This window comes from Ixodes scapularis, unplaced genomic scaffold (genome assembly GCF_016920785.2).
Source record: "Ixodes scapularis isolate PalLabHiFi unplaced genomic scaffold, ASM1692078v2 PGA_scaffold39__5_contigs__length_11793443, whole genome shotgun sequence".
Lineage (NCBI taxonomy): Eukaryota > Metazoa > Arthropoda > Arachnida > Ixodida > Ixodidae > Ixodes > Ixodes scapularis.
In genome coordinates this window covers 9,439,265-9,583,443 of record NW_024609867.1, presented here as the reverse complement: position 1 = coordinate 9,583,443, position 144,179 = coordinate 9,439,265, and the positions used below count along the sequence as shown (strand labels likewise).

The following is a 144,179-nucleotide window of genomic DNA, read 5'->3' as shown; positions in this document are numbered from 1 at the left end:
TCACACCTCGCGAACAGCATGTTAGAGAGTGGTATTTGCCCGACTGATTTGAAGCTGGCTAAAGTTACTCTTTTAGGTAAGAGGTCAGCTAGAACGAGAGAGACAAACACAGACAGGGAGAAACAGAGACATACACACCGCTGACTATCAACTAAGATTTTATATTTCTTCTTCATCACTGTGACCCACAAATTCACACCTAAAATAATGCCAATGAATGACCCTAAATCCTTACAGTACTCTAATAAATGAAAATACTGATTAAATAATATTAAATTAAAATTGAAACTAATTAATTACATTAAATTATTAATTATTAATTTTGGTCCAACCCACAGACCACCGCCGAAACATATCCCTCCTAGTCCCTTCCACGGCGCCGTGCCACACTGCAAAAACTGCCTTTCTTTCTTGCTGACCGTGATGGAGGGCATGCTCACGCAGTCGTCGCCGGTTTGCTCAATGGCCAGGGCCTCGAGGATCTCGCGCGCGAAAGCATTCCTGTGTCTGTTAATAATGGAGACGCTACTAAACTGTGGCCTGCACCCGCACGTGCGGCAATGGGCCATTATTAACGTCTCCATTATTAACGTCTCCATTATTAACAGACACAGGAATGCTTTCGCGCGCGAGATCCTCGAGGCCCTGGCCATTGAGCAAACCGGCGACGACTGCGTGAGCATGCCCTCCATCACGGTCAGCAAGAAAGAAAGGCAGTTTTGGCAGTGTGGCACGGCGCCGTGGAAGGGACTAGGAGGGATATGTTTCGGCGGTGGTCTGTGGGTTGGACCAAAATTAATAATTAATAATTTAATGTAATTAATTAGCTTTAATTTTAATTTAATATTATTTAATTAGTATTTCCATTTATTAGTGTACTGTAAGGATTTAGGCTCATTCATTGGCATTATTTTAGGTGTGAATTTGTGGGTCACAGTGATGAAGAAGAAATATAAAATCTTAGTTGATAGTCAGCGGTGTGTATGTCTCTGTTTCTCCCTGTCTGTGTTTGTCCCTCTCGTTCTAGCTGACCACTTACCTAAATTATGTACCAACTAGCTCAACTTCAGCCTGTTAAAGTTACTCCTATGCAAGGGAACAAACGGCGTAGCCGGGTCTATCTCAACGGCGGGAGGCGAAAGGCCACAGAGCCCACAAGTTCAAGCACAAAGCAGTAAAGAGCTTCCGCGTGAATTAAAAAACACCTGTGTTTTTTTAGGCAGTGTTTTTGTGGCCTGTACACGGCTAAAGTTGAATTACTTTTCTTTAATCTACTCCACATTTAATTTTGTGCTTCGTTTACTTTTCTTTCCACTGAACCTGTCTGCTCAGTCCCATCGCTAGTGTGTAGGTATTTAAATGTTAGCTTTCGGCTTCGTTTCGTTCATTTCGTTTTCTTGTCATGTATCTTTGCTTGTATGCTTTCCGTATTCACTGTATATACTCCATATACTTAAGGTTTGTTCAGACTTCAATCTATTGGGTGACAAAGCGAGGCTTTGTACTTGTACGAATAACGGTGATCGCCTACGAGCCATCAGAGCCAGTCGTTATGCCTTGTGAGTGTCATGTGACATTTTGGAGGACTGCAGCGAGACCCGAGTATGTATTCACGTGATAGGTACGTTCCCAGCGCTCGATTGACTGGGGTGGATTGTAGAGAAAGTACGTTGCAGTTCATATTGAGAAGAAACGGTGTACGGTGACAGCGTGCTGAGATGGTGAAATGCAGGAAAAACGAAGAATTTAGACGAGAACTAATCGGAAGTGAGCGCGCTTCCCAGAGACCTGGTCGGAGTTGGAAGAAGCGTTCAGTCAGTTCAGCTCAGGAGGCACGGCACAGTTGCACCGCGGACGTTGGAACGCTGGGAAGAAATCAGACCGAGGTGGAACTTCACGCCTTCGATAGTCTAAGTGCATATGGGATTGCCGTTCAGCCACCAGGAACACCGAAGCACGTAAGGAAATTCCCCTTTTCAATTGGCGGCGCACGAAGCGCGACACCTTCACCACCATCCGGAAACAGTTTCGCCTTTTCACGTGCCTGTTGCTCTCTTGGCGTTTTTTTTTTTTTTTTTTTTTTTTTAATATGGTTCACATCCGTTTCTTTTCGTTTGCATTGTCATAACTGGTTCTAGTGCCACCAGGCTGTAGACGGCTTTTTAGAAAGAAACTAGCATGTGCTTGAGCGTGCAGAGATGTAAAGCTCCCGAGTCATTGTAAGCAGGCATTATTTACCTGTGTTGTAATTGTCGACTGTGCCGTAGTTACTGTGCGCGCTCACGTGCACTTCCCTCTTCTCGGCTAGCAAAAATACAATTCGAACCTCAGGCTGGGGATTGCGGCAAGCATTGTCAGAACCTCCAAGGGATCGGCAAGCTTAGCTATTATTAGGCTGCCGGTCTCCGAGGCGATGTACGCAGGAAAAAGCTGTTGAGAAAACTTCGCAAGATGTACCGATAAAACAAACCCGGGCAACTCTCGATAAAATGAATTGTCGATAAAGCATCGAAGTTTTAACGAAACAATTTCTCAATTAAACGCCGTTCCAAAACATCTTTGCCGGCAGTTCGCTGACGTCATGAGCACGAGGGTAGAGCGTTGGTTACGCACCAGCTTAACCAATGTTCTACCAAAACCTGCTCTCTCAACTTTCTACCTTTAATATTATTTCGTCGTCTCACGAGCACAGAACCATAGTACCACAGCAGGCAACGTGCGCAGTCTGGAGGCAGAACTTATATTGCATATTTTTTTTGTTTTTCCAATGACCAATCTCAGGAAATATATCGCTCTCATTTCATATTATTACAAAGGTCAGAATTACGTAACTTTGTGGGATATTAAAGCTATGTCGCCATATAAAAATATTAAAAAACTGAATTTTTATATATATTTATTGAGAAGTATGTTCGACCAAGTAACGTGAAAGAAACTGATAGCGTAACGACTAAAGCAAAAAATAAACTGCCTTTCACGGATCTGGTAAAATAGAGTAGTTTATTACATTTGAGGTTGAGTATTTATAATTGTAATCGACTGCAATTTTCAAGTTAAGGCCACCAAGTCTCTTCTGCTCCAACTACAATTCCAACAAAGCCTGGACCAGAGAATACTACCTATGGAGAGGTCACGCGCAAAGATAATTTCTGTTTTTAAGTCTGCAGATATTCTGTGCACTAATATTTATTGTCTAATTTCTCTCTCCAGCATACCCTCTGTGTATCTTGATTATGTTACCTACTGTCTCGTCCTAAAATATTCCTCAGATATAAACTTTTTCGTCCTTAACCAACAGAGTTTTTAGAAAAGAAAGATCCTCCAAGAAACAACTGGTTTCTCACTTCCAGTCGACACTCAAGAACCCCGATTAATAGAGTCCACCAGTCTCTCTTCTTGGCGCCGGATGGAGAGGCGCTTTGACATTTAATTTTTGGCACACACAATTACATGATGTATTCGAGAACACCCATTCTCGCTCAGCAGCCGATGCCATCGTTGTCAATTTTTCGAGGGCGTTTGACCGAGTCTGGCCCAAGAGCTTATTAAAAAGATTGAAAATCTTAACATTCATTAGCATCTTTCTATACCTATCAAGGCATTTCATTGATACAGAGCTCAATCAATCTCAGTACTTAATGCCTCATCTTGTGAAATCCCTGTATAACCATGAGTTTCTCAGGTGCCAGTCCTTGTCCGCTTTTGTTAATTTATTTCAATTACACTTAAATATTTTATCTTTTCGAAACACCCTTTTTGCTGGTAAGTGTTATTTATATCGGCATAGTTAACAAAGATGAGAGCGTGACGCTGCAGCATGACTTAAATTCTTTATTACCGCACGTGATGATTGGTATAAGAGCATCAACATTTCAGATCAAGCCTCCAACATTTTTTTACGAAGAATACGACAACTACCTGTGCATGCAGAATAAACGGCACGTGCATTAGTGCCCCATCGATAGCATTGTACGATTCGGAGGTGGCGTATCTACAGTCCTTTTTTAGCACAATCTAGAAATATTATATGTAGATTATTGGACAATGTGTTTTTGCATGACTTGGATAATTGCTGATAAGGCATATATGTTTCTTCTTTGGTTTAAGTCAGAGTAAACTGCAGTTACAAGTGCGCTCTTCTGAGTGTGGGTCTTCATTTACTGGTCCTCGTTTTTTGTTTAGTGATTTTAATCCTGAAATGTACCACCAACTAGCTTAAGTGAGTACCCTTTTACAGAATAAACGGCTTCAATCTTGAAAATCTAAGCTATTATTAATACCTCGGTGTATAATAACAGAATATCTGGATTATAACCCTCTTATCGCTTACATCATTAGCAAAAAAAAAAAAAAGATTGTACCTTAGCTATTTAAAAAAAAAAAAGGTTTGATTTGGCACTTTTTTATTTCCGTTCGTCAATTTACAATACCTTCATTCGTTCGAGAGTTGAATGCACGGTCCTAATTTGCTGTTCCTGGAAAGATTGCACTATTAAAAAAAAAAATCTAACCTGTCTAAACACAAACCATTCGTTTTATATTTAGAGATTATTAATGCGATAGCATTAACTGTCCCGTGCAGCGAACCGACGTCATCAGCTTTGAAGCAGCGCCAAATGGTACCTTAAATCCTTTCTCGAAGTGAAGCCAGCTTCTAGCTATGAAACCACGTGAAAAGCCTAGTCAACGGCACCTAGCTTTTGATCCCGAAAGAGCGGAGTAAAGCTGATGGATTTCGGCTTCGGTCCCATTGGCTGACGCGCGTCGTCGAGGCTTTTGTTGGCCGCTGCGCGTCAATTTCTACGACTGCCACCCCATGGTGCTGCTTTTCAGGGCCGCAAGCGCGCCGGTCATGCGAAGCGTCGAAGGTCAAAGCGGCAAAGAGAGCTGGGAGATCGCGCGATCGGTCGACGCAGGCATACAGGACAAGCATGCACTCGCATTCGCAACTCTTAAGAAGTGCTTAGGCGTACCTGGAGCCTTTTTTTTGCGTTTAGTGAGATATCTCTTAAGTTAAATTTGGACCTCCCATGTCTACGCGATAGACTGAAAATATTGCGATTGATACCTCTTCGCCGATCATACTAGCATAATCCGCATTCAAAAAGTCAGCTTTTATTACCCCTCAATAAAGTTTTCCTATGCACCATCGTCAGCAGATAGTGAGGTTGCCCTTATGTCCCACGAAGCAGTACTACCCAAGAGTGTGGTGAAACTTTCTTAGTGTTAAACAATTTAAGAGTATTTGGGAAAAAATATGTACTTATTTGAAGTCTATATAGTAAATTACTATGTCGGTTTTGCTTTATTTCTCGCTCTTTATATATTAATTTGTAAAACCTCTTTCATTGTTGTGCGTTTTGTATTCAAGGTGTATTTCATGTTTCGTTGTTCTTCCCTCAGGCAGTTCTACAGAGCGCGTTATGGTAAATAAATTAATATAAATTAAAGATTTACACGGCATCCCTGGAAACGTGTAGTTTGCAGCTTCGTTCCGCGCTCCTTGAGCAATTATTTAAAGCTTACCGGGGCTTTTTTTATAGTTCGTACGTGGGAAAAAGATGTTAGGACTGTACACGCATTATGAACACGAAACTATGACTCAAGCACTGGGTTGCAATAAAATACAAAAAAAAGGAAAACAAAAACTATATGTTAAAAAAAAAAAACTTTTCTTTATTTATTTCGGAGTCTTCCAGCACAACAAGTGCTACTCAGTGAGGCGATTAAGGACGCTGCAGACTCGGTACGTCATTTAAGAGGCCTATTTCCGTTTCCGCCTGCTGTCGAACGGGTTCCTTTAGAGTATGAATTGGGATACTGAGAGAATTAGCTAAACATCTATAAGACTCGTATAAACACATGTTGTAGGACTCATCTAGTACAGGGGATGCATATCCGAGTATGATACGTCGCCAGTGGATCATTTATTTTTTTTTTTTTTTGCGTGGTGATAATCTACTTTCGAAGCATGCGTACACATCACTAATGTAAAGTACGCTTGCCTGAAAACATAAATCGGGGTCCATTTTTCGTTCACGATCTTCCGGAAATATCGATGCGGGTGCGTTACTCGTTCATAACATCCAAATACTATAAATTCCGATAAAAAAATCTCGTATAAAAGCGAACTTTCGAAACGCCATTGATGCGCAGGAAAGGTTTCGCTGCAGAATAAGAGCAGACCCCGTATAATTTGGTGGGCGCCGATGGAGGTAAACACTCTGCGTTCCCAGGGAGGCCGCTTGGTTGAGGAGCATTCCCCGGGTAAGTTTTGATTGCAAGCTAAGCGAGTCTGTGCGACGTCGACAAAAACACCGCTCTTCCCGGGCCAATCTCGAGCGTCGCCGCTGAACTTGACACCAGCGGTAAAAAAGTTCAGTCTGCCTATGCTATATCGCAAACACAACGATGAAGTAAAATCAGTCGGTCGCTGATTGGCTGCCCTTTTGGTCACGTGATGTCTCGCTGCGATTGCGTTTTTCCCTTCGATGAGATTCGAGCTATGCTGGTAAAAAGAGTTTCCATTGACGCCAAATGTCGCCACGATTCAGCTTGGCGATGAAGAGAACTTTGTAGTTGTCAGGCAGCCGGAGTTGCCAAAGTCAAATGAAGAAGGCGCCGTTTACGCTCGCGGACGGGGTGAGCCAAAGCAAGCTTTCACGAACCACCGCTACGTATTTTTCTATTCGGTTCCAGTTTCGTTAGGGGCGTAATCAGGAAATACTGTCCAACACTCGCTGACTTTGACAGTTGCCGCGAAAGCTTAGGCGGCGTCGCGAGAACCCCATGTGCTGACAGCCGAGCAGCAAGTGCTCTCAGTTTCTGCGCTGCTGGAGGCGCATTTTGGTGCGGCGAAGACATCATTCATGGGTGCGCCGTGAGTCGCGTTGTGCTTGTTGTTACAGAGGCGATAATCGATCACACGGGGCTCAAGGTGGGTGGGCTTCACGCGAAGGAATGACGGATAGGCGACAACCAAGAAGCTCAGCCATGCAAATTCAGCGGTGCGCTCGGTAACTACTCTTACCTGTCAATACACTGTATTTTAATACAGTCTGAATAGAACATTTTCTCAATGTGCTTACACGAGAGCTCTCGGTAGAAAGCGGGCGCTTCGTTCAACTCGATGAGTGTCGTGAGAGTTCATTTTAAGCACCCATTCAAGCTTATTCTAGTGATTGGATGTGTGTAATTCATCCGAGGGTCTAGGGCCCCACTATCGTGAAATTGTTCAGCGCTCTGTCCGCTTTCACTTTACACTTGCAAAACTTTGTATCGACAGATCATGACACATAAGTTTGATCGCCTGAGATTCAATTAAATCAGCTCTTCGCTCTGTAACACATGATTTTCGGTATTGTGCAAGCGAAGTATACATACCTCCACAATCTTCTTTTTTTTTCGCAAATATTAATACTTTTTTATATTACAGGATTTTTTAGGATGTAAAAAAAACCTACGTATTACTTTTTCCAAGGAAACGCTGCATTAGCATAGACAGCATCTATCTAGTCTTGATGTGCTTTAGAACCACTTCAAATGTTATTCATTTATTTGTTTATTTATTTATTTATTTATTTATTTATACTACTATCTCCTTGGGGAGATGTGGTAGGAATGGGTGCATATTGTTGCATAAAGGCATAGATTTCTAGTCATTTTAGCACACGTGATTAAGGCAATCAATGTCATCATTATACAGTATTGAATGAAAATTAAAGCCAAAAACAATCAACAGTAAAAAACGTACAAGCAATATCGTCAATCGCAGGAGTTACAGAAACTCTGGAGGTTGGCAATGAGTGATGACTCAGATAAAGCATTTATTATATGACTGGGTAGGGCATTCCAATCATGAATGGTCCTTGGGAAAAATGAGAATTTAAATAATTCATCGACCTACAGCTGTATTCTTCTAATGATCTACAATTAAAATTTCGCGTGGGGTAATTATGAAGAGCAGGTGCAATATAGGTAAAAGTGCCAATTATAAATCGGCTGTTTAGTAGGTCGAGCATCTTTGAAACATGGGTCTATGGGTTAATGGGCTAATGCTAGAACACATATATACTCGTAGTTTGGAAACCGGGTATTGTCTCTAAAATTCGTTGTATATGAAACGCAAGCCTTTTCTCTGAATGAATTCAAGTAGATTTATGTTGGTTTTAGTAAACGGGTCCCAGACAACGAACGCATACTCTAATATAGGCATAACAAACGTTTTATAGGCTGTTAATATTACATCCGATGAGGTTTGCTTTAAATTTCGCCGGAGAAACCAGAGCTTAGTTAATGCCTTGCGAACAATGTACTTGATATAGGCCTTCCAACGCAGGGTCGTTTGAAATGATTACACCGAGGTATTATCACTGTCTACCAAGAGTGCGACTGAATTCGCGAAGAACACATTAAAGGCATTGACAGTAGACGTCAAGTCCGACCCGAAATGTTTTTGCAATGTCTCAGTCGAGTCCTTTTTTTCATATCCACGAAGCTCATTGACAATTGACCAAGTTTTTCTGGAATCAGCACTCTTTTGGCACTCAAGAATTGATCGTACGTTAAAGGGAATTCTGAAGAGTGTAGCATACAACACACACATGTCATCTAGTACGAGCTTGTTTGCTTCACTTAGGCTACCGTGTTTTCATTCACCCTTTCTTCAAACAGCAACTTGGCGACACTTCTAGGATAGTGAGTTTAAGGTCTCGGCCAGTCCATCTTGCGAGCTTAGATCTGTTCTGCGTTTTCAATCTCCTCGAGTGAGAACGCACTATGGCGAAAGCATGCGTTCCTTTTATGTGCCAAAAGTTTTTAACGACGTTCCAGCTGCTCTGCTTGCCATTACCTAAAAAAAAAATGCTGAAGACCTCTCTGAGAAACATTTTCGCCGATGTGGCTAGATAGTGACTTTTCCCCATGTTATTTTCCTTTTCTTTTGTAGTATGGTGCTTTACGTGCTTTTTGTGGTAATCGCTGGACATGTCAAATGACGACTGCATTTACTGCGTGAAGTTTTTTTGTCTTAGACCCGTTGACTGAATGATTTTCTTTCTAGTAATAAGTGTTTTTTTTTTACTGAACATATAAAATATTTGAGAGAAAGACTCATGAATTCAAGGACTGTGTCTCTGATTGTACTCTTACAGTGTTTAAAAATGCTCATGCCTGGGTGTTTTTTTTTTAACTTTTATGACTTTAATGATTGTAATTGACACAGTGATCCAAGACAACGTTTGCTATAGTTTCATCTTCACAGCTTCACCCAAGTCACTGACACAAACATTCCGACTACATCCTGTCAAGTGAATCATCTGTATGTTATTCCTTTTTTTCCTGCACGTGATGTTATTCCGTGCAAAGTTCTTTTTTTGTATTTTCCAGTGAAGGGTCTGGTCCCTCAAGTCCCTGATGGCTTTGATCGCATCCGATACTCAACTGGCTGTACCTGCACTACTGAATAAATTTTATTATTATTATTATTATTAATATTATAGGAAGTCACTTCGCCTAGGACAGTATTGTTAATGGAATAATTATAGGAAAGAAAACTAGTTTTGCGGTTTATATGAATTCGAACCCATTTGTTAACATTTAGTGATATCTGCCACGAGTCATACCGATCGTGGATCTTGGATAAGCAGCTGTTAAGTAATGTTTGGTCACTAACATCATTTACCTCGGTGAAGATAACATCGTCCGCAAATAAACGTGCTCGCACAGGAAGTTTAGCACTGATTTCGATTATAAAAATTGAAAAAGTAAAGGCCCAAGGACTGGCCTTGTGGAACGCCTGATAGCACAGGGACTGGCGAGGATGCACTAGAGTTTATCTGAACGTACTGTTTTCTTTCTAGCAAGTAATTTTCAAGCCAGAAGTAGATTATATCGTTTTGCACGATTGATTTATGTTTTAGAAGCAGTTTACAGTGTGACGCTCTGTCAAACGCATTGGCGGCGTCATGAAAAATTACATTAACCAGTTTAGAACGATTTAGTATTTCAGCAAATTCAAGGGCGGTTTCAAGTAATTGCGTTGTGGTTGAAAGGCCATGGCGAAAACCATGTTGATTCAGGTTAAAACGTTCCGATTTTCTAAATACGCTGCCAAATGTTTAAAAACAACGTGCTCTAAAAGTTTAGAGCAGTAAGGAAGCAAAGACATTGGCCGAAAGTTCCTAGGCAAGAGATGAGATCCAGATTTGTGAATGGGAACGATCTTGGCGATATTTCATTTTACAGGAATAACGGACTTCGACAATGATTTTTTAAAATATTAGATAATGATATTTTGAGCACCATTCTACGTAGCGAACGAGGAACATTTTCGGAATGCCGTCGTGACCAGCAGCTTTTTTTGTCGAAAGATTAAGCAACGCTGGAAACAGCCCCCCGGGAGAGATAAAAACATCGGGTAACACGGATATGATGGGTGACAGGTTTAAACAAGGAATAGAGCCGTTATCTGAGGTGAAAACAGACGAAAAAGAATCATTCAAACCTTCAGCAATGGCACACTCATCCGTTAATAATATGTCCGAAACCATAAGTTTGGAAATGTTTTTTTGAATCGGGGACAAAGACCTCCAAATCTTATCAGGTGATTCATTAAGGAACGTGTGCAAAGTTATATTGTTATACTTATGTTTTGCAAGACGAATCATAGCTTTCAGTCTTGTACGCATTTCATTGATATTTACACGTCTTTTTCCCTTCCTTGCACGATTAATCTTGGGCTTTAGATGTAGGATATCGCGAGTTATCATTTTCTGGTAGCTTTGATACTCGTTGCAAGAAACCTTCGTAAATATTCAAGCACGTTTTCTTTAAAATAATTTCAAGGGGTATCAATAGAAGAACCATCAGAACACATGCTTGAAAAATAATCAAGCGAAACCTCTAGCGCGTCAAGTACTGACTTGTGTTCTGCATTAGAAAAATTAAACACACGCCTAGAAATCTTCTTTTTATGTAATAGAGGACAAAGTGTTGAAGTAGAAAACTAAACGAGTATCATTTCATGATCAGATATCCCATCCACCACTTGGCAGTCGTACGTTCGTGCCGCAAGTGGCTCCGATAAACACGAGGCCTAGTGTAGATTGAGAAGACGAGGTGATTCGTGTTGGACGACTAACAATTTGAAGTATATTGTTAATATAAACATGGTCCACTAGCAAGGATGAGTTAGGGAAATCAGTGCCACTACACATAGAATTCCAATCAATTAATGATAAGTTAAATTCACCAGCCATAACAAGAACCGGGTATTTTTGTTTAATCTTAAAAACAAAATCATCAAGATCAAGAACGGATGAGCAAGCATTTGGCGGACGATAGACTACGCCGAGGACGATTGGCGGAGTAAGCCCGGTAAGCTTTAGCCATAAACACTCGGTATCAGGAGCGTCATTGATTACAACAAAATCCAAATGATTTTTCACGATAACGGCAACGCCCCCTCCACGTGATTCGTGATCGTTCCGAACAATGTTATACGATGGGGGAATAATGTCTGAATCATTAATTGAACTATGCAGCCACGTTTTTGTGACAGCAACAATGTCAGGTTTGTGGTCATACAAAAAACACTCAAGGTCAACGTTGTTGTTAGCAACACTTCTGGCACGTTTATTAATTTCAAAAATTTCGAACAAGGTACGACGTGTCACGGTAAAAAGGCACCTTCAACAGACGCCATGGAACGTTCTGGAGTGGAAATACAAATTCTGGTGTCATTCTCCGTGTCCCACGTGTAAGACAAGTTGTTGATTATCAATTTGTTGTATACCCTGTCACCTTGCTTCCTGTTAGCGTCTGCACTATCCCACAATTTTTTTCGAAGTAAGCGTACTTGTTTTGAGCAGTCGTCGGAGATAGAAATTACGAAACCTTTTAGTTTATAAGCGTTTTTAAATGAATTGACATTTTCGTCAAAATCACAAACATTCAAAATCTCAGGCCTCGGTCGATTTCCTTTGTTATAACCAAGCCGGTGGATCCTTTCAATGGTGGTGACATGTACATCCAATTTACCAACAAAAACATCACTGCAAACTTTCTGCTTCAGTTGGACAGGGTTCGCTTGACAATCATCAGGTATACCAAGAACAAGAACATTGTTCCGTCCTTCTACCATTTTCCATAGTCATCAAGCTTCTTTCCCATTTGAGAAAGAGTCACTCTTAAGTCGGAATCAGTGTGACTTAGCTCAGCAACATTAGTCTCGTGAGCCTGGAAGGACTTTGCCGTGTTATTGACCTCATCAATGGTGGCCTCAATAGCAAATAGTCGCTTATTCACACCCACAAACATTTCCTTAACGCTTTCTTGTTCCTTTCGCATTTCTTTGATGTCCTTGGCAATGTCCTTCTGGCTTTTTAAAATCTGCTGGATGGGATCCTGCGTATCAGCTTTACTGGCTTTATCAGGGCCGGGGTTAGTTTCCACGTCTCCGGCTGGTAATAACAACAACTTTACCGTGTGAACACATTCTACAAGGATGCGAAGAACAGTGCAGGGGCATGGCAGCACAATAAGGCAAACATAATTACTCTGAAACTCGTAATAAATTGACTTATTTTTACTAACCTGCGTAATCGGTAAGCGCCATTTAGTCGTCAGGCTCTGAGATGCTCTACCAGGCCCACTGGCAAAATCCAGTCGGGACGCGGCTTTTGTAGGCGATGTCTCGGCTGTCGGGAACGGTGCAGACGTCACAAAGTCATGTGGTCACGTTGAGTAGTTATCGTAAATACAGGTTGAGTCAGCATCTTGACGCTGCATTTGAGGGGACGGGTGCTGGCCACGTGTTGGATGGCAACCGACCGATGCCAGTATCAACTGCGTAATGAGGAAGAGCCATCTAGTCGTCATGCTCCAGAATGCGCTACCATGCCCACTTTAATGGCAGAGGCTGTTATGTGCAGGTGACCACAACTAAACCCTGAAGCCGTGCTTGCACACGAATTCTATAAATATTCTATAAATTACCGTTTTATGGAATAAGAGGTGTTGCTTTAGATTAAGTTCGTAGCTACTTATCTTGTCGACGACAATATACTAGTCTTAATGGCTACAGGTCCAAGTCAGAACAAATTTCGTACGGTGACTCACAAGGGTCTATTTTGGGTCCTCTGTTTTTTCAATATTTATATTAATGATATCGTACGTATACCTAAAACTCCTGAAATAGTTTTGTATGCCGACGACACTAGCTTATTTTTCTCTGGCCCATGTCTGCGTGATCTTGAAATTTCTGCTAATGCATGGCTGAGCGAGTTATCGTCCTGGCTAGACTCCAATCAGCTTCAGTTAAATGTTACAAAAACTAAATATATAATTTTTAAGCCGCGAAGTAAACCGGATGACTGCGAAATTATTTTAAAATTCCAAGACCCTCCGATAGAGCGTGTCACTATCTACACATTTTTGGGAATTCTCTTCGAAGAAAATTTAAGCTGGACTCCACATGTAAATAAAATTCATGCATGCATCTTTAGATCTATTGGCATTTTATACAAAATAAGAACACTTGTCCCAGGCTGGTTAAGACATCAGTTGTATTATTCACTAGTTCATTCCCACCTTCATTACTGTCTACTAGTCTGGGGTACAACGACTAAGACAAATATTGATAGACTGTTTTGCAAAAAAGTGCAGTACGTTGTATTGAAAATCTTCAGCGCACCGACCACACAACGCCGTTTTTTCTAAAACATAGCTTCCTTAATATTAGTCAGTTATTCCAGCTTAAACTTTCAATCCACATTTTTAATGAGTTCAATCGTGACCAGTCCACTTTTTTGACGCATTCCTTTCTAGAAATATACAATACAATCTTCGGTATGACTCTTATAGAATACCTTGGTCAAGAACGAATTACGGACATACTCAATTAGCGTACTTAATTCCTGATTTCTTAAATAAACATCCGACCGTAAGAGAAATGATTCATGAATGCGGCTCAAAGCATACCTTTAAAAGAAATGTAAAACGGTACCTTCTATCATGTCCCATTGAATGAATGTTTTTAAAAAGTGTTTGTATCCAATGGTTGAGCTTCATTTATTCTAGTGCATCCTATGTCCCCGAAAATTGTTATGACATGACTACTGTGTAAGTTATGTTGTTTTGATCTTTATTTGTGGGCCGTTCTGTTTCCCCGTGGTTTCTGTGTTTATCTTACAACGTGTCGTACTATACGCTGAGCAATGTAAACTGGTGATAGGGCCAAGTCAGGCAGAACCCATCTGCCTTTTGCCTTGTCATCCGAGACCTTGTGTCTGAATAAAACCAATTCAATTCAATTCAATTCAATTCCTCGCAACTTCAATGGAGGCGGTTGGAAAGGTCAAGCTTAACAAAAAGCATTGCTTAAAATTCTGTTGTAGAGCACTGAATGGGATGCTCAAAAGCAGGTCCCGTGGTTGCAAAGGTAGAGGGCACAGCAACATTTTTTGCCTTTCTGCACAAAGCCGGCTCGTATAATACAATCTTCCCGAGCCCGTCGCTCCTCAAGAGTTCGATACCGAGGACGGTCTGTTCTTTGACAGCAGAGGACCAGCTGTGCAGCGTTGAAAAATTTAGAGGTGGCCGCCTCTGCACCCCAAGTATGTGCTGCCTACAAGGGTCGCCCTCGTCAAACGTGAAGCCTGGCAGATGTCAAGCCTGTTACGAGATTGGCTTTCGATTCATCACATCTGAAATATACTTGTGTGCATCCGCTTCCAATTTTGCGTAATACTTTTTAACTTGCATAGTCCAGTAGACACGGCAAGTTCCTTTCGGCTGAAGAGTGATTTACCTAGCAGACAGTCCAAGCAGCATTCAGTTTTCTCGGTTTCTTTTATCGACTATCTATTATAGATGAAGCAGCAGTTTCATACGAAGACACTTTTTTTTTTATCTGAAGCAATTGCATATGCATTAAAACGACTTACCCTAAGCCATGGCAGGAAAGTCTAGTATTTCAGAAAAGCCTGTTTTGTGTCAGATAGAAAAGGATAGACATTACAATAATCATTTTTATTGCTGTGGTACCTAAGCTAAAGAAACACCGAGCCAAGCATGCGCTGTCAGAATTTGTTTGGTATGGCACCTAAAATTAGAACTTTGTGTTTGTGGAAAGTTGTTGTTTCTCAAAAAGCTTTTTAAAACAATGTTTATCGCAAGGGAAACTTGGCAAAAATGCAAACCGCAGAAGCTTGACTCTGAAGCATTACGACTGAGATCAAAAGCTGGGCCCCATCACGGGTGGCATCTCACTTCTCATCGACTGTGTAAGCAATCCGGCTCGAACAGCCTATTGTCCTAAGCATAGAGAAAAAAAGGTGATGAATTAACTATGGTCGTTGGCATCTGGACGTGTGGAGCTCCACCACCGTACCACCGTTAATTGTGAAATTCCTGATTCCTTATATATGAAGTTCACGATGGCATCAGAAGTTGCGGTACGATTGTCGGTACATAAATAATTGCACAGAGATTTGCTGACCCAAAATGTTATTCTATGTATGGCACGTTTGTCGGGTACGACCACGGTACTTCTGCAAAGATTGTTTCCATGCTATTGTGAAATCATGGCAGAAGCAAAATGGTGCATAGGGAGCTTTTTTATTGTAGATGAAAAATCTGCACCAGCTTGAGGTGCAGCATGTGTGTGGTCATTGAAGATGACTGCTGGGCATATAGCTGCTTGTCCCTCCACAGCCTGCAGACAATGTACACGAAAAGGGGGAATGCTTATAAAGACTTGCATTTTTAAACAACATATTAGAGACATTTTAATAGAACAAGAGAATCCTAGTGGTGTAGTGAGCAGTAGTGTATGGCATATCATTGCTTTTACCTACTCTGATAGCTTTCCTGCAGTACTGGAGATACCAAGAATGTGAGACTCCTGAAAGACATTGCGTTTATGCGAGCACCTTCCTAACCAAAGAAGTGCTCAGGCCAGCACACACATGCTTTGGCTTTTTCTGTACAACACGCAACCCATAGACAAGCAGTCCTGAGCGATGTGCGTCTAGCTTGATCTAATTTATTTGCAGTAAACAGGCCCGCTCTGTCAATCACATAAATATATGGAAAGAGACACGCTGGTGGAAATCAGTCACTTCAAAACACAACACAAGGTCAGAAAATGAAGAGGGAAAACACTAAAATTCTGCATGCACCTTGCTTTCTGCTGTACCTGTCTGTCATAACTGATTTGCAATGACAAGATAACTGATGTTCCCATGAATGCTTTTGGTGCTGTTGAAGTCCAGCTATTCCGCATTGCGTTGAGCAAGCAAAAAAGGCTGTGAGCACGATGTAGCATTCTAAGTTTAGTGGCCGTATGGGCACAAATTCTGCACGAGAAAAGCGCGTGCCCCACCCGCAGTGGCGCGTGCGCATCTCGTCCAAGTATCGCTTTGGAACAGGTGTTTTGGGATTTGGATTAGACAGGCCAGACAGTCACCGGTGTTCGACCTAGCAATCGGCGGGGCCCGCGAGAACGCGGGCGCCCGCCGTTACCGCGACGCCTTTGCGGATGAACCCGACGTCTACACCCCGGCCACGACGACGCCTGAAGAAGCGGCTGCCGCTCCTTTCTAAACATCGACAAAGAAAAACATCGCCACCACCGGCATTCAAGGCCATTGAAGCAGCCCTGCCCCGGTACACGACAGCACCTCTCGGACCACCACCTCACTATTAAAAATGGCCACCACCCAAAATATTTTACGCGCGTTGCGCTGGACGTAACTGAATGAAGCAAGGATGAAGTAACTCGGCCTAAAATAACTCATTAGTGCCACATAATACAGGTTTTCCTGCAGCCTTTCTCTAAACAATGTTTGCCAGCCAATTCCGGACCTTGACTGCACTTCTCTACAACTAGGGCATTCATGCTGCACTGTTGGGTGCCCAGCAGCATGTGCAATGCAAGCAGCTTCTCCTGGTGAGTGGGAGAGAGGTCCTAAACCGTGCAGTTGGGGACAGTTCAAGCCCTCACCATGGTGGCTGCGTACAGCTGCAGCGGAAAACGATTAGCACAAGTGACTAATGACCGCACCAGCAAAATCACAACACGCGACGCTATTGTTCTCAAGTGCGCCATACAGCGAGTGAAAGTCACGTTCTATGTCTTAATGGAAGATTGGCCGGCAGAGTATTGAGGGACAAGATAGCTTTCGACATGTGGGCTTTAGGATTGGCTGCTTTTTTCCGGCCAGCCCCACGTGTCGCAAATTTTCCACTTAGGTCGTGGGTCACTTGTGCTTATTTTTTTCTGCTGCGGCTCTACCTGATGACTCGTGCACAGCTGACATGGCGCAGTTTCAGCAGCACGCATACATGGTTCGCAGGTGATGTGACGTCAGTATAAAAGTCACGGCTTTCGGGCACTTCCAAGGGCGCCGTGGTGGTGGCCGCCACATGGTACACATCAGATGCGGTTAATGGCCTGGGCTGCTCATACTACCACGCGCGCCTTCAAACAAGCACGCCCGTGGCCGTTACAGAGGCGATAATCGATCACCGGGGCTCAAGGTGGGTGGGCTTCGCGCAAAAGAATTACAATATACGACAACCAGAAGTTCAGCCATGCGAATTCAGCGGTGCGCTCGGTAAATATTCTTACGTATCAATACACTGTGTTCTAATAGTCTGAATAGAACATTTTATAAATGTGCTTACACGACAGCTCTCGGTAGAAAGCGGGCGCTTCATTCAACTCGATGAGTGTCGTGCGAGTTTGTTTTAAGCACCCATTCAATCTTCCTCTAGTGATAGCATGTGTGTAATTCATCCGAGGGTCTAGGGAAACACCATCGGGATATCGTTCAGCGCTGTGTCCGCTTTCACTTTACACTTGACAAACTTTGTGTGGGCAGATCATGATACACAAGTTTGATTGCCTGAGATTCAAGAAAATCAGCCCTTTGCTCTGTAAGACATAATTTTCGGCATTCTGCAAGCCAAGTATATTAAATACCCCCACAATCTTTTTTTTTTTTTAAATATTGGTATTATGTTTTAACTGCAGGCTTTATGGGATGTTATAAACACCTACCTTCTACTGGTTCCACACAGAGGCTGCATGCCGCCTCGGTGGCTCCGAGGCGAGAGCGCCGGCCTACGGATCCCCAGGTGGCGGGTTCGAATCCCGACCGAGGTGCCCGCAATAAGACGGTGCTTATTGCGGAGAAGGCGCCGTGTAACCGAGCTTTCGGTTGCACGTCAAAAGATCCCCAGGTGGTCCAAATTGATCCCCAGTCCTCCGCTGGGGCGTGCCAGATGCCCGTCGTAGGTTTGGTGCGTAAAACCCCCGAATTTGACTTTGACTTTGACAGAGGCTGCATTAGCATAGAAAGCATCTATATGGTCTTGATGTGCTTTGAACAAATGAAAAGTTTATAAAACATTAATGTCAGAAACTGTTGTGTGCTGGTTGTGTGCTGGTCACAGCGCGGCGACAGGTGGAAAGCGCGCCCGTGGGCGAATGGATGTCGCGCTTAAATTCCACGCAAAAGAGCGAGGTACGATGCCTGGTCACACATGCACTGTTTTGTTATTTCTGCAAATTTCGCGTTCGGGTAAATTCAAGCACCCTGTTGCTTGTTGGAAGTTTGAATGTTCTACGCGCCGAACATTCTATGCCATTTGTTCCAGAAACCCAAGCGTGTACGTATATGAGGGGCTCCGCGTGGCGATAGAGCGAGAGTCTCGCTCGTGTGCTCGATTGCGCTACTCCACCGACTTTCGATGCCTGCGAAGCTTTCTTTCTAGTTTTGTTTTCTACACAAGTTCGTTAAATTGACGGCTTAGTTTCTGTTTATTCGTCACCTAATTATCTGTCATTCGTGACATTTTGGCGGAGGTTCGGGGGATTAACAAAAAGGTGCATGCGCAGCCAGAAATCAAACCTCGGCCTTTTGCGTGAGAGCCAAGCACGATAACCATGTGTCCTCGGGAGCGCTTGCTCGGAGACGCACGTGACAATATTCGCTAGTGCATGGACTTGTACTGTGCCTAGGCAGAATTTCAAACTGTCAAGTTATGACGAAGAAGTTTGCCCGTGTTTGTTCAGTACAGTACACAAAAAAATATTGCCCTGTGTGGTGGCAAGAACCATCTGCTACTTACTCTCAACTGGATTTTGACAGATTATGATCTCTAGCCAAAGGAGGACTTGCATACCTGAGTGCAAGAAATTAACATAAATATGCAAAACAGCACGCCGATGATTTTGCAGAGTTCAACAGGCAATGCCTAGCTAGGTGTGTCCGGTCCCAGTGCCCTTTGCACCGAATGCGTTTAGAAGTGGACCGTCTATATAAATAGCAGACAGCAGTTTTGGAACTGGTAAGCCAGTTTTGTCAGCGTCATTCTCTTGTCGATTTCGGGGTGGCGGGTAGCTTTTGTGTTTCCGGGAATATTTGGTGGAAGCAGGCCGCTGTTGGGAAACAGGACCGGAGACAGCCTTTTTGCAAACTGACACTTAGTTTCATCTATTGGATCTGCCGTCTTGTTCGACACAAAACTCGAGTAACCATGCGTAGATTGCCTCGGCACCATGAGTACACTTAAGTTTTTGTCAGTATCGCTAATATGCCACCTTGCGAGAAACATCAATACGGTTGCACCTACAGCCACCTTGGGAGCTACCGGCCAGGCACAATATGGTTATGACACCTTCTTCGACCTTCCTCATATTTATGCACAGTGCAGGTCGTGTTCCCAGTTTTATGAAATTGTTTAGATGGGCGCAAAAGCTTGCACTTTGAGCTACTGAAACCAGCACAGTTAACCATGATCAGTGCAGCAAACCTGCAAGTACGGATTATCACTGGCCACCAACATGAGACTGCCGATGGTACTCATGTTTAATACATGTCAATGAGGTGACATAGGTGTAGACCACGTATCGTGAAGATGAATGCACACTGATTTTATACCCACTATTTGGTGGTGGTGGAGCAGCCATCTGTGCTGGGTCCTCACTACCACCTTTGGCCACAGCAGATGAGTCCTGCATGATCACATTAAACACAAGTTAACTCACAACAAATTAACAGCCTTTCTGGTTATGCGCTGATGTAATGTACCATTGCCTGCTCCTTAGCATCCAGGTAGCGGATTCCTCGTGCACAGGTCTAGAGAAATTGACCCGTGAGGTTGAGCTTTAAGATCCGAGCTTTCGAAGCAACATTACTAGGCAGCACACTTGTGCGAAGTCAATAAGACCAAAAACAACATGGTGTCTGTTCACTACCAGCAGATAGTTTTAGCAGACCATTACTGTGTTCTGCGGTGGACGCGGTACGACTGCACACTTAAAATTTTAACACCCTTATGGGTGTAAATGGCTTGTCCTATGGGGAGCACCCTTATTCGTGTAGCTGAACACCCTAGGAAATGGGTGTAAGACGTAGCACCTTAAGAAAGGGGTGTGATATTCTCACACCCTAGAATAAAGGTGTGATTTTTCTAACACCCATAGTCATGGGTGTGATCTCTAACACCCTAAAAAGGGGTGTGATTAATGTCTAACACCCTAAGAAGGGGTGCTACTTTCTAACCCCCCCCCCCCCCCCCGGTAATGTCCACCGCTCAGAAATTCCTTGGGAGAACCCTGCTTGCGACATTTATTCTTTCTAGCACAGGTGACGTAAGCAAAACTCAACAGGCTTGGAAAGACGGAACGACCGGAAGTTACTTGGGACGCAAGCGGCAGTTCATGTTTTTAAGCATGCTTGCAAAGTACTTACAAATAAGAGAGCGATCTCATGTAATCCGTGATAGATGCATAATCCGATTCGGGCAGCACAGAACAATTCGCAAACACAATGCCGGGGATGAAGGCGGTCGCTCACATTCAACTGAAGCCTCGCGGTCACCGATGAGCAGCTCTCTGTCGTGATAGATGCACAATCCGATTCGGGCGGCACGAAACACCACAAACACAATGTCGAGGATGAAGGCGGTCAATCACATTCAACGAAAGTCTCGCGTCCGCCGATGAGCAGCTCTTTGTGGAAACTCGTCCAACAAACACAGCACAATAATTCCATAGACTCCGACAAAATAAATGGCCAATAGATGAAAAAGTTGGCATAGATGTATTCCGGCCGTTCACGACGAAAAACCACGGTCGCGAAATGGAACTCGTCAGGGCCTGCTTGCACGAAAAAGAGAACACTGACGGACGCTTTTTGGAAACCGGATTCACGTGGTCCCTGCAACCCACCATAAACTGGCAAACGGCGAAAGCTATGACCCCAGTAAGCCATCAGCGCGTCAGAGCGAGTCGCGTGACAAATGTTCGTCCAAGCGTTTTTGTCCTACGGAGAGTGGTCACGTGTTTCGCTCCACACCTCTGAATCGCTAGAAGCGGCCTTCGCACTCGCTCACAGCCACACGGACACAAAAGAAAGTGGGGAGACTTATCAGAAGAAGAGGTCAAAGGGGGATGGACAAAGCTGCTAATCTCCCTCTGCTGCCTCCTGGGCTGCACAGGGAGGGTCGCCTTGTATGTGGGACCTTGAAGTTGTTGTTCGAACGGCGGTTCCCTTTCGAAAAGTGTGGAGCCAGGGAGTGGCTTATGCTTTCTGGGTAGAACTCGTTGATCGTCGTCTTGTTTATGCGTTTGAATTCCTTCTTTTTCTTTCCTTTTTTCCTCATGTGTTTGGAAGTGTATTTATTGGTTCAGTCAGGTGAGTTTGTGCTACCCAAAAAAAAGGCGCCACTGTTTGTTCCAAGCTTCAGCGCAGTTAAAAAGAAAATGAATAAAAAGATTAAGCAAAGCGGAATTTGTTCCCTTTTTTCCCGAGAAAGACTTCTCGGGCTAAACGCAAGCAGATTCCGTTTTGGCTAATCTTTTTTTTATTTTTAAAGTCGTATTTTAGGCGGAAAAGAAATAGAAATACCCCTCCGGCATAGCCGATTCACGCAGGATACTCTCAACACTCAACTAAAAACGGCGTCGCGTACGTTATGTCAGGATATCGTTGGCGCGACTCATCACATTCGTTAAATATTGGCTAAACCAAAATGGTGTGGGCACAATCTTTTCGAAGAGATCCAATATCGGCGACATACGGTGTGTTGCCTGGGCTGTATACTTACACGTCTTCGGTCACCTTTTGCGAGCGGAGGTGATTTTTTAAATCGAAGTTGAACTGATAAAACTGATGCACGTGCGACACGTAATTTTCGGCTCCTCTCGGATGAAGAGTTCGACCGGAGTTGCAAAAAACATTCTCTAGGACTTCCTAGGACTTTCTAGGACGATTAATTATATTCGATGTTGGTACCGCCGTACATCAGGAACCGTTTCATCAAAGCAATAAACATGAACGGTTATAAGATCATGGGTGTAATCGATAGTATCAACATTAAGGCCGTCTCACGCCGTGTGAGTGAAAAGTGTGTGGACGTCCGTTGAACCACTTGACCGGCGACGGAAGCATAGAGCGCTGCTCATCGTCATTTGCGCCGGGTTTTCGGGCAAAAACCGGTAGGAATAAATGGCCTCTCCTCTGGCGTGAAGAAAAACGGCGTCGATGACAATGATATTGACCGAACAGAGGGGGAAGCGAATATGTGTAAGATTAATGTGACGCGCATTCTTGCACGTTCTCGTTGATGTCCTGAAGTTTTGACGGGACCCGGATCGATGTATCGCTACATAATTCCAAGCAATTTGAGCTACGTCTTGGTATTGCACAAAGTATAAAATCCACCGCTTGAAGCACATATTAGATAAAAATTCGAGCTTGCTAATATAGGCGACATTTTTTTTCCGACTCATTTCATAGCTAGCTCCTCGATTTGGGGCACATGCTGCTACACCGCGATGACGATCAATCGATGTCACGATCTCCTTACTGGTTCGTCTCGTAGACAAGAATTTCTTCGACGTGATTAACTCCGACTCCTTGAAATCATACAAGTCCATCACACCCCTTCTACACGTTATGAACGGGGGGTGTTGCGACGAGTGCCTACACCCTTCTAACACGATTTCCTGAGCATATTTCAAATTGTGGGGATTGATAGGGGTGTAAGAGGGGTGTGTGTAGGGTGTAAGCCTTCTCGTACACCCTTGTTACACCCACCAATACTCAAAATCGTGTAAAAAGGGTGTAGGAAGGGTGTAGGAAGGGTGTAGGAAGGGTGTAGGAAGGGTGTTGGTTAAAACAAACACCCTTTTAACACGATTTTGGGTGTTAAAATATTTACTGTGTGGTAAGGCTTAAGGCGTGCCCTGAAAAGCATGCTTCAAAGTTACAGCGCGAGCTCCAGTAGCAATTCCGCTGCGCGCGGCAACGCTACGCTACAACTGCTAATTGCGATTCCCAGTACTTACCTACATTGCAGGCGAGATGGCGTGTGGCGACGGACGAGGTGCGTTCGCATTCAAAATCATGCACCTTCTCCCGCATCCTTGCGAGGAATCTTCTTATTGGGGCCAGCATTCTGTCCTACTCCTCGAGTTCAGTGACGACACTTGGTTCACGTCACTGAACTGTCGTGTGGCGATCGCGACGTGACAACCTCTGAAAACGCCCGACTGGAGAGCGAAAATTCTAAAAGTGAGGAAAACACCGTACAGACACAAGAGCACTTTACGTTCGACAGTACATCGTCGGCCATAACGATTCATAGCGATCGCGATGCAGCTCACGCGTGGCGATCATCTAAATTATGTCACCTATGTAAAAAAGACATGATTAGTGCGATCTAAACTTGACAGAGGTAAACGTATTTAGATGGTACCGAATTCTACATTTTCAGAAGTTAAATTTTTTGCTTTTACAAGACGCTCCGACGCGTCGTTCCGGATGTCCCTCTAGGGACATTTTTTGGGTACAAATCCCCGATGAAGTTTTAACTCAATCGCCACTCTTTGTCGACGTCATCAACGCGCCGCGGTAAGGCCTGGTCTTGCGAATCGGCGGGCGAATCTGCAAGAATTCGGCCGCCGGGCGTAGCGTCCACTGTTCATTGCCGCGGCCAATTCCGCTTCGGCGGCAACGGATTAGCTGCAAGTGTGAACCAGGCCCAAAGTTCCCTGCCAGTGGAGTTCGCCGCCGATAGAAATTAGGCTCCTTCCATCGTCGACATCACGATGAAGTTTCTCCATCGCTTTTTCCAGCATAGAGACAGATCAAGATATCAGGGGAGTTTGGAATCGAAAACAATATGCTCCCCCGTTCTTTGTTTTTTTTTTTTTTTATTATTATACAAGGCGCTTTGGAGCGTGATTCGGGTGTAAAAAGATTCGCATAAAACAGTCATTGAACGATGCACAATAACACTTTTTTTTTTCAGGCAGCTGTGGCAAATAAACGCCAATTTTATAAAAATAGGTTTCCGAAAAAAGAAAATTCAAGCCGACGAATTTTTCGTTATTCCTGTGCACAGGGAGGAAAACGTTAACAGACGGTTTTTTTTTTCTATGTTGCTACTGACAGAGGAAAAATTAGAAAACAAAACCGTGAAATCTTTTATCAGATGATCGCCCGAAAACAAAACCAGCAGATCCGAGTGTGTGTGGCACCATCCGCGAGTAGGAGCGTCAACTGGACGGTTCGTTTACTATCATAAAGCAATTAGTGCAAGTGTACAAGGGAACTACACCAGAATGACGATAATAATACATGAGAACGAGAACAATGGGACAAAGGACAAGCACAAATCTCCAATTCGTATTTTTCTTTTGTCCCCCTGGCACCCCTTTTCCGGATATTATTTTCGTCGGTTCGTTTCCGTTTTTTTTTTTTTTTTTTTTTTTTTTAAGTTCTGAACGCAAATTTTACAAACTTGTCTTTGCTGAAATTCATTCCCAAAACTCAACACTATTCAAATTGGAGCACGGTAAACAAAAACAAAAAAAAAAGCTGAAGACATAGTTTTTCGTACGTTTCAGTGTAGTTCGTGAAATGTCTTATTTCAAGAGAAATTATCATCGTCCTAATTGCGTTCGGAACAACATGTACAAACAAATTTGTTCCTAGGGCGCCCGCGTTCTTGTTAGGTCTGTGTACCGTGAACATGTGCTTGCGAAGTTTTTAGTCTAGATTGTTTCTTTTTTGACTTTTTTTAATCCGCGAAGGGCCAGGCTCTTTTCAGACGACTTTAATTAAGCGAGTGTTCCGGCTAGTAATTGTGTACGCGAGCGCGTGAGTTTTGAGCGAGCCGTTGGCCTGTCCAAGGATATGGCGGAACGTGGGTGATTGGAAACAAATGCTAGTTGGCACAAGAGCTCTAAAACGCTTTCTCAAAGAAGGGAAATGGAACAGATCCATTTAGCATGCAATCTAATGGTCGTATTGGAACGCACCGGGATCGACTTTTCTGGAGCGAGCCTATTTCACTGGGCGATCGGGATCGAGACGGGCGTGTTCCACGGGTCGTTTTGGATTAGCTCACGCTCCAGATCTCGATTTGGATCCGAGAAAAAGTCACTCCGACGATTTCGGCGGATTCAACCGGAAGCCAGCCGGGCCAGCCCTCGGCGCACACACGTGACTTCCTTTCTCGGGGTCTAGGACTTTTTGGTGTAGGGCGTTTCGGTGTGGGACGTTTCGGTGCGGTCTTTTCGGTGCACGGGTGTTTCGGTGTAGGGACTTTTCGGTGTACGGACTTTTCGGTGCACGGACTTTTTGGCGCACGGACCTTTTGATGCACGGACTTTTCGATGGGGGACTTATCGGTGCACGGACTTTTCGGTGCACGTAAAATCCAAATCACGAGTTTTTTGTGTGTTCTTTCTTTGTTTTCTCTAAACGTAATAAGCACTATTTTAGCTAAAATTAATTTTTTTTGCACTTCATAAATTTTTAGACTTGGCCATCCATTTGTGGCCGCTTACTGATATACTACCTAAGTGACTTTGTTAGGCGCTGTACCATCTTGCGTGAGGTTTGGAGACGTTGTACGCTATGGTTCGTTTGTCGGTGTCTCTTTTCCAACGTACGCACAGTTGCATCACATGTCTCGGGTAATTTTCAACAATCTTAAAGGGGCGATGCAACGATTTTTGCACTTCGCGCAAATAACACTTAGAACGGACCCCTGACGTTAATGACCTATGAAACACGCGTTCGTTTTTTCCCCCACGCAATAGAAGTCCCAGAAAAAAAGTAAAGAAGAACGACCAGCGTTCACCCCCTCCACTCGCAGCCAGAACAAGCGGCCACGTGATCTCGAGCCGATTATATGCCGCCAATGTTAATCATAGCCACGCGCTGGGGTTGGCGAAGCACAGGACACGCGCTGGGTTCCAGGTATTGTTATGGCTCGGCTATTGTCGTCGTTGCAGTGATTAGACACGGGCTACTACCCGCATGCTTCTCGAGCTAGTAATTTTCACGAGCCCAAATCAAGTGCCCAAGCAATGCTCGGGTCCAATCTATGAACCGCGTTCAAATATCGTCATTGGGGTGTACTGCGATCTCCACGTTACGTCATCAGATTTTGCAAAGGAGAGATTGAATGAAAATGATCGCTTTCGTCCTTGAAATTACGCCGCAACAGAGGAGTTCCCTGGCCAGTGGCGTTGCGTGCGAGTATCCTTGGGTCCCACTAACGCCAGTAAACTCGTGTAAAGTGAACAAAAAAATATTCCAATTGAATATCGTTGCACCGCTCCTTTAAGCTTCTTGCTCTTGGCGCATTTTCTACACAGATTACCATTAATAAAGCCCACAGCTTTACAGAAGGCGCCGAGAACGGCTGTACCGATCCAACGCGTAAACACATGTGATGCGTCTGGTGCGTACGTTGGAAAAGAGACACCGGCAAATTAAACATAATGTCCAACGTACAAAGTCCTCCCGCAAGACAGTGCTGCGCCTAACAAAGTCACTTAGGTCGCATATGAGTAAGTGACCATAAATGGATGACCAAGTCTACAAATTTATGAAGTGCGAAAAAACAAATTTCTAGCTAAAATCGTGCTTATTACGTTTAGAGAAAACAAAACAAAAACCAAAAATCCGTGATTTTTATTTCCCGTGCACCGAAAAGTCCGTGCACCGAAAAGTCCGTGCACCGAAAAGACCGCACCGAAACGCCCTACACCGAAACGCCCTACAGCGAAATGTCCGGATCCCCCTTTCTCGCGGGGCATCTCGCCTGATCTCGCCTCAGAAGAATTTGTAATGGCCGCCTGCTTAGCCCTTGGCTCGACAGCTGGTTCGTTTACCAGGAAGGAGAAGAGAAGGTGGGTGATTTCAGATAAGATCGACCAAAGGATGGCTAGTCGACATTTTCAAATCAACTGATGTTTTTATATGTTATTGTCTAGTGTCTGGTATGAACGAATCCAAACTTAGTTTTGACTAGAAAAAATACTTGGAGACAGGAAAAATCGTAAGGCATGAGGTCGTGGACAGTTGCATTAACGCGCACTGATGGAGGGGGCCCGTTTGAGAGTGAATAACTAAAGCGATAACGTTAGGAGAACTCTAATACGTTTTAGGCGCAAACTATGGGTATAGCTTGCTTGTAATATAAAGTAATCATATTTATTTAAAATTTATTTATTTTTCTAAAAATTGACAAACATGCCTGCTCGAACGACAAATGGCAAAGTTTGGAGGTCTGTATCTCATGAAATAATTTAATCATTATGATATAATTTGCAGATATTATTCTACTAATATATAGCTAATACTTGAAAAATAACTAAGGTATCTGTGTGATACAATAGTTAGGATATATTTAGTCAAACATGGAAAAAAAATCAAAGAAAAATTCCGATGCGAATAAAAAAAAAAACACCAACCTCGATTTTTTTTTAAATTTAGGTTAACTGTTATACTCTATTTCGGCATTCATTTCCATTAAAAACATGTTGCATCATTTTATTGAGAAAGAAGATACAACTCCCCAAAGTAGGGTCCTTTTTCAAAGCCTACACTTAGGAGTGTTTTATACAAGAACTGACTCTGAGTTCCAGTTTCATGAAAGCAACACACATCTTTTATATATTTTTATTCAGATGAGGCCAATGATAACTAAAGAAATCGTTCACACACTTAAATTAAGGAGAAACTACTGTGTACAAAGAGGTATCATATTACGGACTAGTGATCCGAGAAAAGATCATGCAGCCATCGGCCACTAGGAACTTTGTTTACTTTATTCTCCTGCGACACTATATGCTATTCCCTCTTCCGCTCTACCTTCATCTCTCTCTCTCTCTCTCTCATATATATCCCTGATATATATCCAGAACAAAAACATGTTCAAGCATTCCCTTTCTGCGTGGTAGTGTTCTGTGGCTAGCAAAAATCATTTCCTCGCTAAGCTCACGATTATGGCAAAATAGTTGCCGGAAACCGCAGACGACACTCGTCGCTAGTTCCGGCAAAACGGCCGATACAATCTTTTTTTCGCATTTCCCCGCTCGCTGTCAAGGACAAGGGGGTTCGCTTCAACCAGCAAACCATGGCCGCCCACGCCTGTTTACTGAGCAGTCATGCCTGTCGCCATCTCACTCGCTGGCGTCACGGGCGATAATATCAGGCACAAAGGGGCACACCAACCGGCAGCATTATCCCCAAATACTCGAGCCTCGCGTAAATACATAGAGTGTAAACGCTGTCGCCATGTTATCGTAGTAAGACCGCCCCCCCCCCCCCCTTCCCCCAACGGGGGACTGCAGTACGCGACGGCGTACTAACACAACGGCGACGATATCGACATCGCGGGCTCCGAATTTTCCCATAGTTCTACTCCACGGGCATTTCTCGAAACGCTTGATATTGTGTACGCCCGCCTGGAAGGATTTCAGGCGCGTAGTTAAGATAAGGCGGTTCTCCGCGGGAAAAGAAAGCAATTTCACAAAAGCTTAAAAGCGGCGGCGACGCGTGTGCGGTGAACGCTTGTAGTTTTGGTGTAGACAGGGTGCGTGTGTTCTCGTTGTTGACACCAGCCGGCGATAAGGCACTGCAGGCGGTAGCTCAGTACAGCAAGGGCTAATCCGGGTGACCATCAACGTAACCCCACCGCCAACCCCTCGCGAACCGGTCGCCGACATGTCTCAGGCTGTGTCATGAACCACGTGGTAGAAGCTCGGGTGCTTTCATATCAGCGCGTGGAGGGACGACAGTGCGATTCCGGAAAGTCTTTTTCGAAGGCCGCTGACCACAATTTTTGTCTGGAGACTTTCCCTCTTTCTTCCTTTGACGTGGATCAAGCTTTGCCGACAGCCTCAGTTGTGACCTCTCTTTTCAAATGTACGTTTGCAGTGAGTGAGCTCCTCAGCCTCGGACTTGTCACTTGTGCACCCAGTAGTTCTTTCACTTGGTAATTATATGCCATCAGTTGGGGTTTCATTTCTATTATTTATGTAAACATTATGAAGACGTCCTGGAGCTCCGAACGAGTGTTTTGTGCAGATTACTTTTGCAAACACAAAAAGACTATACCAAAGCAGCGGAATTTTCGAAGTGTTGGCGAGTTGGACCTAAACTCGTTGAAGCAAATTCTTCCGCCTGACTGTTCCACCAAAGTGAGTGCGACGGACTACCTGTGCTACCATTGCTTCATGCACATCACTAAGGAGATCTCGATGCGAAGCTCAGAGCAGTGCCCTGACATATTTGTGCCAGCTGAAGAAGCAATTGAAGATCTAAATCGCAGCATACTACCTACAGATGTGTCGCCGCTGAGACAACCAAGCGTCGTAAGAAGTCGGGACAGGCCTGCCTATGTCAAGAGAAAGCAGACAGAACTGGAGCAGGTTGCTGTCAAGAATATACGCTCAAGGCTACGTATTGCGTACGACAGGGACGCACCATCGGGGTCGTCCGAACCAACATGCTCCACATGCACTGAGTGGGTGTACAACATTCGGCAGGCCTTTGAAACCGCCACCTCCCTCCGGGAACGTTGTCAACTGCTTACACTCCTGCCGTCAACACTGACGAAGAATGAGGTTCAAAAGATGATTCCACAGGCCTCAATGTACCTCATCAGTAAATCCCAAAAACTCGAGGAAAAGCATGGCGTGTGGTATGAGCCGGATCCTTACACGAGGTGCAAGGTGAGCCCTGAGAACCTGTCTGCTGCCCTAGAGTACTTCACGAAAGACGAGCTACAATGTTCGCGCCAAAGTCCCAACCAGAAGGACGTCATCTCTGTCATGCTCAACGGAGAGAAAACGTTCGTGCCAAAGCGCTTCATGACACGCTCAATACGAGAGGCCTTCCGTATATACAAAGACAAGCATCCCGATTCCGGCGTTGGGCTAACGAAATTGTATTCGTTGCGCCCTAGATGGGTCCAATGTATCCCACACCAGGAAGTGTGCAATTGTGTGCGCTGCGCCAATTATTATCTTTGTATTGCCGCTCTAGAGAACGTTACAGGCTCAACATTCAACACTGGTGAAATGAACTCGGCATTTCTGTGCGACCCAGCAACAGAACTGTGCCTTCAAGGAGACTGTGATCACTGCCCAAAAGGCCAGTTTCTTACACTCCAGGAACTTGATATCCCGGAGGATGAAGAGATTGTGCTTGCAACATGGGAGTCCGGCGACCTTGTGAAAAAAACTTTGGAACCTGAGACTTTCCTAAAAGTCATCCAAGCGACGGTTGGAAGTTGGGTACTTCACAACCATATCCGGCAAACGCAAGGTAAAGCGATCTACGATGAAAAACAGTGCATGCAACGCGGGAGCATTGTCTTTCATTTTGACTTTGCTGAAAACTGGACCATCGTGCTTCCTGACGAAGTGCAAGCATATCACTGGAAAAAAAAAAACAAGTTTAGATATTTACATGTGTAGTGACGACAAGAAAATCTACAAACAGCTTTGCCATCATCAGTGAGGACCTGTGTCACGACGCCGCTCACGCTTGCTTGGCTCTAGAAAAAGTGAAGGAGTGGGTTGAAGACAACGTTGCGGTATACTCGTACGTGACATACGTAAGTGACGGCGCCGCCAGTCATTTCAAGAATCGCTACCAGCTTCACCAATTTGCAAAGGAGAATTGCCCACAAGCCCAGTGGTTATTTTCTGCATCTGGACATGGGAAAAATGCATGTGACGAAGTTGGCGGACTCGTGAAGCACCAGGCCACGCTGAACAACCTGAGAGAACGTTCAGTAAGCGCAATTCAGACGGCCAGGACAATGGTGAGCGTTCTATCAAAGAAACTGAAAGGCGTGCATCTTGTATATCTGGACGAAAATGAGGTTGTTCGGTATCGTGAACAAAAAAAAGAAGAGTGGCTGACGGTGCGCGCCTTCCCTGGCATTCAGTCTTGGCACGCGTGGCGGCTCAGCAAGTCATCAACAGAAGGGACCTGTGACGTATATGTAGCACGGACAGTCGGGTCTGCTTGGAAGCAACTTTATTAAATGGGTACAGCGAGGAAAACCTTAGCGTAAAGTGCCGAATTTGATTTCCCCAGGACTGCTCATTTTGAATGCAGGGACATCTTATTTATCACATTTTTCTTCACGGGGTATTTAACCTACTGTTTTTGTTGGTGGTTACTAATAATTTTTATCTAATCACTATAAAAAAAATCCCAAAATGTTATTCTCGAGCAGGATAAAATATATCGGCTTGCCACGATTCATTCATACACCGAGAGCATCGAAGCTGCTCCAGTTAGGCACTATGGCATCCGTCACCTGAAATTGTTTGTAATCGTAAATACACAGCCAACCTAAATATCTTACTATTATATCTTTGTTTTTGTGTGTGGAAGTAAAGTTATTTATTTTACTCTAGATGTAAAATATACCGGAAGGTACAACTTCACACTGCATCATCTTTTCTCAAATCATTAGTCTCTAATATGATACCACTTTGTACGCTTATGTAAAATGCTGTATATAGTTTCTCCTCCCTTTTACTGTGTGACCGAACGCTCTTTTTATCAATGACCTCATCTGAATAAATGTATATAAAAGATTTGTGCAAGTTTCATGAAACTGGAACTCAGAGTCACTTCTTGTATAGGACACTGCTAAGTGTAGGCTTTGAAAAAGGACCCTACTTTGGGGAGTTGTTTCTTCTTTCACAGTGCAATGATGCAACATATTTTTAATAGAAATGAATGCCGAAATAGAGTATAACAGGGTACCCAAATTTAAAAAAAATCGAAGGTGGTGTATTTTTTTATTCGCATTGGAATTTTTCTTTGTTTGATTTTTTTCCCATGTTTGCCTAAATATATTGTAACTATTGTGTCACTCAGATACCTTATTTATTTTTTCAATAATAGCCATATATTAGTAAAATAATGTCTGCAAGTTATGTAATAATGATTAAATTATTTCATGAGATACAGATTTCCAAAGTTTGCCGTTTGTCGTTCGAGCAGGCGTGTTTGGCAATGTTTAGAAAACTAAATAAACTTTTAATAAATATTATTACGTTATATTACAAGCAAGTTGTACCCATAGTTTGTTTGTAAAAAGTTTTAAAATTCTCCTAATTTTATTGTTTTAATTATTCACTTTCAGACTTGCCCCCTCCATCAGTGCGCGTTATTGCAACTGTCCACCTCTCCCTGCCTTACGATTTTTCTTGTCTCCAAATTTCTTTTCTGGTCAAAACTAAGTGTGGATTTGTTTATACCAGACACTAGAAAATGTCATATAAAAACGTCAGTTGATTTAAAAATGTCGACCAGCCACCCTTTGGTCGATCTTATCTGAAATCACCCAATATTTGACGCGCTACGGACATTCCGGCAATCTTTGCCGGAAGCTCCTGAGACATTCCTGACGCTCTTGCGTCGAACACGTGTTAGCGCCGGGATTGCGAAAACGTCTTCGAAACGACCGCGGCGACCGCGGAAAGGGGATTCCCTGGCAGTTGAATGACGGGAAGGAATCCGCCGATCCCGGAGCAGCGGTCATATTTCACTGGACCCCCCCCCCCCGGGCATGAGAAAGCTGGCACAAAGTAATTTCAGAACAGGCTACAAACCAAAACAAAAGGTCGGAGGAAGTCAAAGTGACCTTCCAACTACAAATTAATAAAAAAAAGCTGCAAAAAATAATTATAAGGAACTTTTTAGATGTGCTGCCAAGTTGTATTGAGGCCAGGGAACTAATTTCTCATGAATTTTATTCCTTTTTATTTGGTTACGACGTTTCTGCTAATTCTGAGTTTGTCGCGTTTACCTTTTTATTTAATATCTGTTCTAAGAGCTTATCATTTAGCATCTCGAGTATTGCCCCACATGCTTAATGTCATATGCAAGCTGCATCTCATAAACTATATATTGTTTACAGGGACCGAGCTTTTCCTATAAGCCTTCTGACAAAGAGTATTGCGGTACCGAAAGGGTGTAAGGCGGTACAGTTTGAAGTCAGTATTTCATTCCACAGCAATTCCTAAATGTATGCCGTCGTTTTTTAGATTCTGCTAAATCTGATGGAAATATGGGATCACAGCTACCCTTCTCCTAGGTACTTTATTATCTTTACATTTCAACTTGAACTGCAATACTAGTTGTCTTGCTATGAAATGTGTTTATACACAGCAATTTCTTAGCCTTCTGCATTGTTTCTTTACTGCGCGAGTCACACGATGGGTGAGCTCACAACTCCCGTTTAAACCGATTTGGCATAAAAAATATTCCTACTTAACCCAAGTTTGCATTTTCCTTTATTCCCAGCATTCACTTTTAACATTGACACCTGTTAGTGGCCCTTTCCCCGATTTCATGACGCCGTTAGAGTAAACGCCGTCAGTTTCCTCGCTGACCTTACCAGAAAAATTGACATCACGTGACCTATGCACCAATTCAGTTTGCCCACTAAATTTGGCGGGAAAATTTGTCACGTGACCTGACGTCACTGGACCTAAGACAGATTCGGTTTCGCCGCTTAATTTATCGGAAGCATTGACGTCACGTGAGTTATGCACAAACTCAGTTTCCTGCTAAATTTTGCAGAAAAATTGATTTCACATGACCTGACGTCACGAGATTTAGAAAAGTGATGGTTACCCGCTAAATTTATCTAAAAAGGTATCGTCCCGTGACCTATGCACCAATTCAGTTTCCCCGCCAAAATCAGCGGAAAAGATTGACGCCCCGTGATGTAAGCAACAATTAAATTTCCACCCTAAATTTGGCTGCAATTGATGTCACGTGACTGGACGTCAAGGGACCTACACACAAATTCAGGCTCGCGAGAAATTTAGCGAAGAAATTTACGTCACGGAGCCTATGTACCAATTCAGTTTTCCCGCTAAATTTTCCAGGAAATTTGATGGCACGTCACCTGACGTCATGAAAACTATAGACAAATTTAGGTTCCTCGCTAAATTCTGCTGAAGCATTGACATAACGTGACCTATGTTCCAAATGAGTTTCCCGCTAAATTTGGCGGGAAAAGACCTCACGACATTAAAATCATTGATTAATCAAAAAACCTTGAGCCTTTCCACTCTGGTGAAGAAGGAAGACCAGCGCAGTTGTACAATAGAAAGCAATGGCCGGTTGAAAGTCGGCAAGCCAGAGTGGAAAGGCTGCCGCCATCTATGAGCGACGGCGGCAACCAGATAAGTGGCTTGCCACCGTCGCTCATAGATGGCGGTAGGTGTCCAGAGTTCGCTGTCTTCATTTCTTCCCGGGGTACGCGATCCTGGGGAAACTAGCCCTTAACAGCTACGCTGTAAAAACTTATCGTCGCCAAATCAATGCAACGTCATTTCAACATCAGACCACCGTGCGACGCGCGATCGGCGCAATGTCAATGGATGGTCATCTTCAATTCGTCGAATAAGCAGCACAGGTGTCGCTGTTTAAGCGCATCCCATCGTGTGATCGTCCCGCAATTTTTCGACGTGCGCGTTCAAATATAAAAACTCCAAGAACCTCCATTTTGGCAGTTCCACATAAAACTTGAGCTCTGGAACTCTTGAATTCACCTTTGGAAAAATGTAATATATGGGCCAGATATATTTCATGTAACGCCATATATATTCATATATATTCATATAAGAAAAGATAGAAGGAAGCATATTGCCAAATGAAGGCGGAAATACGGGCATTCATGACAAGTGGACGCCACATATGGCCAGTTATGGTAATATATATCTATATATGACTATATGATCATAGGGTTAGGTGAGGAGACGATACATTATGAACTCAAAGAAAAGGTTTAATTGGCGAACTTGTGCGAAACATGAAAAGGAACGAGAGTCGAGACAGCAGAAAAACGGGTGGCGATTTGGCGGCTTAACAGGAAGCGAGAGCGAGACTGACTCGACAAGGCCGCAGAAAGCTCCGTATCTAGTGTGCGTCGACATCGGGAAAACTGGGCCCAGAAGGTTCGAGCACTTTCCAGAACAAGAAACTAGGCAAAATGATAAAAGTTACCCCCCCCCCCCCCCTCCCGCCTTCCAGAAGAATAAACGCGAACCTTCTAGAATACCGTGACCGGGCCCTGCTTACTGGGTACAGCGCGTGGCATTACACTCCCCCTACCCCCCCCCCCCCCCCCTACACGCACACCTTTGAAAGCGCATCGTTCAGTTAGAACGCGAAAATAAAACAAATATTAAAAAAAATGCAATGAGACAAAATAAACCTGCAGCGTCACAGTCGTAACGCTCGTAGAATGGCTTGAGCTGAACTGCGTGGACCATATTGGGTGGTGGCTGGCGGTGTCCTAGAGGCTGGGTTCCTTCGAAGAGCAGGTGGTACCTGAAGTTCCCAAGGCAGCGAATGTCTTTGTAGGGTCTAAAGTAGTAATCTAACAGTTCCTCGCTGAGGTCGCGGCGGCGAATGGACGCCCACACCCACACCCTGTCTCCGGGCTGAAACTCCACGTCCCGCCGACGAAGGTTGTACTTGCTAGCGTCGACAGGTTTTTGGTCCTTTATTCGAAGGCAGGCTAGCTGGCATACCTCTTTTGCCCGTTGGGTGACCAGCTGGTTGTCGTCGGTGCCGTCGTCCGCCGGATCGTGAGGCAGCATGGCGCCGAGCATCGTCGTCACCTTTATGCCGTCCACCAGCTGAAAAGGTGTAATCCCAGTGGTTTCATGAACCGCCGTGTTGTACGCAAACGTGACGTAGGGAAACACCTGATCCCCCGTCTAGTGTTCCAAGTCCACGTAAATTGAGATTACGCCGGCAATGGTCTTGTTTAGTCGCTCAGAGAGTCCATTGGTCAGCAGGTTGTATGCCGTGGTTCGACTGTGGTCAGTGTTGCTCAGGCGGAGTATCTGTTGTGTCAGCTGCGCCATGAGCGAGGAGCCTCGGTTTGTAATCAGGACTTGGGGAGCGCCGTGTCGGAAGACGATAGACTCAACCAAGAACTTGACTATTTCAACAGCGGTCGACGACGAAAGTGCTTTGGTCTTGGCATACAGGGTGAGATCATAAGTTGCCACGATCATCCAACGGTTTTCCTAAGACGACGGCGGAAAAGGTCCAAGTAGATCTATTCCAATCAGCTGGAACGGTGCAGTCCGGGGGGCGATCAGTTGAAGGAGGCCTGCAGGCTTCGTCGGCGGTTTTTTCCGTCATTGGCACTCGTGGCACGATTGTGTGTAGAGATCGACAGTCTTCGAGAGCTTAGGAAAGTTGTACTTCCCTCGGATCTTTGAGAGAGTCCTGCTGTAGCCAAGGTGACGCGATGTCGGGTGGTCGCGGAAGGCTTGGAAGATCTCTTTTCCAATACAAGTAGAAATTACGAGGAGCCACGTCGAGTTGTTGTTCCTGAAGTTCTCTTTTTTATAAAATACCTTTCCCGATGGCGAATCTTGGCAAGGCACCTGAGAAGACTCGGGGAATCGTACCCCCTCGCCACTCCAAGTGGTCGATCAGTGCACTCAGCCCACGCTCGTTCAGCTGGAGTGCTGCTATACCGTTAACGCTCACTGCGCCAATAAAGTGACCGTCGTCGACGTCGCCTGAGGAACTGCCTATAGCTCACTCAATGGGGGCTCTGGACAGGAAGTCGGCATCGCTGTGTTCTTGGCCTTGCTTGTAGACCACGGTCCCTGGTATTCTTGCAGTCGTAGGCTCTATCTAGCGAGACGTCTCGTTGGGTTATTCGGGCTCGCTAACCTGCGTAGCGAGTGGTGGTATTTGACCACTCGACAAGGTCTACTGTATAGGTATGAGCGGAAATTGTGATGGCCCAGATAACGGTAAAGCATTCCGTCTCGGTCGTTGAGTAATTTCGTTCCGCATTAGACAACGTCCGGCTAGAGTAGGCAATTATGCTCCCTCTATCCTTTTCCTGTCACACTATTAGCGCGCCGAGTTTTGTATTGCTGCTGTCCGTGTGAACTTCTGTTTCGGCTGGCTGGTCAAAGTGGCCAAGAATGGGTGGGGACTGGAGTCGTTGCTTCACCTCGCCGAATGTCTGTTGTTCTTTTCCCCACTCGAAGTTCACGGCGTCTTTCGTGAGGTGCGTGAGTGGCGCAGAAAGCTAGGCGAAATCCCGAACGAACCGCTCGTGTGTCGCGCGAAAGTCCCAGGAATCTTCGGACGGCCTTCTTAGCGGTGGACGGCGGAAATGCCGCCGCGACGGCGCGGGTCTTATGAAGGAAAGAATGAACACTTTTATTCCTTACAACTTGACCTAAGAACTCCAGTTTACCGTAGGCAAACACGCACTTCGTCGGCTTGAGGGTGAGTCCCTTGGTCCTAATTGCTTGAAGAACGGCCCGAACGCGTCGCAAGTGCTCGTTGTAGTTGGTTGACATTACCATGACGTCGTCAGGGTGAACGAGTCCAGTCAGCCATTTGAGGCCTGCCACAGCGGTGTCCATGACACGCTGGAAAGTTGCCGGCGCCGTGCACTGTCCATAAGGCTTCAAGCAAATATCAGGATCCGAAGACCCTAACTTCAACTGAAATTACAATTTTACGACTGATGAATGTAAAGTAAGAAATATTCGCCGCCAGAAAAAAAAAAAAAAAAAGAAGAGAAGCATTACCATGACTGGGAAACCCGGAGATATCACGCCAACCGCAAACGACAATTTTTCGTTATACAACTTAGGAAACCATTCTATTGAGCGAAAAACCCGTTAAATTGGAAACACTGCTTGGCGTAGCCTGACTAACGTTACTTTGTCACCAGACCCTTGGTGACGCCAATCGCGTCAATACGTGATTCATGGTGGAACGAGCCTCGTGACTACATGATAGAGTGGTGTCTGGCTAAATTTAGTAGCATGTTAGCCCGCTAGATTTAGCTAATGACGGCGAGGTGCGGCTGCGTTGACGCCACAGAAATCCCCAAACTTAGCCTCTATTAAAGTGCATTGAGCATTAAATAAAACGTGCGCTTTTTTGTCGTCTCTCAAATGCTGTGCCGTGCACAGGTATCGTGTGGTTTGTTTTTATTAATATAAAATAAATGAAAGTGAAATGAAATATTTACGACTTTATATTACTAGTTCAGTATCACGTCAAAATGAACATATTGCTCAAATAAAAGTTTCAACATAGTAAATTGTTTTGAAGACGTACTTCCTTTCAACCAATGCTCACGCTCTTCTTGATCCTCAAATTAAAGACTGTACCTAATTTCGCGTCCGCTAAACGCCCGCGCAAAGAAACAACCACGGCTCTGTAAAAAAACAGCCCAGCAAAGAAAAACAAAAAAACGTTTATTAAAATATTGAAAACCCAATGCGACTCTTCACATATAGCGCCGTTACGAGTGTCCTAGAACTGGTTATATTTCTAGATGGAACTCCTTTCCACGCTTGAGCATTCACGAGGCTTCCTTCTTTGGTTGCTCTGGTTCGATGTTCTCGGAGCCAGTAGCTAATTACGAGCGGTCATTTTTTATGATCAAAACAAAGCTGGGCAACTTATTAATAAACGAGTAAAATGGTCACTCTATAAAAATATTCCAACGGATAGGCTGCACGTAACCTTAATAAAGAAATGGCGGGTTCGAGCATCTTGCTGGTCGCTAACACAACAGCTGCTTCAACATCAGTCACTCAACCAATCAATCGTGTGTTTGATTGTGTCATTCAAGGTTTTCCAGTACCTTTTCTCATAAGAAATTGCTGATTAAGTATACAATAAAACGTGGGTAGGGCGTCAGCATATATTTTCAGGAATATCCCAAGCCTTATATAAGGAATTTCACGCATGCGCAGCCGTTTTAGTTGTTATGGCGGTGATATATTTGTCTGTTGTTCAGGAGTAGCGTTGGATAATAATATTAATAATAATTCTCATCTTTATTTGGACTCCTTGAGTCTAAAGTGGAGGGGCAAACGGTAAACAGCTTTACCTGACGAGGCCCCACCACCGTGTACATTGCTCTGCCGGGAATCAGAATAGACTAGATATGAACGAAATTACAAAAGACAATAAATCTTATCAAACAATGTTTCACTGTGCGAAGTAGGCACGAAACAATCCTTGTACAGGATAGCGAATTATTTAAACTACACCAGGAGCAAAGTACAACTTGGCAGGAGCTAGGAGTTTACACGCGAATAATAACAAATAACGGTGGTCATAGCTGATTATACGCAATGCAATTTGTAATGCTAAACAAAAACGCTATTGCCCATTGTAAGATATAACATTTCATATTACTTTTGAAGGCAATAAGGAAAGTAGCATTCCCCATTAATTCAAAACACTTGGATGATCGTTCAGAGGCTGTGGTATTTTATACGCTAAAGCTTGGGAGACGTAATTTGTTCGTATTTTTGGGCTTTGTGTATATTTCATTTCTTAGATTTTAATGTGTTGCTTTAGGGTGGTAGATCTCACAAAATTCATTTTGGTCATTGCTGTAAGCGCTGAACATTATCATCGCTAGTTTTAAAATAAACAGTTGATGGATATCTAAAACTCAATATTTTGCGAAATATTGGGCTGAGTGATCGGTATAGTGATGACGGTTTTCGATGGAACGAACAGCTTTCTTTTTATAGGCCGTACAGTCTGCCTAGATTGGTTTTTGTTGTGGTTCCCCAAACTAGTAAGCAATACTGTAAATGAGATGGTATAAAAGAGTAGTAGAGTTGACACCTTAGCCAACAGGGAAGGAGATCTTTAAGTTTATACAAGATCCCAATAGATCCGGATATTCTATGCGAATATGATTAATGTGATCTGTCCAGCTTAAGGTTTCTTCGAACCAGACACCTACAATTTTAGGGAGGACACTCTTCCTAATTCTGAGTTTCTAAATTGTACCGAGAAGTTACTACAGAGTTGCTTATGCACACCCAGGCAGCACACAATATTGGGGCCATATTCGCCTCGGGTCGGAAAAGTCGTGCCAGTATTGCCGATTTTTCTTTCTGTCAGGAATATGGGGCAGGTACAATTTTGATTCGCCGATGTCGACGGAATATCTGTTATATTGCGGCGACGCAACCATAATACATATGGTACACGAACCGGGTTTTTCCCTGAATATCGTTTCTGAACCGGCAAGAACTGCGCAGTATTAGGCATTTTCGGCAGATTCGAAAATGATATTGAAAGAAAGCCGGTACCATTTTGACACTCCCGATGTTCACAGAATATCTGTTATATTGTACCGAGGCAATTCTGGTATAATATAAGGTACGCAGAGCGGTTAACGTATACACGTTTGACAGGATTGTTTATTTGTCCTTCCTCCCGAAAATAGAACTTGGAAAGGGGAAGGGGGAGGGTGGGGACAACCCGAGCCAGAGAGGCGGCATAATAAGAGGGAGAGTGAACTTACCCTTTTAAGTTCAAGGAATTCCGAAACTATAGACGCAGCCTCACGTGACCAGACTTCTTGGCACCTGCAAAGCAAGCTTGGAAAAAAAGTGGGGCGGAGACGCTGTAGGATGGGCGAAATTACCCGCTTCTCCTCTCCTGATCACGTGCTGTTTAAACGATGTGCCAAGCTGTGCTCGTGCGCTGACCAACGTTCGTTCTTTGTCCTTTGGTCCTCGATGCGTTAGGATCGGCGCTTGGCGCCAAGCGCTTTCCGTTCGGCGCGTTTGCTTTTTCTACGACGCATCGCTTTGGGGCGCATACTGGAGTTCTAGGATTACCAGACTCCCATCGCAGCCTGAATGGGTACCAACAGGATTACCAGACGCCCATCGCAGCCTGAATGGATACCAAACAAAGGAATTCTTTTCTTTTTCCAATCGCGGAGGACCTTGCCTCCGCGATAAATTTCTGCAAATAACGCGATTAATTGGCCAGGAATAATCCTGCCCTACCTAAGTATCCGAATTATAAACACGGAAACTCGAAAACCCAAGACACGCCGAGCACCTGGCATTTTAGTAAATGCCATACACTTAATTTCTACCTTTGCGTTTGGTATACCACGCTGGTGTACTTGGTGATAGTACTTGGAGAACTTGGACAACTCGGACATTGCTTGACCGGACGTTATCGACGCGCCCAACCCTGGACACTGTGCTGGTGCTTTGTGTGTGTTTGTTCTGTGCGTCGTGTTTGTTGCGACGCCTCAACAATCGTATGCTCGCCGGAATTCTACAAAAGGTTTCTTTCCTTCCTCGGTTCTGCCGCCTCCCTTCAGCCGCGGTTTGTCGCTCCTTGTGTCTCGGTATCGGTTTTGGCGAAACACAACCCTCCTCTCCTTTACGATTTTCTCTTCTATCAGCTGTTATCCCCCCCCCCTCCCCCCACCAAACTAACGGTGACCGTTCGGCCCTTGGCTGTAACTCCCACCTTAGTATTTCCTCTTTCGCAAGTCTTCTCTCTCTCTTTCTCAGAAGTAGTGATCCGGATAGTGTGCCGTTGGGTAGGTGTTTGTGTGTGCCCTGTGGGCGTATGCGCTCAATAGATACGTTCAGCTGATGCTCGTGGTATGCGTAATCTATCTACATGTGTGTATAATAAAGGTTCCAAAAGGGCCCGAAGCATAATGGTTGCGTGAGCAAATAAAAAGATTTTTCGGTAGTACATAAATTGGGCAGTAGCTGTAGTCCGTTGCAACTCAAGAAGGTAGGGCGAGAGTTAGACGGGCGGGGGAAGAGGACGCAGCCGGAACGCTAAAGATGGAGGAGGAAGCAGATGGAACGCAAAAGATCTTTAGCGTTTCAGCTGCTTCCTCGTCCCCAGCCCGTCTTACCCTCGCCCTACCTTGAGTGGCAACGGACTATAGCGTAGACGCTTTAAGTACTCTGTAGATATATGTGCAAGATCTGGCGGGTGCTCAGACGACACTGCCATTACTCGAGTGACATACACAATACCCGGCGGAGACTCAGCCGACTCTCTAAATGCTCTATGGATACACGGGTGGTATCTGGCGGGTACTCGGACGACACTGACGGTACTCTATTGGCACGCGATGCCCAGCGGATGATCAGCCGACGCTGGCAGTACTCTAGTGGTATTGTGCTGGTGCTGCCCCGCTTTGCAAACGATATTTTCAGGACATCGAGTGGATGGGAAAAACCGTATATTCGGAGTATTTGCCAACAATATTGTGTAAATACTCGCCTAACATTCTTGTGCCGCTTAGGCAGGCTTGAAAATAAAATATTTTGTTTTGTTAGTATTCAATTCTATTTGACTAGACTCTAGCCACACCGCAAGTTCGCGAAACCAGATTTTTGATAAACCTTCTATCACTCTCAGGTCCTTATCAGTAAAAAAAAAACACATTAATGACGTCTACATGAAGTATAATGTCTGGACTTCGCGGAATGATTACTATATCATTTATGTACAACAGAAAAAGTAATCATCCTAAAATTGTCCGCTGAGGCACACCATAATTTATTTTCATTAGTTCCGATTGTACTCATTGACTTTTACATATTGTGATTGTCCAAATAAATAGCTATGAAGTAGGTTCCAAGTTGTGCCCCTTATGCCATAGTTTGCCAAAAATCGAAGTTTTGGCGAAGGAAACATGAAACCAGCTGCATTTTTCATAAAATTTGCAAGCACAATTTAGAAGACAGACAACGTTACGATCAAGAGTGTATGAATGGTGTCAATAGTTTGACGAGAGAAAACAACCGCCTATGAAAAAATCTTCAGGGACACGTTCGCTCGATTTCAGTCAAGAATCCAATTTTTGTCTGTTTCAATAGGAATCAAGGAGCTGCCTAACAATGGCAGCGGATTCCTGACGTGCGCGGGAAAAGCGTTAAAAGATTGATCTAGTTTCCTGCTTCTCCAGCTTTCTATTCCATCTTCTGTAATTAAACGTTCAAGCGAAACCTTTAGTGACCCTAGTAGCTAACGAGTACGCTCGATTTTTTTTTTTTTTTTTGCGTCACTTATCGGAAAACAGTGCGATAGCTGCCTCAGTGTCCGGCTGGGGACTGCTCACCATGCAAGTTTGTCTGCTGTTTTCGCGCCTCTCACATTTGTTTTGCCACAAAATGCGCCCTTGTGCATGTCTCCCCACGACCTCAACCAGTGAAGGCAGTGCTTGTCTGCTTCCCGATTGTGCATTCCCTGCGAGTTTTTTTTTTTTTTTTTTTGCTGCTCGTTGTTTTGTTTTGCACTTCGAGGCGCCAAGGACGCTTTGTAGAACGGTTTTCTGCCGTGCGTTCTCGCTAATTAAACACGACCCCTCGACGAACGCTGACGCAGCACTCTCATCCACTTTGCGCCCGGCGCTGGAATCCGTTAGGTAAGGTAAAAATATAAACATTACTGCCCGGCTATCTACAAGGGCTTGGTTAAAATGGGGAGTGTTTATTTGCGCTCAAAATGGCAAGCTGCTGCTTGTGACGCTAGGAATCCGATTTTTTGTTTCGTCCAATGCACGTAGCAGCTTTCTGCCTGTGTGTATTAAATGCCGTGCCTAGACGTACCTGCAATGATTCTTTGGGATATGTGGACTAAGAAGTTGCTGACGTCACCAGAATAATGGTAGATAATTAAACCGCCAAACTGGCGCAACGGTTATACACCACTGATGTTCATTGCGTGGGAATGCGTACGTGGAATAGTCACAAACACGTGTTAAAAACAAAACCGGTTGGCGCTTGAAACACGTCTTGGCAAAGCGCTCTTCTGTCATGAATGAGTACCTAACAGCACAACTATTACCTTGAACCGTTCGCAAAAGCTCTAACGCGGATGGATTTAAAGTCTGTGAATGCGGGCATTATCAAGGAGAAAGGTTTTGCGAAATCAGTAAGGATTGAACGTTCCCGTAAAGCAGCATGCCTAAGTGTTTTTTTTTCTTCCTACTTTTAGAGACAAACGGCAATGAAAAAAAAAGCATCAGCATTGTGGCACTCGCTGTATTAGGAAACTAACCAAGTCGTACCGAAAATAGCGCATGGTCAATAAAACGCTGAAAGAAACATGGATATATTAAAACAGAGTGCAACCGAATTCGTTCAGCAGAGTACATATTACGCGTGACCGTATCCCTAGAGTAAGCACTGTTTTTTTTTTTTTTTTTTCTCGGACCTACTTCATCACTGGACACTCCGGCGAGGTGATCACGCTGCAAATAGGTCCACTTATTTGCTCCGCGAGCGAGTGCTGCAAACTAAGATGATCGCGTTGACACCGGTTCCACAATATTCCGGGGACACGAACCATAATGGCTACCTCAGCTACCAACAAGCAGTTACGGCAGTCTCACTTTGTTGGATACCGTATAATGATGCACACGTATTAAACACAGATAGGTGTCATTCGAGCAGATTGACATATAAGCAATAAGGCTATCAAACGTTTTGGTATGCATGGTCTTACTAACGGTAGATTATTTTTTTCTAGATATGCCAGCTTGTTCTTCCGCCCTCGCGAGGCAGTACATTCGCTTTTTCTCCCGTAAGTTGAAATGTGGTGGTGCAAATGAGAAAGTCGTCCTCAAACACTTCCGATTGTGAGCCAGACTGCGGGGTTGGCAGTGTTGACAAAATTAAATCAACTCGCTATCTTCGGGAATAGATCCCCTATTAGCGACAAGATGCTTTGGTGGCGCCCTCCAATGGTTTCCTCTCCTGACGTAATTACATTGAGAATATCATGTCCGATAATGTTTCTAATGAGAATTGTGGGGTCTTGAAATTATTGCGCTCTGAAGCCAACACTGCCAAAAGCGTCAAAATGGAAGTTCTTACATTATTGTTATAACCGTTGACCAGAAAACCTTTCCCGACGTCATAGTCGGCGTTCGGCCAATCGGGGAAGGCCGACCACAGCAACGCTATCAAATGCGCACGCTGCAAATAGCGCTCTCATGCGCAATAAACCTTTTTTCTAAATTACCCAAGCTCAAGGAGCGTGCGCTGGTGCATTTACACGCGCTGCGCATACTGCCTCCTGTAGCAGTAACTGTTCTCAGATAAATGTCCAAAACAAGTGGCACTTTCAGGCGTGTTTATGACCTTTTTAATTCGGTTGTTTTCTTCGAATAATTAATGCGGATAAGGCGATCGGGTCCGGCGCGTGTACTTACGTTCCCAGCATTCTTTTTGATGCTTGGGTAATTTAGCAGAAGATAGATTCACTCTTACAAGGAAAGAATGACGCGTAAAGCATTAGAACCGGAAGTTTACGCGAACCGGAAGAGTGCAAGAATTACCGGATAGATGGCGCCGCTGCGTTCGTCGCCAAACAAAAAGCCGAATACTATGTCCAAAAAGCTGTGTAGACACCCGAGGAAGTAATAGGCGGTTTAATGAGAAAATGTGTAATAATAATGACAATAATAGTATTAAAAAACGTTTTATCCTTTTTCTTTTTTTTAGTGCTCCCAAAAACCTGTAACGCCTTTTGCGTGGTGCACTGTCATTTCGTGTTCACAGACATACTCTATTTAAAATACAAACATCCGAAAAATTACACAGACATTTGAAAGGACATAAATACAACCTTACACTGACTCCTGGTTGGATAAAATACACTTTTGCACGGCCTACTTGAAACTAACAAAATCAAGAAAAATGTCTACATCACAATCGCGTATAATATTAAAGACAGTCTGCATACGACATAATGGCGATGATTCACAAAGTCTAGTAGGGTAAAATGTTAACAAATGGCGACAAGCTCTGAAGGGCAGCTAAAATACTATATTTATATGTACATTTTCTATTTTATGAGTACCATGCACTACCTAATGGTGAAAATGAATGTCTCTAACAGCCCTCCTCGTTGATAGCTTTTCAAGGCTAAAAAAAGACGGCAACAAATCGTAACAAAAACCAGTTCCTGAACAACCTATAGGCCATAAATGATTCGCATAAATTTCTTCTGCGCACGCTCAATCATTTCAACTTGTGTTAAAGATAGTGAATTTCAACACATTGCACCAAATTTGAAGTCCTGAGCGTACAAGGCTACACAACAGGAGCACTACAGATAATAGTGAAGCGAAAAAACTTGATAACCGAGTGATCATTCCCAACTTTCTTACCGCTGATCCAACGACCTTAGAGACGTGCGCAGTGAATGATAGGGTGCTCTCAATATAGGCGCCAAGGTTTCTTACCAGAGATGCATGATCTACATTTTCATCAAGCACGTAAGGGGAAAAAAAAAAACGTCCCGCATTCTGGATAAAAAAAAATCAATTTAGTTTTTTTTTTAGGATTTAAAGACAAAGTGTTTTTTTCTACACCACTCTGAAATTGCACCAATATCAGTTTCCAATACAGTGCAATTAGTATAGTCTTTAATATTTAAGAAGAGTTTTATGTCGTCAGCAAAAAGAAGGACGTTCGAGTGCCTGACGCATGATACTATATCGTTTACAAACAAAATAAGTAACAGTGGTACCAGGTTCGAACCTTGGGGTACACCAGAAGTCGATGTAAAACACTTTGAAAAAGAGTTGCCAATGCGAACAGTATTACTGCTTAAACTCTAGTAGCTCCTGAACTCTTCACAAAGCTTTGGGCACAAGCCATAAAAAGAAAGTTTGCAAAGGAGTAAAGTATGATCTACACGGTCAAAGGCCTTCGACGTGTCGAAATATATGGCATCAATTTGGCCTCGGTTTGTGATTATCCGCACAGAGAATTCTAGAAAAGAGCAAAAATTTGTTTCAACGGACTTTCGCCTTCAAAAACCATATTGAAAAAGACTACTTTTGACTGAGGTAATTTGAGATCCGGTTATGCATAACCATTCCGATAACTTTCGCGAAACCACACAATACCGAAACGGGACGATAGTAGCTAACTCATTTATTTATTTATTTGTTTATTCATTTTCATACTCTACTCTCGAGGCCCGGAGGCTCTGCAGAGAGGAGTGGGTGATACAGAAGAAGTCGTCGGCAAACTTCTTGAAGTATGTGGCGTCCTGGATGGACACTTTGGAGGCAGGGATTGGTTCCATTCGTTAGATGTTCTTGGAATAAGAGTCAAAATAGATGTTCGTATGAAATGCCGGCGTGCCAAACCTCACACTGGTGATCGTTGCAAGGTGACACGTTTGACGCATGAAAATGTAGTTTATTTTTTACAATTGGGTTAGTATATTAGATTTTATAAAAAAGACAAGGACGAAAGTATGTACGGCGTAAAGCGAGGTCAGGTAAGTCCAAAGCTGTCTTCATTCATGAAACACTAGCAGTACGAAAATAACTAGAAAGCATAAAACGGGCTGCTCGGCTCTGGACTGATTCAAGAATGTGTGATAATGTTGCGTGTCCCGGTTCACAAACGGAACAGGCGTATTTGAGTTTTGGCCGGAATAAGGTTTTATATAATTGCAGTTTGACCGGAAGATTAGCGGAACGGAAGTGCCGGCGCAAAAACCCAAGCATACGATTAGCCTTATTAAAGACATAGTCGACGTGCATGTTCCAGGAAAGGTTGAGTTATGTGAATACCAAGATACTTGTATGGAGCAACAGCATCTAATGGTATATTATTAAGGATGTATATGGCAGGGTCAATGTTTTTAGAGGGTCGGGAAACACGCATGCTTTTACATTTAGTAACGTTAAGCTTCATTACAAATTCAGCGCACCTGGAAGAAACTACGTCGAGGTCTGACTGTAGTATAGCAAACTCTTGGGCATTAGTAATTACGCGATACAGTACGCAGTCATTCGGGAACAATTTAATATAGGACAAAATTTGCGATGGGAGGTCGGTAATGTAGACTAGAAACAAGAGAGGCCCCAGGACAGATCCCTGTGGTATCCCGGACGTTACAGGAGTAGAAGAAGAGTTATGCCCATTGACAGAAACATATTGGGAGCGGTTAGATAAAAAAAAAATTCATCCAGCCCAAGATGTTAGGATCAATATTACGTTTACTCAGTTTCAAGAGAAGTAGGTCGTAGGAGACAGGGTCCAAAGCCTTAGCAAAATCTAAGAAAATGCAGTCAACTATCAGCCCGGCATCAATAGCAACCAACAGGTCATTCATTAGTAAATGATACGAGCTGTGTAAAAAAAGAAAAAAAAATTCGGAAACCGTGTTGACAATTGGTAAAACAAGAATTGGACTCGAGAAATGCAACAAGGTGAGAGTAATTGATATGTTCAGGTAATTTACACGGCACACTAGTCAATGATATGGGCCTGTAGTTAAATGGGGAGTGAGCAGTACCTGATTTATGCAAAGAAACCACCTTCCCTACCTTCCAATCGTTGGGCAACGTGCAACACTGCAAAGACTGTGAAAACATTTCAGAAAAAATCCAAAATGAATAGGTGGCGGTGCTCTTCAGGAACTTTGAATTAATTCCATCAATCGCAGCACACGCAAAAAGTTTAACCTTCTGGATTAAACAGTCGACACCAAATGAATCAATACTAATAGGAAACATAATACTAAAATTAGCGCTGAAAACAATTGGATAACAAGTAGAAGTCGTGTGGGAATAATAAGAAGCAAACACATTGTTCAGGACATTGCAACAATCGTTTAGATCTACGGGAACATTATTGCCATCACAAAGCTCAACCGCACTGTATCTACTACCGCTCACCATGCTCTAAAACTTTCGTGGGTTATTTTTTGAAAGAGAAAAAAGTGCACACCGATAAAACTCCTGCTTTGATTGTGCGACTGCTTGTTCATACTTCGCATCAGCAGCTTTGTAAGCGTGCCAGCGCTCAGCATATTTTGTTAATTTTGCGCGCCGAAATAACCGTTTCTTTTTATCTCGCTGGCGCTTAAGGCGTGCTTTAAACGAAGGTGCCTGTGAATTAGAGCGAATACGCTTGAGAGGGATGTACTGGGCAGTTAGGTTACTCACTTTTCGTTTGAAGAGAGACACATTTTCTTCAACCGTTCGTGTATGAAACTGTGAGATGTAATTGGTAAGAAACGTGTCTAATTCATTATTAATTGAAACAAAATCGGCATTTTTGGAGTCGCGAATAATCTTAAATGCTTTACATCAGGAAGCAGATGCCTGCAGGTCAAACTGAATAACACAATCGTCACTTAAACCTGGTAAATACGTTAATAGAGACACAAGCTCAGGGGTTGCAGTGAGAATGAGGTCTAATACACTGGAAGAATGAGATGAACATCGTGTAGGCTCTTGTAAAGTTGCTTTAAATTAAAGTCAAGACAAAGGCTTAGAAACGAAAAAGCCTGTGATGAGTGATAATTTAATGTGGGAGTGTCGCTTTTCCAGTTAATTGTGGGAAAATTAAAATCACCCAGTAGAAGCAAAGACGAAGGAGGAAACCGTACTACCAGTCTGTTTAAAACATCGTGAAGCTCAGAGCAAAATGTACTAGACGAAGCGGGGGGTCAATAGCAGGTCCAAAAAATAAAATCCTCGTTCTTGACATGGACACGGGCACACACAAACTCTAAAGATATGTTAAGTAGAACAACGCTCGATATTATAGAATCACGAACAGGGTTAAGAATCACGAGTCACGATTGAAACGATAAAATTTGTACATACCTTCACACTCAAAAACTTCACTGTCTGCAATTTTACTAGAAAGCCATGTTTCGGTAAGGATAACAATTTCAGCTGTACACGTGTCGATAAGAGATGACAAGGCACCGCGTTTGTCGCACACGCTTCGCACTTTAGAATACAATATTGAGATGGTGTTAGTCGCCGGGCCTTTAGATAGTTATGTTGATGGCGCGTGTGAATTTTCATTACTTGGGACAGGTGCGAAAACTGCATTATCGGTGCCCGGTTGCGGCGCAGAAACTGTATTATTGGAGCCCGAGGGGAGAGAGGTAGTGTTGTTAGTTTCACGAGCATGACTATGAATCACTTCACAAACACAATCTGTTACAGGGCAGTAAGTATACACCTTTTGGTTAACATGCAGCCTGTTTAGTCTGAGCGAGAACCTCTGACTAGTGCCTTTACCGAAATCGATTAACTTTTTACGTAACTGTCGCGTAGCCGGGCAGAAATCCTCACTGACTTAAATTCCGCTTCCTTTCAACTTAAAACGCTGAGAAAATACATTCGCCTTGAATTTAGAGGAAGAAAATTTAACAATTATTGTCCGGCAGTTATTAGTTTTGTATGAGCCTAATGTGTGAGCACGGGATATCGCCTCGCCAGGTAAGTCTAGTCCTAATATCGTGGAAAGATGGTCGCGGATATGAGTCTGTGACTGCGACCAGTTTTCGGAAAGGATGTGAGCAATACCGAAGAAAAGTAAGTTGTCGCGACGTGACCTATCTTCAAGCTCATGAAGTCTTGAGTTCAGAACAATAGTTTTGCCTCGGACGGCCTCAGTAACAACATTAGACAGTTCAGCAGGATGCTTTGGCACATCTAGTGATTCTACAAGTGATTCGGCTGTTGCAAGTCATAAATTGATGTCTAACACTTATAGTTCTAGTTGATGCTGGTTATTTTTGGCCTTATTTAGCATGCCAACTGTTTTGGTATGACGCGCATCGCTCTTAGCAGACTGTTCAGCAATGGCAGCCAAAATATCCGCGTTAGTGATAGGGCCGGGGTTTGATTCAACGTCCCCAGATAAACAAAAGTAACGTAAGAAGGTGAACACACACATAAGCGACTCTAAAAAGAACCAGCAAGCACTGGAGGAGCAGCACAAAACCACTACAAGATCGTTTAACGTGTAAGGATGGGTATTTACGATCCTGCAGAATGAAGCAGAAGAGATTTAAAGGGACCGCATAGCAGCCACTCCTCTGTGCCCACTGAAAGCGTCCTGCGGTGACCAGGCGCTTAAATTCGCAGAGAATCCTGTTGTCGTTGACGATGATGCTGGCTTGGTGAAGGGGAGGGACGCAACTGTGGCATCGAACACGGGCGCGATGTCGTCACCGATAGCCGCCAGGAATACAGTGCATGATGACGGTGCAGAGATGATGGCTGGCTGGCAAAGAGGAGGTAGCCATGTCCCAAGGAAGGCTAAAATCTGCAGAATGAAGCAGAAGGGATTTTGAAGCGACTGTATAGCCGCCGCTCCCCTGTGCCCACTCAATGACGGATCACCAGCCTTAAATATGGAAACAACTATAGAAGAGTTCCACAAAATAAGGGAAAGTACCCTTCATGCGAGATAGGTTAAATATAACTTTCAAAACGGGAAGAAATATATCTGACCGTGCCTTAATACCGTCAAATTCCGTAGAGAACTTATATATATATATTTTTTTTTATCGCCTCAAGAACTTCTAAAACGTCGACCGTAAAAGCAGATAAAAAGTGCCTGTTCATCTTGACTGATGCACCGGCAGTTCTCAAACCAAGATAGCAGTAACTAAAGTAATCACAGAAAATATTAGCTATGTCAACTGGCGAGGACATACAGCCAGTTGATTGACGTAAGTATACGTTTTTTGCCTTGTCGCGCATGTGGCTTTTAGCATAGCGCCACAACGTCTGAGGTCCTCTAGTTAAACCTTTTTTTTCAAAATTCGACGAGTGCAATATAGTTAATCCTTTTGTGGTCTCTTTTCACCAGAGCACGATAAACACTAAGTTTATCGTACCAGACGGTTATTCCTCTTTTCGTGTGCATTCGGTGAGATGGTTTAAATAATGTACCCAAGGTTTTAGAGGGTTTAAATATTAGAGGGCTCAAATGTTGTACCCTAAGTGGCGAAAGTCACTGCCTGCCAATGTGTGAGGACGAATGGACGCATGAATAGAGGGTAGTCGTGCACCCATTCCTTTTCGTACCGATGGCTGCATAGAGTGCCGTAATACAGAAGCTTCATGGAATTTGAAACGCAATTGGAAGCACAGGATACAAATTTAGAAAAGACCGCTTCTGTTAACGAAGCTAAAACCATACAATTCCGGAAGAACACATTGCCACCACGGGTGTGGCAGTGTAGAAATTCATGCTCCTACAACTAGATTGCATTTGCATTAAAGAACCTCTTGTTCTGTGCATTACGACCACTAATATGTGCTTCCCCAAACAGTGATTACATGTGTTCATGGCAGTTTAGCGGCCGCTCAAATAAATACAAACTTTAGAAAGGGGATTAAAATTATATCGTCAGTCTGCGATTCGGCCAAGTAACGTCAGGCAGGGGAGATAAGGAGAGCGAAGAACATTGCAGAAGGGCGTCAGGCATCCATGTCTTAGGCGGACAAAAGCGGCACGCAGCAGTCATTGCTAGAAATAGAACCCAAATTTCACTCAGACCAAAGTGGCGAATATGAAAACAATAAAACCCACCATATGTGGAGTGAGCATATTCCTCAAGGTAGAAAACGGGACGTCCCAGCGATGGCGGCGGGGAAAGGGGGGGGGGGGGGGGGTACTAAAAATTAAAACTAATGAAAAAAAAAAATTAAATAACTTCTCTTATTTCAAAACACTGCCGTATTCTACTAAGCCCTAGAAAACGGTCACACCCACAGTTCAGTTGCATGCACTCATTTGGTAGGTGCTGCTTCGTGTCCTTCGATGGTGTAAGTGTATTTTGCCGACGATTAAGGTTTCCTGGGCAGGACTTTATCCTGGAAGACTCGGTTTTAAAGTCTGCGCACTTATATGGGAAGTTCAACCTCACACGTAGCAATGCTCGCACGGTTGGTACAAGAAGACGAGACTTCTAGATAGTTCATAATTGAAAAGACGCGCTCCACTGGAGCCGTGGTTCCAAAGAAGCACAGAGCCAGTTCCACGACCCGAGAAATCTCGGCGCAACATACATTTTTTTGTTTTCACCACTTTAAAGACTTGCACCCATCTCTCACAGACTGTAATACCTGAAGATTTCCAATCTTCTAGTTTCTTTTTAATGTTTTTATTGACAAGGGTCCACCGGTGAACACACACGTGCGTTTCTTCGCCATTTTTGAGAAATAGTGTAGTATTGTCAACCGTGATCCTAGATGTGTGCTATATCCGGTAACAAAAAAAATTCTACGCACGCGTCTTTGCGAGAAAAAAGGTGTTTGTGGGCAAGAACAGTTCTAATTTTTACTCTCTGACTAAAGATTTTAAAGTACCTACGTTTTTTTTTTCTTTGTTTTAGTAAAATATATTTGTAACGAGTAGGCATATTTTCGACTTGCTTCAACTCGCTCATTGCCAACTCCAAAACTACGCACTGCTGCGAAAACGGGACATGATCCATTATTGGGACAAAAAAAAAAAACGGCACGGCAGAAGCGGACCTGAAAAACGGGACTGCCCCGGCCAAAACGGGACGTCTCGTCACCCTAAGCATATGGTTTACTACAGGGGAAAAACACGTCACTCATTTTAAACTTTAGTAATATAAATGAATGGCCCAATGTCGCGAGTGAGCGTTTACGTTTAGTATAAGCTTGGTGTGAGACACATGCACAGCGGTATTTTTAGCTTCCTTCACACTGGTGGCTCGATATTTAGGGAAGAGGAAGTATACTTGGCTTACCACTAAGCTGAGAGGGGAAAAGGAAACACGCAGTTGCAGGATCAATGAGGTGCCCCGCTTTCATCACCTGACCCAACTTTCTGCATGTAACTGTGGGCAGGAGTGTGATCACGTGAGCGCAAGGTATGCCTATATGCCTGGTCCAAAAAGGGCAACCTCTAAGGCGGTCTCAAAGAGGACCTCAAGAACGACGGCCTACAAGATGGCGTAAAATACGACATGTAGAACAAGGTCTAGGACGACCTCAAGAACAACGTCTAGGACGACCTCTCTCGAACGGTATCAAGGACGACCTGTAGGACGACCTCTAGGACGACGTCCACATAAGCGCGCGTATCGCAAAGATCGGGTGAAGTAGCTAAAGGATAGAATAGTATTAAAAAACAACGAGCACAATACTTTATCAGTTTTTTTTTAAAGATTATTTGTGGGCGCCGAGACACCGCTGCCATCATTTCGGCCACATCCTGGTTGCTTTTACGCAGATAGTTCTAGACCGCGTGATTGCAGTCGAACAAACGTGTGTGCAGTTCATTTGCCACCGGTCGTATTCCCTTGCCAAATTACTGATCTTAATCATGTCCGTGGCAACGTTTGTTACCCATTTTGCGCTTCCAGTCTTTTAATATTTTAGATCGCTCTTTGTCCCTTCTATCAAAAAAAATTGATTATTCGCGCTGCCCCACACGCTACAGACACACTGTCCTCCGCCTTGATAACTGTATATGCTGCGAATGCCTCAAAAACGTCAATGTGGTGACATGAGATCTAAGAGGGATTGCGTAAACGTCCTCCGCGATACTTTTGTTGGGTGGATTCTCATGAACAAACGTCCCCGTCAACTTTGAACGTTCCAAGTCCCTTGTTGACCAAATGCACTGTCCAGTGGAGAAGCAAATGATGATAGCAAGAATCAAATGGATAAGATATTTGACTAATGTACCACTTCCGTTTAGTAAGCAAAGGCGGCGGGCAAACAAATAAAAAGGAAGACGTTTTCCGGATAAGACGTGGCACTTCAATGATTGCATTCAGGCTAAAAATATCCCAACAGTCTTAGGAAAGGCTTCATTCAGTTCGTCTGAGCTCTAAGCCTTTATGCAAGAAGACAGGCGAATATCGCATGGCGTAAGAACAGTTTCCTGGAAATTATTAGGTTTCCGAGATTGTGGGGGCTCACATCATTTGGCATGCACGCGGCAATATCAACTGCGCATCGTTTTCTCGGAAAGAGAGCCTCTACGAATTGGGTCATGTATTCAGATAGAGCAAGTTCCTCCACCGCAAAATGGCCAAGGGAAGTTTATAGAGCCTGTCTGAATAACCGAATGTAAAAAAAAAAAAGAAAAAAGATGTATGATTTTGGAGAAGACACGCACACAAAAAAATAAATGGATTACACTTACCCTTTACTTCCTCGAACGATAATGAACTGTGTTACTTGTTAAGGCGTCTCACAGAGAAACGCGTTGAACAACGTAGAAAGCGCACTACATTTCTGGATACTTTTAAAGTTTTAGTAACTGAGCTGATAGAAATATAAATCTCTACTAAAACTACAAGCGGTGAGAAGAAAAGGTATAAATAGCGGGCAGATCAACTGAATGACACTCGCTGCTTTTGCTTGATAGCACGGATGGCTTCGTTTGTTTAGCAGCACGTGCGGCGCTGCCGTCCTCTTTTGTCTTATTGACACTTCTGAGTCTTGACCCAAATACACCAAGGGCTGGCGTGAGAACACATTTCCTTTTTCGCACGTGCCTCCGAAAAATAATATCACTATACCATTGCTGGTTACTCCATTGAAAGTAACTGAAATACGTCACTCGTTATATTGCGAACAACAAACAAACTCGACATTTCGTTACCAAAAATTGAAACGCGATATACACAAAGCAGCTTCGGAGGTAATGCTAAGTGGTCAGAGAGGAGAGAAGCTAGTCATGGGGGGCCGGTATAAATGATGGCCCCAATACAATATTTGAATTAATGTAATACCGATGTTTCAGGGAAGATTAAATGGCAACTCCGTCGATATTTTTTATACTCGTCGCGCTGTCGATTTCGCAGAAAATTGACTGACCCGATCATAACCCTTTGTCACCTGATAGCCCAGATATTTGATAAAAAGAAATATTTTCCGTAATGCATACTTAATTTCTCAAGTTACGCCGGCTGCAAGGGTTCCAGGAGGTGACTGTCTACTGGGAACAATAAAATATTCCTGATTTTTTCTCCCCGTGTACGTAACCGCCGCGTAGGCCGACGAGCGACCCGGGCAGTCGCAAAGCGGCTTTCCTGTCGCCATCGATCCAGATTTTTTTTTTCAGGGTTAAGGTTGAATGTTTTTTTCACAATGGGTAGTAATTTGTGTTCCGCCGTAAATTGTAGAAATAGTGCCTGATTTTTTTTTTTTTTTTTTTTTTTTTGCCCCTGTTTTTGTGAGAGAACAATATACGCTCTGCGGCAGCAATGGAGGCCAGCCACGTCAAAGTTCTTTTGCGCGAGCTCTATTTCGAAAGAACTAGAGTCAAAGAAAACATTCTCACTTAAGCCGGCGTCACATTACTCATATATCATACAAAAACGGTCAGTACAAACACGAGTCACCGTAATATCCGTTGTTCGAATGCCGCGCGCCAAGTTTTCTCATTCAACTCATTGCCATGTGGCATTCTAAGCACAGAGCTTACAGTGACCCGTGTGCGAATCTGTATACGAAGTGTTTCTTGTATTATGTATAAGCAATGTGACCCCGGCTGTGTGCTCGGAATACTTTATAGCCGCCCGCTGCAAGTTGAGTATCCCTCTACAGCTGGAACAACTTCAAGAGTGTCAAGTGCAGTCTCAAGCCGGCTGTTACCACGACGACATCCGTCCAAAAAAAGGCGCTAATCGTATCGAGAAGATTGGTGCGAATTCTAGTCCGTAGTAGACATTTGGCGCAATCACGCTTGTTATCTACAATTACTTGAGTGTTTTTTTTTTTTTTATTTACACTGTATTCGTTTTAGACATCCAACCTAGCTCAGGTTACTCTCGGTACCACTCGCGCGACTGATCTGTTGAAGACGAGACGTGAAACGCCTAAAAAAAGTTCAAATCTGAGTTGAGGCATCACGTTCGACGCATTGCTATTCGTGTTCGGTAATACAAAGGTTTAGAGAGCAGGTGTCGAGCTCCAATAATATATGATAGTATATTATTGGAAACTATTGGAAGTAAATTATATATATGACAATATTATATGAATGGTTGACGTGGAATATATAGTATTGCACGTCAACCATTGCCTGATTTGTCGAGTGGTTGACGTGCCATATCTTTTCGCAGAAGCGGTGATTAAAATGCCTTGATTTTATTATACTGAGCAGAAACGTTATATAGGGCTGAAAAGTTAGAAGACCATGAAAATGTTAATGTAGTTGAGAAGTTGCATGCACATTTGCAAATGATGGAGGCTCTCAAAGACCAAAACATTATTAAAAAAAATTCTTACATAGAATTGCCCTCTTAGAATGTGTACTCGTTTATAGGTTTTTAATCGGATTGCTGTTTACTCTGGCAGTAAAACAACAACAAAAAAAAAAGAAAACAAAGATTGGTACGAATTGATCTTGGGTGTGTTTTTTTCACATATTTTGAATTACAAATTTCATGAAAAATTTCTGTACTCAGATTCCAAGCATTCTCCGTGGTGTTCGTGTAATTCGTAAAAAACAATATATATTGCATGACCCTTCCATGTTTCTTTTCGCTAGCGTAACTACCAGCTTCTGATATAAGAGGAACGGATTTACTAGCGATTTCACGACACTTGCGAGCAGCGGCTTGATCGCACCGAGTTGCAAAAATGGTTTTCTCAAAATTCCAATTGCTTCCCTTTTTTTTCCTCTCTAGGTCAAAATCATACTTTGGGAAACGAGAGAATATTATCAACTACCGGTAGAACGGGCGACCCTGTTTTCTCGGTTTTGGACGCAAGAACGGAGGGCGCGAGCGTACCGGATTGCCGACCGTGCGACACGATTCGAGCCGGTGACGCTAAGTTTGGATGACGGGAAAGTGAAAACTAGGAAGAATCTGGGCCGAACGATGTTTCACTTGCGCTAGCGAACAAAATAAAACCTTTTTTTACTAAATAGATTTAATCTGAAGGAACGAAATAGGATTTCGGATTCAGATTTCGGATTCGGATCCTCATTCAAGGTGATGCCCTGGGATTAGGTAGCTCGAAAAATCGGCGAAGTTCTTCTTTTATTGGCCTTCAGATGGAACATCGAATATTAGCCGAACTAGGTTCAGATTGCGACTGTATGGATGCCCATTTGCGTGCATTGATTTGCTGATTCATTAAAACACTTTGTACTGGAAAACGTTTGAGCTCCGGGAAAGGGGCGAATATTATAGGCCTTTTGAAGCATACTGCATAACCGAGTAAGCCAATTTATTTGCAAACCTTGTTGAAATCATATATACAACTTCTACGATGTTTCTTATTTTTTTCATGTGACAACACTAGTTCAAATGCGCCGCTTTCTTTTTCTTTTTTTTTTCTTATTAGTGCCAGTTAGGTTGTCTACATCCAAGTGTTCAATATACTCTGGCTGAAACGACTTCGATTTGATTAGATTACATTACTTTATTGTCACAGTCCTTCAATATGATATCACGTGGCGTATGTTTGCCATGTCGATGGACGAGTTTTGGCATTGTGAATATTTTTCTACAATGTGAACAAGGTAGTGCGCACAATGAACACAGTTACGTATGTACATTACTGTCTGCATATACTTAATTTCGCTGTGTTCGTTCGTACTGTGTGCAAACTTCTTCAGGATGACGCGTTGGCAATTTCAAGGTGGTGTTTTATGAATCATATATTGCTTAATGAGCAAAAGACAAAAATAATGTCACTGTCTAGAAAGCGTCCAGTCACTTGTGTTCCCTTACACAATAGACAGCAGTGCCATCTCCCGAGTGTCCGTCATTCGTGATCCTGGAATTTTTGTTGATTCATCTTTAAATTATAATAATCATGTTTCAGCTATACGTACTGGCACTCTTAGGAATCTTGGGGTGATATTTGCTTTTACGAGGCAATTTTCTAAACTGATTGTCTCGTGTGTCTGTTTTGCTGCTTAGTGCGTACAAAGCTTGAGTTTGCTTCAATTGTTTGGAATTGTATCAACCGCACTGCATCATGCTCTATTGAGTGTGTTCAATGACGCTTCATAGGCATAATCTCTGACAGGCATTTTGGGCGCAAGTATTACTACAACTATAATGTACTACTTAAGAAACTGGGGTTGCGCACCTTGCTCGATAGAAGGCGTCTACATGATTTTATGTTTTTCCATAAGGTTATGGACGGAAGTGTTGATTCATCGCTTTTGTTAAGTACTGTTCGTTTTCATGTTCCTTTGCACTCCTAGTCGGTTTCAGAGCCCCTTCTACCCCCGGACTTTATATGATATGTCTCCCTTGACAAGAATGCCGTTAGAATTTAACAGGCTTGACCAATCTGCTATAGGCATTTTTAGTGACGTGACAACTTTTCGACATACACTGGAGTCAATCATTGGTGTATAATGTTGAATCTATGTGGCTCATGGATGAAGAAAGAATAAAACAATTAAAACAGGGACAACACAACCACATCTTTCATATTTTTTTTCGTTTTTTAATTGTTTTATTCTTTCTTCATCCATGACTTAAACCAAAACGCTCTTCTCCCAAGCATACCTATGTGGCTCTCTGCATTTAATTTCCAATGACGAACTGTGTACCACTATTTAGGATATCTGCTCTTTGTGTACAGAACAAAATAAAGATTATTATTATAAAGAAACAAGAGATGTCCGAAATGACGTCTTCAGAAACCTGGCATTTAATTATAGGCTGTAAAGCTTACAACTAACCACGAGTTTTAGCACTTAATGGGGGAACTCAGCAAATATATGAATAAACCTAATACAATATTCAAATTAATATAAATTTTCTCAAATCTAACTATATTCTGGAAAAAACATTGTGACCTTTCAAAAGAAATGAAGAGCTCGCTTGCATAATTCTCATCACGCCAAAGGCTCGAAAACGCACGGGATCCCCTAGCTCTAACAGCACTGCTACTGAAAATCGTACTCACGCATAGGTACGGGTTTTTAAGTCAGTGTGGCCAGATAAAAATGACTTTTACGTAGCATAGTGCGCAGATTTGTGCGTGTATCACTGTTATATTCGTAAGAACATTTCGCTTAGCTTATTCTTAAAACTTCATGTTTTTTTTGTTTTTCTTTACCCATAATGTTTGTCTTCCCACGTCTCATTCTTTCTGAGGCTTCACTTTGCATAAGGCGAAAAAGGCTATGGTCTATTCAGGCCCTTTAAGTTAGGCCAGCCGGCAGGGAAATAAATCTTTCTTGACGGATCACTCCGAGTTAACTAAGTTAACAGGGACGACAACGTAACAATTATTTCCGTCCTCAACGAATCTAGAAGGTCGTTCAGAGCAGATCTCATAACGCTGTAGTATCGTGGAGGCGAGCATTCAGCGCCCCTAGCGTTACGGAACCGGCCTGCGCACGTGCACCTCGTCACTTGAAAGGTCTGGAGCGTTCAGTCTCGACGCTGCAGATACTCGTAGTTTAATTGTTTCAAATTGGGACGAGGACGCCAGCTCACGCGTAAGGACATCGGGCTAACTATCCCCAAAAGATGACACCCCGGCTGGCCGAGTTTCGTTGGGGCTCTAACGAGGGCTGATTGAAATTCTATGAGAAAACCCGACGCGCTGACTGGCTGCATGTAGAACCCGAGGCGGCGCTGCAGCGCTGCCCATTGCCAAACGGAGAAATTTAATGGTGTTTCGCGAAGATTTTTTGTTTTTCTACTAAGCGCCTGTCAGATCGTGTTTTGGCGTGATTCAAGGAAACGTATGATGCTGTAGGAACGTCGGTGATTGAAGAAACGTATGCACCGGTTACATTCCCAAATCTCAAACCTCCGTGGCGCTGGGTTTTAGGATGAGCGATGAAGGGTTTTTCATTCAAGCAGTGTATTCTTGCAGGAGTGTAAGCCCAGCGTTCAAGGATACTTTTAGATCACTTTTGCGAAATTTTGTAGCACCCGATTGGGATGGGGGTGAAGGGTTATGGAAGAAGACGCAGTTTCGACCTTTTGGTGTCTGGCCTTGCGACTTCATGGGGAACTGAAGTTCTCATTACACGTAAAGAAAAACATTTTGTCAATTATTCCAAGGAGCACTCAGAACATTCCTAGCTCACTTGAGTTGTGCGGGAAAGGCAGCGTGGTCATCTGCGGGGAGCCGTCTAAAGTAATAATCTACATGTGTCATTATGGCATGTGATCATTTGTAATTGCGCTACACGAAGGCTTGTTTGTGCCTGCACAAGCGCAATAACTAATTCACCATTGATTTTTAACCAGAAAGAGAGAGATAGAGAGAGAGATAGAGCAATTGCGAACTCTGCGTCAAACTCAAAAAATTTAAAACAGATATTTAAATTAATTCAGGGGGCTTCTGGCAAAAAAGAAAAAAAAAAAAAGAGAAAAGAAGTTGTGAATCGTCCAAGGTGCTTTCAGTGAAACGAAAAGAATTGCCCTACATCACTGAAATGCTGAGAGAAATAGTGCCACCCTCCTCACTTCTCTGTCTTCCAGCCATTCTCCGCCATCCTTAAAGCGCAAGCACGAGTCCAGAACACATATCACAACTGTCTGCTTTCTGGTCGAACCTCTCAGTCTCGGATTTGTCAAGTTTGTCACAGAACTGATGGTCGCTCTCATTTTTGCTTGCAGCCCACGTTAAAATCGCCATTGCGCTCGTGCAGAAGGTAAGAAACGCTCATGTAGCGCAGATCCAAATATTCACAAAACTACTCCATTTGAAGGTATGAGATGTATCGTTTTGTTATATGTTGTTCTTCCCTGCCACGGCCCACAGGCCAGCAGTATGTATAAATAAATAAATAAATAAACAAATAAATAAATAAATAAATAAATAAATAAATAAATAAAAACATTCAGGTCCTCTCCTTCGACAGCTGCTCGCTGATTACCGTTGCGTTTTTCTCTTTTTACGTTACAAAATGTCTTGAAACTATTAAACTGCACTTCGCAATACACTGAAAAAAAAAACACTTTTCTTGAACTTTCTTATACGCACGCGTAGTATATGCGTTTGCTGTGCATTCATTATGCGTACGTTATATTTTATATTGCTTGGCTGCATATTTTTTTTCGTGGTGCAGGATCGGTTGCACGCAAGACACACCTCAGATTTATCAACACTATCAAGGCAAGTCTATATTTATTTCGGATTATAATGTCTTGAGATGACGTTATAGATACACTTTGTCATTTATAAGCCAGCTCCGGGTGCCCACACGTTTGACTCGACACTTCCCAGGCACCTGATACTATATTACGCTTATACTGTGCTTTGGTTAGGCCACGACTTGTATTTGCGTCTGTTTTGTGGAACTTTCTATCAGATAGCGATTGCAGACGTATTGAAATGGTACTAAGGCTTCTGGTACGCATAGTCTACGATAGGTATCTTAACAGGAGACTCCATTTCGAGTATAATTTTCTTGTTAAAGTTTTAAACCTCAGAACCCTAATTAACCATAAGCATTGCCGAGATGTGGTGTTTCTACAGAAACTCATACAAGGTGGTTTCAGTGTACCTGCCTTTTTGAGTAGTACAAGCTTACGTGTCCCAGCTAAACACACGCGACTCTGCGATACGTCCTATCCTGACAAGCAGATTGAAGGGTCACTAATGCATGGAATTCAACCTTTGTAAAATCCTTGTGCAGCGTGATTTCTTTGCCATAATTTATTTTACTGTGAATACCGAGTTGTGTCTGTAATTTGTTTTATGACTGATATGTCACTCACTGTCACTGTCTTAGCATGTTGAACTCATTGTGACTTTTATGTGCACCATTATTAAAACCTTCACGGTGTTTTGGGCATGCAATAAATACCAATACCAATATTAGCTCCAAATATTCAAGATTGATAATGAGGTCAATTAAAGTCCAAGAGGTCAGTAGTAACTCGAACAAAAAAAAGTAATCATAATTGGATTTGAGCTTACAACAAATCCGTGAGTTGATTATTAGCTAAATGTAGTCATAATAATGTTCACAAGGCAAACTAGGCCTAATCAAACTCCATTGGGTCGATATTAATTCGAAGTATTCAAAGAATAATCATAACAGTGACTGAACTAAAAAACGTGAAAGCCGTTTACAACTCCCTGTAACCCCGAATTAGAGCGCAGCTCTTCAGGAGGAGGAGGGAAGGGTACTGGGTTGGGGTCAAGTGACCTTGGGGGGTCACGTGACCTTGGGGAGTCACGTGACGATGCCGATGATGCCATCAGTGACGTCACTGATGACGTCATCAGTGACGATGACGATGCGGATTCCGATGACGTCATCAGTGACGTCACTGATGACGTCATCAGCGATGATGACGATGACAATGCTGATGTCAGTGACGTCATCAGTGACTGATGACGTCATCCATGATAATGACGATGACGATGCGGATGTTGATGACGTCATCAGTGACGTCACTGATGACGTCATCAGTGATGATGACGATGACGATGCGGATGCCGGGGACGTCATCAGTGACGTCACTGATGACGTCATCGGCATCCGCATCGTCATCGTCATCATCACAGATGAGGTCATCAGTGACGTCACTGATGACGTCATCAGGGATGATGACGATGACGATGCGGATGCCGGTGACGTCGTCAGTGATGATGATGACGATGTGGATGCCGGTGACGTCATCAGTGACCATGACGTCATCGGGGAGGTCACGCGACCGGCGGGGTCACGTGACTCTGGGGTGTCACGTGACCTCGGGGGGTGTCACGTGACTTCGGGGGGAGGGTCACGTGACCTTGGGGTGACCTTGGAATGACCTTGGGGGTCACGTGACCTTGGGGTGACCTTGGTGACGCCGACGCCGCTCAAGCCGGGAACGGGCTTCTAAGAGCTGCGCTCTAAAAAAATGAAAGCCTTTTACAATTCTTTGAAACGCCGGTTAGAGCGCAGCTCTTGAGGAGGAAGATTAATGCGTACTGAGGGATAGGTGACTCCTTGAGGTCACGTGACCTAAGGGGGCTCGTGTGACGTCAGGGGGGTCACGTGACATCGGGGGTCGCGTGACTTCAGGGGGGTCACGTGAACTCGGGGGGTCACGTGTCCCCAAGGCGGTCACGTTACCTCAGGGGGGTCACATGGCCTCAGTGGGGTCACGTGGCCTCAAGGGGTCAAGTGATCTGAAGCGGATCACGTGACATGAGGGAGACAGGTGACCTGAGGGGGGACACGTGGCCTGAGGGGGGTCACGTGACCTCAAGGGGGTCACGTGACCTTAGGGGTCACGTGGCCTGAGGGGGTCACGTGACCTAGGGGGGTCACGTGACCTGGGTAGGTCACGTGACCTCAAGGGGGTCACGTGACCTCGGGGGGTCACGTGACCTGGGTGGGTCACGTAAACTCGGGGGGGGGTCACGTGACCTCACGGTTACGCCGACGGCGACGGTGACGCCGACGCCGCTCAAGCCGGAAACGGGCCCCTAAGAGCTGCGCTCTAATAAATCGCTTGGTTGTGTAACAACACAAAGTAATAAGAAGAGTAAGAATATGTAAGTAAACCACTGCAATCTCAAATGGGTCACAAGTAACTCAATGTGATCGAAATGTCATTAATGCTTATCTAAACTCAGTTGTCGCGACTGATATTACTGCGTGCGTGACCGGGAATAAACTTACCCGGGGGAGTGTAAAAGATAAGAAGGCCAGAATGACTTTGTCTAGTCAATTTCGCCTTAACTAACTCCCGAAAATTCCAGGTCAAAAGTTCGAGATGGCGAGCGTGGTAGATAAGGAGCCAAACGTAGTATTGCAGATTTATTACCTGATCCACTCTTCCCCCCCCCCCCTCCCCGATAACTAGCTGTCACGCCGACGCACTGCCGCTCTTAGCTGCCACCGTCGACGCTCCCTGCTGCCTTCTCGACGTTTGTCCTTACTTTGTTTGGCACAAGAACGCCGATTAAACCATTCTTTTTAGGGTATTTTTATCGTCCTGACATTTTCATCTGGGGCAATACATCGCTGAAGATAACAAAATAACCACTGTGCTGGTTTAGTTAACGTAAAGTCCATTGGGTACCCATAATCCACGGATGTTTAGGTTCCCATGCGAGAGACATCAATAGTGCTTGTTCAGGGGCACAAATTCTTGATAATTTGATGTCAAGCTGGTGTAGTTTGCTTTATCACGATGATTACCCGATTTGAGAACATTTTTTCATAGTACACAGAATTCTAAAAGGAGTAATTGAGATATAAGTTAAACATATATGGTAGTCAGATTTTTTCAATATAATTAGAACAAATCAACTGAGAAAAAAATATTTTGCTTTTATCAATTTACGTGCGCCAAAATAGCTGTATAACGAAAAGAATAATCATGTGAAAGAACATTTAACACGCAATTTTTTCAATAATTTCTCGTAGTAATGAAAAGTAGAACATCTGTTATCAAAAACTGTGTTATTAGTAGCTTGAAGTAATTATATTTGCGAGAAGTCAACTAAGACTATAATACCGTCAGCCGTGTCGACGCAAGCGCGAAGTGATCTACAAAGAAAATGCAAATTGTAATTGTAATTATATCCCCTGAATTGTTTCAAAAATATTTAAAGGTGGGTGATTTAACGATTAAGCTTCTGTTTAATCGATTAATGTACTAATCATTTTAAAACTGTTTTACTGGTATATCCTTGAAACACAAAACCGACTCCATACAAAAACAAACAAAATATTAATGTTTCTTCTTTTTTATTGCCGTACTTTTCTTATTTCTAGAACGCCAACACCGCCTTAATCTTCGGCAGGCGACTCATGAAGAAGGACATCATTACTCATAGTTAAGGAAGGGCTGGTCCAAGCAAGAAGGTGACGTTCAATTTACAAAAAGCCATCAGGTTGTTTTGGCGTCCATTGTAAGCGCAGCCTCCTGCCAGCCCAGCGCATAGAGGGCGCTCCTCAAAGACCGCAGATTGCCGACAGGCAAAGATTTCCCAAGAGGGAAAAAGTCCCGCAGCTTTTCTTCCACCAATCTGTCTGCTTGCCCAGTCAGTGGCGTATCTGTCGGGCTTCGTTATTTTTCCCTCGTTCCTCTGGCGTGGACGGCCGCCAATCGGAAGCTCTCGATACGACAACTGGAAAAATATTTTTATGAACCTTCGGGGAAGTCAGTCTACCGACGTCGTCAATCCTTTTAAAACACCCAACTTTCACAATGGGCCCGCTGCGCTTCGTGCTTCTCAGTGGCGACGGGCCCCGGTGTTGATTGGCGTCATTCATGAAAACTGTGAGGAATGACGCCACAAGGGAATGACATATCTGACAGCGCTCCGCACAAAGGTGCCAAGATGGCTGCCAAGGATGTCTGTCCGTTGTACTCTGATCCATTTTATTGGAACCAACAGTATCTTAACTGCTGTGCATGCCTGCGTCGATATCATTGTAAATGTATTAACGTTCGTGAGGACGACTAGTGCCTCTTCATGGCCAAAGACGTGAGCACCTACAAGTGCAACTCGTGTTCAAAACGACGTGACCCGGATGAAGCGAAGCTGAATGCCACCACGACGAACACGCCCCAAAAAGGCTGTGAAGGATGGCGAGGAAAAGGGTTCCAACAACGAATCAATGGTATTGAGGAGCTCCCTCGAAATGCTCGTTTTGTCTTTGAAAGTAGACTTGCTTGTAGGCATAGTAAAGATAAATCGCGAGGAAAACTCCATGATAAGAAGAGAGCTTCAACAAGCCAAATCACTTTGGACGCAGCTCGTCCGTGCTGCCCCCAAGATTACCGATCGTGCAGCGGCTACTGCCCACAAGAGTTAGGCCGAAGCCATGAGTAGTCAGGATAGTACCTAAAGCAGTCGCCACCTTGACAACGACGCTGGTCGTAAGAAGGAAAAGACCGCTGGGCGGAACATCACTCCACCATCTAAGGCATGTGCCTCTGGCTCTGTCCCTGAGCACGCCAGCAGTTTGTCGAGGATCCATCACGACTTATTTCAGCTCGTAACGAGAAAGAAGCGACGTCCGCTCCCAAAAGTTGGTTCTTGCACAAATGCCTCACTCTCCTCGATTGCGCGGCCACCTGTTAAGTGGGCACTTTTCGTGACGAGGCTGAGCCCGGACACGACGTGCGAGGATGTGAACAACTTCCTGTCTTTAGTGCTCCAAACTGGAACATTTCGGCGAATCGTACTTCGCAGTAAGCACGATGCATACAGTTCGTATCATGTGAGTACTACTGTTGATTGCCTGATCAAAATTGATGCCTCTAGCGTGTGGCCGGATAATTTCTCTTTAGGCCCTTTTCAGTTGCCCTTGTGTGACCCGGATTCAGAGCGACCAACAGCTAACGAAGACTCGTGAAGGATAACATCCCTGTATACTACCAAAACGCTCGTGGGTTACGAACCAAACCTGATGCTTTCTTTGAAGCTCTCACGACATCCGATTTTTATGTAATCTGTATCACGGAAACTTGGCTTACACAAGCAATCTCTAGCAACGAATATTTTACTGACGAATATTGCGTTTACAGATGTGATAGGGATTCAACAGGTTCGCGGGCCGCACTGGGAAGAGGGGTACTTATCGCGGTGCATAACTCGTTATCATGTTTTCGCAGGTTTGATCTGCAAAAAGGAAATAAATTTTCTTGGGTGCAAATCAATTTTCCGGGCCAGTCTAACTTAAAATTGGAAATTAATACTTTCCACCTCGTTCTGAAACACAATCATTTATAGGCACTTTGAACTACATTTACTGCGCTTTAGATTTTTCAACCGATGGTGTGATGACCGTTGGTGACTTTAACGTGTCTGGTGTTGATTGGAACTCAAACACAAGTCGTGCTGCATCAAGTGGGCCTCGTGCTAGGGCCGAAAAAACGATGGAGCTTATAAACTTTAATGGGCTTTATGAGCTTAATACTACAACAAATGGGGCTGGAAATGCACTTGACTTGTGCATCACAGCAATCACTTTCGAGGCTCCTGATTGTCCTCTTGTTTCTCTCGATAAGTGGCATCCACCATTCACCCTGTCTATCGTACTTCCTCCTCGGACGTCGGCGAGTAATCAGTCTTTCGGGTATAACTACGCTCGTGGGGATTACCTTGGTCTTTACAATCATCTCCGCAATGTAGACTGGATCGTTATTTCACTCTGTTCTAAGATGAATAGCGCAGTTAAAGGTCAAACAGACATCATAACTGCAGCCATGAATAATTTCATTCCATGCAGAAGAGGTTGAACTAGCAACGATTCTTTTTGGTTCTGCAGAGAGGTACGTGATTCGTTGCGTAAAAAAGCGAGGTATCATAAAAAGTACGAGAACACCGACATAAAAAAAATGGCAGGGTCTGTTTAAAGAGTAGCGTTCAGCGGCCAAAAAGTTGATGCGGCGTGATTGGGAGAACTGGCGAAATTCAGTTGAACGCATTTTAAAACGAGATCCTAATGCTCTGTGGAGTTACGCGAGGTTATGAGGACGTCTAGTCGAACGAAAACTACTGCATTGCAAGACGACTCTAGATAGACACCTGAGCCGTCCGATCACGCTGTATTCCCGTTTGTGATCTTATTTCCAGTACTTCTCCTCTGTCGGTAACTTGATAACTTCGTGCACTGTTATGGCCTCTTAAATCTACCCGTAGCTTGGCAGTTCCAAACCTTACGCTTGAAGATGTGCTCTCCGCAATAAATAAGCTCGCTCCAAAAAGAAAAGTCATGCGGTGAGGAAGGAATTCTGGCTATCATTGTAAAGGCATGAAAATATATTTTTGCCCCTGTGTTGCTACATGTTTTAATATCTCCTTAGAGGCCAATGTATTTCCTCAAGGATGGAAGAATGCAGTGATTGTACCCATACATACATTTGGTCACACTTACTGTTTTAATAACTATAGACCAACTTCTCTGCATTGTTTGTTTTCGAAGGTATTTGAAAAGGCAGTGTATAAGCATATTTGTTTGCATTTTAAATCGTCTCTTTGTCTCAAGCAACATGGTTTTTGTCAAAGGCGTTCAGTGGAAACAAACCTTGTATCATTTTCGTAACACACTCTACCTCAGTTTCCGTCCCGTGGACAAGTTGATCTTTCTTTATTTTTATTTATTTACATACCCTCAAGGCCCTGGGGGCGTTACAGAGGGGAGTGAGTGAAAAAAAAAAAAAACAACAAACGGTAATAGAAGACATGGAATAGGTCACGGGTCACTTTCGCAAAAATAATTAGTAACAGCACTTTTAAACACATCTAACGAGGGTAATAATATTAATGACGCCGGAAGGTGGTTACACTCTGATGATGTCCTAGGAATGAAAGAATCGTGATAGGCTGAGGTTCGAGAATGCGGAATGCCGACTTTGTACTGATGATCAATGCGTGGAGAAACGTAAGGTGGGACGAGGAAGAGCTTTTCTTTAAGAATGGGGTTAGAATTATATATTTTATAGAAAAAACATAGACGAGAACACTTACGGCGCAAAGAAAGCAGTGGCAAGGAGAGAAGAGATTTCATGGATGATACACTAGCTGTACGGTGATAATTGTTAAGTATGAAACGACCGCCGCGGTTCTGAACTGACTCGAGATGAGAAGTGAGCGTCGTCTGACCAGGATCCCAGATTGAAGCTGCATACTCTTATTTTGAGCGAACCAAAGATTTGAATAATATTAGTTTGAGAGAAACTGGCGCTAGAGAAAAGTTACGTTTTAGGTAGCCTAACATAGAATTGGCATTAGCAATGATGTGGTTAATATAAATATGCCAGGAGAGGTTAGAAGTAATATGCAAACCGAGGTATTTATATGAAGTCACACATTCCAAAGAAACGTTATCAAGGTTATAGATAAAAGGCGTAGCGTTACGGCGAGACACTTTCATTGTTTTACATTTTTTAGTATTAAGTGTCATGGACCACAGCTTGCACCAATCAAGAACAGCATTTAAGTCATTTTGAAGAAGGAGAGGGTCATAATCATTAGTAATCTTACGATAAATAACGCAGTCATACGCGAATAAACTAAGCGATGATGAGACACACAACGGCAAGTCATTGATGTATATGAGGAATAACAAAGGACCGAGAACGGAGCCTTGAGGGACGCCAGAAGTACCAGAAGACACTGAAGAATTAGAGTTATTTACATGAACAAACTGAGAACGATTTGTAAGAAAACACTCAATCCAAGTTAGTATCTGAGGGTTGAGGTTGAGTTTGCTAAGCTTGAAGAGTAGTAGTTGGTGAGAAACTTTATCAAATGCTTTGCAGAAATCAAGAAAAATACAGTCAACCTGGGATCCATGATCAAGTAATGAAAATAAATCGTTAGTAAGGACGAGAAGTTGTGTTTCGCAAGAAAGAAATTTACGGAAGCCATGCTGTGAGGACGAGAAAAAAGAGTTGGATTCGAGATATTTTACAAGATGTGAATAAATAATATGCTCTAAGATTTTACAAGGAGTACTGGTTATGGAAATGGGTCTATAATTGTCAGGGCAGTGTTTGTCGTCGGATTTATGAAGTGGAACCACCTTGCCAGTTTTCCAATCTTCAGGAAGGACACCAGTAAGAATAGATTGCTCAAAAATCTTAGTAAGAAAAATTGCACTGTAAATTTTAGTATGCTTTAGAAACTTAGTGTTAATATTATCAATACCACATGATGAAGACACTTTGAGGTTGTCAATCAGCTTAACAATGCCATCAAAATCAAACACAAGCGGGTCCATAGGAAAGAAATCATGATTAGGGTAAGTAACAATAGAACAGTTTACATCCCTAGAAAACGATTGAACAAACACCTCATCGAGGGTTTTCGCAGAGTCATCGTCAGACATAACAGTGCCATCAGAGTCATAAAGCAAAATAGCCTTGTTTTTCGTGCCATTAATAACACTCCAAAACATTTTGACACTAGTTGATAACAGACGGGGCAAGGTTTGGCTGAAGAAAGTTTGTTTAGCGTCCTTAACTGCATTTTTGTATAAATTTTCTGCGTTGTGGTAAACCGTCCAGCTCTCAACAGTGTCTGCACGCTTAGCAGTGCGGAAGAGGCGTTTCTTTTTATTTGAAAGTCTTTTCAAGGCATTATTAAACCATGGGGACGTGGAGCTATTAGTAAGAAAGCGACGTGGGACGAAAGAATTGATAAGCGAATTGACTTTATTTTTGAACATTGTCCAATGCACCTTTTCTGAGAAGCGTTCTGCGCACGCGCGAGCGCCCGATGCCAAGCGGCGGAAGTCGGTACTAAAAATCGAGGAAATTCGGAAGGAGGCTGTTGATCCGCGAGTAGAACACGCAATTGCAACATATATATAATTGTGTTACACAAAAAAAGAAAGTGGACGAAAAGAAAAACACGACGTTTGGGTCGTGTTTTTCTTTCCCCTCTTTAAAGTCGCGTTGGGCACGCGTTGCAGCTCAGAGAGCGAAGAAACTGTAGCGCAGCTCCCATTATCGATTGGTAGCGCAGATAGGTCACTTCCTCAATTTTTAGTTCGTGCAGTCACCGCCTGGTGCCGTCGGTATGTGGAAAAGGTCCATTAACCTCGACAGAGCGTTCGGAAAAATTAAATAGGAAAAAGTCATGAAATTGCGCTAACTCGCGATTTATACCCTCAAAATCAGCTTTGCCATAATCAAGAAAAGAGTTATTCTTCGCTTTTGCGAAGGCAGATACAGGAGCGCTTAGGTGAAAGTGAAGTAAACAGTTATCGCTGATGGCAGGTAAATACGTAAGAGAGGGTGCAAGATCAGGCGCGGTAGAAAGAATAAGGTCCAGCACATTCTCAGAAGTTGCCGTAACACGAGTCGGCCTAGTAACAATCTGCGTTAACGAAAAATCGGAGCAGAGACTTAAAAACTCGGAACACGCAGCAGAATATGAAGGTATGGTAGGATATAGACCAGACCAGTCAATGCCGGGGAGATTAAAATCGCCCGAAAGAAACAAAGGCAAGGCAGGAAACCTTGTAAGAATTGTATTCAGAGCATCGTGTAAATCTATAAAAAAGTTCGCTGTGGCATTGGGAGGACGGTAGCACGAGCACAAAATAATCTGCTTATGGCTAAAACGCAAGCGCACGCCAATAAACTCAAGAGATGTAACAATGTTGATAAGACAAGACTCAATGCTATCATTTACCGCGATTATGACACCACCACCACGCCTAGATAGCCTATCGCATCGAAAAAAAGAGAAACGCTTCTCGCTACAAAAAATTTCGCTGTCACGTACAACACCAGATAGCCAAGTTTCAGTGAGTACAACGATTTCGGCGAGTGAAAAATCGATGGCTGAAGACAAGTCATCACGATTGCGAAGAACACTTCGAATGTTGGTGAAAAGCACTGAAAGATAAGAACTAGGATTGTTCCGTATTAGGTTATGTTATTGTGATGACGTTTACAAATCAACCAGATGTTCAGCATTAACGCGAATGGAACTCGTGCTCGGCGTGATAAAATCGCGGACCTCACAAACGGCATCGCTGGCCGCGCAGTAAGAAAAACATTTGTCATCAAAAAACATTTTGTTATAACGTAGACTGAAAGACTGTGTATGAGCCTTAGCGAATTCGAGCAGCTTTCTTCTAGCAGGACGAGTGGCAGGGGAAAAATCCTCTGCTACGGAAGTGGCACTACCGCGCAGTTTGCCTCTGGAGAAAAAAACATGGTCTTTCATTTCGAATATTGAGAATTTCACTAAAACTGGCCGACATATACTGGGGTTAAAAACACGACCGAGCCTATTTGCACGTATGATACCCTCAGGGGGAACGATGATCTTCATTTAGTTTGCAATGACGTCACGCACTTTGCTTTCAGATGTTATTTATTTCGATTGCTCTAAAGCTTTTGATCACGTAGATCGTAAGTAGTTATTCGCCAAATGTTCCCGCGTTCGGCATGTCTAGCTCGTTTTGCAGTCGGTTGTCTAGTTATCGTGGCGGAAAACCTAACGGAGTGCTGTATGAAGGGTGTTTTTCTGCCTCATATGCTTTACATACTGGCGTGTCTCAAAACTCCAATCTGGGGTCGTTGCATCGAAAATTTTGTCAATGATTTGGTAGGCAGTGTGCAGCATTCAAACGTGCTGCAGTTTGCAGACGATGTCAAGATTTATCACGAAATGCATTCGACTACTGACTACCTAATGATGCAAGACGTTGTTCAGGCAGTTCTAAACTGGTGCTTAAAAACAATTTGGTACTTAACCCCAGTAATGCCAAGGTGGTTTCTTTTACGCGTAAGACGAAGCTCTATTGAATACTCGTATACCATGTTAGGCTCAGCTATCGCAAGGTCAGACATAATTGGTGACCTGGCAGTGCTGTTTAATTCCCGCCTTTCGTTTGCTTAGCATGTTTCGATAGTTCTGGATGATTCTTATCAGGTGCTAGGCGCTGTTTCCCGAATTACGCGGAATTTTTTTACTTACGCTAGCATGATTCATCTATTTCGTGCCCTTGTTTTCTGTCAGACTTCAGTTCTGCTTAGTGGCATGGAACACCATTGAATTCACTCAATCATGTATTTTCGAAAAAGTGCAGCGTCGTCTCGTGCGTATTGTTTACGATCGATGGGTTAGGATGCGCATTTATTTTGATCATGAATACTTACTTAATCTGCTTGATCTGGTACCCTTGCACAAGAGAAGACTAGCTCGAGACATAACTTTTTGTATAAGATAGTAAACGCTACAGTTGATTCACAATTGATGCACGTTTTCTTTTAAGTGCGATGTCTTTCAATGTTCCTCAGAAGCGTATCAGATTTTCATTTTTTTATCTAGCCTCAGAAACTTTGTGTCCAGTCCCTGATGACACGCCTTCAGCTCCTTTATAATCACGATAGGAATTATTTAGGATCGTTTTCACCCCTTTTTATATTTTAGACGAGCATTGTTTTCCGTCTGACATACATCTGTGCTCTGTTGTTCTCCACTGTTCTCCGTAGTTTTATTTCCTTTTATCTTTTCTAACCGCGTCTTACTTTTTTGTTTGTCTTTATCTGTTATTTTATTGACTGATAAGGCCTCGAGTTGTTTGTGGGCGCATTAAGGAAAATAAAGAAAGAAATAATGTCGCTAGCGAAAAAGCCTGGATATATGTCTCTATCGTTAAGCAGCCGACGTAACTAACGGCGAACTGCAGTGGGGATCGCAGAGTTTCTTCTGTTCTCACAAAGTCTCGCTAATAAAAAAGTTGATGTATCTACTGGGTCAACGTCTTCCGAGAACCAGTAGAAATGTATCCACACGGTGGACAAAACAGATGTTTTGGCCCGCGTATCGCGCATCACGTGATCTCACGTCATTGGTTCGCGTGGTCCGTTGAAGGGCCGCGAAATTAGCAGAGCGGTAATGACATGAACATTTTTCCTGGGGGACGACAAAGGGGGAACAACCTGCATTGGTGTGAGACTACTGGCAGCTGATAAAACCCGTTTGCTCTGCTGACGTCAGACTCCTGGTTAGCTCAGTCGGTAGAGCGCTTCATTGCAAATAGAGAGGTCCCTGGTAGAATACAAGGACCAGGTGGAATTTTTTCGGCCAAGAACCAGTCACCTAGCTGTGCTTGGCGATTTGGGTTTGTCTTTTGTCCCCCTAATTCCCCTTCTCAAGAGACTATTTTTTGTAATTCTTGTCCAGCTCGCTTGCAGATTTGCATCAATTGCATTATCCCCATAACCAAAAGCAGTCCGTATACCCTTTCTGGTGTTAGACGGGTGGCAGCTGATAAACCGCGTTTGCTCTGCAGACGTCCAACTCCTGGTTAGCTCCATTGGTAGAGTGCTCTACTGGAGATAGAGAGGTACCTGGTTCAATACCAGGACCTAACGAATTTTTAGGTAGCGCACCCGTCACCCAGCTATGTTTAGATACTTGTGTGTGTCCTTTGTCACACTAATTCCTCTTCCCAAAGATTATTTTTATAGTTTTTGTCCTCTGAATGTAGCAAAAAAGATTCCCGCTCAATTTAACGAAAAAATTGTCGCGCTAAATATATTGGATAAATATCCCCGCTAAGTTTAGTCGGGGAAGTTTCGCGATATTTAGCGAAACTTCTCCGCTGAATGAGAGGGGAGCAAGAGGAGAGAAGGGGAGTGGGAGGAAAGGCGTAACCTTCTCTCGGTACTTTCCCTCTACTTCTCAAGAGCTGAACTCTAACTCGGCATTTCAGAAAATTGTAAACGTCCTTCATTTGCATTTTAATAGTTTTTGAACACCAGCTAGTCACAGGTTACGAAGCAATCTGAATATGCCCAAATGAAATCAGCGGACTCTGCGGCACTCTTGTATCCATCGTGATCGATAAGATCATAGTTAGTGATTAACTAGCACGATAGATATTTTCTGAAAAATTGTCAAATGAAACGAACTGTAAACTTTTGCCCTGGAAAGGCAAATAAGTCAGAAGCGACGGAAGCCCACCTTTGAAAACTGATGATGTAATACAAAAAAAACGTCAGCATGGTGAAGTAAACAAAATGTCGGGACTATGGAGTTTCAAGAAGAGCGCTGTGGGGACAAGCAATTTTCTGCAAAGGCCACACCAAATCAGAGTATAACAATGTGAACGTGTCAAGTGTGTCCTTGTAAAACAGCTTTTTGATCTAATCAATGGTAACAACGAAAAACAAACAGGATATTAACACCCCAATCTATACCTCGCATAAGGCGAGACGACGACCGCTTTCGTCAAAATGTGTCCCGGCCTTCGAACAAAAGAGAAAAAGCCGACCGAGGAGATGTAATGTGGAACCGAATTGTACCAAGGAAATGTTTACCGGGGGGGGGGGGGGGGGTCGTGCTTAGTGCTAACGCATTTGAAATCAACAATTTATATCGCAATTTAAGACTGTACTTAATGAATTTGACAAGAGCCACGCGATGTTTCAGTAGTTCGACAGTAACCTCCAGGGCCGGGTGGTCGCCAGATGAATCTTTGTCCCAGGTGATAAACATTTGACTTGCATTAATATGTAGTTGTGTTGGGAGGGGTGGGAGCAGGCATATTTTATACACTGAGTGCACAATCTGTTAAAGTGAGTAACACATAACCTTTCTTTGCCGCAAAGTGAGAGAGGTAGGTCTTCGGTCCTTGAGCCTAGTTCTCAAGGGCTGAACTTGCATTTCGTCCTGGATAAGCGCATTTCCATTAAATAACAATATTTTGTAATTTACACTTTCTCCACAAAATTGTGGCAGGAACGGAATGCTCTGGTATATATCATTCAATCTAATATCGAACGTCGCTTTTCAACAATCATGGAAGCTGTGATGTAATTTCCCCTAAAAACATCTCAAATTTCAAAGTGACGTAAGACATTTTAAATATGTCTATCAGTCCAGATAATCAATTGATATAACAAAGTTTTCTAAACTGCCTTGGACATCATCGAATTTTGTAGGATGCAATGCGACGGCACAATTAAGTCCAGGCGTTTGTTTCTTGGTTGAAGGATGACTGAAAGTTTGACAAAGGAAAGAGTTCAGCGTGAAGGCTTCACTCGGCTCGCCTGCTCTTGTTCCTCGTGACAGGAAAGTTGTGACGACCGTTACCACGAAATACCTCTCTGATTAAAAAAATAATAATCAAACACTTATGGTGATTCGTATTGAACACACCAAAGCTGACAACATACTTAGGAAAAATGAATCTGGCGGTTGTTGCCCTTCATCTCAATTCCCATTTGCTGAAAGTATTAGGAATACTATTTTAGGGATGGCATCTATAACCTACCCTTCATACTAAGTCCTGCTGACGTAAGACTTCGCCGACAATATTTACACTGAGCGATTTCAAGCTACTAAATCCTACCCTCACTCTGCATTAAAACACGCTTGTCCCCCAGCACCAACATCTGCAGCTATTAAACTGATTGTCCCAATTTCGAGCGCGTTTTATACCGACGACACACCCGTCAGGCGGCTATAGGTACTGACGTCGTGGCATTGCTCTTCCTTCTTCAACGCAACAACTTAGGAGCGGCTTCGGAAAATTGGCATCGCTTTTTCCGGTTTTCAAGAGATTTACAATCAAGCGCCAGTCGACTTAATCAAACTGCCACGTAATTCAAGCCATCGCATTCCATTGTAATCCCAGGGATACCCAATATAATCCCGTGGTAAGTCAAATAATTCCGCAATTCATACATACAATATTCGTCTTCAATGATCGTGTTTCGTTTACAATATCGGTAACTTGAAGTAACTCTTTACATATTTCGATTGTTAAAAGAACAAATGTTATTTTGATCACTTTTTCAATCACCTGGAGTTACTATAGTCGCACCATTGACGATGGTTAACTGACATTATTTTTATTATTTTAGTAATCTTGAGTTATCATTGAAACACTCGACTTTATTTTAGCTGAATGGGCATTTTGTTTACTATTTTTTATTACTTCTACTCAATATTACGGTGGGCAACGATTCAAACTTTAAACCCGATTAATCTCATCTTTTTATTCGATTATTCGGCTGCGTTAATTTCATATATAACATAGACAAAGAAGCAAGAACAAACTTCTGTATCATGCAGTTTTTTTTCTTCGGCCTCCCTCCATCATACACGTTTGACGGTAAATAAAACACAGCAATAATATTATTATTGTTATTATTAATAAATATTATCATTATAAGAATTATTATCCCGGCGTAGTCATAGCGGAAGGAGTTTTCTTGTACTCTTCGACATGACTATGACCCATCGAGTTTCTTACTTCTTCACAATCCTTGCTGCGCAATCGCGTCTCCAGCTCCTTGTTCGCTCCATCGCGGCGGAAACGGGAAGCGCTCGTGAGGGTCTCCCGCTTCTCCTGCTGAAGCGGGCACGGCGGAAATGCCTGCGATCATATGGCTCGCGAGCAGCCATTTCTGATAGAAAAAACAAGCTTCACTATCCAAATGTAGTCCTGCAGTCGTTATAGGACTGTACCTTACTAGAGAATTTTCCTATTAGGTATAGAAAGTCACGCAAGCACTGTACATTTGCGTCAAAGTTGCTTGCTCCACGCTGCGCATGCGCGTCTTCGCTTTGTGCCGATCCAAGACCGCAATTTCCGGCTCCACGTACGCGCGGTGCAGAACACGCAACGCTAACGCGAAAGGACAGAGCTTACGTTCACTCGTATAGGCAGTACTCAAACTAACTACTAATTTACCGGTCTTCCAACGCCAACGAAACGTGCTGCAGTGGTAAGATACGCAAGTGGGTAAAACGACGGAGCGTAAAAATAACAGAAAATACATTTATTGGGAAGTGTTGTAATAAAACAAAAAGAACTATAACCGTCTCTTTTCTTTCTTTTCTTAGAGGGGGCCCCGGGGGGGGGGGGGGGGGGGGGGCGGTTGACGGCGGGATTGACGGCAGGTTCGGTTTCACCAGCTCAACATGGCTTTAGAAAATATTTATGTTGTGAAACGACTTTTGTCTATCACCAGCGACTTTCATTCGGCACTTGATCAGGGATCTCAGGTGGACTGCATATTTCTAGACTTTGCCAAAGCATTTGACAAGGTATCGCACCGACTTTTACTGCTTAAGTTAAGTAAACGTAACATCGACTCTAACGTGTTTAACTGGCTAGTATCGTTTCTAACGAATCGGTCACAATTTGTAACGTGTAATGGTACTAACTCCTCCTCTGCGCCAGTTTCTTCCGGAGTACCTCAGGGGTCCGTTCTAGGACCTCTACTCTTTTTAATATATATTTTTGACTTGCATGCGGTGGTTTCTTCTTTAATTAAACTTTTTCCTGACGATTGTGCTATTTATCAAGTAATATCTAATGACTCTGACTCACAAAAACTGCAACATGACCTAGATTCCATACTACACTTGTGTGAACTCTGGTCAATGGAGCTCAATATTAATAAATGTAAAATAATGCGCATAACACATAAAGCCAACTTCAATTTTGCTTATAGTATTAATAACACACACCTAGAACTTGCAAACTCATACAAGTATCTGGGTGTGATTTTAAGTGCTGATTTTTCCTGGAAACTTTATATTAACTATGTGACTAACAACACCAATCGAATGCTTGGTTTTCTCAAACGTAACTTTTACCTCGCCCCATCATCATTAAAACTATTTCTCTATAAAACACTAGTTAGGTCCAAGTTATAGTATGCAGCTTCCATCTGGGATCCCTCTACTCATTACCTCGTTGATTCACTTGAAGGTATTCAGAACAGAGCTGCACGTTTCATAATGGCTAATTATAACCGCACCGCAAGCGTTATATCAATGAAAAAAAATTTGTTACTCCCAAGCCTCGCACATTGTCGCACAGTCTTTCGTATTTGTCTTTTTCATAAAATCTATCACCATATTTCTCAGCTTAAATCCCAACTAATCACCCCCCCCCCTAATTTGTTTTAGCACGCCTTGATCATCGTCACAAAGTCGGTGTCCCATTTTACCACTCTAACGTTTATTATGACTCTTTTATTCCAAGGCTTCCAAAGACTGGAATCGCTTACCTGCATCGCTCACATCAATTAATGACCACGCACTTTTTAGAGCGCGGCTCTTAGGCGCCCGTTCCCGGCTTGAGCGGCGTCGCCGTCGCCGTCGCCGTCGGCGTCGCCGTCGGCGCCGGCGTAACCGCGCGGTGCATTATGGGTAACATTCCCTGCTAAATCTAGCGGAAAAATTTCCCCGCTAAATCTACCGGAAAAACTTCCCCGCTAGATCTAGCAGAAAAGTTTCCCCGCTAAATCTAGCGGAAAAAATTTCTCCGCTAAATCTAGCGGAAAATGTTTTCCGCTAAACCTAGCGGGAAAATTTCCCCGTTAAATTTAGCGGAAAAAATTTCCCGGCTAAATTTAACGGAAAAACTTCCCCGCTAAATCTAGCGGAAAAAATTCCCCGCTAAATCTGGCGGAAAAATTTCCCCGCTAAATCTAGCGGAAAAATTTCCCCGCTAAATCTAGGGGAAAAATTTCCCCGCTAAATGTAGCGGAAAAATTTCCCCGCTGTATCTAGCTCAAAACTTCCCCGCTAAATCTAGCGGAAACAATTTCCACGCTAAATCTAGCGGAAAAACTTTCCCCGCTGAACCTAGCGGGGAAATATTGGTCACGTGACCTGGGGGTTCACGTGACCTCGGAAGGGGGTCACGTGACCCCCGAGGTCACGTGACCTCGGGGGGGGCACGTGACTCCCCCTCCACGTGGACCCCCTCCCCTGAGGTCACGTGACCCCAACAAGGTCACGTGCACTCGGGGGGGGGGTCATGTGTGACCCTTTCCCCTATGTCACGTGACCCCCGAGAAACCGTGGCCCTCAGTACACTTCCCTCCTCCTCCTCAAGAGCTGCGCTCCAATTAGGCGTTACAGGGAGTGGTAAACGGCTTTCACTTTTGTTTGTACATCTATTGCCGATTTCATGTTCCCTGTTCTTTAAGTATTGTATATTTTCTTCCAATTGTTTATTATGTTTACTATTGTTCCCACTCCCCTCTGTAATATCATGTGCCCTGAGGGTAAAATAAATAAATAAATAAATAAATATGCCGATTGTTAGATTTCGCGAATTTTGTAGCACAATATGCTTTATCCACAATTAATGTTATTTTAGAGCAAGCTCTTTGGGGCCCGTTCCCGGCTTAAGCGGCGTCGGCGTCGCCTCGGCGTCGCCGTCGGCGTCGGCGTAACCAAGGTCACCCCAAGGTCACGCGACCCCCAAGGTCATCCCAAAGTCACGTGACCCCCAAGGTCACCCCAAGGTCACGTGACCCCCCGAAGTCACGTGACACCCCCCGAAATCACGTGACCACACCCAGGGTCACGTGACCCCCCCCCGCCGATGTCACGTGACCACCCCGATGACGTCATCGTCACTGATGACGTCACCGGCATCCGCATCATCATCGTCATCATCACTGATGACGTCATCAGTGACGTCACTGATGACCTCACTGGCATCCGCATCGTCATCGTCATCATCACGGATGACGTCATCGGAGTTCGAATCGTCATCGTCACTGATGACATCATCGGCATCGTCACGTGACCCCCAAGGTCACGTGACCCCCCCCAGGTCACTTCACCCCCCCCCCAGTACCGTTCCCTCCTCCTCCTCAAGAGCTGCGCTCTAATTCGGTGTTACAGGGACTTGTAAACGGCTTTCATTTTTAGAGCGCAGCTCTTAGGGGCCCGTTCCCGGCTTGAACGGCGTCGCCGTCGCCGTCGGCGTCGCCATCGGCGTCGGCGTAACCAAGGTCACCCTAAGGTCAAGCGACCCCTAAGGTCACCCCAAGGTCAAGCGACCCCCAAGGTCATCCCAAGGTCACGTGACCCCCGAGGTCACGTGACCCTCCCAAGTCACGTGACACCCCCCGAGGTAACGTGGCACCCCTGAGGTCACGTGACCCCCCGAAGACGTGACACCCCCCGAGGTCATCTGACCACCCCCCAGGGTCACGTGACCCACCGCCGAGGTCACGTGACCTCCCAGATGATGTCACCGGCATCCGCATCGTCATCGTCATCATCACTGGTCAGTGACGTCACTGATGACCTCACCGGCATTCGCATCGTCATCGTCATCATCACTGATGACGTAAGCAGTGACGTCACTGATGACGTCAACGGCATCCGCATCGTAATTGTCATCATCACGGATGACGTCATCAGTGACGTCACTGATGACGTCACCGACATCCGCATCGTCATCATCGCTGATGACGTTATCGGAGTCCGCGTCGTCATCGTCACTGATGACGTCATCAGTGACGTCACTAATGACATCATCGGCATCGTCACGTGACCCCTCAAGGTCCCGTGACCCCCAAAGTCACGTGACCCCCCAAGGTCACTTCACCCCCCCCCCCCAGTACCCTTCCCTCCTCCTCCTCAAGAGCTGCGCTCTAATTCGGCGTTACAACAGTAAGCGGCTTCCACTTTTTTTTATGAATTTATCAGAATAACTCAAATATTTACATTGATTTTGCACTGGCGTAGAGCACAGCTCTCAAGGCTCTTGTATACTCCGACGTAACGCGTGCGCGCGTCCGAGCGCGTCACAGCGACGTCAAGTCGGCGAAAACCCGACGCTCTATACTCCGGCGTCGTGGCGTAACCGGCGCGACCGGCGGCGTTCGACGCAGCCTGACCGCCTCGACGCCAAAATGGAGCATGCCCTATTCCGCGCCGGCCGCGCCGGCGACGCCGGACCAGGATGCATCACGCGCTGGCTCCCAGAAGCCCTCGCGCGGGAAGCGCGGCGAATACGAGCAATAGCAGACGACAGGAGCACCGCTCCGTGTGGCGTCATGTTTGAAGATTCTTCCCTGACATCACTGAGCATTGAAACTGACGCCAGGCAAGCCTGCCGAAAAAACTCATTTCATACTGACGTCGTTGCCTTGGGGCAGAAGCACCACAAAGTAGTAGGTATTCTTCACGTGACGAAGAAGGAAGAGCCTTTGTTGCAAAAGCACGAAGCTCTTGGAACTAGACAACGGTACGAATATTTCAGAGAAAGGAGTATCACCTTGAATGATCATTCACACGACCTCAACACAACGGTTAACAAACTAATACGGGAGCAAAGCGGAACAACAAAGTCCGACGACAGATGGCACGCCGCAAAAGGAACTTTGAAAGGCATGAAAACAATCGCGTTCGGTCCCAAAAAAAAAAAAGCGTAGGGAGGACGTGGCACGTTGAACTTTCTGACAAGTGTAAATTAGTCAGAAAGCATGCCTACTTCGCGATGGCGGCGTGTGGAGGCAGCGCAACGAAATTGAGGACGACGCTGTTGAACTGCGTCGACCACTTGTGTGGGCGCCATTGAAACTGCGTGGAGGACTCTCCCTGCAAGACGACAGGACATGTTCCCAGCACGCTGCTGATTCAGAATCCTGTTGCGGACAAGCTTCTCTCCTCTTCCTTGAGGTCGACTACAATTTTCAAAAATGTCGAAGACTACATTCAAGCAAAAGACACATACTATGTTGAATCATTCAACAACGCCATGTTAATATACTTGGACAAAAGAGATCATTACTTGGATAACTCGTACAACCTGAGACAAAGTCTGGCAGTTCTGGACTGAAACGAACATGTGGGACGACAATGCACGTCAACCTACATCGTAGAGGACTCCCGTCACATTGATTGCCAGGGTGGCAAGAAAAAATGAAAGCCGCTTACAACTCCCTGTAACGCCGAATTAGAGCGCAGCTCTTGAGGAGGAGGAGGGAAGGGCACTGGGGGGGGGGGGGTTAAACTAACCAGGGGGGGTCACGTGACCTTGGGGGTCACGTGACCCCCAATGCCGATGATGTCATCACTGACGTCACTGATGACGTCATCAGTGACGATGACGATGCGGGTACCGATGACGTCATTAGTGACGTCACTGATGACTTCACCAGTGATGATGACGATGACGATGCGAATGTCGGTGACGTCATCAGTGACGTCGCTGATGACGTCATCAGTGGTGATGACGATGACGATGTGGATGCCGGTGACGTCATCAGCGATGATGACGATGACGATGTGGATGCCGGTGACGTCATCAGTGATGATGACGATGACGATGTGGATGCCAGTGACGTCATCAGTGATGATGACGATGACGATGTGGATGCCGGTGACGTCATCAGTGATGATGACGATGACGATGTGGATGCCGGTGACGTCATCTGTGATGATGACGATGACGATGCGGATGCCGGTGACGTCATCAGTGATGATGACGATGTGGATGCCGGTGACGTCATCAGTGATGATGACGATGACGATGTGGATGCCGGTGACGTCATCAGTGATGATGACGGTGACGATGTGGATGCCGGTGACGTCATCAGTGATGATGACGATGACGATGCGGATGCCGGTGACGTCATCAGTGATGATGACGATGACGATGTGGATGCCGGTGACGTCATCAGTGATGATGTCGATGACGATGTGGATGCCGGTGACGTCATAAGTGACGATGACGTCATCGGGGGTCACGAGACATCGGGGGGGGTCACGTGACCTCGAGGAGGGGGTCACGTGACCTCGAGGAGGGGGGTCACGTGACCTCAGGGGAGTCACGTGATTTCTGGGGGTCACGTGACCCCCCACGAGGTCACGTGACCCCGGTGGGGGGCTCGCGCGGTGCATTATGGGACATTTCCCATGATGCACAGCGCGGTTACGCCGACGGCGACGGCGACGGCGACGGCGACGCCGCTCAAGCCGGAAACGGGCCCCTAAGAGCTGCGCTCTAAAATACTCCAAGAAGACGTTGAGGTAGGACCATGCAATAACCCAGTGTTACCTCACGTTGAAGTATCTTATCGAGCATTTGCCAAATATTACCAAATTAAGATAATTTGTCACATTCTATATTATACCATATCACAAATAATTAATAAGATTACTCTTGTACTCAAAACTTAAGTAACTGAATAGCCATCATAAATGTAAGCCATAGTTGTGTTTGGAGATTTATGTTTGTCCTTTGTCCCTCTTGTTCCGCTTCTCCAAGGATTATTTCCGGCATTCTTGTCCAGCTCGCATGCACCTTTGCATTTAATTGGATTATAACATTGCTTTTTTTTTAATTTTTCTATGTATTATTTTTTTAGGACCAGAAAATACTGCCACTCGGTATCTCGTTTTGCATGTAGAGTTTATTAATACAAAAACTGTAGCGCACAGCAAATGTATTTGCAGTTTTTATGTTAACGCTTCATTTTCTCATTTTTCTTTGACGCCGTAGCTCTGGCTACGGCGCCAAAGGAGATCTAGAGTATACCAAGACTCAGGAATGTTGCTTATTTTTCACCTAAACAATTAATCACATTTTTGGTAAAGATTATTTTTAAAAAATGAACGAACAGAACAATGTAGAATTAAATGACTAATATAATTTTATTAGCTACAGAGTAAGTTGCATAGTAAACTCTCTTTTAGACATCAATTTAGCCGTCGTCATTTATGACAAACTGATTTAAATATTGAGTACTCATTCCTATAACATTATCCCATGTAATATAATTTAATAACAAGCGTAATAAAACACGATGTCACCTATATAAAAACACACTTGTAGATGATGCAATGTACCAACAATAGTCACGGTTTTTAATAAAATCTCTTCATCTTTGTTCCATTCAGGAGATCCGCCGTCTGATTCTGGAAACTGCAGCCTTGGACGAAACCAAGGTCAGTCAAGCAACGGACAAGCCCATCCGCGAAAATGGATCCTGAACACAAAGTACGTTTCCCAGAACCTTGATATTTGTAATGGGGGTTGTAAACACTGAGGTAGAGGTGTAATACGCCCGCCACACGGGAAGTCTATTCGAATGACATGAAACAAATCGGCGAATGAACTCGCGATTCCAATTACGAGCGTCGCATGGTAAACACGCAGGGTCACTGTGTCGCGCAATGTCCAAGTGGCGCGCGCTATTTGGCCGTTTTCTTTACTGTGTTGGTATAAGTCAGGAACAACTGCCAATCTTGACTTTATCGAAGGAACTGTTATTACTCGTTGCGGAAACTTTAAACACAATAGTAACTGTTCTGACAATATGGACCACCCTCGCCATATTATAAAGATAGGATACATTTTTTATTCTTCTGGCTAGGGTGCCTCAATGTCCTTGTTTTTATGGTAATTTAATTCGTTTTAGCACTTATACCGACAACACGCGCTCTCGGGAAAAATACAAAAATAGCCGGTTACAATATGCCGTCGTAGCACTGTCAATGGGAAGAGGACGTGCCGGGAGACGCGCTCTCTCGCGCTCCGGATAAAACAAACAAAAACAACAAAAGCGTTCAGAGCAAAATAATCAGATGTGATCACCCTAAGCAAAGCGCACATGAAGGCACCCTACTTCTGGCATGCTACATACACATTGTCTAATATTCGATACGCTGACTTTATTGTTTTAGCAGCTACAAGGATCCTGCTCAACATCATTATCCGGCATGGTAAAATAAAAGGTAAATAAGAATTTTTGAGAGCCCAAGGTGTCTTTCTTGCTTTCCTTACCTCATAGTCATGAGCACCGTTGTTTTACGAAACAAACAAGAAGTTTATACTGACACAACATCGCCATACGCCCGTTCATATTATTTTTGTATGCTCCTTTTCCTTACTGTCACGAGAAGACTTTTTTTTTTTTTTCAGTGACTCAGGATTCTGGTGATAAAAGGTAAAGTATTGTCATCTATAATTTGCCTTGTGCTCCCACTGAAGTTTATGGAGGGAGTACGTGCCCTCCATCGATTCGGCGTGCATTCAAGAGTTCGTGCGCACGCAGCAGAGCCTTGTACCTCACGCGACATGGTAGCCCATGCGATCTTTATCAGTACTTCCCGAAATCGGAACAACTTCGCTACCTGAAAGACCTTTCAATAGCAGCTCCTAGAACTGCTCGTCGACTAAATGTGGGATTCCACTTGTTTATACTCCTTCAACCGCGTAATCAATCTTTTTTTGTCGCCACGGCAGCTCTTGCGTAGCGCGATCACAACGACGCTGAAACATTTCGCACGTACTGGTTGAACGTCATTGTCGTAAACTCGACGCCTTGTTTCAAACTCCCACGTGAAAAGCTATGTACTTGTCTTGAAAATATCTTGAACGGCAACGCATGCCGAGCCGTTCCTCCTACGCGTTGGTAAGGACACATGCGCAGCGCTAAGTCAACCATCGTTGAACGGGGCCCCGTTCTTTCCTACCGTGACGTCACGTGCATGCTATGTGCTGAAGTAAATATGACTTTTGTTTAACTGCCTAACCACCGCTAATCAAGGGTATCAATTTCGTGGCGTTTATCCAGGTAAGTTGGTGTATGGCGCATGCTTTCATTAGTTGTCGTGGTAAGTGTTCATGCGTATGGCGCGTGCCATGGTTTCTTCTCTGCCACAACTACACGCAGGTTCCTCATAGTTTTCAGGTTTCACATCCGTAAAACAACTATAAACAATAGAAGCGTTGTTTGATAGATCAATACTGACGTTTAATCCTATTTGTGCCTCATGTAGGAGACACCAAGAGTATTCGGGCACAGAGATCGGAAATGGTTCACAACGCATGCCGGCATCATTTCTTGTTTCGTGAAGACTTCATGCCCGCCTTCTCGCTTCCTTGCCAAGTATCTCGGGTCACACCACACTCCTAGGTTAGCAAGGCACCCCCGGTAGAGCCTGTAGTACATCTTCCACAGACCGGGATATTTAGGCGACGGCTCTTGACCCTCACCAGTTCTCATGTGGCTTTGCAGTACAGTGCAAGGGCAACAAAAGCATTCCATGCATTCTGCTGTTTTGGGAATGTAACAGCGTCAATCTGAAAAGATGAAAAAAAAAAACATGTGATCATTGTTTTTATTTTGAAAGCAGAGCGTCACCGATGATTCATATCTTATTACAGGCTGAAGCGAAAGTTATAACCTTTCTAATACGTAAGCACGAAAAACAAAAAACAAAAAAAAACAATCATTTTACCGACCAATTTTGTGACAATTGTAACTTCTCTGAAAGTAAAAGTACTACCGTTATATTCCGAAGATTCTAGATCTATTTCAAATTTTATTTTTCAAGTGTTTTGGAAGGCTACAAAATGTCTAGAAAAAATACACTCAAAACATCTTCCGTCTTTTTTTATAGTAAACCGCAGAAACATATTAATATGTCAGCTGCTTTATCTCTTGGGTAAAAGTTGGACGCATGTTCCTGTTATACTCAGAATACTAGATATCGCACGACAAAACCAAATTTTTATACTCATGTCCCGCTCAACGTTCTTACTCCAAGAATATGTCGCTGTGTCCGGTCGCGTTGTGCCTCCCCAAGTCGCAGGTAATTTTGCGGAATCCTCAAACTTACCCATCATCCGGCGTCCGAGGTAGCGTTTTGACAGGCCCATTCTTCACGCATCAACATCCCCCCTCCCCGAACTACGCGCCGCGGCAGCTTTGTTTCCTCCCACGATGCGGGGACAGTTTCTCCCCACTTAGTCCCTTCTTTCTACCCTCCGCTATCCTGGCAGGAGAAGAGGAAGCTAGGGGGTTTATCGTCCCTGCAGAATGGACGGTCTGTACGTCGGCCTTAAAGCAAACTAGACAATAGCTCTTACTCGCCATGTCACACACAGGGCAGCCCAGCGGAATGTAAACAACTGCTCGCAGTATAAAATAAATTACATTCTTACCTAAAAGAGCAAGGGGACAGCGCTACATCCCGGAGCGCGCATTCTGCTGTGCTGCATTGTTGAGCAGCAGCAGCTGCTTTTTGTGTCCTTCGTGGTCGATCTTCGGTCCACGGGCATGCGCCGTTGCCTTCCCCAACGATCTTGATCTTGGTACGGCCTTCGTGCGACCGCGCTGCTTTCCGCTGACTGTGCGGATTGCAGTTTACAAAAAACTCTTGGCACGGACGTAGCCTAAAAGAGCAAGGTGACATTGTTACATCCCGGAGCGCGCATTCCGCTGGACGGCTAAAAGCATTCCAAGTGATTCTGAGCATTACAGACTTTTTCGCTTGCCTTTTTGTCGAGGTTCTTTCACTCAAATGGGTGCACGAACGTTACATGACATCGTGATAGTAAACAATATTATTATATTTTAAAGTCCGAAGGTCACGAAACGTTGTCTATTGAAAAAAAAAAAAAAAAACATTGGTCCACGTTTCATGATCTCATGAAAGGTGTATCAGATATGACAGCAGAGGAAAAAGAAAATTCATAACAGATTTGTGTACATATCTTGAGCTGAGTGTAATAACGAAACTAGTGAAAATTGCTCATCAACAGCTAGTGTTAAAGTCATTGGCTATGATTCCTGAACATTACCTAACTCACAGTTTCCTATACAAGCTGTTGTTTTGGGGTTTAAAGATTTGTTAAAAAAAGCCGTGAAAGCTACACTACTTTGGTTTCTGCCGGTGAGTTATACGGCCAAGGGGGCATAATATAGGGGGGCTAATCGGCACGATAAGTCGGCTAATTGAATGAGATGCTGATAGCATTTTGTATAGTTAAATGAAACATATGTTTCTAATTAGAAACTTTCTGGGCGTCATCATAAACCCCAAATCTGTCAATTCTAGAAATACTTAAAGGGATGCTGAACCGAAATCTGGATTCCACAAAACACGCGGCAAAAGCGTTCACCCGGACGCTACAGGCACCAAAATATAACTCATTCAACGACATATCGAACGGATGCGCGTATTTTTCAAGAAAAGGAGGCGCATTTGACAGAAATTTGCACGTCATGTTTCTCCGAGAAGGAGATACATGACGTGTAAACATGACGCGTCTTTTCCGCCTCGCCGCCTTGAGGGGGCGAAGCGAAGAAAAGAGGAAACGAGATATCTTACGTCACGCGCCTTGCTGGCCTGCTTCAATCTCGACCTCTTTTTCGAAAAATGCGGCCGTCCATTTGAGACATCGCCTGACCAGTAGTGTTGTAGGGATTGTAGCGCCCCGCCAACGAGGTTAAGGGGCTTAGAGTGATAAACAGGAAGTTCGGAAGTGGCACCCCCCCGGTTGCCGCCATGTTGTACGCAAATGTGACCACTCGTCACGTGACCTCCCAAGAGCCGTGACTTCACAGGTAAGATGGCAGCGCCCAGAGCTGGCGGATGCGAGTTTATTCGGTGCGCGGTAGCCGTGATGTGCAGCTGCTTTCCGACGACTTCGGGCTTCTTCGTGCTCGCTGACAGGTATAATGTGAAAATATGAAGGAATAAGACTTTATACCGTTTTTGCGCAAGATCGCTCTGGATCATCTGGATATTAACGCTTGTTAGACGGCATCAGCTGTTCATCGCCGTACGGGAGCTCAGATTCCGGCATGTGTTTGAGGATCGATAGAACTTTGAGTGCTTTTAACATGAAATTTTCGCATTTTCTTAGCTTTGTTTGAACGTTGAAATATCTGAGAATCTACGCGAAATGTATACGTCGCGTTAGGGCCTAAGGGAAGTTGTTTCAGCCCTCCGTCACCGAACAACCATAGCAACTTTTAGCGAGGAAGCTCCTGCGATTTTAACCTTTTGGGCTAATCCACGATTATACATTCAATCGCTTTTCTGCCTTTTTTTTGTGTGAGTGCGAAGTGCACACTTATTCTCAGCTACGAGGATGGCGTTTTATTGAGTGTGGGGAAGATTAAATCGCTGCAGGCACCTGCTTCAAAGCTATTCGACTTGCTATAAGAACAACTGTTTTGGTGCATGCATAGATTAACTGCACACTTTTTCTCTTTCGTAGGATTTATTGCAGCAATACTCTTTTCCATCAAGAGTGCATTGTATTAGTCGGTCAATTATTTAATTGTTCTAATTAGCTGGATAAAATTATTCATATTTGTGTTCATCCCTTGCCTGGAGAGCAGTCTTGTTGAAAAATGTTGACTACCATTCCTTTAGGTCTCTTCAATAGACTCTTTTCAAAAGTGTGGGCTGCCTATACTTCGTATTACCGTAACTTGGAAAAGGCCAACGGCCACTGCCCCTCGAGCCAATCAGAGAGACGGAGCGAAGGTGTGTGACATATCTGTGCAGACGAGCACTGTGATGATATGTTGTCATGTGCCTTTCTCCAATGTGTGTATTGACTCACCGAGACTGTAGCCTTTGCCGTCTGCCAAATTCTGATGAAACAAATTACAGTAGCTACTACTCTAATTACCCCATGCTCTCATACTTTGGGCATTTGTTCGACAAGAATGTTACGTCCGCCATCACTGTGAACTCGGCTCAGCGCCTATTGGATTCGAATGCTGCATTAGCATTTGACGTGAACTGGGGCCCATTCGTGTGCTTTACGCCGAAACATATGGTGACAGTTGTGTTGCTTGATGGGGTTCTGCTAAGGGTGTATTGTGTCATACATATAGGAAGTGTCATGCTATGTAACAATGCCATCAACATATACTATTAATCTATATGCTCAGAGGTGTGTTTGTTTTTCCAATTAACAAGTTACAGCAGTGTGCTCTAATGTTATTATCATATGTGTAGTTTTAAATATCCTCTCTGCAATGACCACTAAGGCACCTGGAGCAAATAAATTAATAAATAACATTTTCACATCACTGGAGTTGGTTTTCGGATGCACCACATGTTCAGGAAAGGTTGAACGAGTGCAGCCCTATGCAAGAAGTCTGCCAGTGTGGTATGTCCCCTTTAATTAATATTGAAGGGTCAGAGATGCGAGTGTCCTCGTAAGGTCCAGAGCGTGCAGTGAACACAATTCTCGGTGTATAGACTCTCAAGGCGTGAAGGCAAGCGGAAATATGTTTATCTGGTTAGTGTATCAAATATGTTTATTTCCACTTGATTACATAATTATTGAATGATTACATAATTATTGAATCTTAGTAAATGGTTCCATAACGAGTTCTTTCTGCGACAGTCTCGTGTCAGGCGTTCAGTCATAGTGCCTGTAGAACTTGTTGTTGAATGACGCTCCTGGCACGTCTGTGTTCAGTTTGGTCGAGTGGCAACTTTGACCGACTGATGCTATCTTGTAATCCTACGTCATGTGCGGCCACTGACGTCTGATGCACTGAAGCTGGAGGGCTGGCTTCTAATGCGAAATTTTTCCTGGAAGTTTTCTGCATCAATGCAGCAAGCTCGGGCATGTATTGCTTACGTGGCTGTGCCTTTTGCTGTACCGTTGACTCGATAGCTGGCAACAATGTTTGTTTGCTATCCAAGTCTGGTGATGCTTGCAGTTCACTTTTGAGAGCAACCAACCATTCTATTCCTTCAAGTCACTCAGGGGCATTCTCCCTCAAAGTTGGAAATTGTGTGCTTCTTGAAGTGGACACAGATAATTGGTGTCAGCAAATTTTAGATATTGTCCTTGGACGACAACCGACACCAAATCCACTGTCACTGCATCGCCGCTCACCTGCTTTGTCGTGCTTACTTCTCGTTGAGGTGATAGACATCAGGAGCTTCAAGGCAATCAGGGATTCAGCATCTTTGATTCATCACCTTCGGCATCAGAGACAAAGGTCGCAGAAGGTAATCCTTAATCTCCCGTGGTTGCTATTCGAGAAGTGATCGAGGTTCGCTCGGAACGAACCCTCGCAGACCAATTCATTGGTACGGGCGGCTTTGGTAGTCATGGTCGGCTTCATGCAGTGGTAGCAAAGTGGTTTTCGGCCGGCCATTCACATCACCTACGTTTTCCTTGGTGTACTTTGTTGAGCACAAACCTACACACGATGACGGGAATGCTTCGGCGTTGGAGTGTCTCATTGAATTGGCACTGAATACTAAGGGGCAGCCGGTGGCGGTCGTCGTGCCATTCTGGCGTAAGTTGCCCTTGGTTTGTCAGATGCTGTTTCGCTCGCAGACGTCTTGGTTGAAATGCCTGTCAAACTTGTTCCGAAACAATGTCGGCAATCAAAATAAAAGCCGGGCAACTGATGGCAGGAAGTAGCTTCCTGATCTCCTCCCAGACGACGTTGTGGATGATGTCGTGGATGATGTCGTGGATGCCTGGGAGGCTGGCGTCGAAGTAGCAGCTGGACAACTCGAGTGTTGAGACGCCGGGAAGCTGTTCATAGTGACAGGCTCGGGCATGCAGTGCACATTCAATGTTGGAAGCCTCGGTGATATGTACACCTGATTTTTGTTGGGGGATTGCGGACAAGCCTGCCGAAGGTGTTGTCCCGCACATGAGAGACATGGGATTCTTAGGTTCTCGTCTTCTGTAGCATCAAGGTGGGCGTGGGCGCTCGATCAAGCGCAAAACATCCTCCACGAGTGCGATGGCGCTCTCGTTGGGGCAGTGTCCTGGACAGAATCAAGAATGCGGCTCTCTCTCGTTGATGTTGGCTGACGAATGCGCGCTTCAGCTCGATGTTGCAAACTTCCCATGCTTCTCAGACCAGCGCCGGCAGTTTCTTCCATGAGAAGTATAGGTTCTGCAGGAGCTGGTTGTCTCTCCACCCAACGTGGCGGGCGACACTGTCATATTGTTCAATCCAGTCCTCGACGTCTTCATACACCTTGCGTGAAAAAGCGTCGGAGTGTGATTTGCGACGGGCATGCAAACAATGGTGGGAGGGGACGCAGTTTGCTGCTACAGGTTTGTCATTGTTGGCTTAGTCAGCTTCGGATTTTCTGGCAGGAGACCGAACTCCGGTGGTTTTTCCTAGTAGCAGCAACTGGCTCGGATTTCAGGTGCTTCGTGGCGTATTTCCGAAGTTACTCCTTCTGGTACTCGCTCGTCTTGCGGTTGTTCTGCCAGGCTCGGGTCAGGACTTTGCTTACGGCTCGCCGGGGGTATAAGACGCAGGATAGTCCGCCACCGGTATCCCATTATCGGGCAACTCGGCTGAGGATCCGCCGGGTTCACACAGAGTGAAGGGCTATGGGTAAAGTACCCAGCACCTCCACCAGAACACACGATGACAGCCGAGCATGACCTGTAGTGTTCCAGAATAGTGAATATTGATGTGAATATGGATAGAAGATAAGCCTGGAACAAGGATCCGTGACAATATAACAAAACTCGCAGGAGAGAGTCTATCCTAACCACTGAAGAAGCTGCATTGCTTTAGTGACATTCTGTCCTAATAAATCCTCCCCTTCGGGGTTTGGCGACTGCCGAAGACGAACTGAACTGAAATGGATGTGGGACCACTTTTCTGGTAATGAGCCACAGCAGACTGTTGCCACAAAGCGGCGTGAGCTGTGTAGGTAACACGCTCGATGAAATGTCAACAGAGCTTGCAATTCGCGTAACGAGTGTGGATGAAACGTTTGTGTTGACGAAACGTGCGACAGATCAGCGGGATCAATACCAACTGCAACACCTGTGCTCCGTGAAAGTGCACGTCTACACCGGAACAATTTCGGAAGCAGCACAGCATCGCCTAAAGCATGGCACAGGAACTACCAGCTTGAAGGCAGCTCTTCGGTGCGCCGCACACCTGTGCTCCATGAAAGTGCACGTTTACGCCGGAACAATTTGGGAAGCAGCACAGCATCATTCAGCACGGCATGGGAACTACCAGCTTCAAGGCAGCCTTCCGGTGCGCCGCACAACCAAAGTGAGCCCTCGGTCATTTGACCGAAGCTGCACCACGATTGCACACCGCCAAGCACGGCTCACGCAATTTCCGTCGCTAAACTGTCTATCCAAATACATTGCACACGCTTCACTGCAAACCTCGAAGATTCCGATGGTCAACGAGACCACAGAAACATCGCCTTAAATTTTATCCTAGCGGTATCCGAATCAATCCGAGGTCCGAGCAACGTAGGTCAGATTGTCTTCCGTGGCAATATCCCGGTCGGTCACCAGCGAAATCCACACGGTCACCAGCGAAATGCACGCCGTTCCTCCGTATTTTCACGTTATACCTACGTCGAACACCACGCTGAACTCTGAACTCGCTTTCGACCGGCCTCATATGACGGCTTCCGCGTCTGAAATCAACTCGCCGAGACGAACGACAACCAACAAAGCATTCGACAAGCTACGGCCATACCTCGGCAAATTCATTCACGAACTCGCTCATTCACCTTCATTCACATTCACGGCGTGAATCTGAATGGCTCTGAATGAATTCTTGAAATTGAAAAAAATCATGATGTGATGGTGAATGACTTTGTGAATTTAAATGAATTCGTGATGTGATGGTGAATAACTTCGTGAATGTCAATGAATTCGTGATGTGATGGTGAATGAATTCGTGATGTGATGGTGAATGAAGTCGTGATGTGATGGTGAATGACTTCGTCATTTTGAATGAATTTGTGATGTGATGGTGAATGAAGTCGTGATGTGATGGTGAATGACTTCGTGAATTTCAATGAATTCATGATGTGATGTTCAACGAAGTCGTGATGTGATGGTGAATGACTTCGTGAATTTGCGTGAACTCATGATGTGTTGTGATTGTGAATGACTTCATGAACTGAAGAGAATTCATTGTGATGTGAATTACTCAATGAATTCGTGACGTGATGGTGAATGGCTTGTGAACACGATTGATTTGCGTTATGAGTGGCTCGTGAAGTTGATAAGTTTGTGATGGGAAGTAATACCGTGAACTTAATTCTCGACGTGACAGTGAATACGGTTATTAATTCAGAATAGGTGGAAAACATGTTACGCAGGTGCTTGTTTGCCTGCTGGTTGTTTTCATCCGTCACCGCAAACGACAGGAACCGATTTTACTTTAGCGGTTTTGGCATCACTCTCGCTGCGTAGCCGTGCGCGCCTCAGCGCAGCGGCTCTCTGTCGAGCACTTTCAAAGTACGAGCTGTTTATAACTTGCAGTGGCAAGGAAGAGACACAGACGAAGCCGACGTCACGAGCAGGCGCACCTAATCCGGCGTCGCGACCATATCACGTGACCTGCCGGTTCCGCACGGCGGCGCAAGGAACACATTCACGTGACACGATCGCAGCGCTGCATTGGCTGGGTTGGCACCCTATCAATGTGCTTTGAGTTTCGCGCACTCGAAATACCCCACTTTCCCGACGAAGTCAGGTCCTGGTTTCAAGTGCCTGACATAAAAAGTCGCCACAGTCCTATTCCGCAAGAACTGCGAACTCGTGAAGGGCTAACAGCCGTGAAGTCAAATTTAGTCAGAATGAACTTGAATGAGTTCGTGAATTATGCGGAATTCATGATGTGATGGCGAATTCCAGTGAATTCGTGTTGACCGTGATGGTGAATAACTTCGTGAAGTTAAGGTGAATTCGGATGAATTCATGATGTGATGGTGAATTCGGATGAATTCATGATGTGATGGTGAAGTAGGATGAATTCACGATGGTGAATTCCGATGAATTCGTGGTGATGGTGAATGACTTCGTGAATTGGTGATGTGATGGTGAATGATTCCGTGAATTCGGAGGCGGCGGTGATGTGATTGGGATGAATTCTTGGCGCGGTTGAACGCCGAAATGTGATGGGGCGTGACTTTGGGAGGTCGGAATACCTTGTGACGTGAATGCGAGTGAATTTGGAGACGTGAGTTTGTTCGTGATGTGATGGTGAATGAAGGGGCTCTAAAATGCCGACCTATGGCTACGGCCCAGTTGGGGCCAGCCGCTGCATGGGCGCTGCCATCTTTCCTGTGACGTCACGTATTTGGTTTGGTCATGTGACGTGTGGTCAAATTTGCGTACAATGGCAGCCGCCTTATGGGGGTCACTTTCGAGTGCAGACCGGAAGCCTCGTTGCGTCCCGCCTACATCTCCTGCATTGTTTTCTTGAAATCCAAATTTCGGTTCACCATCCCTTTAAAGCACGAGATAAGCAGGGTGGCCCGACAATGCAACCCCTCGAGCAGCAGAAATAAGACAGCCGTTGTGATCCTGCGCCCGCACGGATTTTTCGTCTCCTAATTATCATACACGTTATTTCAACTCCAGCCTTGTGCCTGTAGCACAAGTGTTAACGTCAGCACATTATTGAAATTACTGCGCCTCCCACTGGCTCAAAGTCTTTCTAAAAATACGCGATTTATGGGTTTTATTTGACTCTCAATAGGTTCTTATTTAGAGCCATGTCTTTATTTCCACTCGTTGAAAAGTGGATTAACAATTTTAGTTATATATTTTTTTTGTTACGGCGATTAGACCTTCAGATTATACACATCAAACCATATAACTCACCAGGGATGGGCAAAATACATGCAAATATGTATCGAAATACAAATACAAAATGCTTCGTCAAAAATGTATTTAATTACAAATCTAATTGCATTCCCAAAAATGCATTTGAGTACAAGATACAAATACAATTAAATGTATTTGGTCTCCTCCAAATACTTTTTCAAATACATTCCTCAAAATTTGCGTCAGCGACGTCAGGGCACCTACAACGGGTTTCTGGGTATCTCATTTTAATTTTGCATCGCACACTCGGGGGTTAGTGTGCGAGGCTCTAGTAACATAATAGAAATATAATCACAAAAAATGTAATCGGCTTGTACGTAAGAGGTGAATAACTTACAGAGCTTCAAGCAGATTTTTTTTGTCGATTTCATTTAGGTATAGACCAACAAAGGACCGAGACGAGCAAGACTCGCAGCACTACCTAGAGAATTTTTTATTGTTGCAACTCGCACCAGTTACGAAAATCTGGAGAACCCGCGCATTTAGAATGTTCCAGGCAAAACGATGGATAGAAATCAGGCTGGAAAGCATCACACGTTGTCACGGGCACTTACTTAGACAGTCTGCCTGTGACCGTTGATTTCGTCACTATTCTTGCCCTGAACTAGCACCGTAATCACTAAGTCACTAAACGCTTGTGCTTGATTGAGGAATTTGAGGGATGTATTTTCGCCCACAAAATTGTATTTAATTATAATTGTATTTGAAATACCCGCGTTTTAGTATTTAAATACACACGTCAAATACATTACCCAATTTGTAATTATATACGAATGCAAAATACACAAAGTATTTAAAATACGTATTTCAAGTACTTGTATTTGAAATTCTCCTATCCCTGTAACTCACCTACACAGATCTCATTCATGTAGCCTTCACGCTTTAAAAATGGAAAAAAAAAACACCCTGTTGTTACGACAGGCCTTTGTGGAGGTCGAGTTCTTTCCTCTCGCCCCCTCCCTTCCCCCGGGACGGGGTGTCTCATGCCATTGACAGTCGGCAACGGGCCGTCGGAGCCGCTAATCAATGGCAACATCGCATGGCGCCCTGTTGACGGCGCGACATCTGGGCAAGAGATTAAGCCGGCCTCTTCCCGCTGACAGAGTCCCCGAGGTGAGCCTCTTGCAGCGAAGGACGTTTGAGGGATGAGCCAGAATATCTCTCGTTTTCGGAAAGCTTCTATTCTTCAGTCCAGACTCGATGGCGGCCGTGTCGGTCCAATAGTGACAAGGCGCCACGTTCAGGGCCGTCTGGTGGTGCGAGATGGGCGTGTGTGCCAGAGAAAAAGAGACCAGGGCGGGGCTCGGGCTCCGGGAACGAACGCTTTGCTACCAATGGCTGCGAGCATTACTGCAGGTACTCCTCACTGGGTAGGTGGGGCAAGTGTCCCTTTCAAAGGAGCAGTAAGAGGCTGCGAGAGAGTGCTTTCTGATTATGAAAATACATCTGTAAATATTAAAGAGGGTTTATCGTCAGGCACCACCCGGTCTCCTGATGTTCCTGCCTGGAGTCGTCTTTCGGTTCCTGGCCTGGCTCTGCTTGATCTTGACTGTATAACTCCACGGTCCTATAATTGTATTCGCGACTCTTAACTGTCGATCGGTTGGGCCACTCCTTTTTCAAAAAGGCGGTTATAGTGAGGGTGGGATATGCATGCTTATATACCAGTTGCTGGCCTGAATAATCCCCCTAAGTCAAGATCTGTCTTGAGCTGAAAACATTATTCACTGAAACTTTATTTTTTGCTATACGTTTACGATCGAGGAACTTAAAAATATTTGGTCTATTAAGTGTCTCTTTAAAGAGAGGGTTTTTTTACGCTCCTAGGAACTAACATAGAATATTGCATTAATTGAAAATATAAACGGTGATATTTGTGATTTCTTACTCCTGTTTCTTGCTGAAATACTTGCCATGTGAAATAATTAACTGCAGCCTTTTAATGGGCTTTTGGGCATTTGGTGGATTAAATGCTTTAGCATTATTTCCAACATAAGTGTAACAGGATCAATTCAAATTTTACAAAATATCGCCACAGGTGATGAGTTTCGAAAATGTTCACAAAAAGCATTAATAAAGAAATGCTTTTCTCGCTGCAAAACTTCAGAACTTGAACCCGAGTCAACAAACCTGTTTGTTGACTCTCAAAGTGCGATTCTCGCAGTTGGCTCTTTTAAAGATACAAAAAATATGCTTGTACAACAAATTCGATATAAACTTAACTCTGCTTGGCATGGAGGTCAAAATATAAAATTTTCTTAGGTACCCAGTCACATCGGTCATAACGCAGTTGCTCCCGTGCGCCAACGCACGCTCATGTGCGCGGTCAGGCGCACGCACAGAAGTATACAGGGGCCCTAAGCTGGACACTTGGCGAAAAGGTCTGCGAGAAATCTCGCGGCCGTGATTGGCCGACGTCGCACTTGACCTTGACGTCGGCCTATCATAGCCACCACATATCTCGCCGCCTTTCTAGCCAAGTGTCCAGATTAGGGCCCCAGCTACGGACAGGAACACATGGATGCACACACACAGTCACGCACACGGACACGCACGTGCAGGGTCACAAGCAAACAAACGCACAAAGACACGAGAGCACGTAAAACAAAGAATTATTCACTGGCTGCATACACGCGGGCTGCATTTACACGAATGCAACTGTAGCGTTTTGAATCAAGATTTGACAGTTTTGATTTGTAAGAGATGGATAGAAGGGGAAGAATTAGAAAGGGAGGCTGCGTGAGATTTGTGGCTTTTTGATTCGATGACTTACTATCGCATTCATGTGAACGTAGCCATTAAGATGCTAGAACAACCACCTGGATTAATATTTAAAGGGACACTGACAGGGTATCTACGCTCGCCGAGGTTTTTAGTTGTACGTGAGATGTGAGAGCCGAACTACCCAGAACAGAATTTGCGGCTCAAAGTTCGGTTTCTTTTCGGCCGAAAACCGCCGATCAAGAACCGACCGGTTTGAGTCCCCCTCACTCTCTTTTCCGTAGTAACGGGCCGTTTTGTAAGGTAAAGAAACAACCACCAAGTTTAAACAAAGTCGTTGGTCATTGAAGACAGGCACTCGATATTAAAAAAAAAGAAAAAAAACATGAAACCCATTCTTTGTGGTTTTCAAGAAACTGCAAATATACGTTGATTTAAAAAAAAAGAGTTGCACAGAGAACCGGAAGCATTCTGTGCGTTAATTGGGTAATTCTCAAGATGGCGTCATTTCCCGTATCGTGGGGCTCGCGGGGACGGCGATGGCAGTGGACGACGGGCGTGGAACCTCTACTTCAAAACTGTCGTTCGCGGTACCGGCGAATTCTGTTTTCCTTCGAAAGAGAAACTTCGGACTGATCAAAAGAATTGGTATTCATCCCGAATGAAGCCGATCTGCACGAAGACGTCGCCGACCCGCGCCCCTTCTTGTTTCTGAAGACACCGCTCGTGCAAACGTCAAGCACGAAGTGCGAACCTCGAGTTGAACAGCCTGCGATTTCTTTACTATAGTCGGTGACAGGTCACGAACGAAGCGGAAGCTCCTCCCACCTCTTTCTACTTTAGAAGAGCGAACATTCAAGAAGAGGCGACCTCCTCTCCAGCAATCATTCCGCTAAAGTGGAAAGGGGTAGAAGGAGATTCCACTTTGTTCTTGACCTGCTATTGCAGGTCAAGAACAAAGTGGGATCTCCTCCCTTTGCAGGTGCGAATATGGCAAATAGGGCAAATATGGCCGCCGTTGCAAGTGCAAATATTGCAAATGCGTGGTGCGGCCCGAATTTGACCCGGGAGGGCTTTTGCTGAAGGAAAGTCGCTAGCAAACTTTCCAATCTACAGTTGACCGGCTGTATTATTACTAGAGCCCGGCATATCCGCGGATTATCCGCGGATTATCCGCGGATATCCGCAGATATCCGCGGTAAACTGGCGGATGCTGATAAGCATTCGACAAATTTTGGCGGATTGCGGATCGGATGTGGATGTCAGGAGCTGCGGATGCGGATATCCGCGGATCCGTGTCTAAATCTTTGCCCGGTGGCATTCAGTCCGTCGACTGACGTTTCATCTACAGATCGTTTCGTCGACATGCGACGTTTCGTCGAACGGCTTCCCGTGTTCGTTTTATCAAAAACCTGAGACGTTTCGTCGCACACAACCCTGCTATTTTCGTAACTAACATTTGCGTCTTGCCTGGATTACACGAGGGAGGGGGACACAATTTGGTTAAGCACGCCTTATCGAATCGCGCACTAGCTTCTAGCGGCTTAGTGCAGAAGTACGTTGTCGACAAAACGTCGCAGGGACATGTGCTTACAAAACGTACAGCGTCGACGAACTGTGTGTCGATGAAATGTATGTCAGTGAAAAGTTCTCCACGAAACGTATTTCCTTAAAACGCGTTTCGAAGAAATGATATGGATCGTGAGAAAGATCTGATTTTTACTGAAGATCGCTTCAGTTAGTGCATTTTATCTCTTCAAAAATGCTATCTATAGAAAAGGAAAAAGTAAAGAATGCAAAGCATCAATTGTCCTGAGAAAGCTAGTTCTTTGGCAGGAAAAGAGCGGAAAACAAACAAGTCACAAGAAAGTAGAAGAAACCTCCCCCTCTCCGCAGAGAGTGGTGTGGTCATGATACCAAAAACAAAAGAAGTGCTTCGACAGCGAGCGCGACCCTGTGGCGCCACGGTTTGCAAGTTTCGGAATCAGCGGCGCGCACACAGATAGGCAGCCCGTAAATTGCCTGTTTTTTTTCTTGTGTGCTTGAAGTTCTAGCCATGACGTTAGTGGATCTGCTCAGGCCTTGGAATCTGACTTAGCGGCGCATCTGCGCGCTGGCTGATACGAAATATCATGAGACTCGAGGCGGCCACATACGCTCGATAACATCACAGAAAGGATTTTGTCTTCCTAGCACTGCTTCTCCTCCTCTCTTCCCGAAAATTTTTATTTATATTTTTTACGACATTTTTTTCTCAGGCGTTTAGACTTCAGGGGAGAGTTAAGGGGCCAAAGGTGAAAGTTTCCGATTCCGCGTGCGGCGGGGAAGAACGCGGTTTCGTGATTTCCGCCGATTTTGCTAGTCTAAATGTAATCGTAACCTCTTCTGGTTAGTAAGAGCATCGACATGGTTCCACATTTTGAGGATGCGGTTCGGATACGGATACAAATTATGCAGATGCGGATCAGATACGATACAATAATGGAAAAAGTTTGCGGATGCGGTTCGGATGCGGATACGAAGTCTGCGGATGCGGATCGCATGCGGATACTCAAACTGTTATCCGCGCAGGGCTCTAATTATTACCAACAAAAGTGTTTCCCCAGTAGCTCAGTGGAAAGATGTCCGCTTCACACGAGGCGGAACCGGGTACGATCCCAAGTGTGGGCGTATGTTTTTTGTTTGTTTGTTTTTCAAAAGTGTTGCGTTATTTGCAGTTTTCTTTTTCTACAGTTATAACTGAAAAAAAATGGTGACAAAACTGCGCGGAACTAAATGTCATGGGGTTTCTTTATGACACTTGCGAACTCAATGTACCACAATATTCAAGGAGCATATAAATCGGGTAACGTCCGCTTTCCGAGGTGCCCGTAAATGTTCTACCGGAACTGCAGCCAGCCATTGGCCCCGATCCCATTGATCATTCGGACACGTGGAAACTCTGCCTCGCAATGCCACAATTTTTGGAGGCATAACATGTGAGGCAGCTTTTCACGCAAAATCTTGGGAGCTTTCTTTCCTGGGTCGATAAAAAAAATTCACCACGGGCACACGCGACTCATCTCCAAATCTAGAATGCTCAAAACAACTCATCTTGAAGTACAGAACAGCGAGCGGAACAAAGATAACTGCAAAGGAATCGCACGGCAAACGGTTCCCCGCCACACACGTCCTCTGCTCCGCGCAAAAAGAAAAAAAAAAAAAAAAAAAACGGAGGGAAAAAGAAAAGCCCACCGTCGGGTGTAGCCACGTGACTTCCGCCACACACTCTCTCCTCTCCAGTTCTCCGGCCTCCGTTCGCAGGTTTTGGTTTCGGATTCGAGCAGTTGCGTTTTTTGGCCTTATTAAAAATATACGTAACCTGTCGCAAAATATTAATTGAGTAGTCTTCGGACAGCCATAATAAATTGCCTAGCAAAAAATAAAAAAAAATAAAAAAACTTTTGGCGGTGTCAGTGTTCCTTTAATGTCTAGATTCACGGCAAGTACGCCCGTTCTTTGGCGATGGCACACTCTTCACTTCATTAGACATTTCTTTTCTGGCACGCAGTTGTGTAGTATCGATGGTTTAATGAGTATTTTATGTGTTCCGGAACGATTTTCTGCTCGACTGAGGGTTTCGAAACGTAAACTGCCATGAACATACGGTGTAATGATTTTCATTGTTGTAACAAAGTAAAAAGAAGACACTTTGTAGGACAATTCGACAAGAATAGCTTCCAAGCACGGCATGCGTAAAAGTCCTACACTTTCAAAAATGCGTCCTTAAAGGGGAACTCCGCCGAAATTTTGAGCTACCTTATCCAAAGGCATAATCTGAATGCCGATGGCTTCCTGATTCTGAAATGCTATGTCATTCTCCCAGATTCGCTCTAGTTAATTAAAAAAGTTACATTTTGTTTGCTGCCGGAACCGAAACATCGTTCTCCCTAGTTTTTGCCCAGTTTTCCCCGCCGCTTAAACGTGACGTCACTTGTATGCAGCAAGGCGCGCGGCCGGCAATCGGGTACGCTGGCGCCCGCCTTTCTCGCGTCTAACAGCAAAAGAACCTGGCCGTTCGTGCTGTTTAAAGCTGATAGTTATCTATATTTGCACAAATTATGGCCTTGGCCTACGTGCCTTACTATAAGAAAGTAAAAAAAGAAAAAACGGAAGCAATTGGAATTTTCATAAAACCGTTTTTGCAACTGGCTATGCAAAAGCCGCGGCTCGCTAGTTTCGTAATATCGCCAGTAAACCCGTTCTTCTTTTATTAGTAGATGGCTGGCGAAAAAAGGTCGAAGAGACACGCAATACATTTTTTGACGAATTGCCAAAGCACCGCGGAAAATGCTCGGAATGTGGGTACAGATGCCCCACACGCTCGTATGACCTGAAGGAATCTGCCATTTGTTTTAGATCTCCTTTTGAACAGTTGCTGCTGTAGGCGTCAGCACATGTAGCTACTCATGTGGCATGAATATGCTCCTTGGTGCTTAAGTAATTTAGCAAAAGATCTGTAGACCATTTCTGGAAAGCGCTTCTGGTCGATGCCATTTTCAGCGTTCGTGCGTGTGGCGCGTACATTGCTCGCCTTCCAAAGCGATGAACATGTTCGTGCTGGGCTGGGACCTAAGACATGCAGACTGAGCTTCTCGTAAACAATGAAATGTATAGAAGTGAATGAACTGCATTCCTGTAGATCAGGTGGCAGGTTACTGGTCATGAAGATCGTGTTAAAATGACGATTAAAAGAACTTCGCAACCACCAAGCCAAACATCAAGGTGCAATGTAATTCATTCATTTGTTTATTTTCTGTGCTCATGAACAGCTTGACGCCTTGGTAATGATGCACAACAAAATTTTCACAGGTTAGTTACAACAGTCTTGAAAGCTACGAAGTTTGGGTTAAAAACATCAATATCTGCTCCCCCGAGGATATTGTAGAAGTGTTGATTACAGCTCATGGGACTGGTTTGGAATGCGTATAAAATACACAAATACACTGTTCATCTCAAAATAAAGAATATTTGCTTGAAGATACAATAGTGCGTGAGGTACAGAAAGACATCATAAACCTTTTAATGAAAAATAAGTAAAAAAATTCTGCTAAAAATATGTACCCGTATTTTTTTCTCTTTACTTTTTGAGTAGAATGCAACGCGTTCAAGCACCCATCCACGAGAGCACTTGGGAAAAGGGTAATTCTATGTAAGATTTTTTTTTAATTAAGTTGGTTTAGCACAGCTTTTATCAGCTGTAAATCTGACATGCCTTCCCTCAACAACATTAATATTTTCATGGTTAACAAAACTTTTCAGCCCTATATAAAATTTCTCCGCAATAGAATAAATTAAAGACGTTTTCACCACTTTTTCTGCAAAGAATATTGCCCGCCAACCATTAAACAAACCAGGCAAGGATCTATCGTATTTTAATGGAGCTCAACACCTGCTCCGTAAACCTCTGTAATAGCAGACAGGAATAGCAATATGTCGAAAGTCATGTCTAAATTCAGACTTCAACTTTGCTTAGACATTTCACTTCTCGTCTTCAACATATCGGCCGCGTGAGTGGAACTTCGAGAGTAGCCCGAGCTAGATTCGACGTCCGAAACCAATATAGTGTTTATAAAAAAACAAATAAAACAAAATAAAAAAATTACTGATCCAGTTGTGAATAACAAATATGACTGTGCAAAATGTCGACTATAGTGCTAGATCCGTGTACTATATTTCTCGATATTATTAGCGCCCTTCTTTTGACGGGTGTCGTAATGGTCACAGCCGGCTTGAGTTTGCGCTTGCCGCTCTTGAAGCTGTTCCAGCTGTTGAAGGAAACTCAACTCGCAGCACACGGCTACAAAGTATTCCGAGCCAAAGTGAAAATGTTTCACGTGACACTAGTTTTCTCGGCATACAGCTCGCGCAAAAGCACCTTGACGCGGCTGGCCTCCATTGCTGCCGGGGAACGCTTTTTTTTTTTCTCCCACGAATACAAGGGTAAAAAAAGAAGCTTTTTCCCGGCACTGTTTCTACAATCTACCGCGGAGCACATATTGCTACCCATTGCAAAGGAACTTTCAACCTTGAAGCTACGGAAAAATTATCTCGATCGCTGGCGTCCGGAAAGCCACTTCGCGGGCGGCGGCTGCCTGAGTCGCTCGTCTGCCAGCACACGCGTGACGTACGCGGGTAGGGAAAAGTAGGGATATTTCATTGTTGCCAGTAGAGAGTCGCCTCCTGGAACTCTCACGGCCGGCGTAATTTGAAAATTCAATAACTTCACGGAAAATTTTTATTTTCTTAAAATATTTCGGTTATCATTTGAGAAAAGGTTATTGACGCGGTCTGCAAATTTCCAGCCAAATCGAAGTCTACCAAAAAATCGGCGGAGTTCCCCTTTAAAGGGACACTGACATCCCCCAAAATTTTTTTTTTAATTTTTTGCCAGGCGCTTTATTATGGTGTCGGAGGACTACCCAATTAATATTTTGCAACAGAGTAGCGTATTTTTTTAATAAAACCAAAAGACGCAACTGCTCGAAACCGAAACCGAAACCCGACGGAGGTCGGAGAAGTGGAGAGAAGAGAGTGAGTGGCGGAAGTCACGTGGCTACACCCGACCGTGTGTGTGTTTTTTTTTTTTTTTTCTCCTTCCCGGTAGCAGACGACATGCGACGCATGGGAACTGCTCGCCGTGGGATTCTTTTGCAGTTATGTATGTTCCGCTCGTTGTTCTCTACTCCAAGATGAGTTGTTTTGTACATTGAGGAGTTGGAGATGAGTAGTGAGTGCCCGTGGTGAATTTTGATTGGCTCCGAAAAGAATACACCCAAGATGTTGCGTGAAGAGCTGGCTCACACGTCCCGCGTCCGAAACAGAAGTGGCATTGTGCGACAGAGTTTCCGAAAGATCAACGGGATCGGGACCAATGGCTGGCTGCAATTCCTGTAGACCATTTACGGGCACCTCGGAAAGCGGACGCTACCTGATTTATATGCTTCTTGCATTTTGTGGAAAGTGATTACATTGAGTTCGCAGGTGTCAAAAAGGATATCCCATACCATCTAATTCAGCGACGTGTCGTCCACAACATTTGTTTCTTATTTTTTTTTTTTGTTTTTTCAGTAATAATTGTAAAAAAAGAAAAGAAATGTAGACACCAGAAAATATTTAGAAAAAAAAAAAAAAAAAGTTTCACGGGGGATCGAACCCGGCTCTACCGAGTGCGAAGGGGACGTCTTTCCCACTGAGCTACTGGGGCATATCGAAAGTGGGGTATCTTTTTCCTTAGTAATAATTCAGCCGATAAACTGTAAGTTGGAAAGTTTGCTGCCGATTTTCCTCTAGCAAAAGCACTCCAGGGTCGAAGTCGGGATGCACCACGCATTGGCGACATTCTCACCTAGTAAAGAAATCGTACGCGTGCATATTCCACTCGAAGTAGACACGTCGCGCTTGACGTTTGAACGAGCGATGTCTTCAGCCACAGGAAGGGAGCGACGGCTCGACGACGTCTTCGTGCAAATCGGCTTGGTGGTCGGGCGTGTCGTACGGGATGAATACCAATTCTTTTGACCAGTCCCAAATTTCTCTTTTAAAGGCAGACAAAATTCGCCGGTACCGCGAACGACAGTTCTGAAATAGAGGTCCCACGCCCGTCGTCCGCTGCCATCGCCGTCCCTGCGAGTCCCACGATACGCGAAACGACGCACGCACAGAATGCTTCCGGTTGTCTGTGGAACTTTTTTTTCAATCAACGTATTTGCAGCTTTTTAGAAGCCACAAAAAATGGGTTTCACGTTTTTTTTCTATTTTTATTATTGAGTGTGTGCCTTCAGTGACCCACGACTTTGATTAAATTTGGTGGTCGCATCGATACCTTAGAAAACGGCCCGTGACCGCGGAAAAGAGAGTGAGCGAGACTCGAACCGGCCAGTTCTTGATCGGCGATTTTCGGGCGGAAAGAAACCGAATTTCGAGCCGCAAATTCTCTTCTGGGTAGTTGAGCTCTCATATGTCACGTACAACTAAAAACCTCGGCGAGCATAAATACCCTGTCAGTGTCCCTTTAAAGGGCAACTCCGCTTCATTTTTGGTTTTGAGAAAACAATGCAGTCCTCTTCAGTATCGCCTAGGAAGACCACACGTGAGATGTTACGACGCAGTTCTGTCTAAATGTTTCTTAAACGGTCCGGCAAACTTTGCAACTCGCCAGGTTGCCGAAATCGGCTGACCTGAGGGGGCGAATTCAGGCGCAATCAACAGCGCAGTCAAGGGTACGGCATGGCCGGAGCCAACATTGAGCTAAACGCCATCTACATGGCCCCCTTTTGCTTGTTTTCACTTCTCCGGGCGAGCGTAGCGCATGACGTCAGCAACGTTGCCTCTCGGCGCTCAGCTGTGTCCACGTGATTGGTGTAACGCGCCTGCGCAGCACGTTTCTTGGGAGCCGTCCGGCCGCCCGCCGTGGTCCCGCCGTTACCGCCGTCGTCTTCCCACCGATTGTGATTATTGTCTCTCGGAGTTTCGTCCACACTACGGACACCACGTGCGCAGACTTATGCCGCAGTTGTGCAGACGTCGTCGAATGCCGTAGACACCAAAACGTGGCGAAGACTGCGGTGCAGACGACACTCGCACCTGCCACACGCCCGCCCCAATCCCGCGCGTCGTTGGGCCAAGGATCACGTGACATCTCGTATCACGTGATGGCCATGTACTTGGCGACCCGAGGCCAATGTTGCCGGGCGGAGCCGAAGTTTTGGTTTCGATTTCCGCTCGTGTTTAAAATTAGATTTAAAAATATATATCCCATTTTTCGCGAAGCAAACGACGTAGTGTGTTTTACTAGGGCTTTTTAATTCGAAATCAATCATTATCCCGAAATCTTCGGAATTGAGCGGAGTTGCCCTTTAACCATCTTTTAAGTTGGGAAATGAGCGTACAAAATAAGCAAAATTCTGGTTCTGTTACCGTTATTTTTAAGATTAGAGGTTGCGGATGCCTTAAAGGGGTGCGAGGCGTGTGCAGAGGAGTACTACCGCGAAACCACCACCCCGCAGACAATCAGAGTCGGCGCTATGGCGGGTTCGATTGCTGGCTGCACCCGCTAACCGGAACTCACGGAGAGAGTGATTAAAGGGCACGCAGAAGAGGGGGACACTCGGGGGTGTCTTGACTTCGGTTAGATACAGAGAGAATCCCTTTAGTAACGACAAGGTGGAGATTGTCCTTACTCCGTCGTACTTTCGCCTGATGGCAGGTGGGTCAGCAGAGTGCGAGGCCGCATGTACCAACAGTTTCAAGTCGTGCCGAACAGTCCCCTGAGAAAGTCCTGAGGACGCGTTCTCTCTCCCTCGCTGACGGCTCCAGCCTCGCACCCCAAGAGGCAACCCCGCCAGAGGAAATTTCCCTTTGTCCACCTCGTACGGGAGGAAGATGGGCAGAGGAGTGGTGAGAGTACACCACCAGAATGGCTGCCGGTCGGCAGCCAGGCGGCTTCAGACTTGCGCACGCGGCCCTAAGGCCGGATCGGGTGAATGAGAACCCGGGGCTCTCAAATATCGTCGATTTCCCTACAAAATGTTTCAATAAGTTCATGCAACCCTCTCAGAGGATGGGAAAAGTGTCTTTTAAGTTTTAATCATGTTTTATTTTGTTCGTACACACGCAGTGACGTCCACATACGATGTTAAACAAGCCCGTCGGAAGAAATGAAGATTACTTGGACTTGACTTGCAATCTTGAACCCTGGTCGAGAACTGTCCTGTTTTTTTTTTTCCTTTCCATGCTGGACACAATCATTGCCGCGTTAAACGTTGCGAGGCTTCTATAGCATGGATGCATCCGACACGCCATGCGTCATCAGTGCGTGCCTCTGCTGGTTTGGCAACACTTCATATATTACAATTGGAATCATCATGAAATAAAGTGTGTTCTAAAGATACGTGTGAGTAGAGACGCCATGTAGCGCCTAAAGGCTAACGGCCATGGCCATGCTCTCGGCTTTGCTATAGAACGTGCTCTACATGCGAAGATAGCTAACTGGTTGGGCTGAGCCTTACGGGCCGCTCAGTGACAGCGCCTGTTCTGACATTGACCTCTAAAGTGTCCAAAGGTACTTTATAATACTTCACGTTGCTTTAGATGTCTGCATGTGCCTCTCGGTTTACCTTCTGAGTGTGAAAACGAAAGAGATTAACGGAGACGCTACAACCCGTGGGCGTATTCTTGAAGTTCTCCATCAGCCTTGACGACAGTTCGCTTCTCATGATCGACGTCTCCTTCTCTGTTGTGCGCACCTTCACCGTAACGACAGGAACAACCAACGCTGCATGAAAAGTAAACCGCGGTGGTAAAACACTTGGTCGTTATTAATACAGCAAAAATATTTGTTCTTGCTTTCATCATTCAAACCGCACTCTATATGGTTGTGTTTGATAGTGACGACTTTTTTTCTGCCCATTACCCTCCTTTGAGTTGGAACAATTTGAGACCGTCTCGGCTGCGTGTTTTTTTCCTTTCCATATTTAAACTCTACATTTTGTTACCATCAGAAGTCATCGGAAGCATTGCGATCAACTTGTTTCCACATCGCAGCCATTGTAATAATAATAAATCTAACTATTTAAGTTGTGCACCCGAAGCGGTGAAGCATACTACACCCTTACCCGAGAAGGGAGCATTCATCCCAATTTTGGTTCTTATATTCACTCCTTTATTTATAACTACTGCACTCCTTTGCCAGGGTTTCTTTGCTCCTCAAACTCGCTTTAATACAAGTTAAATACGCAGGCGATGATATTGTAAAGTGTCACAATAAGCTTTATCAGACGATCACCATATACCATATTTACCAATATGAAACTTACCTAAGTCATATTGGGTGCGCTGTAAAAAATTAGGGATTCCTTGCACATGTCTATTGTATATTATTGCAGAAGAGACGAGGAGCCACAAAAAAAAGGAAACAGTATCCTCGTGTGAAATACATCTCATTCCCTATTTCGAAGTCCAGCAGTATTCCACAGAACAAAATGAATGCACTCTGGTTAACTGTATTCCGGCATTATTCGATGTTCTTCAGTAAACTGAGTATCTGACATGCACAATCATCGGCATATTTTTAATTGTTTCCACTGTCAGAGATGTCAAAAACTCCATGTACTACAACGATATGAAATATTTAAAACAAACAACTGTGAGTTAGTGTTATTTTTGCTGACACCTAGAGAGTTTGTTATTAACAAGATTTATGAAAATATTGTAATTATAATGTTAATTACCTGAAATTAGTTAATCACCTATTTATACCGAATATTATTCATATTTCAGAATAGGTCATTCGGCAGACGCCAATGCGGCGTCTACCTTTTCACTGAGAAGCGTACTTTTCCCAGGAATGCTATGACTTGCGTTTGGAGAAACACTTTGTACTACCACGGCCAATATGAGCTTAAACGCTTCTTTGCATGGCGCGCGGTAATATCAAAGCCGCCTAACTAATTTTTCTGCAAAATTTGTTGCAAGCTGAGGTCAACACAATTCTCCTCCGACCTTCCGGGTGACACACTGCACTCCCGTCTTTAGGGGACGCGACATCCCGTAGTCTTGTTAAAAATAAAAAGCGCAAACACCAAGGAAAGGAAGAGTGGCAGAGCGCCCTGTCCTGTCCTCTCTTCTTTTCCTCGGCATTTAGGCTTTTTTTATTTTAACAATGTATATCCAACTAACCCAATGGTTAATTTTGATCCCGCAGTCTTTTTGAAACGTTAAACCCTAAGCATGACAGAGCATAAATATATCGCGAACTTCTCGAAATAATTTCAGTATATTCCCGACTTATAATCATGCAAGGAGCAGTCCCCAGTTGAGTCGCTCAGACGCAGGTGTTACTGCCTCTGCCAGAGACTTGTTCCGAGAATTCCAGACCCCTAATAGACCCGTGTCAGACATCTGAGCAGTGAAGAGTATTAGACAAAGGCAATTGTATAGATAAGGTTGTTATCGGCTGTGAATATCACCATTCACGCCTAGTGAAAGGAAGATCGACTGGAAAATGCACTACACAAAAGGCTTTCTCAAGCAACGAAGGACAAGCGCGGCGATCCAAGCGTCCATCAAGACCGTTTCGCCACAACTGTAAATTGCCGTCTTAACAGAAAACGACTAGAAAACGCAAAACGAAGTACCAAGCGACGAAGGGGAATTCTCTTAGCCTCAATGTGCTACATAACTTTTTTAATGAAACGGACGCATCGAAGAATCGCACGCAACCGATCGATCAGCGCTTGAGCTCTGTAAAAAATGTTACTCCATATGCAGGTCACATTAATTTTGTAGTTATATCAAATCACATACACTTCTCCTATAGTGAGAAATCACAAAATTGCCTAACTACAAAACTCAAATTTGTGTGAGCTTTCAGCATCGAATAAAATAAAAAAAATGACGTTTTTTTTTTTTTTTTAATTACGATGTTAGGGAAATTTCGGAACGCTCAAACGCACGCAATAGTATCTTTAAAAACAAGGCTATGTTTCACCGCTTGAGACTCTCGAATTGCAGGGATATGGAATTACGAGAATTTAGAGGCTTTTCTACTTGTGATTGCCACAAATATTCACGTTGGTCGAAAAAAACGCTTTCGTTTACGATGGAGCCGTACTTCACTTGAGATCTGGCGTACTGGACATCGGCATGTTTTCTAGTGATACACAGTTAATGATCTAAAATACCGAAGTGGCGTAACTCTGCACAGCAATAAATGTCCTCTCTGTACATTTTGTAAGCTTTCCAATTAGAACGAGATATAACTTGCCGAGAACTTCTGCTTCGCTGCCGAAGTAAGCTTCACTTGGGCAAACCTCGCAGGCGAGGGTTGTCATTCCTGAATTGATAATCATGTTCCGCAAAGAATTCTCGAGGTCGCTCAGACTTGGCAACGGATCGCGATGCCAGATATCGGCAAAGAAGTCTTTGGGGTCCTGTTCCGAAAAACAAAAAAGAGACATGTTCAACTCAATTTGCATTCACGGGCATATCATTAAACATTTATACTTTGATTTAAGATGGTTCACAATGAAATAAAAACATACAAAGCGCCAACTAGTCACGTTTGAAAGAAGGTGTGCACACAATCCAAAAGGGAGCTGCATGCGCATTTTCCGTAGACAATGTATAGTTAGCGATTTTGATATTTTTTCAAACATAATTTCATACTCACACAAAGGAAGCCCTTCCAGCGTTCCATTCCGGCCATCTCGAGCCATACCCGGTACAAGAAAAATGGAGCGGAGAACAAAAGCAGACATTCGCCATCCTGTTTCAAAAGCCTACCAATATGTTTGAAAGCCGCCTCCTGGTCTCTGATCTAGTGCAAACAGAAGAAGGAGTAAATCCGGTCAAACTTTCCGTGCTTGTCCAGAAATAGGGAAAGGTCCGTCGTGGTTACGTCGAGGACCTCGTAGCTGATTCGCGAATGTCCGTGATTTCTTCTCGCGTAGTCTACCATGGCTAATGATACGTCAACAGCTACAATCTTGCTGCACGAATGATGACTGGGCAGTAGCACATCCCTTGTGAAGTCCCCCGTCCCGCAACCAACGTCAAGGATCTGTTCACACTGGGCAGTAGGTTTTTGAAAGATAGTCTTCGTCAATGCGGCGAGGTTCTCCTTTTTCATCCAGTCATTGCCTTGTACGTAAGCGTCTGGATAAATATTCGCCATCACGGTAGTTCGCCCAAAATCTAGTCTAACTTGTAAGTTCACTTTCGCCGCTTAGGACGCTCCAGTTTACTTCTCCCACAAGTTGCCAGAAAGATATGCGACAAGCTTTCTGGGATGCAAAGTGGTTTTGGAAACTTTGTACCACGGCGTCGACTACAACACATTTTACTATCTCTTATCTGATACGTTCTAAGTATTGAGATTACGGATGGCGTCACTTTATCTTGCTGACGATAAAGATACGCCTACCTGGAAGTGTGTCGGCCCCTTCGCTGGAAAAACAAGGTTTTCACGTGCGAAACCATGTCGAATATTCATCATCTGTATTGCGTTGTGTTCAGCGACCTAGATTGATTAAGAGATATATCTTGAAAGCTGGGGAATCTGCCCCGCGAGAAACATCAATTTGTTCTCATATAATACCCGGCAAGCATGCTGACTCACTCATTCCGGATTGTAAATGTGTTTCTACATTTCCAACTTCTGCTCTAGATATTCTATTTGAAGAAAAGAAAAACAGTGTCACTGATAATGAAGAAATGCACTAAATATAACAAATGCAATTTAATCCGTTTTGTAGTTTATGTCAGCGAAAACACACACAATGTCATATTCTTCATGGAGTGGAATAAAATATACCGTATTCCGGCATGAACCCACATCTACCAGTGAGCGGTCAAACCGACAGCGGGGGAGACATTTTTTAGATATCACTTTTTTCTTACATGTACTTTTGGCTGCTGCTGCTGCTGTCCGACAAAAGCTTATCGGCTGAAAAGAACGCGCAGGGTTGCGAAGCTGAACGAACATCCTTCAAAAACACGCAGTAAACAAACTGCCTGTCATTCAAAAGTGTCCAGTGACGAGAACTCTAACCAAGTGTTTCATCGACCAATCAGCAATCCTGGTGGCACATTCACATCAACCTTCAGGGTTAGAATATAATAAATACGCGGATCACCCGTCAGGAAGCAAGGCGACAGTGAAGAAGACATGTTTCAGATACCTCTCTTTGCTTACATGCTGGTATGCGAGACTTCTGATGATTATTTTTTTCGCTCAAACAATTGTTGCTACAGCCGTTGCCGTTGGGATTCACGTGTACTGATAAGGGGCTGGGATGTCAAAAAGAATTCATATCCGACCACATGGTAGGATATATTTGAATTCTAGAAACATGTGACTGCTTGCATATCACAATTATCTGAAACTAACAAATGCCTTAATAAAAGACTGGGTGCTACTGAAGCATCTATATCTAAAATTGATATTTTCACCGCAACAATTATCGACGCACGATGGGAATTAGCGCGTTGAGAATTGACCACGGTAAAGCTTGAAACGAAAGTTTCTGATCTGAGAAACAGGAGTAGACGAAGTAATTTAGAAACCAACAGATTAGTAGAATCTGAGAAAGTCGGAGTAATATATAATGGAAAAAGTAGCTCAACGACTCCGGAAACAACATTGAGGTTCGAAGTTGCAGCCATGGAAAGGATTCACCGTCTTCAGAAAATGTCTACTAACAAGTCACGGCCAATAATCACGTACTTTGAAAATTACAACTAAGAACAAGACGTTCTTAGAAATTTATGTTTTTATATATTTATTTCAATTGAGCTTCAAGGCCCCCCCAATGAGGGTATTACAGAAGTTTTAACCACTCGCGCTTGTATAATTAGTAAAAAAACGAACAATAGAAATAAAATGACACAACATAGTACACATGGTTAAACTGAAATCAGTGAAAAGCAAAACCTCGTAAAGACACTTTCGTTTTCTTTATTTCCTCTTTTTCGACTATGAGGAATCGGTGAGAATGACTTCGCTCAATTCCTCTTTGAAATGAAGAGGATAAGATATAGAAACGATGCTGCGGTGACGGTCATTTCATTCTTTCGCTGCGCGTCGGAAAATTGAAGCAGTCTAGGTCACTGTCCTACACTGTAAAAAAAAACCGTAAGTTAACAGCCTTTTTCAAAACTGGAAAGCGCCGTGAGAGGCGCGCACGGACAAAACGCCGTAGAGGCGACATGACGGTAAAGTGAACTACCCTCCTCTAGTTCACTAGTTCACTTTAATGACGGCACGAGCAGCACGAGTCCGTAAATGTACGGCTTCACATATTTCTTAGTTCAGGTCTGTGTTCCCTTTTCTTTCAAGTAAAAACACATAACACACGCCACGTTTGCATAAGAGATAGTTTTCTTGTTGGCAGATGTCTCATGTTACGTGCCATTCGTGCCAATGCTAAAATCTCTTTCGAACGGCGGAGGGAGACCCACCCAAAGGCCGGCGCACTCAGCTCGCGGACGACGACGACCGAGCGAGGAGCGCCGTCCATCACGTGATGTTTACTTCCCGGTCCATACGCTCGCTCGCGCGTGAACCACCACGGGCCGGGAGGGCGGCAGCACTCTTCGTCGTCGCGGCGATCATCTTTCACCATTCAACCAGACTAAGAAGGTAAGCTAGCTCATTTTCGCATGCGCCTTGCGAGATAACCGAAGTGCAGAAGGAATCAAAGACGCGTAACTTAAAGCAATAGCGCGGGCTGAGTCAGAAAACGCGCCATATTATTTGCTTTAGCTTCCCGACTCAGTTGCGCGAGGGAAACCTATCCACGCATCAGACTCGACTCGATGGACGTGTGCAGGCGCAGGGCTCATCGCCATGAGTGTTTGGTTTGCTCTGGGCTGAGTGGGCTCTCCCGAACTCCTTCTGTTCGTACCTTTTTTGCTTTCGGGCGCCGTCACCCTTTCGCTTTCGGGCGCGGTAAGAACCGCAGAAATTATATTTTAACATGAAAGACTGAAGCGCGCTCGTTGAATAATCACAATGAGCGCTGTCGCGTACTGAATTTAAGAGCATGTCGTGTTTTCTCTAGTTTATACACTGACGTTTAGGACAATTGCTGGATCGCGACCCCCGCTTGATCGCTGCAGCCCGAGTGCGGCCACCGGACGGCAATCTTGCATGTTGAGAAAGCGCGCTTTTGGAGCGTTGCGGAGGCTGGCGGCAGCGTGCTGAAGACACGGTTTCTACTCGTACGTCGTCATTCACCGAAGAAGTTCTTTAAAACTCGACGTGAGACTTGCCGATGAAAACACATGACAATTTTTACAGAAGCGCAGTGCAGCAGGAAGAAGGCACAACTCGTCGAAAGCAAGTTTCGCCGGTCTCGCGGCATGTTCAAAGCTTCCTTGGCACCCGAAGCGCTGCGTCTCTATGCCTTCGCACGCTTGGATGCCGGTCAAGAATCGACACCGTGTGAATGTGTTTTGCGAGTGCAATGTGGCTGTAGCCGTATGTGCCTCTGGAGCAGCGGTTTACTTTACTCTGACGACTGTATTTGTAACTAAGTGGCGACGGAAGAGGGGGGGAAAGTACTTCTTTCTTTTTTTGTTAGACGGTTCAGAGAATCCCGCACACAACAGCTCCTCATCAGTGATCAGCGGTGTCTCATTATCAACCCACTTAATTTCACTTGACGTTTGAGCACGGCTCGCCTAATTGTGATTGGTCAACAGACTGCACACGACCATATGGACCGCCCTTCAAAGATCTTCATTCTCGCCGTCTTGTACTTTTGCCTTCGAAAACCCTCCTTGCTCTACAGCGTTGCTCTATTTGTGCTGCTATGTGATCTATTAGAGTAGATTTGGAACACAGCCATGGTTAATAGTGCATAACAGCTACTGTACAGATTGCTTTCCCCCCTTTATTGATAGCAACTCGCCTGAACATCTGGATGCACCAGAACTCTTTAGCCGATATAAGATGCAAAGACATCTGTGCATGACACACCTTCAAAACATTTTCGCGTCACCAATTTTTGATCGGTATCCTAGCGTGCGAAGACACAGAGACTCAGCGCTTCGGCATGCCAAGGAAGCTTTGATCATGCCGCAAGACCGTCGAAAGTTGCTTTCGACGAGTTGTGCCTTTCTCTTCCGACACTGCGCTTCCATAAAAATTCACACATGTTACTCGCTTATATTTGCCTACGTAAAAGCGACTATTAAAATATATGCTCAAGCAAAAAGTGGCCACTTTCCGAGAAGAGTGTCCGACCCTTAGTTTCCCTTTTGTAGTAGCTTCTCCTTGGCTGGAACGATTATTGATACCTTGCGTGGGAGGAAGAGTGGTGTCAAGCATTGTTTCGGTGGCACCGATTACTTGAGAAACACTCGTATGAATCTTCCTCCCATTATTTTCATTTTAGGGAAAAATGCTTGTTCTCACGTGTGGTTTATTCGCTATGTTTAAATAGTTTTGTTGCTTTGCAGTTGTCGAAGATGGGACTGATTTAGTTATTGCATCAAGCTTTAAAGGCAATGATGTCCTTGCCAAAGTTCTGTTTTTGCTTTCTATTCCCGTTTCCAACAGCAATCTTTTTGCTGTGAATAATTGTTTGTCATAATTGCAGTTATAATAGTTTTTATGATACTGTGAGGAACTGTGGGAATTTCTATAGTACTTGCAACTCTTTTTACAATGTGATAAACTGTAATCGCCTTCTCCAAAAGCTCAAATGTGGGGGACATGCTATCACAGCCGTGATGAAGCACTCACGCATCTTTTTGCTGTAGATTATACTTCTGAGCATCGCCAGCAATGACGGGGCCCATATGTTGGACGAACCACAGGACGCCACGAAATTGATTGTTCTCGAGCCAACCACGCGAAAACAGTGTTCCTGGGACCCATCTTGGTGGATTTCAAGTTGGGAGCATTAGGAGCCTGCCAGCACTGGTCTTCAGCTACGATGCCTCTTCAGAAGCCGCTATCCCACGCCAGTCATTCGAGGCACGCTACCACAGCCATGAAGGAACGCTCGGACATCTTTTTGCTGCAGGTTCGTTATTCGAATACTTTAACTTGCCGTCGTTCAAGCAACTATTGTCTGCTAGTGGTATCCTGCCCCGGTGCTTGGTTGTGCTGTTTTCGTTGCGTGTGGTCTTGGTTTCGGGACGTCATGTCCTTAAGTTTGCAGTGTGAAATAAATTAAATGAAATATGTGCTACAAAAGCCATGTTTTTGCTGCAGAAGCTGTTACAAGCAGTTCTTTTGTAAGCTTCACCACTGATGATTCCATTTTGTCTGTTAATGCATGGAAACATTAGCCACTTGTGCTTTCTTGCCTTTGAGACATGCTCAGATAGTTATATGGTTTGAAGTTGAACTGGGGGGTGCGGGGGCTTCATTGTTTACTTTTAGAATGTAACACGCATCTCCAATGTTCAACTTCAACGAGCTTCCTGCAGCGTCCATCTGCATCACACTAGGCAAGCCTTTGTGCATCTCTTGGCATGCAGGATACAACACTGCTTTATTTCAGTTGTAGGCTACTGCATTTTCGACGTGCAACATTGCCGTCTGGTGGCCGCACTCGCGGAGCGGGGATGCGCGATTGAACAATTGTCATAGAGATCAGTGAGTTTATGTGTAAAAAAAAAGTTCTTGTCTATGCCAGTTTGTTTTGAGGTGGGCCAATAATCTCCACTAGATTGCTGGATGGCGCATTGAGCGAACAGGTATAAAGCCACTGAAAGTAAGCAGGTTGTCACGGAAGCGAGCGCTTGACAGGCTTTCCCACTCTTACGAGCGGTGGTCGAAACAGTGTCCAAGGCGCTTGATTTGTTTTTGTTATAACAATAGAGCCTGCTTGTCGCGCAATAACAGTTCATGCAGGCCCGAGATGTCTTCTTTGAAGCCATTTCATGTTTAAAAATTTTGAGATTCTAGTTGATTAAGTGTACACTCCCCAAGTTCAAGTGCCTCATTCTCAAGATTGATTCCTTAAAGAGATTATTAAAACCCACGTAAAAATGCAAGAAAGCATGAACCAAAACATTAACTAAATCCATTATAAAACCCAGCAAACACTCGACTTCTGGGACAAGCATCGAACTTCCGATGGCTTCGCTCGTGCCCGACTCCGAGCTAGGCTAAGCGCCTTCCAGGCCCCTATATTAGAGATCAGTGAGGTAGGCCTACCGCGCGAACGACGGTCGTGCGTGCATGACGTCGGTGGTTCCACGGGACGGCACCACTGACGTCATAAGATGCTAGAGAGCCTCAAGTAAGAGTGCATTCAACTTAAACCATGGTCTGTGTTTGCAATTTAATGGCAGCGTTAAAGATGGTGGATTATACAGTTTTCTGCGTGTAAAAAATGCTTAAACTATTGGAACAAAAATGGTGTCTATAGAAAAGTGTTATTTTATTCTTCGCGTAAAATCTTCAAGCATCTGTTTTAACCGGATTTACTCTGAAAAACTGCCCGTATACCCGTAGCCAACAGCAAAACTTTGCAATTTAATGGCACCCATGAACACATGCCTTGATCTAGCAGTTGAACACACTTTTACTTGAGGCTCTTAATTAGATGCTGGCTGGAAGCAGATGACGACATGCCACCTGCTTCGGCCGCTATGATTCATTAAATACTTTCAGCAGCTATGATGATTACCATTCGATAATAAATAGGACTGAGGTACACAAACCACTTCCGTCCCACGGTGAGCTTCCATAGACGAAAACAATTCTTTTCTTTCATGAAATTGAGGAACCCTAAGTTACTCGCTTATATTTGCCCACGTAAAAGCGACTATTAAAAAACATGCTCAAGCAAAAAGTGGCCACTTTCCGAGAAGAGTGTCCAACCCTTAGTTTCCCTTTTGTAGTAGCTTCTCCTTGGCTGGAACAATTATTGATGCCTTGCGTGGGAGGAAGAGCGGTGTCAATCGTTGTTTCGGTGGCACCGATTACTTGAGGAACACTCGTATGAATCTTCCTCCCATTATTTTCATTTTAGGGAAAAAGGCTTGTTGTGACGTGTGGTTTATTCGCTATGTTTAAATAGTTTCGTTGCTTTGCAGTTGTCGAAGATGGGACTGATTTAGTTATTGCATCAAGCTTTAAAGGCAATGAGGTCATTGCCAAAGTTCTGTGTTTTTGCTTTCTATTCCCTTTTCCAACAGCAATCTTTTTGCTGTGAATAATTGTGTATCATAATTGCAGTTATAATAGTTTTTATGACACTTTGAGGAACTGCGGGAATTTCTATAGTACTTTCATCGCTTTTTACAATGTGATAAACCGGAATCGCCTGCTCCAAAAGCTCTAATGGGGAAACGCTACCACAGTTGTGATGAAGCGCTCACACATCTTTTTGCTGCAGATTATACATCTGAGCATCGCCAGCAATGACGGGGCCCATATGCTGCACGAACCACAGGACGCCACGAAATTGATTGTTCTCGAGCCAACTACGGGAAAACAGTGGTTCCTGTGACCCATCTTGGTGGATTTTAAGTTGGGAGCATTAGGAGCCTGCCAGCACTGGTCTTCAGCTACGATGCCTCTACAGAAGCCGCTATCCCACGCCAGTCATTCGAGGCACGCTACCACAGCCATGAAGGAACGCTCGGACATCTTTTTGCTGCAGGTTCGTTATTTGAATGCTTTAACTTGCCGTCGTTCAAGCAACTATTGTCTGCTAGTGGTATCCTACCCCGGTGCTTGGTTGTGCTGTTTTCGTTGCGTGTGGTCTTGGTTTCGGGACGTCATGTCCTTAAGTTTGCAGTGTGAAATAAATTAAATGAAATATGTGCTACAAAAGCCATGTTTTTGCTGCAGAAGCTGCTACAAGCAGTTCTTTTTTAAACTTCACCACTGATGATTACATGTTGTCTGTTAATGCATGGAAAAATTAGCCACTTGTGCTTTCTTGCCTTTGAAACATGCTCAGATAATTATATGGTTTGAAGTTGAACTGGGGGGGGGGGGGGGGGGCTTCATTGTTTACTTTTAGAATGTAACACACATCTCCAATGTTCAACTCAAAGAGCTTCCCGCAGCGTCCATCTGCATCACACTGGGCAAGCCTTTGTGCATCTTTTGGCATGCAGGATACAACACCACTTTATTTCAATTGCAGGCTACTGTATTACTGTAAAATACCAGGCAAGCGCCCACTCAAAATTTAGAGGTAATCGCGAAAAAATGGGGAATGGGCGCTTGCCTGGTCATCAACTTTACGTATAAATGTACTGTGCATATTTTCTGAGATCTTAGAAATTTGGATATCGGCGTTTAATGTGGAATGGGCGGATGCATGGTATTCTACGGTAGCTAAGAGTTGTACTTGGAGTGTCGTTCGGTACAAGGAAAATAGTTTTTCTTCATATGTTCACAAATCTGGTTCCCTCCATTTTCAATTATATATAAGTGGCACAGATAAGAAAGATTGTAAATAATTTGACTCCCAAAAAAAAACAGAAAAAAAGACAAGTGACACATTATTTCTAAGCTCACAGTTCACCATTTGCATCTCTGGTTGATTTCTATGGTACATACTACACAACAAGGAATCACCCTGTGCCACCTACCTTACCTGAATGCTGAGGGTGCTTGCTTTTGTTTATTGGTTGAAGGGGGTCAAGATCCTTTTTTAACAAAGGGATGGACCGGATGAGGAAGCAGCTGTGGTTGTCACGAGCCAAAATTTCACCAGCTTCCACATACCCTTGCGATTCTATCCTGATAGCCTGCTGTTATCTGATCTTATTGAACTCGGTCATGCAACCGCACCTGGTAACTGTACTGCCGAATGTTCACACGACACCGAGGGCTGTCTTTGATATGGGGCTTTGCTTGACCTGCATAGGCTATGCAAAAGTGGATCGCATATTGTTCCCACCATACAATGCACCTGGAGGTGTCTCCTCTTCCAACTTTTTTTTTTGCTCCTCTTCTCTGTTCAATACACAAACTGATATCAAATGGGGGGTAGGTGGTGCCATATGATTTAAGTTATCTTCTATGTTTTGTTTTATCTGTAATTTCTGGTAGCAACCTCCACTGAGAGATCCTTTTGTTTGCCGAGTCACTTCTATCCGTACCTGTTTTTTATGTTTCCTTTGTGGCGTATCAACAAGCCAGTCTACAATTTTAGTCGCCATGCATTTTTATCCTAATTATATTGACGAGTAGGATCACTTGTGGCTCTGTTTTGGTTGGAGTACCATAAAAATCCACGCTATGTTTCATGGGAGTTACTTCAGCTCAAGTTCAAGTTCATTACTTTAAGGGCTTTCTCATGGAATGCATTGGGGGGGGGAACAAGAATTTGTAGCGGCAATAACAACATTCAAAATAGATTAAGCATTAATTTCACGTACACATAAACAATTGTTTATGTGTATGTGTAAAACAAAACAACAGCTGTAGGTATTATTTTAGCATTCAAATGGTTCTAGATTTTTCAGGAATGGAAAAAATGAAATCTAAGGATGTCACTGAAGCCCATTACATGTTACTATAAAGCTGCCGAATTTGTTTATCAAAAAATGCATTAGTTTCGCACAAAAAATTCTAATTAGTTGCGGGACCATCGGGTCCACCTACCCAACGAGCCAGGCCTTGGTGACGACATCTGCCTTGTCCCTTTAGTGTCTCTAGTCAGTCCCAAGTTGCGGGGCGGTGCCACTCGTAGATCTCTTGTATGCACTTTCTGGCATGGATCAGAAGGCGCCCAGGCGTCCCTTGCCTCAACTAAGCTCCTTTGTCCCACTTTTCCCTCCCAAGTTTTGGGAAGTTGGAATATCTGGCACAGCTTGCTCCTTCGAATTCAACGTCACTTATTAAGGGAGACGGAAGAAGAAGAAAGAGGTACAGAGCCTGAGTAACGGACAGGCGTGGCGTGGCGAACGCGGGTAGAGAACAATGAAAGAGAGATTGTTTAACGTCTCAATCAGAGTCACGTGGTTTATCGACGAGCTGCCGTCGCCACAGTAGGAGTTGTGTCAAGGTATCCTGGTCCCCAGATAAAAATGATGAACATTAAAAAAAATAATTTTGTAATTATTGGAATTTTAAATACTCTGAAATGTTTCGTGTAGGTCCAATAGGTGTTTTCATGTAACAAATACTCGTAACTTGCCTAATTTCTGTGTCCATGCCCCTTTCAAGTAGTTTCATTTGGGGTTTACAGCTTTCTTAAATCACACTTGCACCTGCAGTGCACTTACGTGTAACTCATAGTTTGCAGATATTGGGAGGTTTAGTTTGTCATCGCATTCTATTCAAAACCTAACCACATCCCGCATTTTTTTTTCCAGGTTCTGTAGTTGTTCATATGGACTTGATTGCTCTGGAAGTTATGATGATTGCCTTCCACATGAAGGCTGGACGTGACCCACCAATTAATTCTCAAGAATAAAGGTATGCACGTGTTTTATTCCCTGCTGCACCTTGTGTGCACTTCCTCGAAATTTCTAACTAACACGGTGTTCAAGCACCTGCAGGTGTTTATCTCTGGGAGGTGCACTTTCTTAAATCACACTGGCACTTGCAGTGCACTTACGTGGAGCTCATAGCTTGCAGATATCGGGAGGTTTAGTTTGTCATCACATTCTATTCAGACCCTAACCACATTCCACATTTTTTTTCCAGGTTCTGTAGTTGTTCATATGGACTTGATTGCTCTGGAAGTTATGAAGATTGCCTTCCACATGAAAGCTGGACATGACCCATGAATTAATTTTCAAGAATGAAGGTATGCACGTGTTTTACTTCCTACTGCATCTTGTGTGCACTTCCTCAAAATTTCTTACTAACATGGTTTTCAAGCACCTGTTTATCTCTGGGACGTGCACTTGGCAGTAACATCTAAATTAACTTGCGACAGCAGGCTTGAAGAAACTCTGTGAATGCGGCAACTTTATCTTCGAAGGCATTTTTCAGACTTCCGTTGCTAAAATGGTTTCGTAGCATAAGTCACAAGTTGGTTTCACTGTCTAACGTCTGCCAGAATTAAGCTGAGGTTTCTGCACTGCACTTATGAGCAGCACTTAAAGTCTGGGTCGTCTCAGGGGGTCCCCCACTCATTTTAACGGATGGTCTGGGTCCCTCCTCCACGGCCCCAGCATTAGTGAAATCAAAATCATATCTTGCAATAAAATAGCTTGTTTTCAGGAATGTGACATTTGGGGATTAGCATTTTCAAGGTTGCAGGTACGGTGGGGACAGAGTCAGCAGTCGGTCTTATTTTATGTGCATCTAATACATTTCGTCAGAACCCCCCCTCCCGCCCTCCTCCCTTCTTTTAGGGACCCCCCTCAACCTAAGGGAGACTTCAAGCTCTGCTTATGTGTAACTCATAGTTTGCAGCAAATGGGAGGTTCATTCTGTCATCACATTCTGTTCAGAACCTAATCACATAGCACATTTTTTTGTTTTGTTTTCCAGGTTCTGTAGTTCTCCCTATGAACTTGATTGTTCAGGAAGTTAGAGATTGCTTTCCATGTGAAAGCTGGAAAGCAAGCCCACTAATTATTTTAAGAATAGAGGTATAAACATGTTTTACTTTGTACTGCATCTTATGTGCACTTGCTTGAAATTTCTTACTAACACGGTGTTTAATTATCTCTGGAATGCACAGTTGGCAGTAACTTCTGAAATTAACTTGTGACAACAAACTTGAAGTAACTTATTGGATGTGGAAATTCTGTCTTCAAAGAAATTTTTTTAACCTCCCTTGTTGAAATGGTTTCGGATCATAAGTTACAAGTTGGTTTCACTGTAGTGCTCGCCAGAGTTCAGATGAGGCTCCTGCAATGCGCTTAGATGTAACTCGTAGTTTGCTGAAATTGGGAGGTTTATTGTGTCATCGCATTCTGTTCATAACCTAACACATTCCACATTTTTTGTTTTTGTTTTCCAGGTTCTGTAGTTCTCCATGTGGACTTGATTGCTCTGGAAGTTAGATTGCCTTCCAAATGAAAGCTGGACGTGGCCCACTAATTATTTTTCAAGAATAAAGGTATGAACATGTTTCACTTCATACTGCATCTTACGTGCACTTGCTTGAAATTTCTTACTAACACGTAGTCTTGTGCGAATAGATGATTTTGAGTTAAAAGCGAATAGAGGTATTGGCCGTATATTTTCGATTTGAATATTAAATAGTTTTTCCATGCTTTTTACTATCACTGCATAATCCTTAGACGAAAACCCAGCTAAACCTGTGAACGTTGTTCCACTTGTTTGTTTATAAGCTAAGTTTAATCTATCTATATTTATGAACTGTGACTTCAGAAGTTCTGATGTCTTGGAATGGCAAGTAAACAATGGGTTTGACATAAAATGAATCCTATAGAGATGCCCAATTGAGTGAATTTACAAATCTTGCTCTAAAAAATAATCTTTCGTTAATTTGAGTTAAAAAATGAAAGCTGTTTACGACTCCCTGTAATGCCGGATAAGAGCGCAGCTCTTGAGGAGGAGGAGGGAAGGGTACTGAGGGATAGGTGACCCCCTGAGGTTGCGCGACCTCGTGGGGGCAGGTCACGGGACTTCAGGGGGGTGACCCTCGTGAGGGTAACCCTCATGACCCTTGTGAGGGTGATCCTCGTGAGAGTAGCCCTCGTGATCCTCGGAGGGTAACTCTTTTGAGGGTAACTAATTCTCGCAACCCTTGTGAGGGTAACGCTTGTGACCCTCGTGAGGATAACCCTCGTGACCCTAACCCTCGTAACCCTCACAAGGGTAACCTTCCTGACGTCATTATGGGAAACTTCCCATAATGCAAAACGCGATTACGGCGACGCCGCTCAAGCCGGAAACGGGCGCCTAAGAGCTGTGCTCTAAAAGAATGAATCGCGCATGAGGAACACAGGTTGTAAGGGCATCTCTGCCTAACATAGTATACTCTTGCATAACAGTCTGTTTAATTTTGAAACTTTTACTACAAAGTAGATGTGCACATTCACAAAGTTTCCATTTATCTTTAAATACAGCCGGCACACGTGCACCACCCCGCGTTCAGTGTATGCTTTTCTTCCAAGCACGCAATTGCGATATTTCTACTTTCCCAAGTGTTTATCGTGGTGGGTTATCCTGTTGAGTGCGGTTCTTACCGAGCACCGTTGCACTGCGGAGAAGCAACACCCGCGGAGCTTGCTTCCGCAGGTATTGCTTCTCCGCAGTGCAACGGTGCTCGGTAAGACGCGCACTCAACGAGACTAGCCCGTCGCAACCAACACTTCGAAAAACACTAACAGCACAGTTCTTCTGTGCTGTTAGCTGCACAGTGTATTATTTGAAACTACAGTTCGAAATTCCGAATATTCGCACAACCCCACTAACACGGTGTTTAATTATGTCTGGAAGCACAGCTGGCAGTAACTTCTGAAATTAACTCGTGACAACAAACTTGAAGTAACTTATTGGATGCGGAAATTCTGTCTTAAGGAATTTTCCTAACTTCCCTTGTTAAAATGGTTTCATATCACAAGTCACAAGTTGGTTTCACTGTTTAGTGCTCGCCAGAGTTCAGCTGAGGCTCCTTCAATGCCCTTACATGTAACTCATAGTTTGCGGAAATTGGGAGGTTTATTCTGTCATCACATTCTGTTTATAACCTAACCACATTCCATATTTTTTGTTTTATTTTCCAGGTTCTGTAATTCTTCCTATGGACTTGATTGCTCAGAAAATTAGAGATAGCCTTTCACAGGAAAGCTGGATATGGCCCACTAATTATTTCTTAAGAATAAAGGTATGAACATGTTTTACTTAATACTGTATCTTGTGTGCACTTCCTCGAAATTTCTAACACAGTGTTTAAGCAGCTGTTAATCTCTGGGATGCGCAGCTGGCATTGACTCCTGAAAGAACTTGAACCTGCAGCCTTGTCACATTCCCTGGGCATTAGATATTTAAATTGAATTGTTCCCGCGTCAAAAATTGGTTTACGTGTTGTCTGTAACTTGCAGCGGCAGAAAGCTGTAACTCTCAATCACTGAGCTGCACATCATGAGTGACGACGGGAATCGTTCCGACATTGAAAATTAGCTGGCGTGTTGTCCGCACATTGCAGCAATGGCCAGAGCCTGTTAAAATGTTAGCTGCAGTGATTTAACAAAACCGATTTCTCAGTGAACAATAAATAAGCAGTAAAATGCTATATTTATTGTTCACTTAGACATCCATTTTGTTAAGTCACTGCAGCTAGCAGTTCAACAGGCTGTGGCCGACGCTGCAAGGCGTGGACAACACACCTGCTAATTTTGTATGCAGGAACGATTCCTGTTTTCGCACATCACGTACAGCTCGGTGATTGAGAATTACGGTTTTTTGCCGCTGCAAGTTACGGACAACACGCCAGCTAATTTTCGATGCCGGAACGATTTCAGTCGTTGCACATCACGTGCAGCTCAGTCATTAACTGTTACGGTTTTTTGCCGTCGCAAGTTACGGACAACACGCCAGCTAATTTTCGATGCCGGAACAATTCCCGTATCTGTGGATCACGGTACATGAGAGTTACGGTTTTCTGCCATGCTTCTACGGGTCAAGTTACGGGAAAAAACCATAGGGCCTCATTACTGTCATGCACGTAATACCTAGTTAATGCTGTGACCGTTATGCAAGACAACGGGAAATTTTACCGGCTTCAAAATTTAACTGGCAATTTCCGTAATTTGACGGGATTTTTTTTTACAGTATACTAGAGGTTTCAGCGCAAGCACGAAAGGCACCGAGAGCTCCGAGCGCGCCATGGTGGCTCAAAACGAGCAGCTCCCACCACGGTGCCGTTGCTGGCTGCACCGGTGCCTTTCGGCCTCGGGATCCGGTAGCGGTAGGCAAGGATTGGCGAGGCGAAGCGCGGTGGCGTCCTCGGAGCGGTTGGAAACGATCTCGCTTGCCAGGCCGTGCTCACGCACGTCGCCTCTGATCCAGAGTGGCCCAGCGGCCCGACCCGGAGCTCAAAGCGTTTGAGTTTTGATGATTCTTTCGTCTCGTAACTCCTTGCAAAGCATCGAAGACAGCGGGCACGATCTTTATGCGTGCCGAAAGCGCTGAAAGGCCTTCACGTGTGATGCACCGGAAAATGTTGTCACCTGGTGCGGCCAGTGCCGGAAACGCAGTTTTCACTTTCAGCTTTGACACGGTTTGGCGCCACCATCGCGTAAGTCTCGTTGTGCATTCATGTAAACGTGGCCACGTCGGCTCCCTTCGAAGTGCGATTGAAGTCGATGCTCTGAAGTCGTATTCATGTAAACGTGGCTGCTGTCAACTAGGTACTAGTACTGACGCATTAAACTGATTTCTGCACTGTCAAAAAAAAGGTGAACTCTGGTGCATGGGGCGGCATGCACCTCTTTTTTGGAAGATTCACCCTCCGTTATCCAGCCAGTGTACTTGTACACTCTTAAAAAAAGTGTACTGTAGTACCCTCCTTAAAGGGGTAACCAACTTGCACACAGGGCAGCCCCTTTTGGAGGTAACGTTACCCCCTTCAACGAGGGTGCAAACTTACCCCCTGGGTTAGGGTGTAACATTGCCTCCTTTAAGAGGGAACTTTAGTTCCTTTTGGAGTTAAAGAGTTCATCCTTTCAAAGTCAGCTTTTACCTCCTTTAGGGGGAAACTTCCACTTCCTTGACAGGTGAGACAACATATTTGAGAGGGCTGCTTTTACCTCCTTTTGGAGGCAACAGCACCTGCTTTGGGGTGCTGGTTTTCGCTCCATATAGAGAGAACAGTTGCCCCATTTACGAGGCAATAGTACACACCCCTAGCTTCGACTTTTCCTTCTTATGGAGGGAACTATGATCCACTTTGGGGTTAAATGGACATGACGAAAAAAACGGCTTAGAAAACGCGGACTACAAAGAACAAACACGACAGGACAGTGCTCTCCTGTCGTGTTTGTTCTTCGTAGTCCGCGCTTTCTGAGCTGTTTTCCCCATCATGTACAACATCCACCAACTGGCCCAGTTCACCACCTTATCACAGGTTAAGTGCACACTTGATGGAATCACTTTTCCCCCGTAAAGGAAGGTTGATGATGATGGTTGGGGGTTTAATGGCGCAAGAGCAACTTAGGCCATATTGCGCCAAAACAGAGGTTTTTATAAGGAGCTTAGAAATGCAATCTAAAATAACTGCAAGCTACAGCTGGTGTAAAAGGCCAGTTTTATGCAGAAATTTTATAACTCAATTGAACGGTACCAAGGGTTGATCACCAAGTTGAAAATATGGATGAAAAGGAAGATGATCCCGGAACAGTTCTGGGAAACATGATTGGCGCTGTTGATTTAAAGATTTACAATGCCACAGGATGTGCAGGAGAGTCATAGCTTTACCACAGTTGTCGCAGAGCTTAACATCCTCATTACAAAGAAGGTGCAGGTGAGTCAAACGGGTATGCCCAATTCTTAAGCGGCAAAGAAGAACTTCAACGTGGCGGTCTTTATAAAAAGAGCTCTCCCATACCCCCAGAAGGGGCTTGATGACGTGGAGCTTGTTATCTTCTTCCATATCCCAATCCAGCTGCCATGACTTTATAATCAATTTCTGTATGAACGGTTTCAGGTCTTGGTGTGGCAGGCCAAGGGGCAGTTTTGGGCACTCTTTCGCAGAGGCAGCAAGCAAGTCTGCTTTCTCATTGGCAGGAATACCCACGTGGCTTGGAACCCAGCAGAATTGGTTTAGGTGTCCTTGCTGAAGAGCTCGATTTAACTGAACCCGAAGACGTTGCACAAGAGGGTTCTTGCTGTCTGTTAAGGACGAAATTGCTAGAAGAACGCTCTGGGAATCGACAAACAGAACTGCTTTCGTGATATTGTTCTCTAATAAATATTCCACAGCCATTAAAATGGCATACAATTCAGCTGTAAAAATACTTGCAAGAGTTTTGAGCTGTCGAACTTTCCTGAAAGCATTGGAATAAACCGCACATCCCGCAAAAGTTGAGGTTTTAGACCCATCAGTGTATAAATGCCAATAGTCCTTGTATTTCTGTTGTAAATCGAAAAACTCCTGTTGAAGAACAAATGGTGAAACAGCTCTCTTTCTGTACTTGGACAGTAACCAGTCACAGGAGATTGGTAGAAGGTCCCAAGGTGCAACTCTCTCATTGCTCTTCAGCAAAGCAGCGTCACTAAAGGGAAGATGGAGCGATGTTGTCATCCTTTGAACTCTGAAACTCAATGGCCGAACAATACTAGGCTTGTTTTCAAAGAGTCGGAAGGATCTAGAAAGTTGGAGGGCACCAAAAGTGGGATGTTGAGGATAGCTGAGTATTTTGTAAGCATAGCAAAGACTCAAATATTGCCTTCGTCTTTCCAGGGACATTTGATGTGTATCAGCATACAAGCTCAGCACAGGTGATGTTCGAAATGCCCCCGTGGCAAGTCGGAGCCCCAGATGATGGACGGGGTCCAACATCTTAAGGGCAGACGGACGCGCCGACCCATAAACAATCGCGCCATAGTCCAGGCGGGACCGCACCAAGGAGTTATGGAGTCGTAAGAGGCACCGTCTGTCAGACCCCAGGACGTATGCGACAGGACTTTGAAGATGTTTGATAAACGTAAGCATTTATATTTCAACTCTTTCAAGTGGGGTATAAAAGTGAGCTTTTTATCAAATATTATTCCTAAAAACTTGTGTTCCTCCTTTACAGATATAGCAACATTATTCAAGTGCAACACTGGATCTGGAAACAGACCACGGCGGAGAGAAAAGGAAACACAGATTGTCTTTTCGGGGAAGAACCTAAAGCCATTTTGATCAGCCCACCTGCTCATCTTATTGATTGTGAGCTGCAGTTGCCGTTCACAGCTGGACAAGTTACAAGAGGAAAACAATATTTGCACATCGTCCACATACACTGAATAGGATACAGATGGTGGTATAACCTTAGCCAGACTATTAATTTTCACGGCAAAGAGTGTAACGCTTAATACTCCACCCTGAGGGACGCCATTCTCCTGGAGAAAAACATCCGACAAGATGGAGCCCAACCGCACTTGGAAGGTCCAACCCGTCAAGAAACTTTGAATGCAGCGAAGCATGCGACCTCGGACACCATATGAGTGCAAGTCTCGAAGGATCCCATATCTCCAAGTCGTGTCGTAAGCCTTTTCTAGGTCAAAGAAGACAGAAACACAATGCTGGCGATGGACAAATGCTTCCCGAATAGAAGTTTCCAGGCGGACAAGGTGGTCAACCGTGGAGCGGCCCGCTCGGAAGCCGCACTGATTTCTATCAAACACACCCTCTGCCTCTAAAAAGTGGACAAGACGGCGATTAATAAGTCTCTCATAAGTTTTGCCCAGGCAGCTTGTCAATGCAATCGGGCGATAGCTCGTCGGTAAAGAGGGGTCTTTGCTGGGTTTCAGTAGAGGAATTATGTGCGCCATTTTCCAGCAGTCAGGAAAACAAGCAGCATCCCACAATAAATTAAAAAAGGTGAGCAAACTGTTTAAACATTCAGGCAATAGTCTCCTTAACATCTCGTATTGAATCCTATCTGGCCTAGCCGCAGAGTTTTTTTTGGCGCCGAGAGCCAGTTAAAGCTCACACCGTGTAAATGGCTTGTTATAAGGAGCACCCTGACCACCAGACAAAGGAATAGTTTGTTTTTCTACTACTGATCGAAACTTCTTAAAAGATTCATTATAATTGGCCGAGTTAGACACTTCCTGGAAGTGTTTACCAAGAACATTTGCTTGTTCTTTAAGCGATGTTGCTGATGGAAAAAGAGGTATCCTGAAAGACCGATAGTCTCCCCTGATCTTCCTAAGATAATCTCACACTTCCTTTGAAGAAACAAAACTACTCAAAGAGGTTACATACTTTCTCCACGAACTGCCTTTTGCTTGCCTTCGTGTCCAGCGAGCTTTGGCTCTTCTTTTCTTGAATTCAAGTAGATTCCTTTGAGTGGGATAACGTCTGAAGATGCACCATGCCTTGTTTTGCAACTTGCGTGTTGTGGAGCAGTCCTTGTTCCACCATGGCTTGCACCTCTTGGGGAGTCGTCTAGAGGTCTGGGGGATACTGTGTGATGCGGCATTTATAATCGCTTCAGTAACGTACAGCGTGGCATCTTCAGGGCTCATATTTACGAGAACAGATGAATCAATAAAAGCCTCCAAACGAAAAAGAGACCAATCAGCCTTTTTCAATTTCCACCTTGGAAGTCGTGTCGGAATGGAAGGAATTGGCATCGTGCTTTCTAAAACAATAGGAAAATGATCGCTCCCAAAAGGGTTATTTAAAACAGTCCATGAAAAGCATGGAAGTAAAATTGCTGATGCAATAGAAAGGTCAATAGATGTAAATGATTGATGTGCTGCACTAAAAAATGTAGGTTCCCTCCCATTAAAAAGACACAACCCAGATGATAATAAAAACCGCTCTACGACACCTCCACGTGAATCCTGGCGAGCACTACCCCACAAAGGGTGGTGGGCATTAAAATCGCCTGAAATCAAAAAAGGTTGAGGTAGTTGTTTTACAAGTGACTCAAGTTCACTGATATGCAGTGGAGAGTTAGGTGGCAAATAGAGAGAAACAACAGTGATCAAGCGGTCAACAAGAACGCGTACCGCTACAGCCTCCAAGGGCGTAGAAAGGGGTACCTCCGAGCAAGCAACACCACTCTGCGCCACCAGTGCCACTCCTCCCGACATATTTGGGGAGAGTCTATCTTTCCTAAAAACTTGGTGCCGATGTAAAATCTGTGTATGAGTGTTATTTAAATATGTTTCTTGCAGGCTGAGGGCGATTGGTCTCAACTCGTCCATAAAATAATTTACATCATCTATATTTCTGATAAGGCCACGGCAGTTCCACTGCATAAAATGGAAATTGGTCATTGTTTAAAAAAGGAGATTAAAATATGAATAAAGAAGAAACACTGGGTGAATAAATGAAAGTTCTAAAGCTGCTGCATGTGGCATAAATTAATTCACAATCTCACGTTGGAGGGATTACAGGTTTTTTGCTTTTGTGTTTACTTTTAGTAGTCTGCCACTCCATGTCATCTTGGTCAGACGCATGAGTGGAGACATCTTCACACTCATCCATGGCCTCAGTTTCATGAGGTGAGGCTTTTCCTGCTGGTTTCTTTAGGGTCGGGGAACGGGGCGCCATGCGCCGCCCGCGACCAGACCCAGCCAAAGGGGCAGAGGAGGTGCTGGGCGGAGCGTCACCCGAGTCCACCCGTTCCTGTCCCTTAGGCGCTGCAGGTACGGCACGAGAGTCATGCCGCTCCTTCGATGATGCTCTCTCCAGGGAGTGTGGGCGAGAGTGTACACCCTTCTCCCTGGAAGGAGACTGCGGAGGAGGGACGGTTGCAGTAGCCACCGGCCCATCCTGGGTCTGGGAAACAGCCAGAGAGGACAAAGGCTGTTGTCCCGTTGGAGCGCGAAGGTTCGCACTCTGGCCGGGAGGGTCGGTAGACCGCCCGGCCGAGATCGCACGCCCCGGAAGCTAAATCTTCAGCTGGGGCGTGGGGGACTGCCGTGGCTTCCCATAGTCCAAAAAGGACGTCTGGGTTGCCACTGCAACCTTCAGTGGTGCAGGTCCCCGCTGCACCACTTGGGCGTAGCCGCCTTTTTGCACGAATGCAAAGCGACGGCGTGCTTCAGGATAAGAAAGGTTTTCTTTGACTTTCAAGGTGAGGACCTCTTTCTCGTCTTTCCATGTCTTGCATGATCTGGAGTATGCTGGGTGCGGTTCTGAGCAGTTTACGCAGTGTGGGTTGTTGGTACATGCATCGGCTTCGTGGTCGGTCTTGCTACACTTTGCACAGGTGGCCTTTCCACGGCAGCTTTGAGAGCCATGGCCAAATCTCTGGCACTTGAAGCATTACACGGGGGTTTGGCACATAAGGCCGAACCCTGCAGCGCAGGTACCCAGCCCTCACAGCTTCAGGAAGGACGGTCGATTGGAAAGTGAGTACCACATGTTTTGTCTTCAGCTCGTTCCCGTCACGACGCATGGTGATACGCCTTGCAGCTGCGACACCTTGGTCAGAGAGGCCTTCAACAATTTCACTTTCAGAGCTATCAAGAAGGTCATCCTCGGAGATAACTCCTTGAATGCTGTTTAACGTTCGGTGGGAAGAGACAGAGACGTCATAGCCAGAAACAGACGTTAAGCCTAATAGCGCACTACTCTGCTGATTTGTTTCCACCTCAACAAGTGAATCCCCAGAGCTCATTTTCTTTGCTTTGTAGTTTCTCCCAATTGCACCTTCAAGTACCTTTGCTACTAAGAATGGGGACATTTGTGAGAGTCGTTTATCACCTTCAGAATGTATAACTAAAAACTTGGAGAATTTCGAAGGAAGGTCAGGTGTTTTTGCAGTGGTGGCTTCGGTGCGGACCCTTTTCAGGGCCCGATCAGTGGTTTTTTGCCTAGAACCCATAAAGATGGGAGAAAAGTTCAGTGCCCGGGTGCACCGCCCACCACGGAGCCCAACAAGGGGGTAGGTAATGTGCCATAACAAGAAAGGCTTGGCTGACACAATTACACTACCAGTGCTGCCCGGGCACTATACCCTAGTGTGGTTGCAGGGACAGGACCTGTTTCCACTCAAGGTTAGCCCTTGCCGCCTAAGAAGGTGAAAAAAGAAGGAAGAGAGTGCAGAAGAAAAGAGAAAGAGGTGTAAGGAAAAGTGAAAGAAGGAAGAAGAGGGTAGAAGAGGCGACTGACTGAATCATCCTGGTCGGGCCAAGCCAGGACACCCGTCTACGAGAAGCAGGGGTCGAAGCGGTGTATTGCCTCGCCCAGGGGGCCCCGAAGGGTCCAAACATACCCCGGGCTCAGCTCAACCACCAGGGTCCCCTTTTCCAAGGACACGGGTACGCCACGCACAGCCAGACGTGGGTGGGCGAACCCACATGGCTCGGGGTTCGTAGTGACGCCACTCACCAAGCACCTACAAAAGTAGGTGCCCCCTGCGTGCGGGTATGGTGGCCCACGTGGCTGGGGTCCGTGGTGACGCTACTCACCAAGCACCTAGCACCCAAGGTGCAGGTGCCCCCTGCGGGGCTCGGGGTCCGTGGAGACGCCACTCTCCAAACACCTGCTTTCACAGGTGCCCCCTGCGGGGCCGTAAAGGAAGGTACTATGGCCCTTTGTGGGTGTGATAGTACATGCTTCCAGGGTGGGCTTTATAGTAGATGAAAACAGCACTCGTTCTGAAAGTAAATGACAATGTTTTATTGTGGCTGTCACAAACAAAATGGCATAAGAATCAATAGCATGACCAAACATCTTATGAAAGTTCTAAGCGCAATAAAGGCATTTGGAACACCACTTTCGGGACTCTAGTTTGCGACAGTTAATATAATAATCACAAAAAAGTGCATAAACAATCAGTGTCTGCCCGGCAAATAACACAGAATGCTTGGAACACTGCTTGGAATAGCGAAGCTTCATCAGGGTGAACTGAAATGACGGAGTCTTGTAGAAACCAGAATCAAAATAAACGCCACTGTGATATAACATACATTCAGTATCACACATAATGCAAAAAGCAACAGAAACCAAGACATGACTAGTAATGACTAGAGCGTTTCCAACTCAATCGCAGCAGTACACTATGCCCGTCCTATCCACAGTAGCGGAATGAATGCTCAAGTAGAGGAGAGCAGACTCTGGGATTTTCTCTTCTAACGTGGAAAGAAGAAAGGACTCGTATCTCTTGCTGCTAATGAGCTACAACAAACTACCGCGAGGGCCAAAAGTATCTAACCCACTTCAAATGAATCGCAAAAATCAGTTTTGACCATTTTGTATTTAAACCCTGCAAGCCATCAAAAGCCATCTTGTATTTAAACCTTGCGAGCACAAATAGTGAACATAAAACCACAACCCTCAATTGCTTTCAGGCACCGAGTATGAAGTAGACTGAGATAAATTAAGTATGCCAATGCTGCAAAAAGCAAAAATTTATGCTTTTGGAAATTACAAAAATGTGACAATAAAGCAATAATATTACCCTTCAGTAACTCTCAAAATCAACCATCCTGACTTATGTCAGACAAAAAAAAAGAAGCATTAAACAGACGTCATAAAACAAAAATTGCTAAACCTGCATAAAAAGGCATCAAGAAAAAGAAAATACTTTTTGGCATTTCTTTTAGGTTTGAAAGCAATGTGCTGCACGTGACTCCACATTTGACTGTTTCGGGGCAATTAAGTACTCCAATGCAATGAATCTGCACCTGACATGGTGATGGTACCCAAAGTTAAAGATGAAGTAGAGGCAGAATGCAAGCAGGACTGCCTCAGCAGACGACACGGTTTCGAGGTCTCCCTCCAGTGCCACATAGCTGGGCACCTCAGGATTAATTAGGCTTGAGCTGACAGCCACCGGGTAGATGGCACTGCCTGCCTGGAACCAAGAAAAATGTTGAAATCATGTGATATGAAATTGAAACCTATCATTCCCAATTTAAATAAACTGTGAAAAATATTAGACTTTCCTAAGACGCATTTGGAGCATTTGATGGGCTACTGATTCCGGCATTGAACAACATCAACCATACTTACCAGAAGGGACCAGTTTAACTATTGACTAACACCATTAACTAAAATTATCACATGGCGGGTGGTAATGGTAGATTAGTAAGCACTTTGTATTCAGCTGTTATGTTTAGATTTGTCCCCCCGATTCACTTAGGTGACTAGCAGATCTCAGTCAAAGGGGTACAACTACTGTAGCAGGTCAGTATTGACAAAAGCTGATTGTTGGGCGAGTTGGTATTGTACGTGAAAAAAAATACATGATTGCGCTTTAAAGACAAGGACGGAGGACGAACATACAGCACAGACCGCTACACCACATTAGCTACTCAGCACCACAGCAGACTCCCATGACCGCTAACTTTAACTGCCGAACTTCAGCAAATATGCAAATAATTTTGCCGAAGTGCTTCGCCAGATTAAAATTGATTGTATGTTTTATTTAGACACGAGAAGAACAGCACACAAGGACGAAAACACAAAAAAAGAACACACCAAAAAAGACACACTCAAGCGCCTCGTTTGTCTTACTCTAATTTATTTACTCAAAGTATACCCTCAATTTTCTCTGGAAAATGAACGAACACCACACACACAAAGAAAATATAAAAATCAAGAGCTCCATTTGAAGGGCCCAAAGGCGAACAAGAACATCAAAATAAAATATCTGACTACGCTTACCTGCAGTAAACAGTTGTAAGAACTGTCTTGAGATCCGTCGAAGGAAGCAGGCATCCAGCACCCTTAACGAAATCAGCCAACAACGTTGACGCAGGACGAAACAAATATGTTCAATCAACTTCAATAGATGCAAACTTGAGCCATCTAACTCGCCTACTGAATGATCCGACTTTTATGGATGCCTGGTCACACGCAAAGAAAATGCAGAGAAAACAATATAATTGCTAGTCTCGCTGCCGCTAACAACTTCATGACCTTATTCCGTAACACTACCATTGATATTTGTGAAGCGCACGAATAATTAGCTCAGACATTGATATTCGGTATTTCAAGGTAACGTGACGTTTTACAAAAATGTTTATTGAACCTCGTTAAATTACAAACAAAACAAAAAAAGAAACATTGATTCAAAAAATTAGGGCTTAACACTGACTTTTACAAATATCAACGACGTTGAGAATTAATCACGACGGTTGGCAGGTGCCGCCAATGAATGCCTGATCGACTCCTTCTCTGCAAAAAAAAAAGCCAATCTTATTAGATTTTAAAATATTTTATCATATCCTCAATTTAAAATCGGACGCGACACGCCGACGACATCAAAAAGAGAAAACCTCCTACCCCCTCCCGCGCAAAAAGCGGTAATGGCAGGAGCGGGATCAGGTGGAAAAGGCATCACAGATGAAGTAGTAGCTTTTTCCCAACCCGGAATGCCTGCTTCCTGGCCTAGCTTTTTGTGTGCTGTGCTCCGACCTGCTTGCTGCCGTAGATTTCGGGCGCGACAAGGTACTCGAAGTGTACCAAGGCTACCAGTATTTGAAAACTTCACGCGTACATCGGCAACAAGCGATTTCTTCAAAAAAGCCCAAGAAATTCTTGTGATGCGTTTAGTGTTCCGTTCGGCGAATAACTGCTTCAGCCACATCAGGTTGAATCTTCATGGACACCTTTCTGCTCGCTTTTGTGTTTGCGTGGTTGTTGTGCAGTGCCCCTGTCAACATATCCCTCGGATTACGTCGTTCAAGTCCGGTATTTCCATCGCAAGTGTGCTGCAACTTACCTCTTTCAAACAATTGACCGTTCCGTTCCGGATTACCTCTAGAATCTAGCAATGTCTATTTCCTAGCAGCCGGGAGGATATTCTCCCCGCAATCATATCGTCAGTCGCCTGCAATTAGCTGTCTAAAATCATATGACAACTGCAGGTAGAATACTGACTTTCTTAATCACACGACGTTTTGTGAAAACACGTTTCATGGACACATTTTTGTTGATACACGTTTTGTAGACACGTTTCTTTGACACTAACGTTTCATCGTCACTCGTTACGCGCAATACACGCTGTAGGGACATTTCGTCACGCGTGTATCTCTGTAGCGCGTGATCACCGACCCAGCCAAACCGTTCACGCCGCTTCGTGGCGACAGTCTGCGACGGCTCATTACAAACATATTAACCCACCCGTCCTTCACTTCTTAGATAATCTGGGGCGGCTCGTTGCAAGAATAAAAAAAGAGAACCTCATCTGGGCTCTGTATGAAACATCGCGTGTCGATGAAACGTCGTTCGATGAAGTGATTGTACCGCCAATGAATGATGACTGCTGGTAGACTATTGGGGAAATAATTCTGCCGGCTGCTGGGATAATAGACACCTTCTAAGAATCATCCCGGTTCTTGCTTGCTTAGTAATCTTCTCAGCTTTGTAACAGTTTCATTGTACCTCTTTAGATGTCATGGATTGCTTGCAAGTTTGTAATTGTTTACGGAATAGACGGTCTAATAAACTTATAGACGATTTGAAAACAATCCCCTGTGCCTGTTTACCCGCCTTTTTGCAATCACTGGGGCGAATACATTTTTTAAAGGGTTTCCTTGAGGTTTTTTTTAAATATGTTTATGGAGTTAGTTATGAAGCGGGTAATGTAACGGTGCACCTTTTTCCCTCTGTGTTCCCCTCAAGTTTAGTGGGAGTAGAAAGAGGTTTAACAGTGCACCATTTAATGGGGTGCTCCTGTGTTCCCTTTGAGGACACTATGTGTAGAAATCGGAGTAATGGTACACTAATGAGAGCGGTGCATCAGTGTTCCCTTTGAGTGAGGCAGGTTTATGAAGCAGTGCAATGGCACACCTTCGAATGAGGTGCATCTGTGTTTCCTTTTATTTTATTTTATTCATAAAGAGGTGTAGCCGTAAACCATTGAGTGGGGTGCACCTGTGTTTCCTTCGAGTGAATTTGGTCTAGAAAAAAGTGTGCATGTGCTCCACACAATGGGTGTACACATACTTCTATCTTTGGGGTGTACGTATATATGTGACAAGTACTTTCACCCCCCTCCCGCCCTCCAGCCCCCCCCCCCCCCCCCAATGGGTGTACCCCACTACACTTTTTTTTTAGAGTGTGCAATGGCGGAGCGGCAGCTGTCGGGGGGAGATCGAGCGACGCCCATGTGTTCCCAGCTTACTCAGAATGGGGCGCCACAAATGTCGGCGAGATCAGGTGGCCGTAAGAATCGGGGGTGCTTACGAAGGCCGGCGCGCCTCTCGACACTCTTCAGACAAACCAAACTGCGAAAGCAGTGCAGAAAGCAAAAAACAATTGCTAATTAGGGTAAGCGAATTCTAAAGCAGCATTTAGCGTCTTTCTTTATCCCAATCTATTGCGTGACGCTTGCCGTGTTGAGAACGGGAACTTTGAACTGAATTAGCAGCTTGCGTTTTCGCGGATATTGTAAACACGAAAAGAAACGCGCGCATGAAAGAGAGTTCTGTTCGAAGTCCGTCGCCCTGCACCTCCTGCGCGGCTACCCGGCATTGGTAACGCCATCTCTGGATAATCTTTGCAAGCATAGCCGTAGTTCGATCTCCTTCTAACAGCTGCCGCTCCACCATTGGTAAATCCAGATTTTGAACTATCGTTTTACTTCTATTGAGAGTACACAATTGAAATGTTATTAGGTTAATTTCGCACTAAAATATGTATTTTACAGCTTGACACGCCAAGTCGCTGATTGTCATGTGTCATTTTGGTATTTACATTTTAGGGGACACAGTCCACGTACCCATGAAGCTTCAGGAATATAAGAAAATTCTTTTGGAATAACTTTTTTTTAAATGTCGAACGGAGCTTTTTAGAATTTTCAGCTAAGCTTGGCAAGTTTTTACGTGCGGCACATTTAAACATTTTATTGGAAATGACATCGCCTGAAACCTCAAATCTAATTCTTATAAATGAATACAAATTCATTAATAAATATACCCAAAAAGTTATAAAATACATAAAATATATACATAAATATATTTTAAATATAAAATCGGGATGCTTTTTTTTCAAGAGAGCCTTTTTTATATGTTCAATTTTTTATTAGTAGCAATAGTGGTTTATTATACACATATAAATATAGTATATAGTACTTTATTTATATGACGGAAATTAAAGCTTCAACCTTGTCAGATGTGCATTGTAAAAGGACAACATTTGTTGCAAAGATATACCCTTTATTACTTTGAATTACGCCCGATTTCACGTATTTCTAAAGTTACCTCGTTTAAACTTACGTTCAACCAGAATGGTCATGCCCAAGAAGAGCCGCGAAACCTGCGCTTCCGTTGCTTGAGAGCACCATCTCCCCCCCCCCCCCCCCTCCCCTGCCTACGTACTGCAGTGAACATCCCCCCCCCCCCCCCCCCCTCCTTAACGCTTCGACAAAGTTTGGCAGAACTCAACTTGCTCTTCAGTCTCCGGGCGGCCGGCAACACTTCTGATGCAGGACACGAGGGGAAAGGAGCCGGGTTTGACCGGCTACGTTGGGCACTTCGAGCACAACATCGAACACTGCAGGCGAGGCATAATGATAGAGGCTAAGGTGGTGGTCCGCGGGCCCGGATTGACACTGCGGTCTACTGCAACACTGTTTCGGAGGTGGTGGTCGTACGCTGCAGTGTGGAGAAGAGACGCCTTCTCTTGGTATATTACTATGGCCTACACAAACACAGCGGTTCCAGGCGCTGGCTAGAAGGGCGATTGCAATGCCAAATACCAAAGATAGGGCTACCAAAAAATTAACTCCAGGGGCCTGCCAAACCGGGAAGCGGCAAATGCAGTCCGTTCAACGCTCGTCAACGACTTTCCTTTCGTTTCGTTTATTACTTCCCCTTAAGACCCACGAGAGGTATTACAAAGAGGGGGGGGGGGGGGGAGGGGGAACGTTGGCAAGAAACACAATGCAATAATGCCACAAGAGAAAAAGAAGAAATTCAATGGGCGTATCACAGATGTAGGTAACCAATAACAGCTTCGCCGAATTTTTGAGGGTCTGTTATCGTGAAAACGGCTTCTGGTAACATGTTTAAATTTTTAATGTCGAGCTGCAAGGGTGAAAACTTGTAAACATTAGTCCTGGGAATGTCTAGGTGAAGTTTGCAGGAGTGGCCAAGTTGGCGAGAAATGAAAGAGGCAGGTATGCAATAAATATACTTACGAGATGGAGAGTGATAGAAAAGTTTATGAAGTAGTTTTAGTTGGCATACAGCACTACGTTCTCTTAGTGGAAGTAGGCGGAGAATCGACTTCAAAGAGGTAACGCTTACAGTGTAGTTATAATTCCTTAGGATGAAACGTGCAGCTTTATTTTGGATGGATTCTCTAACACCTTTCCAAGGAAGACTTGGTGGGGGTTCCAAATGGCAGAAGCGTACCCTAAAATGGGACGTATTAAGGCGTTATAAGCTACAAGTTTAGTTTCTTCAGATGCGAGTTATAAAGTATGACACAGAAAACCAAGAAATTTGCTAGCTTTAGCGGATATATGATTGATGTGACATTCCCCCAAGAGAGGCTACTGGTTAAAAAAACTCCTAGGTATTTATAATTCATAACTTTTTCTACGCTGGCGTTGAATAAAGTGTGATTGAATACAGAGGGAACTTGTTTAGTGCTGAATACTATGAACTTAGTTTTGTGAACGTTAATCTCCATCTGCCATTTCCGACAACAAGACTCAATGCTAAAAAAGGTCATCTTGCAAGGAAATACAATATGTTATATGAGTAATTCTAGCTACACAACACAGTCATCAGGAAACAATCTTAAAGTTGATTTAATAGAATCAGGCAAATCATTAATATAAAGCATAAATAAAAATAGTCCCAGCACGGTTCCCTGTGGTACACCTGAGCGTACTTCCCTTGATGAAGAGGCCTGATTGTGAAAAGAAACATAGTGCGTTCTAGATCTTAAAAATGATTTTACCCATCGTATATTGCCTTAGTCAATACGGAGGGATAAAATTTCTTGAATTAGCCGGCAATGGAGAACTTCTCAAATGGTTTGGAAAAATTGATGAAAATGGATTGGGTATCTGTCCTGGCCTGTAAGCTTCTATGAATGTCAGTAGTTAATTCAAAGAGCTGTGATTCACATGAAAGGGACCGCTGGAAACCGTGCTGGTTAAAAAACAGTAGATTATTGCAAGGAAGGTGATTCATTATCTGTAAAAATATAACATGTTCCATCAGTTTACTAGGCACTTAAACTACCCGAGGCGCTGCAGCCCCCCAGTGAACCCGCCGGATAACACCCTGGATCTGACCTGCGCGGACAAAGGTTTGGTGATAAAATGGCGATGCGAGCAAGAACTCATGGGCTCAGACCACTGCCCAATATGGCTCGATCTGTCTATGAGCATCTGCACTGCACGTTCGCGTCAGGACAAGACAGCCGACTGGGACGTGTTCCAGAAGATAGTTACCAAGTACGAAGGAGTTCCAGTCATGCAATGGCTCAACCGGGCAGCGCAGGCGGCGAAAGTAGCAGTAGAAGAGACAATTCCGACCCGGACGAACACCTTGTTCGCCTCTGAACGGCACGCGAGTTTCTTTAGAAAATCTATCTGACCAACAGTCGGCGACACAGGGACCCTTTTCGGATGCGCGGCAAGACCGCACAGACCCGTCGGTACGCCAAACGGCTTGCCCGCTCGAGATGGTACGAGCACTGCAAAACGTTCGACGACCACTCCTGCACTCGCGAGTTTTGGCGAACACATCTTGCGATGTCCGGAGAAAGAAACAACACAAACACCGCGCGTAACAAACATTAACTAGCTACAGACCTGAAGCCAGACGAGTTAGAAGAAGCCGCTGTTAAGGCATTCTTCCCTCATCCTACCATTCCACCAGACCCCGACCTCTACGTACGACGACGACCGGTAGAGACCGTCAACGTACGCAGCGCCCCGGGCAAGGAAGGCATCACTTGGCATATACTCCGCAATCACAACGAGTTGTAGACGCTCAAGCTGCTGAAATCGCTGAACATAATCTGGCGGAGCGGTGACGTCCCAGCGGAAAAGAAACAATCGGTCGTTTAGCTCATTTCGAAAGTCGGGAAGAAGCCGAAGACTATCGCTAACCTGAGACTCATTTCGGTGATGTCAACGCCCTGCAAGCTCCTCCAGCACTTAGTGCTGACTCGGCTGATGTATCACTTCTAGCAAGAAAATCCCGGCTTTTTCGATCCGGCCCAGACCGGCTTCCGGCCGAGCCTGTGCACTCAGGACACCCTTCTCCTGCTGCGCAGGCTGGTAGGAGGTGGACGTGGGGGCTGACTCCAGACCCCTGGCATACTGGTGGAAGTGGTTCTAAATAAGGCGTTTGACACGGTGGCGCACTAGGCGGTGTTTATGGCTCTAGAGTTGACCGGTGCGGCCACGTGGATTACCAACTTCGTGCAGTCCATATTACGGCCCGCACCTTTCAGATCAGTTTCGGCTCCAAGCAACCCGATATCTTCCCTAACGCCAGAGGTGTACCCCAAGGCACCATCCTGTTTTAAGTACTCTTTATGCTAGTGATGAAGGGGCTGGCGGTACCCATACAAAACACACCACACGTTAGGCTGACGTTCTACGCGGACGATATTCCACTCTGGATAGACCCTAAGGGTACCAGCCTAACCACGACAGCGGTTTGGGATACCATGCGGCGAGACTTGAACACTATCGGTCCCTTTACCTTCCCTCCACCGACGTGCAGCCATCATCGGAAAAGGCCAGCTTCCTCCTTATAGCCGGCCACAACGTCGAACAAGCCGAAATACCTCACCATGGACGGAGACCCTATTTTTCTACCGCTAGAGGAATGAGTGAGGTTCCTCCATGTTCCGCTAAGTGAGATCAGCAG

At 44.4% G+C, this 144,179-nt stretch overlaps 1 long non-coding RNA gene and 2 pseudogenes across 1 annotated transcript; 2 read left to right on the top strand and 1 right to left on the bottom strand.

Annotated features, from left to right (window-relative positions):
* The first annotated feature begins 82,636 nt into the window (after positions 1-82,636).
* On the top strand, positions 82,637-85,134 carry LOC120836185 (annotated as a pseudogene).
* Positions 85,135-108,915: 23,781 nt separating this feature from the next.
* LOC115331554 lies at positions 108,916-113,082 on the bottom strand (annotated as a pseudogene).
* Positions 113,083-124,752: 11,670 nt separating this feature from the next.
* LOC120840166 lies at positions 124,753-126,567 on the top strand. Its single transcript, XR_005715480.3, has 2 exons — positions 124,753-124,809; positions 126,446-126,567. It is a non-coding gene; the product is annotated as an uncharacterized LOC120840166 (long non-coding RNA).
* The last annotated feature ends 17,612 nt before the right edge of the window (positions 126,568-144,179 follow it).